The sequence below is a fragment of the Symphalangus syndactylus genome, chromosome 9 (genome assembly GCF_028878055.3).
Source record: "Symphalangus syndactylus isolate Jambi chromosome 9, NHGRI_mSymSyn1-v2.1_pri, whole genome shotgun sequence".
Lineage (NCBI taxonomy): Eukaryota > Metazoa > Chordata > Mammalia > Primates > Hylobatidae > Symphalangus > Symphalangus syndactylus.
The window spans coordinates 31,279,545-31,410,738 of record NC_072431.2 but is presented as its reverse complement, the minus strand read 5'-3'; the positions used below and the strand labels follow the sequence as shown (position 1 = coordinate 31,410,738).

General features: G+C 46.5%; 4 protein-coding genes, 1 long non-coding RNA gene and 1 other non-coding gene across 17 annotated transcripts; 3 read left to right on the top strand and 3 right to left on the bottom strand.

Annotated features, from left to right (window-relative positions):
* Nucleotides 1–39,099: 39,099 nt before the first annotated feature.
* Nucleotides 39,100–39,168, bottom strand: LOC129490910 (small nucleolar RNA SNORD41). The gene has a single exon (XR_008660380.1). It is a non-coding gene; the product is annotated as a small nucleolar RNA SNORD41 (small nucleolar RNA).
* A 7,771-nt stretch (nt 39,169–46,939) lies between these two features.
* Nucleotides 46,940–49,190, bottom strand: LOC134731416 (uncharacterized). The gene is made up of 2 exons (XR_010113645.1): nt 48,970–49,190; nt 46,940–47,212 (listed from the first exon to the last, which is right to left on the bottom strand). It is a non-coding gene; the product is annotated as an uncharacterized lncRNA (long non-coding RNA).
* A 39-nt stretch (nt 49,191–49,229) lies between these two features.
* On the top strand, nt 49,230–55,221 carry OXA1L (OXA1L mitochondrial inner membrane protein). The gene is made up of 10 exons (XM_055291867.2): nt 49,230–49,313; nt 49,797–49,958; nt 50,503–50,716; nt 53,237–53,380; nt 53,636–53,721; nt 53,898–54,062; nt 54,242–54,346; nt 54,455–54,617; nt 54,705–54,785; nt 54,871–55,221. Exons 1-10 carry the CDS (start codon nt 49,251–49,253, stop codon nt 54,993–54,995), a joined length of 1,308 nt encoding a protein of 435 aa, XP_055147842.1. The 5' UTR covers nt 49,230–49,250; the 3' UTR covers nt 54,996–55,221.
* A 1,717-nt stretch (nt 55,222–56,938) lies between these two features.
* SLC7A7 (solute carrier family 7 member 7) lies at nt 56,939–112,528 on the bottom strand. Of its 9 annotated transcripts, none has more exons than XM_063609423.1 (13): nt 111,997–112,409; nt 105,431–105,663; nt 105,281–105,329; nt 98,416–98,482; nt 97,614–97,745; nt 63,813–63,938; nt 62,388–62,532; nt 59,907–60,030; nt 59,551–59,654; nt 59,158–59,254; nt 58,069–58,218; nt 57,645–57,828; nt 56,939–57,428 (listed from the first exon to the last, which is right to left on the bottom strand). In XM_063609423.1, the coding sequence occupies exons 3-13, from the start codon at nt 105,302–105,304 to the stop codon at nt 57,322–57,324; spliced, it is 1,260 nt and encodes a 419-aa protein (XP_063465493.1). In that variant the 5' UTR covers nt 105,305–105,329; nt 105,431–105,663; nt 111,997–112,409; the 3' UTR covers nt 56,939–57,321. The 9 variants fall into 9 exon arrangements, with proteins under 9 accessions (XP_063465493.1, XP_063465492.1, XP_055147834.1 ...); XM_063609422.1 differs by having other exon boundaries at nt 105,442–105,663; XM_055291859.2 differs by lacking the exons at nt 98,416–98,482; nt 105,281–105,329; nt 111,997–112,409 and adding exons at nt 94,745–95,285; nt 112,454–112,528 and having other exon boundaries at nt 97,608–97,745; nt 105,442–105,663.
* Nucleotides 112,489–117,722, top strand: MRPL52 (mitochondrial ribosomal protein L52). 4 transcript variants are annotated; one of them, XM_055291877.2, is made up of 5 exons: nt 112,495–112,654; nt 112,764–112,824; nt 112,901–112,968; nt 116,113–116,177; nt 116,867–117,037. In XM_055291877.2, exons 1-5 carry the CDS (start codon nt 112,540–112,542, stop codon nt 117,014–117,016), a joined length of 459 nt encoding a protein of 152 aa, XP_055147852.1. In that variant the 5' UTR covers nt 112,495–112,539; the 3' UTR covers nt 117,017–117,037. The 4 variants fall into 4 exon arrangements, with proteins under 4 accessions (XP_055147854.1, XP_055147852.1, XP_055147853.2 ...); XM_055291878.2 differs by having other exon boundaries at nt 112,510–112,654; nt 112,767–112,824; XM_055291880.2 differs by having other exon boundaries at nt 112,564–112,654; nt 112,767–112,824; nt 116,113–116,184.
* Nucleotides 117,723–119,173: 1,451 nt separating this feature from the next.
* On the top strand, nt 119,174–129,960 carry MMP14 (matrix metallopeptidase 14). Its single transcript, XM_055291855.2, has 11 exons — nt 119,174–119,263; nt 119,459–119,928; nt 124,437–124,585; nt 124,858–124,980; nt 125,355–125,662; nt 126,202–126,363; nt 126,656–126,816; nt 127,319–127,457; nt 127,578–127,728; nt 128,199–128,314; nt 128,655–129,960. Exons 2-11 carry the CDS (start codon nt 119,821–119,823, stop codon nt 128,984–128,986), a joined length of 1,749 nt encoding a protein of 582 aa, XP_055147830.1. The 5' UTR covers nt 119,174–119,263; nt 119,459–119,820; the 3' UTR covers nt 128,987–129,960.
* Nucleotides 129,961–131,194: the final 1,234 nt, after the last annotated feature.

Genomic DNA, 131,194 nt, shown 5'->3' with positions numbered 1-131,194 from the left:
ATTTATTTTTTATCTGCCTCAACTATCAATAACTAAAATAATTGTGTGAAATATTCTACTATGATGATGGTTTTATAAATATTTCCTTTTCATCATGTTAATCCTTGCTTTATATTTTTTGTGGCTGTGTTATTCAGTGCTTGAACTTTATGTCATTAAGCAATGATCCTCCTCATCTTCATAATGCTATTTTTGGCTTTAAAGTCTATTTTACCTAATATTAATAAACGTATGCCAATTTTTTTAGTTAATATTTTTCTAGCATATATTTTTTCATCCTTTTGCCTCCTATAAATAGCTTATAGCTTAGTTTTGAGTTAAAAATTTCATTCTAGGGCCAGGTGTGGTGGCTCACACCTGTTATCCCAGCACAAAGGATTCAAGGCTTACCACATTGACAAGATAAAAAATTAAGCAGGGCAATGGGAAAAAGTAAAAATAAAAGGAAGCTGAGAATGCGGTTATATTAAAGGCGCATGCCATGAGGCTATATACTCTTGCAACCATAGCATCCAAAACTGACAAGCTTCCTAGCAGCCAGCACAGGGAGAAATGACAGCCCATGCCCAGGGGTGCTGGCTTCAAGCCCTTCAGACAAGCAAGGTCAGCTCTGCCACTCCTGCTTCACTTGCCCTGTAGCTATGGAAGCTGCCACTAGGGAGGTCCTGCCTGGGGCCCTGCAGGTGTGGAGCTCAGGGAGGACCCTATTCTGGTAACCTCTCAGGTGCAGCTCAGCTCTTACCTTACTGGCCACCCTCCTGGACAAACCTGACTCCTGTCCCCTGTTCCCCTGCAGAGCCAGCCGAGCCCCCAGGAACCCCTCCTGCCTCTCACAGCCATCTAGATGCAGCTTCTCTGCCCACAGTTGTCCCCTCTAAAGGTAGCACCCAAAGTTAGGGAAAGGTTAGGCAGCAACTGGGCTTAGAGACCACCTGCTGTCACTGATTGTCCCCACTGCTGGCTAATTTTTAAAAACTGCTTTAGAGACAGGGTCCTGCTATGTTGCTCAGGCTGGTCTCAAACTCCTGGCCCTAAATGATCCTCATTCCTCATCCTCTTTTTTTTTTTTTTTTTTTTTTTTGAGAGGGAGTCTCACTCTGTCACCCAGGCTAGAGTGCAGTAGCACAATCTCGGCTCACTGCAACCTCTGCCTCCCAGGTTCAAGCAATTCTCCTGCCTCAGCCTCCCAAGTAGCTGGAATTACAGGTGTATGCCACCACACATGGCTAATTTTTTACATATTTTTGATAGAGATGGGATTTCACCACGTTGGCCACGATGGTCTCAATTTCTTGACCTCACGATCCACCCACCTCGGCCTCCCAAAGTGCTGGGATTAGAGGTGTGAGCCACCGTGCTCAGCCTTCCTCATCCTCTTGAGTAGCTGGAATTACAGGTATGAGCCACTGCACCTAGCTCCTAAACTGACATAGTTTGGATATGTCCCTGCCCAAATCTCATGTTCAGTTGTAGTCTCCAGTGTTGGAGGTGGGGCCTGATAGGAGGTGATTGGATCATGGGGGCAGTTTCTCACGGTTTAACACCATCTCCCTTGGAGCTGTCATCACAATAGTGAGTTCTCATGAGATCTGATTGTTTAAAAGTGTGTGGCACCTCCCCCCGCCCTCGGTCCTGCTCCTTCCATGTAAGATGCCTGCTCCTCCTTTGCCTTCCACCATGAATAAAAGCTCCCTGAGGCCTCCCTAGAAGCTGATGCTGCCATGCTTCCTGTACAGCTTGTGGAACTGTGAGCCAATTAAACCTATTTTCTTTATAAATTACCCAGTCTCAGGTTTTTCTTTATAGCAGTATGAGAATGGACTAATAAATAAACATTTTAATTTTCTAACTATTTATTGCTGGTATATAAAACAAAGCTTTTTTTTGTGGACTGAACTTGTATCATTTGAAATTATTAATTCCAAGAGCATATCAGTGGTGATAATAATAGTATTATTTCTTCTATTCTCAATACTTAGTCCTTTAATTTCTTTTTCTTGCTATAAAGCATTGGCTAGCAACTGTAGTACAGTAGAAGTGGGTGATAGCATGGTGATTTATTCCTGATCTCAGAAGGTAATCTTTCAACATTTTACCACAAAGTATGATGTTTGCTATAGGTTTCTATAGTTGCTCTTTAATAGATTACAAACATTTCTTTAACTTAAGAGTGTGATAAAGAGTTATTTCTTTTTTATTTCTTTTTTTTTATTTTTAGAGATGGGGTCTTGCTCTATTGCCCAGGCTGGAGAGAAGTGGCTATTCACAGGCTAGATCTTAGTGAAATACAGCCTTGAACTCCTGGACTCAAGTGATCATGCTGCCTCAGCCTCCCTAGTAGCTAGGACTACAGGTGCAAACCACTGCACCAGCAAAGAACTTTTTTTTTTTTTTGAGATGGAGTCTCACTCTCTCACAAGGCTGGAGTGCAGTGGTGCGATCTTGGCTCACTGCAACCTCCAACTCCCGGGTTCAAGCGATTCTCCTGCCTCAGCCTCCTGAGTAGCTGGGACTACAGGTCCATGTCACCATGCCCAGCTAATTTTTGTATTTTTAGTAGAGACAGGGTTTCACCATGTTGGCCAGGATGGTCTCGATCTCCTGACCTCATGATCCACCTGCCTCAGCCTCCCAAAGTGCTGGGATTACAGGCCTGAGCCACCACGCCTGCTGGATGCATTTTTTGTGTGTGTATCATTTCATTCAGTATGCTGATATTTGGGATTTTTGTAGCTATGTTTGTGAGAAAGATTCGTTTGTAATTTTTCTTTACTGTCATGTCCTTTTCAGTTTTGATATCAAGGTTTTGTTAGCCTCTTAAAATGATTTGGAAAGTGGTTTATACTTTTTTCAGGTCTACATCCTCCCAGTTTCAAGTTCAGAGAGAGAGAGAGAGAGAGAGCCTCTCTCCCATCAGTTCTCGTAAGTGTCTCTGAATTGACTCATTTGGTCTCATTGGCCTGATTAGATGGTTGTGATGCCATCCCTAAGCCAATAACCATGGCTGTGCTCTGATTCATTGAGAATGAAGTCAGTGCCACCTGGGCTACATACACTGAGAATGGAAAGGGGTTTCTTGAGAAAAATCAGGATCCTATTAGGATAAGAATGGGTAATGGATGCTAGGCAGGTAGAAACTGCATATGGCCATTACATTATTTATTTTTCTCTGACTTAAATAACTTTAAAAACTTTACATAGCCAAATTTACATTTATTTTTTCATATTTTTCCATTAAAACAACTCTATACACCTTAAATAAGATAATTTTCTACCTAAATTTTTCTTCTCTTTCATGTTTTCAGGTTTTATGTTTATCTATTTAATTCATTTTGAATTAATTTCAGTTTAAAATATGAAGTATCTAACTTATTTTTTCCCTAAGATAGATCTCTCTCTCTTTCTTCTTTCTTTCTTTTTTTTTTTTTTTTTTTTTTGAGATGGAGTTTCTCTTTGTCACCCAGGCTGGAGTGCAGTGGCACAATCTCGGCTCACTGCAACCTCCGCCTCCTGTGTTCAAGCGATTCTCCTGCCTCAGCCTCCCAAGTAGCTGGGACTACAGGCGTTTATATCACAATGCCCAGCTAATTTTTGTATTTTTAGTAGAGACAGGGTTTCACCATGTTGGCCAGGATGGTCTCAATCTCTTGACCTTTTGATCCACCCGCCTCGGCCTCCCAAAGTTTTGGGATTACAGGCGTGAGCCACCATGCCTGGCTGAGATCTCTTAATTTAGCTTTATTTATTCAACTGATTCCTTCTCTAAAAGATGATACCTTCATTTAACATGGTACTTATTCTGTACCAAGCCCTGTGTTCAGCATTCTAACAAAATATTTACCTATTTAATGTTTATAAGGATTTTATAAGGTAGATACTATATTGCCATGTGTATAACTGAGATACAGAGAAATCTTTCTTGTTCAAGATTAAATGGCTAATAGGTAGCTGAGCTGGGGTATGAATGCAAATAGTATGCTTCCAATAGCTCTGTTCTCCATCTGTGTGCTCCCAAATGATTGATGTCCACAGCATGCTGAGCCTTTGCAGCTAGTAGGCTTCTGTATATACATACTTTCGTTCCACCAGTTGACTTATACCAAGAATCAGTTGTTTCCAAACTCCTCCTTTCATAAATGGACTTGTTATTGTAATTACATATTTTAACTAACTAAAAATACACCAGTGAAATACAAGTGTGAAAACCAAGTTGATTTCTTTAAATAGGTTCCATAAAGACAGGCAGCAAAAAAAAAAAAAAAAAAAAAAAAAAAAAATGATGAATTAGGTGTGGCAGGGACTATGAAGACTGGCAAACAGAGTAAAAATCTCACAATTTTGCTCACAGTTACTCAGTGTCTTTAAAATTTTTGTACTACTGGCCGGCATGGTGGCTCACACCTGAAGTCCCAACACTTTGGGAGCCCAAGGTCTTGAAAATAAAAATTCGAGACCAAACTGAAACTCTATACCCGTTGAACAATAAATCCTCCAATCCCAGCTACTCGGAAGGCTGAGGCATGAGAATCACTGGAACCCGGAGGAGGAAGTTGCAGTGAGCTGAGATTGTGTCACTGCACTCCAGCCTGGGCAACAGAGCAAGACTCCATCTCCAAACAAACAAACAAAAATAAAAACAAAACAAAAAAATTATTTTTGATGTATTTTTTTTTTTTTTTTTGAGATAGTGTGTCACTCTGTCACCCAGGCTGGAGTGCAGTGATGTAATCCTAGCTCACTGCAGTCTCAACTGCTCTTCCTCGGAGAGTTAGCTGCTCATTATCCCAGTCCACGGAGGCTGCTGTCAGCTGGTAGAGTACTTGGTCCCAAGCAGCTTCTCTCACAGGAGGTGATGCAGGCTGTGAGCCATCTCCACTCCCCCACGGTGTCTCCAGCACAACATCCTCCTCCCAACACATAGGCTGCTCCCCACACAGGATCCACATCACCACATGGCAGTGTGGAGCCTGGGGAGGCAGTGGCACTGCTGGAGGGGCTGACTCCCCATTGGGAGTCACAGCCATGAATAAGAGGAGTGGTTCCATCAGCGTGTCCCAGTCCATGGGGGTTGAGGGGAGCAGGTTTCCTGTGGAGGAAGACAGCAGCGGCATGGGCAGTGTAGTACTCTGGACTTCACCTCCCCAGGGCCTCCTTGGTGTCAGGGAAACCAGCTCCCCATTCAAACCTTACCTGAATCATCCAGGCCCTGTTCCAATTGTTGGCCTGGCTCAAGGTCTGGCCCATCTGCTGCTGAGCCCAGAGAGGGGTGCTGGGGTTAGCTGGGGACTGGGTTTGCCTGGCCTGGAGGGTATGAGAGGCTTCAGCCAGCCAGAGCCACTCAGTGCTGACGGTCCAGCATCTCAGTACTCAAAGCCCCCACATGCTTGTGAGATAGGGTTGGGGGGGTCACTGGTTAAGGAATGCAGAGCCCTTGACAATCATACATGCATGCACAGCTGGCCCATGCCCCTTGTCTGAAACCTTGGATGGCTGCTCACCACCTTGAGGAAGAAGGCCAAGTTCCTTATGGCCTACAATGACCTCTCTTGGCCCTGGGCCCCTCCCAGCGTCATCCCACTCCACTCCCTATTCCCACTTGTAGTTGTTGCTTGTCTCTGTGTTTTCATTAATGTCTTCTCTCTCTCTGCATGGCTGCCTCCTGCTTATTCTTCCAGATATGGCTCTTACTTTCCTGACTCCCTCAGGCAGAGTTAATCACCCTGACTCTAATCAACCATAATACATGTCCTTGTGCTCATCACTGGTTGTTTCATGGTATTATCATTATAGATTTACCACTTATCTCTCTAGCTAAACTTAATAGTAAACTCTGCATAATATCTGGCACACAGCAGGTGGTAAATAAATATTTGCTGGATACAAGTCTTCCCAGTAGCCGGGATTACAGGCGTGTGCCACCACGTCTGGCTAATTTTTGTATTTTTAGAAGAGATGGGGTTTCACCATGTTGGTCAGGCTGGTCTCAGACTCTTGACCTCGTGATCTGTTTGCCTCAACCTCCCAAAGTGCTGGGATTACAAGTGTGAGCCACCACACCCGGCCTGTTTGGTTCTTTATTCTTGGGAACTGAAGGTCCCTGTCTGTTACAGTGTAGCCACCCAATGGGTTCACCTTGCCTGCTGTCTCGACAGAGCCGATTTATCAAGAGAGGAACTGCAATAGAGAAAGAGTAATTTACACAGAGCCAGCTGTGCAGGAGACTGGAGTTCTATTATTACTCAAATCAATCTCTCTGGGAGCAGATTTTTTAAGGACAACTTCGTGGATGGAGGGAAGCCAGTGAGCCAAGAGTGCTAACTGGCCAGGTAAGAGATGCAGTCATAGTGAATTGAAGCTGTCCTCTTGCACTGAGTCAGTTCCTGGGTGATGGCCACATGAGACTGCCAGATGAGCCAGTTAATCGATCTGGATGGTGCCAGTTGATCTGTCAAGTGCAGGGTCTGCAAAATATCTCAAGCACTGATCTTAGGAGCATTTTGGGAGGTCAGAATCTTGTAGCCTCTAGCTGCATGACTCCTAAGCCATAATTTCTAATCTTGTGGCTAATTTGTTAGTCCTACAAAGGCAGTCTAGTCTCCAGGCAAGAAGGATGTTTGTTTTGGAAACGGGCTGTTATTGCCTTTGTTTTAAACGATAAACTAAGGCCAGGCCTGGTGGCTCACACCTGTAATCCCACCACTTTGTGGGGAGGAGGCAGTCGCATCATGAGGTCAGGAGTTCAAGACCAGCCTGGCCAATATGGTGAAACCCCGTCTCTATTAAAAATACAAAAATTAGCCGGGCATGGTGGTGGGTGCCTGTAGTCCCAGCTACTCAGAAGGCTGAGGCAGAAGAATTGCTTGAATCTGGGAGGCAGAGGTTGCAGTGAGCCAAGATCACACCACTGCACTCCAGCCTGGGCGACAGAGCAAGACTCTGTCTCAAAACAAACAAAAAACTATAAACTAAGTTACTCCCAAAGTTAGTTCAGCATATCCCCAGGAATGAACAAGGACAGCTTGGAGGTTAAAAGCAAGATGGAGCTGGCTAGGTCAAATATTTTTCATTATCTCAGTTACAGCTTTGCAATGGCAGGTTTCTACAGTAGGTGGCTAGTCAGGCATGAACAGAGCAGGAGAGAGTTTCCCCCACCCACCAGAAATGTCAGGCCACCATCAGATGATGGTCTGACAGCTGTCACACTAAAATGATAATTGGTCACAGCGCCAGGGAGAGGCAATTTCCCAACAGATAAAAATGCGGCTGGGCGCGGTGGCTCATGCCTGTAATCCCAGCACTTTAGGAAGCCAAGGTGGTGGATTGCCTGAGGTCAGGAGTTTGAAACCAGCCTGGCCAACATGGTGAAACATTGTCTCTATCAAAAATAGAAAAAGTAGCCAGGCATGGTGGCTCACGCCTGTAATCCCAGCACTTTGGGAAGCTGAGGGGGGTGGATCACTTGAGGTCAGAAGTTCGAGACCAGCCTGGCCAACATGGTGAAACCCTGTCTCTACTAAAAATAGAAAAATTAGCTGGGTGTGGTGGCACTTGGCTGTGATCCAAGCTACTCAGGAGGCTGAGGCAGGAGAATCACTTGAACCCGGGAGGCAGAGGTTGCAGTGAGCCGAGATCATGCCATTGCACTCCAGCCTGGGCAACAGAGCAAGACTCCATCTCAAAAAAAAAGACAAAAAATTCAAAAATTAGCTGAGCGTGGTGGCAGACACCTGTAATCCCAGCTACTCAGGAGGCTGAGGCAGGAGAATGGCTTGAACCCGGGAGGTGGAGGTTGCAGTGAGCCAAGATTGCACCACTGCACTCCAGCCTGGGCGATGGAGTGAGGCTCCATCTAAAAAAACAAAACAAACCAAAAAACACTTGAAATCAGCAGCTTCCAATAAAATCTCAGGTAGTGAGTGAGTGGGCATGAGCATGCACAGTAAAACCCATTAATGCCTAGTGTTCCATTATTGGAACGCTAAGCATGTGGGAGTTATTTATATCCTACTGCTCAATGTCATCGCGAAGGTCTGATTGCAAAAATTCAAAAAATTGCAACCTCAGCATAAATGGGTTAAGAGACAAAATGGCAGAGTATGACCTTCCAGGGGCATTCCACCAGAAAAGGGAAGAAAGTCTCAGGTGAGCATGCCTACAGCTTCTTTTAGTTTTGTTTTTTGTTTGTTGTTTTTTTGTTTTGTTTTGTTTTTGAGAGGGAGTCTTACCTTGTTGTCCAGGCTGGAGTGCAGTGGTGCAATCTTGGCTCACTACAATCTCCACCTCCCAGGTTCAAGCGATTCTCCTGCCTCAGCCTCCTGAGTAGCTGGGATTACAGGTGTCTGCCACCACGCTCAGCTAATTTTTGAATTTTTTGTCTTTTTTTTTGAGATGGAGTCTTGCTCTGTTGCCCAGGCTGGAGTGCAATGGCATGATCTCGGCTCACTGCAACCTCTGCCTCCCGGGTTCAAGTGATTCTCCTGCCTCAGCCTCCTGAGTAGCTTGGATCACAGCCAAGTGCCACCACACCCAGCTAATTTTTCTATTTTTAGTAGAGACAGGGTTTCACTATGTTGGCCAGGCTGGTCTCGAACTCCTGACCTCATGATCCACCCACCTTGGCCTCCCAAAGTCCTGGGATTACAGGCATGAGCCACTGTGCCCAGCCTAGAACTTCTTTTTTTTTTTTTTAAATGGAGTTTCGCTCTTTTTGCCCAACCTGGAATGCAATGGTGCAATCTTGGCTCACTGCAACCTCTACCTCCCGGATTCAAGCAATTCTCCTACCTCGGCCCCAGTAGCTGGATTACAGGCGCCCACCACCACGCCCAGCTAATTTGGTATTTTTAGTACAGATGGCGTTTCACCCTGTTGGCCAGGCTGGTCTCAAACTCCTAACCTCAGGTGATCCACCCACCTCGGCCTCTCAAAGTGCTGGGATTACAGGTGTGAGCCACCGCACCTGGCCTACAACTTCTTAAATACACTGGCCATCCTTACTTCCCAAGCACAAGGCAAGCATCATGCATATGGGCAGGTCACCCCAAGGGAAGAATCAGGAGAAAAGGGCCACAAGACCCCAGAAGTATGCCAACATATAAAATCCCGAGTCAAAAGGTCAAACACCACACTTGACCTCCACGGTCCCCTCTTGGGTCTCTTCCATGTGTACTGTCTTTTCTTTCCTGCTCTAAACCTTCTTAATAAACTTCCACTCCTGCTCTGAAACTTGCCGTGGTCTCTTGTTTCTGCTTATGCCCCTCAGTCAAATTCTTTCTTCTAAGGAGGCAAGAATTGAGGTTGCTGCAGACCCATATGGATTCACTGTCGGTAACTCAGATATTCGCCGCCCCTAATAGGCTGAGGCCACTCTTTGGTGGGATCCTGAAGCGCTAGAGAAGGGATACCTGTCCGTCATTGCCCAGAGGGGTGAGGGACTAGCCAGGGTTCTTTTCTGGTTTCAGACTGCCAGTGAACCAGCTTGAGTACTCTTTGGCAATTGAGGATGTCTGACCGAGGGCACTCCCTGGTGTCACCCAAAGCCAAGACAAAAGAGTGAATTTGCTATTGACCATCAGGGTGGCAAGCCCACTTTTACTTTAACACTATGTAAATTGTGCCTTGGAAATGAGCAGCAGAGATTTCAACTCAACTCTGCACAGGCACATGCTACTAGTTGCAGACCTAATTTTGGATTCAATTTCATCACAAGCACTGCATCCCAAGTTATGGGTGAGTTCTCCTTCACTTTAGGTTGGAGCTGACCACTCAAACAAGGGCACGCCTGGACTGGTCCTCCAGGCAAGGGCAGGCCCTCTATCCGTGGTGGGATGCCCTCAAGTAGAGTGAGCCAAAGGGAAAACGAAGGTCCAAATCCCTCAGGGACGCCTCAGGGATCTTGTAGTCCCCTATTTAAACCCAACATGGGTTCAATTCATTCTTCAATTCATTCCAATTCACCCTTGGGTTGCATTCTTAAAAATTCGTCCCATTTTAACCCACAAACTCTCAAAAAGAAGTGTGTAATTTTCTTTTGTATTTAGAGGTCCCATACGTTCAGGTCTTTTTGGCTTTATCCCAAAACCCAAAATTACATAAAAATTGTCACACATGCTTCCAAGGAACTTCCTCTCACCCCAATTCTTTTTTTTTTCTGAGACCGAGTCTGGAGTGCAGTGACACAATATTTCAGCTCACTGCAACCTCTGTCTCCCGCTCTCTCCCCAATTCTGATGTCATAGATGATCCTTCCTTTTGCCTGTCACACTCTCCTCAGCCTGCACCTGCATCACCTATACCCTCTCCATTTGCTCCATCCCCGAGTCAACGCCCCTCCATATCCAGACACTTCATCCCCCTCACATACTCTCATGGGAGTCACATATGCCATTAGTACAGAGTCCTCAGAATATCCCAATAATGTTTCGCCTCTCCATGAGGTGACAAATGGAAACTTGGGAACAATTCAAGTCATGTCCCTTTTGCAAATTTAATCCAAGTTGGGTTCATTTAGCCAGGATCCCTTTAAGCTCATTCAAGAATTGTGGGCTTTTGACTATTGCCTTTGATTTAACCTGGCAAGACATGTTTGTGGTATTAACTACTTGCTGTTCCCACAAAGAAAAATCATGCATATGGTCTTTAGCTTGAGTTTTTGGGCAGATGAACCTCATGCTCATAATCTTAATGGTAATAGAGCCAGGGCAGTAGGTGACCCCAACACAGAAACCAGTTGGCAATATCAGGCTGCTGATGCCGGCCCAGAGGCGGGGCAGACGAGATTGCATGATAGCTTGCTTGTTGGAAGGAATGAAAAAGGCTGTAATAAAACCTGTTAATTTTTCTTTTTTCTTTTTCTTTTTTTTTTTTTTGAGATAGAGTCTCACTCTGTCACCCAGGCTGGAGTGCAGTGGCGCGACCTCGGCTCACTGCAACCTCCACCTCCTGGGTTTAAGCAATTTCCTGCCTCAGCCTCCAGAATAGCTGGCATTACAGGTGCATGCCACCACGCCCGGCTAATTTTTTTGTATTTTTAATAGAGACAGGGTTTCACCATCTTGGCCAAGCTGGTCTTGAACTCCTGACCTCATGATCCACCCCATCTCGGCCTCCTAAAGTCCTGGAATTACAGGCATGAGCCACTGCACGGGGCCAATTTTTCTAAATTACCAGAAATTACCCAGCAGCCATCTGAGAACCCCACCCTTTTCCAAATTAGACTGGTGGAGGCCATACATAAATATACAAATTTAGATCCTGAAAACCCTGAGGGCAAGTTGACTCTGGCCATACATCTTATAAGTCAGGCTTCCCCAGACAGCAGACAAAAACTGCAAAAATTAGAGCAAGGCCCACAGATTCCCTTTCCTACTTTATTAAATACAGCCTTTAAGGTTTTCAAAATAAAAAAGGCTCAATTGGAGGAAGAACAATGCCATCACCAAGCTAATTAAGTGGTGACACAACATTGACACATTCGTTTTCATTAGTTAATAACCCCAAGGCATGTCCCTATAATACTAACAGAATGGGGGCCTGTCATCACTGCAGAAATCCAGGATATTGGCATAGAGAACATTCCAAACCTCCAGGTTACAAAGCTGCCCCCAGGATCCTGTCCTCATTGTAAACAAGAGGGTCATTGGAACATCGACTGTCCTTCTCTCCCTCATAAGGAGGGGCCACCTCCTCCTTCTGGGCCATCACAGCCACAACCTCACAAACCTACCCAACAAGGGGGTCCTGCAGAAAGAGGACAAGGGCAAGGGCAAGCACAAGCACCTCTAACTCTATTCCTGGATTATGATCGAGCCTCCGAAAGTCATCCCCTAGATGACTGATGGGGCCTTGAGGCCATCCAGGCCCTTATCTTTTCCAACTCTATGGAGGAGCCTCAGTCAATCCAGTTGTGGCTGAACAAGAGATAATTTTCCTCACAGATACAGGGTTCAGCTTCAAATGTTGACCAAATGTGCCAGTCCTCCATATTCCTCACGGGCATTGACGAAAAACCCCAACGAGGCTGTTTCACACAGCCACTCCCTTGAAAAATGGAAGGCTATTTCTTTTTTTCTTTTTTTTATTATTATTATACTTTAAGTTTTAGGGTACATGTGCACAACGTGCAGGTTTGTTACATATATATACATGTGCCATATTGGTGTGCTGCACCCATTAACTCATCATTTAGCATTAGGTATATCTCCTAATGCTATCCCTGCCCCCTCCCCCCACCCCACAACAGTCCCCAGAGTGTGATGTTCCCCTTCCTGTGTCCCTGTGTTCTCATTATTCAATTCCCACCTATGAGTGAAAACATGCAGTGTTTGGTTTTTTGTCCTTGCAGTAGTTTGCTGAGAATGATGGTTTCCAGTTTCATCCATGTCCCTACAAAGGACATGAACTCATCGTTTTTTATGGCTGCATAGTATTCCATGGTGTATAGGTGCCACATTTTCTTAATCCAGTCTATCGTTGTTGGACATTTGGGTTGGTTCCAAGTCTTTGCTATTGTGAATAGTGCCGCAATAAACATACGTGTGCATGTGTCTTTATAGCAGCATGATTTATAATCCTTTGGGTATATACCCAGTAATGGGATGGCTGGGTCAAATGGTATTTCTAGTTCTAGATCCCTGAGGAATCACCACACTGACTTCCACAGTGGTTGAACTAGTTTACAGTCCCACCAACAGTGTAAAAGTGTTCCTATTTCTCCACATCCTCTCCAGCACCTGTTATTTCCTGACTTTTTAATGATTGCCATTCTAACTGGTGTGAGATGGTATCTCATTGTGGTTTTGATTTGCATTTCTCTGATGGCCAGTGATGATGAGCATTTTTTCATGTGTTTTTTGGCTGCATAAATGTCTTCTTTTGAGAAGTGTCTGTTCATATCCTTCACCCACTTGTTCATGGGGTTGTTCGTTTTTTTCTTGTAAATTTGTTTGAGTTCATTGTAGATTCTGGATATTGCCCTTTGTCAGATGAGTAGGTTGCAAAAATTTTCTCCCATTTTGTAGGTTGCCTGTTCACTCTGATGGTAGTTTCTTTTGCTGTGCAGAAGCTCTTTAGTTTAATTAGATCCCATTTGTCAATTTTGGCTTTTGTTGCCATTGCTTTTGGTGTTTTAGACATGAAGTCCTTGCCCATGCCTATGTCCTGAATGGTATTACCTAGGTTTTCTTCTAGAGTTTTTATGGTTTTAGATCTAAAATTTAAGTCTTTAATCCACCTTGAATTAATTTTTGTATAAGGTGTAAGTAAGGGATCCAGTTTCAGCTTTCTACATATGGCTAGTCAGTTTTCCCAGCACCATTTATTAAATAGGGAATCCTTTCCCCATTGATTGTTTTTGTCAGGTTTGTCAAAGATCAGATGGTTGTAGATATGCGGCATTATTTCTGAGGGCTCTGTTCTGTTCCATTGATCTACGTTTCTGTTTTGGTACCAGTACCACGCTGTTTTGGTTACTGTAGCCTTGTAGTGTAGGTTGAAGTCAGGTAGTGTGATGCCTCTGGCTTTGTTCTTTTGGCTTAGGATTGACTTGGTGATGTGGACTCTTTTCCGGTTCCATATGAACTTTAAAGTAGTTTTTCTCAATTCTGTGAAGAAAGTCATTGGTAGCTTGATGGGGATGGCATTGAATCTATAAGTTACCTTGGGCAGTATGGCCATTTTCACGATATTGATTCTTCCTATCCGTGAGCATGGAATGTTCTTCCATTTGTTTGTATCCTCTTTTATTTCATTGAGCAGTGGTTTGTAGTTCTCCTTGAAGAGGTCCTTCACATCCATTGTAAGTTGGATTCCTAGGTATTTTATTCTCTTTGAAGCAATTGTGAATGGGAGTTCACTCATGATTTGGCTCTCTGTTTGTCTGTTATTGGTGTATAAGAATGCTTGTGATTTTTGTACGTTGATTTTGTATCCTGAGACTTTCCTGAAGTTGCTTATGAGCTTAAGGAGATTTTGGGCTGAGACAATGGGGTTTTCTAGATATACAATCATGTCATCTGCAAACAGGGACAATTTGACTTCCTCTTTTCCTAATTGAATACCCTTTATTTCCTTCTCCTGCCTGATTGCCCTGGCCAGAATTTCCAACACTATGTTGAATAGGAGTGGTAAGAGAGGGCATCCCTGTCTTGTGCCAATTTTCAAAGGGAATGCTTCCAGTTTTTGCCCATTCAATATGATATTGGCTGTGGGTTTGTCATAGATAGCTCTTATTATTTTAAGATACGTCCCATCAATACCTAATTTATTGAGAGTTTTTAGCATGAGGGGTTGTTGAATTTTGTCAAAGGCCTTTTCTGCATCTATTGAGATAATCATGTGGTTTTTGTCTTTGGTTCTGTTTATATGCTGGATTACATTTATTGATTTGCATATGTTGAACCAGCCTCGCATCCTAGGGATGAAGCCCACTTGATCATGTTGGATAAGCTTTTTGATGTGCTGCTGGATTCGATTTGCCAGTATTTTATTGAGGATTTTTGCATCAATGTTCATCAAGGATATTGGTCTAAAATTCTCTTTTTTTGTTGTGTCTCTGCCAGGCTTTGGTATCAGGATGATGCTGGCCTCATAAAATGAGTTAGGGAGGATTCCCTCTTTTTCTATTGATTGGAATAGTTTCAGAAGGAATGGTACCAGCTCTTCCTTGTACCTCTGGTAGAATTTGGCTGTGAATCCATCTGGTCCTGGACTTTTTTTGGTTGGTAAGCTATTGATTATTGCCTCAATTTCAGAGCCTGTTATTGGTCTATTCAGAGATTCACCTTCTTCCTGGTTTAGTTTTGGGAGGGTGTATCTGTACAGGAATTTATCCATTTCTTCTAGATTTTCTAGTTTATTTGCATAGAGGTGTTTGTAGTATTCTCTGATGGCAGTTTGTATTTCTGTGGGATCAGTGGTGATACCGCCTTTATTATTTTTTATTGAGTCTATTTAATTCTTCTCTCTTTCCTTCTTTATTAGTCTTGCTAGCAGTCTATCAATTTTGTTGATCTTTTCAAAAAGCCAGCTCCTGGATTCATTAATTTTTTGAAGGGTTTTTTGTGTCTCTATTCCTTCAGTTCTGCTCTGATCTTAGTTATTTCTTGCCTTTTGCTAGCTTTTGAATGTGTTTGCTCTTGCTTTTCTAGTTCTTTTAATTGTGATGGTAGGGTGTCAATTTTAGATCTTTCCTGCTTTCTCTCATGGGCATTTAGTGCTATAAATTTCCCTCTACACACTGCTTTGAATGTGTCCCAGAGATTCTGGTATGTTGTGTCTTTGTTCTCATTGGTTTCAAAGAGCATCTTTATTTCTGCCTTCATTTCGTTATGTACCCAGTAGTCACTCAGGAGCAGGTTGTTCAGTTTCCATGTAGTTGACCGGTTTTGAGTGAGTTTCTTAATCCTGAATTCTAGTTTGATTGCACTGTGGTCTGAGAGACAGTTTGTTATAATTTCTGTTCTTTTACATTTGCCAAGGAGTGCTTTACTTCCAACTATGTGGTCAGTTTTGGAATAGGTGTGGTGTGGTGCTGAAAAAAATGTATATTCTGTTGATTTGGGGTGGAGGGTTCTGTAAATGTCTATTAGATCTGCTTGCTGCAGAGCCGAGTTCAATTCCTGGATATCCTTGTTAACTTTCTGTCTCGTTGATCTGTCTAATGTTGACAGTGGGGTGTTCAAGTCTCCCATTATTATTGTGTGGGAGTCTAAGTCTCTTTGTAGGTCACTCAGGACTTGCTTTATGAATCTGGGTGCTCCTGTATTGGGTGCATATATATTTAGGATAGTTAGCTCTTCTTGTTGAATTGATCCCTTTACCATTATGTAATGGCCTTCTTTGTCTCTTTTGATCTTTGTTGGTTTAAAGTCTGTTTTATCAGAGACTAGGATTGCAACCCCTGCCTTTTTTTGTTTTCCATTTGCTTGGTAGATCTTCCTCCATCCCTTTATTTTGAGCCTATGTGTGTCTCTGCATGTGAGATGGGTTTCCTGAATACAACACACTGATGGGTCTTGACTCTTTATCCAATTTGCCAGTCTGTGTCTTTTAATTGGAGCATTTAGTCCATTTACATTTAAAGTTAATATTGTTATGTGTGAATTTGGTCCTGTCATTATGATGTTAGCTGGTTATTTTGCTCGTAAGTTGATACAGTTTCTTCCTAGCCTTGATGGTGTTTACATTTTGGCATGTTTTTGCAGTGACTGGTACCGGTTGTTCCTTTCCATGTTTAGTGCTTCCTTCAGGAGCTCTTTTAGGGCAGGCCTGGTGGTGACAAAATCTCTCAGCATTTGCTTGTCTGTAAAGTATTTTATTTCTCCTTCACTTATGAAGCTTAGTTTGGCTGGATATGAAGTTCTGGGTTGAAAATTCTTTTCTTTAAGAATGTTGAATATTGGCCCCCACTCTCTTCTGGCTTGTAGAGTTTCTGCCAAGAGATCCGCTGTTAGTCTGATGGGCTTCCCTTTGTGGGTAACCCGACCTTTCTCTCTGGCTGCCCTTAACATTTTTTCCTTCATTTCAACTTTGGTGAATCTGACAATTATGTGTCTTGGAGTTGCTCTTCTCGAGGAGTATCTTTGTGGCGTTCTCTGTATTTCCTGAATCTCAGTGTTGGCCTGCCTTGCTAGACTGGGGAAGTTCTCCTGGATAATATCCTGCAGAGTGTTTTCCAACTTGGTTCCATTCTCCTCATCACTTTCAGGTACGCCAATCAGACGTAGATTTGGTCTTTTCACATAGTCCCATATTTCTTGGAGGCTTTGTTCATTTCTTTTTATTCTTTCTTCTCTAAACTTCCCTTCTTGATTCATTTCATTCATTTCGTCTTCCATCACTGATACCCTTTCTTCCAATTGATTGCATCGGCTCCTGAGGCTTCTGCATTCTTCACATAGTTCTTGAGCCTTGGCTTTCAACTCCATCAGCTCCTTTAAGGACTTCTCTGCATTGGTTATTCTAGTTATCCATTCGTCTAATTTTTTTTCGAAGTTTTTAACTTCTTTGCCATTGGTTTGAATTTCCTCCTGCAGCTCAGAGTAGTTTGATTGTCTGAAGCCTTCTTCTCTCAACTCGTCGAAGTCATTCTCCATCCAGCTTTGTTCCATTGCTGGTGAGGAGCTGCATTCCTTTGGAGGAGGAGAGGCACTCTGCTTTTTAGAGTTTCCAGTTTTTCTGCTCTGTTTTTTCCTCATCTTTGTGGTTTTACCTACTTTTGGTCTTTGATGATGGTGACGTACAGATGGGTTTTTGGTGTGGATGTCTTTTATGTTTGTTAGTTTTCCTTCTAACAGACAGGACCCTCAGCTGCAGGTCTGTTGGAGTTTGCTAGAGGTCCACTCCAGACCCTGTTTGCCTGTGTATCAGCAGCGGTGGCTGCAGAACAGCAGTGGCTGTAGAACAGCAGATACTGGTGACCCGCAAATGCTGCTGCCTGCTCGTTCCTCTGGAAGTTTTGTCTCAGAGGAGTACCTGGTCATGTGAGGTGTCAGTCTGCCCCTACTGGAGGGTGCCTCCCAGTTAGGCTGCTCAGGGTTCAGGGACCCACTTGACGAGGCAGTCTGCCTGTTCTCAGATCTCCAGCTCTGTGCTGGGAGAACCACTACTCTCTTCAAAGCTGTCAGAGACGAACATTTAAGTCTGCAGAGGTTACTGCTGCCTTTTTGTTTGTCTGTGCCCTGCCCCCAGAGGTGGAGCCTACAGAGGCAGGCAGGCCTCCTTGAGCTGTGGTGGGCTGCTTTGTTTACCTAATCAAGCCTGGGCAATGGCAGGCGCCCCTCCCCCAGCCTCACTGCCACCTTGCAGTTTGATCTCAGACTGCTGTGCTAGCAATCAGTGAGACTCCGTGGGCATAGGACTCTCCAAGCCAGGTGCAGGATATAATCTCCTGGTGTGCCGTTTCTTAAGCCCGTTGGAAAAGCACAGTATTAGGGTGGGAGTGACCCGATTTTCCAGGTGCCATCTGTCACCCCTTTCTTTGACTAGGAAAGGGAACTCCCTGACCCCTTGCGCTTCCCGAGTGAGGCAATGCCTCGCCCTGCTTCAGCTCACACACGGTGCACTGCACCCACTGTCCTGCACCCACTGTCTGGCACTCCCTAGTGAGATGAACCCGGCACCTCAGATGGAATTGCAGAAATCACCCGTCTTCTGCGTCGCTCACGCTGGGAGCTGTAGACCGGAGCTATTCCTATTCGGCCATCTTGGCTCCACCCCCCAAAAAAATTTTTAAACAAGACAAGTGGCTACACACACTTTCCCAAAGTAGCCAAGACTGGGCCAAAACCTTTACTGATTTCTCTCCAAAAATCACTTGGCTTCTCCCACTCTGGACATTTATTCCTTGTCATTCTTCTAATATTTGGTCCCTGCCTTTTTAATGCTCTCATTAAGTTTACATCTTCGATATTACAACAATTCCACCTACAGATGGCTATGCAATCCCAATACCAGCCTGCAACAGCAACTTCCATTCACTTGGGGTCTCTTGATGGAATCCAGTCTTCCCCACAAGTCTTTCATGACCCTTCATTCCCTTCATGACAGAGAGCAAGAAAGGGAAAAACTCAACCTAATCCCTTAACATCCCCTTTCAGCAGGAAATAGCCAGACATACTTGTCACCCCTCTTCACTGTGCCATTTTCCCTTTCTTGAGACCCCAGTAGGCAGCAGGTAGCCATGATCATGAGGGAACATAAAGGGCCAAAGATTTGACCAAAATGTCTGTCAGGGAAAAAATGAAAAGAGCAAAATCACCTGGTGACCATCTAGCAGGCCCTGGAGACAAAAACTCCTTATCTGAGGAATTTAGAAGTAATTAAACTTCCCTGTTATCTAAAGGAACCTGGTTCCAGGCCTTTTCTCAACTTAAAATTTGTAAGTCACTAGAATTTCTATACATCTCCAGAATGCATGCATGTTGAAACTCATTGTGCAACCCTTGCTGACAATAAGGCACCAAAATATCTGTAAATGTAATCATTTATTGTGCAAATTTCCCTTCAGCTCCTGCATTAAGGTCCATAAATACCCCTAAGGAAAAATCCACTGGCATTTTCACTCCTCTAGTGCACCACTGCCGTCTTCTGTAGCATTCTTTCTTTCTGATAAAATGTTCCTTTTCAATTTTTTTGTGAGACAGAGTCTCACTCTCCCAGCCTGGAGTGCAATGGCATGGTCTTGGCTTACTGCAACCTCCGCCTGCCGGGTTCAAGTGATTCTCCTGCCTCAGCCTCCCGAGCAGCTGGGATTACAGGTGCATGCCAACACGCCCAGCTAATTTCTGTATTTTTGTAGAGATGGGGTTTTACTATGTTGGCCAGGCCCCCAGTCTTGAACTCCTGACCTCAGGTGATCCACCCACCTCAGCCTCCCAAAGTGCTGGGATTACAGGCATGAGCCACCGTACCCAGCCCAAAACTTTCCTTTTTCAAACCTATACTATAGTCGATAGATTCTTCTTACAAACCTGCAAGTCCAACGCTGCCCAATGCTGATGCCAGGGCTCTGACACCACACCCGGCAGTTTTCTAGCAGTGGAATCTGTTATACTAACTCTTTGAATGAGTAACTGAAACAGATTCTGAAACTGAAACTGCCTCTGCAAGGATGATGACAGTGGGAGAAATGGCTGTCATGACTGCCTCCATGACCTGACTGACTCCATCTTGCTTCTAAGCCTCACAGGCTGACCATCCTCACTCATGCCTGGGTGTGGCCAAACTAACCATGGGAAGAATTTAGTTTATAGTTTAACTTGCAGGCAAGAATGATAATAATCCTTACCTAACAGTAACCCCCTCCTTCCTTGCTCAGGGACTAAAAATGAATGATAGGCCATGAGATTAGGATTATGGGAGGAGCCTGAATTCTGCTAAGGATGTAAACATAGTTTCTATAATCACTTACTGCTCAGGAGTCATGTTGCCAGAGGTCACAATATTTGTGATTTCCCCAACTGCCCCATAACAATACAATATAGGCCGGACAATATAGGTGGTGGCTCACACCTGTAATCCCAACACTTTGGGAGGCTAAGGTGGGCAGATCATGAGGTCAAGAGATCAAGACCATTGTGGCCAACATGGTGAAACCCCGTCTCTACTAAAAACACAAAAATTAGTTGGGTGTGATGGTGTGTGCCTATAGTCCCAGCTACTCTGGAGGCTGAGGCAGGGGAATTGCTTGAACCCAAGAGGCAGAGGTTGCAGTGAGCCGAGATCTTGCCACTGCACTCCAGCCTGGCAACAGAGTGAGACTCTGTCTCAAAAAAAAAAAAAAAAAAAAAAAAGGCCAGGCGCAGTGGCTCATGCCTGTAATCCCAGTACTTTGGGAGGCCAAGGCAGGCAGATCGCCTGAGGTCAGGAGTTCCACAACAGCCTGACCAACATGGAGAAACCCCATCTCTACTAAAAAAACAAAATTAGCTGGGCGTGGTGGCACATGCCTGTAATCCCAGCTACTCGGGAGGCTGAGGCAGGGGAATCGCTTGAACCCGGGAGGTGGAGGTTGCAGTGAGCTGAGATCGCATGACTGCACTCCAGCCTGGGCAACAAGAGTGAAACTCCATCTGAAAAAAAGAAAAATACAATGTAATAGTGATGCTAGGACCTAAGATTGGTCTTTTAAGATGTTTTCCAGACTTTTGTATTCTATCTCATGACTCAACTGGTCCTGCAGCCCCCACCCAGAGGTAGATTCAGCACACAAGGATTGTTTTCTACATTCCTATGAGTTTATCCCCAACCAGTCAGCAGCACTCACTCCCTAGCCCCTGCCCACCAAATTATCTACAAAAACCCTAGCCTCTGAGTTCTCAGGGAGGCTGATTTCAGTACTAATTCTGTTTTCCACATGCCTAGCCAAGTGTTAATTAAACTCTTTACTGCAATGCCATGGTCTCCGTGAATTGGTTTTGTCTGTATAGCAAGCAGGAGAAACCTATTGGGCAATTACAAAACTTTTTCTGGAGTTTCACAGTTAAAAAAAAAGGCCCTTTCAAAATCCATTAATGGTGGGAAAAGTAGAGTCTATGTATGTGAGGAATCCTATAAAGAGTTGTTATCAAACTGAATTTGAGTTCGCTCACCCAGCACAGTAAAGTCAAACATCCACACCAAGTTTTTTGCAGTGGGAGAAAGGAGGGCATTTATTTGCAGGGCACCCAACAAGGAGAATCAGGCAGCTCACACTTGAGACCCGACCTCCCCAATGGCTTACAGTTAAGGGTTTTTTAACGCAAGGAAACAGAGGTTATGGGCAAAAATCATAAATCGGGCCAGGTGCTGTGGCTCACACTTGTAATCCCAGCACTTTGGAATGCTGAGGCAGGTAGAGCACCTGAGGTCAGGAGTTCAAGACCACCCTGGCCAACATGGAAAAACCCCATCTCTACTAAAAGTACAAAAATTCGCCAGGTGCGAACCCGGGAGGCGGAGCTTGCAGTGAGCCGAGAATGCGCCACTGCACTCCAACCTGGGCAACAGAGCGAGACTCCGTCTCAAAAAAAAAAAAAAATTAGCCAGGTGTGGTGGTGGGCGCCTGTAATTCCCAGCTACTTGGAAGGCTGAGGCAGGAGAATCACTTGAACCAGGGAGGCGGAGGTTGCAGTGAGCCAAGATTGTGCCACTGCACTCCAGCCTGGGTGACAGAGCGAGACTCTGTCTCAAAAAAAAAAATCATAAATCAATACATGGAGGCTATACAGGACATCTCAAATCGGGGCCCACAGGCCACAGGTGAATTCAAAGATTTCTCTGATTTGCAATTGGTTAAGGAGGGAAAACTTTGTAAAAAATTTAGGATCAGCAGAAAAGAATGTTAGCTCTGGTTTATGGGCATGCTCCCTCCATGCCCTTCAGGAAGAAATTTATAACAAAGAATGGTGGCCAGCATTCATTCCTCAGTTTCCCCCTTATCTGAGGTCTGTGTGCCAGAGGAGCCATTTGACAGCGGTCTGGGTTTCTGAAAAACAACTCAGGGATATATGTTAAGATGTTATCTTCAGTTTCTAAAGGAAACCAAACATCCTGTGACTTCAACTTCCTTGGCTATTGTTTTAAGCTACCATTCCCTTCTTGATTATCAAGTTGTTCATTTACTTCTTAAGGCTAGCTAGGTGCCTGGAATTTCCCTTGAAGGAATTCAAGACTTTTCTTTATTTCCATGCTTTGTGGGTAAGATCATCCCTGGCAGGCCCCCAAGAGGGGTCTTTGCTCCATCTCAGAGTCTGTGTATGACTGGAACTCTCATACGTTGCTAGTGGGAGTGCAAAATGATATAGTCACTTTAGAAAATAGTCTAAACTTCTATAAAGTTTAACATATACTTACCATACAAACCATCAAATCCCTTTTTAGATGTGTACCCAAAGAAAATGAAAATAGATGTCTACTCAAAGACTTGTATGCAGCTTTATTAATGATAGCCAAAAACTAGAAACAGCCCACATGTCCATCAACTAGTGAATAGATAAGCGTATGGTGGAAGACCCATTCTATGGAATGCTCCCCAGCCATAAAAAGGAACAAATTAACATATAATCTAGGTAAACTGACACCCATTTTACTTGGGAGGAATATGGCCTTTTAGTGAGAATGAGTAATGAAGGTGTGAAATTGAAGAGTTGGCCCAGCCTTATTCATGCACTACTGTCCACTCTGTCTATCATCCATAGCCTCCTTCAGCCTCAGTTCCTGTTTTTTTAAAATAAGAACAAAGTTCATCTCAACACATAAAACTGGCAAAATAATAATAACTATGTAGTAGAGAATCCAGAAAATGGATGCTCTCCAACAGCTAGTGTGATCCTCAGGGGCACAGTCTAGGAATGTGAAAAAAAGCCTTAAAATGTGCAGACCTCCTGACCCAGCCATTCCACTCTTAGGCAATTACCCTAAGACTATAATCACTTACGATGAAAATATTGGTCCTAGTGACATTGACAAAGTTACTCATTTTATCTGATGTCTATTAGTTTCAGAAAAATAATGCCAATATTATTAGTAATAATAAAACTATGACCTACATAAACAAAAAAACTTTGTGTTATCTCACTTAAACCTCAAAACGGCCCGATGTGATACTTTTACAGATTTCACAGGTGAGGAAAATGTTGTGCCTAATGACACATATCTAGTAAGTATATCCTTAGTCTTCAGGATGCAAACCTTGACAGTCTGAGACAATCCTCACTGTTAGCCACTGTCTTACACAGCCAGATATACAAGGCCTGGGCAATTGTACCCACTGTTAGAAACTCAAATAACTATGTTTCAGAGACTGCTAGTAATGACTACATCAAACAAATCAATACATTGAACATTAATTCTTTTTTTTTTTTTTTTTGAGACGGAGTCTCGCTCTGTCGCCCAGGCTGGAGTGCAGTGGCAAGATCTCGGCTCACTGCAAGCTCCGCCTCCCGGGTTCATGCCATTCTCCTGCCTCAGCCTCCCAAGTAGCTGGGACTACAGGTGCCCGCCACCACGCCCGGCTAATTTTTTGTATTTTTAGTAGAGACGGGGTTTCACCGTGTTAGCCAGGATGGTCTTGATCTCCTGATCTCGTGATCCCCCTGCCTTGGCCTCCCAAAGTGCTGGGATTACAGGCGTGAGCCACCACACCTGGCCGAACATTAATTCTTGAATTTGCTCATTGCTGTTCCCTATTTACAGATATGAGCCAAAGTGTAACTTTATAACAGACAAGTGTCACCTAACTCTTCTGAGTTTGATCCCAGGTTATCAATCTCCTATTCCTTCTAGTTTACTAGACAAAATATATAGAACAGTTGGTCTGTCAAGGAGTTCTGGAAGTTTATTAACAAATTAACAGGGCAATAGAAGTTATTAGATTAGATTAGAGCTGAGGAATGATGGCAGGGTGTTCCCCTGCCCTACAAAGATCATTTTGACTTCTAACCTGGGGACAGAGTCCTGGTTATGACTTTAAAGGAACCTAAACGCCGGGCATGGTGGCTGACGCCTGTAATCCCAGCACTTTGGGAGGCTGAAAGGGGGTGAATCACTTGAGGTCAGGAGTTTAAAACCAGCCTGACCAACATGGTGAAACCTCATCTCTATTAAAAATACAAAAATTAGCCAGGCGTGGTGGCGGGCACCTGTAATCCAGCTACTTGGCGGGCAGAAACAGGAGAATTTCTTGAATCCGGGAGGCAGAGGCTGCAGTAAGCCGAGATCATGCCACTGCACTCCAGCCTGGGCTACAGAGTGAGACTCCATCAAAAAAAGAAAGAAAGAGAGAAAGAGAGAGAGAGAGAGAAAGAGAGAGAAAGAAAGAAAAAAGAGAGAGAGAGGAGAGAAAAAGAAAGAAAGGAAGGAAGGAAGGAAGGAAGGAAGGAAGGAAGGAAGGAAGGAAGGAAGGAAGGAAGGGAAAAGAAAAGAAAGAAAAGAAAAGAAAAAAGAAAAAGAAAAAGAAAAAAAGAGAATAAAGGTCCTAAAAAGTCTAGCCTGACCACAGGTCATCTGGAAAGGCCAGGTTGATTCCAGAGCCATCTAAAATGTGCATTCTTTCCTTGATGGATCTGAAAACCTACTTTCCATCCCCACTCCAACCAACCCAGCCTTTCTATGGCAAACGCATGCTCTGGGGCATGAGCACTGGTGAGAATCATTGCCCCTATAAAACTAAAACTGGAGTTGAGTTCTGTCCATCCCCAACTAGAAGGGAGATTATTTATCCTTTCCATTATTTTCTCCCCTCTGTCTGCTTCTGCTGATTCTCTTTCCCCTATTCTCACTAAACACTAACTCATCTTGCAGGTATTAGTCACTTTAAGTCATAAAACAACCCATCACACTGGAATATCTTGAGGCGTCAAACTCTCAGTGTGTATCAATTCCTGAAGAGTGTTAGGTTCTAACTAAAGAGCCAGGGAAGGCCTGGTGCAGTGGCTCATGCCTGTAATCCTAACACTTTGGGAGGCAGAGGCTGGCAGATGGCATGAGCTCGGATGTTCAAGACCAGCCTGGACAACATGGTGAAACCCCATCTCCATTTAAAAGAAAAAAAAAGAGCTAGGGGGATATCAGAATGGCTCTTCCACTTCCCTCTTCCCTGCCCTTCCTGTCTATCCCATGAAGGAGGCAGAATGGCCACCACAGAGGCAGCCACAGGAAGGCAGAGAACCAAAGAAGTTGCTGGCAAAGGAGGTGGCACCAGAGCTGGGACTGAGAAGCTGAGAGGTCAAGAAAAATGGAGTGAACTTCTCCCACATGGAATGGAAGAAAGCTAGAAAAAAATTGAGATATTGGATTGGAATTGGAGATACTGGTGTGAATTTATATTTGCTAGATGATGATTAGATAGATAAGATTAGATAGATATAGATAATCAATGTGTGCATGTGAACCCTAGTTCCAATGAGCCTACTAAGCACCCAGATCTTGGTTTCTAAATACCATCCTCCACTAAAAGGAACCAGGAATCCTTGGAGAAATGACAGATTCCAGTGCTGGGGTATAAGTTGAGTTTGGAATATTCTATAATAGCAGAAAATAAGGAAGTACTCAAAGAATGATGGAGATATATCCAAAGGAAATGGGACACAGCCTTGAGAGAGTTTTCACTGACCAAAACTGGGACAATCTGAGCATTGTAATAAATGATGATAACAGATCCTAATCTATTGACTAACATAAGAGTCCATGAGTTCACATTGACATTAATAAATGAATGAATGAATGAATGATGAATGAATGATTAAGGAAAGTTTTTCTTTTTTTTTTTTTTTTTTTTTTTTTTTGAGACGGAGTTTCACTATTGTTGCCCAGGCTGGAGTGCAATGGCGCAATCTCGTCTCACCACAACCTTCGCCTCCCAGGTTCAAGTGATTCTCCTGCCTCAGCCTCCCAAGTAGCTGGGATTACAGGCATACACCACCATGCCCAGCTAATTTTGTATTCTTAGTAGAGATAGGGTTTCTCCATGTTGGTCAGGCTGGTCTCAAACTCCCAACCTCAGGAGACCCTTGGCCTCCCAAAGTGCTGGGATTACAGGCGTGAGCCACCACACCCAGCCAGCTTAGTATTATTTTGGGGACCACTCTTGCCAAAAATTCATGACCTGAGTATAGACAGGAGAAAGTATCAGACAAACCCTAGTTGAGAGTACTTAGAGAATGAAATAGAATACACTGTTTAAACTGTAAAGGTCATGAAAGACAAGGAAACATTAAGGAACAATTCTAGATGGAAGAAGACTAAAAAGACATAACAACTAATGCAATGTGATACTGGATCACATTCTAGACTACAAACAGAGCACGGAACAGTTGGCAAAATTTGAACAGGGTCTGTTAATTGCATAGTAGCGTTATATCAATGTTGACTTCCTGAATTTGGATAGTTGTATTATACAGGAAAAATGTCCTTGTTCAGGAGAAATTCACTGTAGTATTTAAGGGTTGGATCATCGTGTTTGCAATTTGTTCTTCAATGGTTTGGGAAAAGATCCATCATATACATTAAAGAGAGAGAGAGAAATATGGCAAAATGTTAACAACTGGGAAATCTGAGTAGAGAATATGGAAGTTTTGTGTTTGAAATCCTGGATTGTGATTACGTGGGGGGTTCGTTTCATAAACTGTATCAAGCTGTACACTTTTGGTGTGTGCACTCCTCTGTATACATATTATACTTTTAAAAATAATTTACTTAAAAAAATTAACTCTCCCCAAAAAATTAAGAGTTGGGCTTATTTGGTAACTTTTTATTTTGATATAATTTCAAATTTACAGAGAAGTTGAAGAATCATACAAAGCATTCCTGTATACTCTTTCTCTAGATTCATTGTTTACATTTGTCCCATATTTTGTCATTCTCTGCAGATATATGTGTATATATTTTTCCTGAACGCTTTGAGATTATTAAGTGGCAAACATCATGCCTATTTGTCCCTAAATTCTTTAATGTGCATTTTCTATGAACAAGGACATTCTCTTACATAACCATAGTACAATTATCAAAATCAGGAAATTTAACATTGATACAATACCATTTTTTTCTTTTTTCCTTTTTTTTTTTTTGAGACAGAGTCTGACTCTGTTGCCCAGACTGAAGTGCAATGGTGCGATCTCAGCTCACTGCAACCTCCCTCTCCAGGGTTCAAGCGATTCTTCTGTCTCAGCCTCCAGAGTAGCTGGGATTACAGGCATGAGCCACCACACCCAGCTATTTTTTGTATTTTTAGTAGAGATGTTAGTCAGGCTAGTCTCGAATTCCTGACTTCAGGTGATCCACCTGCCTCAGCCTCCCAAAGTATTGGGATTACAGGTGTGAGCCACCGCACCCGGCCTAGAATACCATTTTCTAATCCAGTACGTAGTCACCTGTCATCAGTTATGCCAACATGTCTTTTTTTTTTTAAGTCCAGTCTCCAATTCCAGGATTATGTTACATCCAGTTGTCATGTCTCTTTAGTCTCCTTTAACCTGAAACAGATCATCAGTCTTTCATGACCTTGACTTTTTTGAAGACTGGAGGCCAGTTTGTAGAATATCCCTCAATTGGAGTTTGTCTGATATTTCCTCATGATTAGATTCAGCATATGCATTTTTGGCAGGAATATCACTAAAATGGTGTTGTGTCCTTGTTAATACATTACATCAGAAGGCCAGGTGCTGTGGCTCACGCCTGCAATCTCAGCACTTTGGGAGGCCGAGGCGGGTGGATCATCTGAGGTCAGGAGTTCAAGACCAGCCTGGCCAACATCGTGAAACCCAGTATCTACTCAAAATACAAAAATTAGCCGGGCGTGGTGGCAGGTGCCTCTAATCCCAGCTACTCGGGAGGCTGAGGTGGGAGAATCACTGGAACCCGGGAGGTGAAGCTTGCAGTGAGCCAACATCTTGCCACTGCACTCCAGCCTGGGTGACAGATGGAGACTCTGTCTCAAAAAAAAAAAAAAATACATCACATGAGAAATGCATGTTACTTGGTCCCATCATTAGTGATATAACTTTGATTACTTGGTTAAAGCAGTGTTTACCAGACAGCGCCACTGTAAAGTTACTATTTTTCCCTTTGTAATGACTAGGTAACCTTAAGGGAGATTATTCAAGACTAGTAAATACCATGTTCCTCATCAAACTTGCTGGCTAACTTTAGCTGCCATTGATGATTCTTGTCTGAAGCAATGACTAATATGGTAGTTATCAAATGGTGATTTTCTCATTCCATCATTCCATCTACATTTATCACACTTATTAGTTGTCATTCTGCTATAAGGAGAAGGTGTTCTGTTGTCTTCCTTTTATAGGCTATTCATTTCTTCACGTACATCAGTTTGGACTCTTGGATTTCTATTTTGGTCAGTAAGTTATTATGTGTTAACTATCATTGTAACTTTGAGGTTCAAATTGTCCCAGAATTGGCTAGTGGGGAATCCAAGATGCATTCTCACCCTGACTTCCTCATTACTAGCCAAGTCACCTTGTGCTCTCAACTTCTTTGCACCAAAGTAAAATTAAATTACGCATTTGAGTTGCACAATGTACCCAACTACAACATATGTATCAGAGAAAAAATACAACATAAAAGAATAAAAAGGGGAAAGTAGGGAAATTCTATGATCTATAAGTAGCAAAATCTCCCTACTTTCAGCAATATAAGTTAACTCACAGTAAATGACAGCAGCAGGGATAAGTGTTAAGGCTCTACTAAAATCTGCCATGTTTGAAGGCCGGGTGCAGTGGCTCATGCCTGTAGACCCAGCACTTTGGGAGGCCAAGGTGGGCAGATCATCTGAGGTCAGGTGTTTGGGACCAACCTGACCAACATGGAGAAACCCCATCTCTACTAAAAATTCAAAATTAGCCAGGTGTGGTGGCACATGCCTATAATCCCAGCTACTCAGGAGGCTGAGGCAGGAGAATCGCTTGAACCCAGAAGGCAGAGGTTGCAGTCAGCCAAGATACTGCCATTGCACTCCAGCCTGGGCAACAAGAGCAAAACTCTGTCTCAAAAAAAAAGAAAAAAAAATCTGCCATGTTCAAATCAGGAATAAGTAACAGTTAAAGTTCAAAAAACTGTAGTCTTCTTTTTTCTTTGTTGTAGAGGCCTCTTTTTCCAACAACTCACAATGCTCAGTTCTCTTTCTATTTGGTCTAAAGCACCATGATAGATATCAACTAACAACACTGAGAACTAGAAGCTCCTCTATAACTTTGCACAATGCCCAAAAAATTGTTTATAAGACCAGGTTATCCTTTCTTATTTTTATCCAGTCTCATAGGATGATGACATTTTTCAAATTAGCATTTTTTATTTATGGATAGAATTATTCTCATACAATAATAAATCCTATTTTCTTCATCTTGAGTAACAAACATAAAATCTCCAAGAAGCATTCTACTTTTCAAAATCAGGATCATGTTAAACAACTTCTACATTTAAGGAGAGAGAAAAGCCCAGCCTAGGCAACACAGTGATGATGCAGGACTTTCCTCAGTTCAGCTAAAGACGGGGTTCTTGTCCGTCCCACTGCCACGAAAATTTAGGCTCACAGACGGTTTAAAGGGTGAGTGAAGTAGGGTTTTATTGAGTGAAAAGGGGAAAAAAAGGGGGAAACAAGGATCCTCCACAAGGCCAGAGCCCCCTGCTAGAGCGCATCCCACGCGCCCTTTGAATCTCAGGTTCCACACAGGAAGAGGAGGGGCCGGGCTCCTCCCGCTGCAAAAGTCATGAACTTCCCCAGGCTCCACCTCAGCTGGCAGGCTGGTTGGAGTTTCTCCAGGGACCACCTCCCACCTGGCTGTCTCAGTGAGACCCCATTTCTTTCTTTTTTTTTTAATTTTGAATTAGCTGTGTGTGGTGGTGCACCCCTGTAGTCCCAGCTACTTGGGAGGCTGAGGACGGAGGATGGCTTGAGCCTAGGAGGTCGAGGTTGTGGTGGGCCATGATCGCACTACTGCACTCCAGACTGGGCAACAAAGCAAGGCCTCATCTCAAAAAAAAAAAAAAAAAATTAAAAATTAAAAAAAGAAAGAAGAGAGAAAAGCCTGTCAAATGAAGTGGGTTTGTTTTTTGTTGTTGTTGTTGCTGTTGTTCTTATATAGAGCACAGTGTGTTACACTTAGGGCAGAAAAACCTCCAGAACTCTAAGTTTAATGAATAAAACCAATACATGCCACTGGGACATAAACGTAAAAAGTCAGAAGATAGAACTTGATCATATCCTAAACAATGAATTAATGTATCTAGATCAGAAACTGGAAGGTTAAAACGTGGAGAAATGAAAGGGATTGGAAGGGCAAAATGTGTTAGGGATTAGTTAGCTAGCATGGTTCAAGGGAGAGACTATACGACAGGCACTATTCTCTGATGAGACTGGTTACTTTAGCCAGCTTCTGACACAATCAAATAGTAAGACCTCTCAAGCTGAAGACAGACCCCTAGTTGATTTTAACATCATTGGACAAAATTATACAAAGCCTATCTTAGCAGCAATCAGTTTTTGGTGACACCACTATTTCTTCATGCCCCCATCAAACTGCAGTAGATATGTTGGAATTTAAGCTCAGCACATATGGTCATCCAAATTGTCTCGAAAGGTTAAAAAAGATGGGAAGAAAATTATATGTTGTTCTATGAAAACTATGAAAGGAGGGTGTTAGAAAGAAAGATAATCAACAGTGTCAAATACCACTGAGAAATCTAAGACAATGAGGGATGAGAAAAATCCGCCACGCCTCAGGATGAGGAACCCAGGGTTGCCTTCAGCCATCAGTTTGAGTGGCAGAGATGAGGGCTGAGGGGGCAGCAGACGTCAAGAGGGCAGAACTGCATTGAGAAAATGGAATTCTGTCCTCAAACATGTAACAACAAAAGGATGAGGAAATTAGGATAAAAATTGCAGCAAGGTCAAATGAAGGCTTTGGGGTTTGGGGTTTTTGTTTGTTTTTTTCAGCAAGGAGGAAAAAGGATTATATCTGCAGGCAGAGGAGAGAAGAAGAAATTAAAGGTGCTTAAGCTAGACAAAAAGGAGATAATTAAGAGAGAAAATCTTTGATTGCAGATGTTATAGCACCCACCAGGGAGAAAGGGGAAAGAACAGAGAGGACTGAAGACATAAGGTTAGTTTAAACTTGGAAACAGGAAGTTCAGTTCTTCACCTAAGACGGGGAAGAGAAAGAAATTGCCACAGAGTTGTTTTGGAATGGATTAAAAGGCTTATCTCATATGGTCTTTATTTTGCCAGCAAAGTAACAGATAGCCCCTGTCAAAGGAGAAAGGGGCACGGAGGAGCACCAAGAGGAGGGTGCAGGAGAGAAAAGGCTTAGAACAATGGTGAGCAGGAAACTGCAAAGAAATGGACACTTGACACCAGGTGTCAGTACCTACTCGGTAGATTTTTGAATAAACTGATAAGACATTTTAAAAGGCCAGGCTCGGTGGCTCATGCCTGTAATCTTAGCACTTTGGGAGGCTGAGGAGGGATGATAACTTTGGGCCAGGAGTTCAAGACCAGCCTAGGCAACATAGTGAGACCCCGTCTCTACAAAAAAGTAAAATAAAATAAAAGTTTTTTAAAAGACATTTTTAAAAATAGCTGGTTAGTATGGGGAGAGCCCCACTGATCAGATGATAAAATTTTCTCGTAACTTTTATGTCTTTCTGCAGTACCACTATAGTGTTGATAGTAGACTCGCAGAATCAAAAGAAGGAAGGATAAATTACTGTCTTCACTGTGACCTGGTGGCTTTCCCTAGTGGTGCTAGAGGAAAAGTAAGAGCTCCAGGGTACCGAGGCTTTTGCTTTGTAAGGAGAGCCTCGATATTGGTACACACTTTGAAACACGGGCTGGGTAAGAATTTAAGTGTAGCCAGAAAAAAATCTTGGTATGAGCTTCATTTATCAATACTTTATCATAAATTCATCATTGTATCTTCAAATTTGTGATTTTTTAAAATGTTGCCACCTTTTCTTTGTGAGGCTGTTCTCAGCCATCTGCTCTTGGCACTGCACACCACTCACCCGAAGAGCTCAAGCAATCATAGTTACTGTGACCACATCAGTGCTGACGAGAACAAAACGTTTTCAGATCCTGTCTCTCCCACAAACTCCAGGGCCATAGTTGATCTATGTACAAGTTATCTCCACTTGAATAGCCTGCTGTCATTGCAAATTCAATATACTCAAAACCAAACCTGACACCTTTCAAAAAAAACCCAGCTGCATTTCTGTAACTGGCAAGACCCAGTCAGGAGACAGAAACCATACCAGTATGTGGAAAGAATTAAATATAAAGGATTGTTAAGTAATTATAAAGTTGTTAATTAGGTAACTGAAAGAGCAAAAAGAGAACTCTAAAGGACCACAGAGATAGCAATTGCAGAACACAGTTGCCACCCCTACAGCTGAGGGAACAAAGGGAAGAGGCCAGGGTGATTAAAACTTTGAAGCTCAGGCCAGGCACAGTGGCTCACGCCTGTAATCCCAGCACTTTGGGAGGCCGAGGTGGGTGGATCATGAGGTCAGGAGATCAAGACCATCCTGGCCAACATTGTGAAACCCCATCTCTACTAAAAATACAAAAATTAGCTGGGTGTGGTGGCACACGCATGTAGTCCCAGCTACTTGGGAGGCTGAGGCAGGAGAATTGCTTGAACCTGGGAGGCGAAGGTTGCAGTGAGCTGAGATTGCGCCACTGCACTCCAGCCTGGTGACAGAGTGAGACTCCATCTAAAAAACAAACAAACAAACAAAATACAAAACTCTGAAGCTTAAAGAAAGGCTCCCACAGAACTGAAATTCATACATCTGAGGAGAGAGCCGCACTGATGTCTCTGAGTGGGCATGATAAGATCGGCTCTGCAAGTATTAGAAAGTTTGGAAACTGGATACAGCTCCTGGATGAGAGGCACTGCTGGAATGAAGAAGCACCGCGTGATGGTGTTCACAGGATGCAATTAGATAGGAAACCCACATGGAATAAACTAGAGGTAACAATTCATTCTCCCACCTCCAGCCTTCTAGCCCTGCTCTAGCATCCCTCATTGGCAGAGTGGAACAGGGAGACAGTTGGAGAAGCAGAAAAGCAGTTTGTGGAATACCAGCCCCAGAATCACAAAGCAGTGGGTTTGGAGCTAAGAGATAATAACTTAATAACTGATGCAGCTTCTGAACTATATTAGGGTCCAGCCAGAAAGCAGACACCACTCTAAGTATTTCAGAAGGATTTTACCACAAGGAATTGGTACATGGGTAAGAGAAGAGCTAAGAGGCCAAAAGGGGCACAACGAAGCAATCTGGAAATGCAATAGCAGGCACCTGCCGCCACCCCCTAGGCTGGAGGGACAATGGGAGTTAGCAGTTAGTGGAGCCCAGAATCTAAGGGCATCCAGAGGTCGGAAGAATCATGGCAAGGTCTGTATGGAGGGAACTAGGATAGTGGAGAGAAAGGCTCCCTGGCCAAGGAGGAAGAGATGTTGCTGCTAGGAATAATACAGGAAGCAGAGAGAGCAGGAGAGAACCACCCTGGATTCCCTTCCCCCTGTCTACACTCTTGTGCCAGTGACTTTTGTGAACTTAAAAGTATCTGAGATAGGTCTCAATCAATTTAGAAAGTTTATTTTGCCAAGGCTAAAGACGTGCCTCTGACACAGCCTCAGGAGGCCCTGACAACGTGCGACCAAGGTGGTTGGGGTACAGCTTGCTTTTATACACATTTTAGAGAGATATAAGGCATCAATCAATACATGTAAGATTTACACTGGTTTGATCTGGAAGGGTGGAACTCAAAGGAGGGAGGTGGGGGATGGGCCTTCCAGGTCATAGGTAGATTTAACAATTCTCTGCCGGGCACCATGGCTCATGCCTGTAATCCCAGCACTTTGGAAGGCCAAGGCAGATCTCCTGAGGTTGGGAGTTCGAGACCAGCCTGAACAACATGGAGAAACTCCGTCTCTACTTTTTATTTATTTATTTATTTATTTATTTTGAAATAGAGCCTCGCTCTGTCGTCCAGGCTGGATTACAGTGGCTTGATCTCGGCTCACCGCAACCTCCGCCCCCCGGGTTCAAGCTATTCTTCTGCCTCAGCCTTCCGAGCAACTGGGACTACAGGCATGTGCCACCATGTCTGGCTAATTTTTGCGTTTTTAGTAGAGACGAGGTTTCACCATACTGGCCAGGCTGATCTCGAACTCCTGAGCTCAGGTGATCCGCCTGCCTCGGCCTCCCAAAGTGCTGGGATTACAGGCATGAGCCACCATGCCCAGCCATTTTTTTTTTTTTTTTTTTTTGAGATAGCGGGTCTCACTCTGTTGTTCCCCAAGCCAGAGTACAGTGGAGAAATCGTAGCTCACTGCAGCATCGAACTCCTGAGCTCAAGGGATCCTCCTACTTCAGCCACCCTAGTAGCCGGGACCAAAGGTGTGCACCACCATGCCCAGCTAATTTGTTGTAGTTTTTTTTTTTTTTTCTTGAGATGGAGTCTCACTCTGTCACCCAGGCTGGAGTGCAGTGGCACGATCTCGGCTCACTACAACCTCCACCTCCCAGGTTCAAGCAGTTCTCCTGTCTCAGCCTCCTGAGTAGCTGGGACTACAGGCACACACCAGCATGCCTGGCTAATTTTGATATTTTTAGTAGAGACGGGGTTTCACCAAGTTGGTCAGGCTGGTCTCAAACTCCTGACCTCATGATCCGCCCACCTCAGTCTTCCAAAGTGCTGGGATTACAGGTGTGAGCCACCGTGCCCAGCCAGTCTCAACTAAAAATACAAAATTAGCCAGACGTCGTGGTGCATGCCTGTAATCCCAGCTACCCAGGAGGCTGAGGCAGGAGAATCGCTTGAACCCGCAAAGCGGAGGTTGCGGTGAGCCGAGATCATGCCATTGCACTCCAGCTTGGGCAACAAGAGTGAAACTCTGCCTCAAAAAAGAAAAAAAGAAAAAAGAAACCATTATCTGATTGGCATCAGGTTGAAAGTGTTATTGTCAGTAGAAAGGAATGTCTGGGTTACAATGAGGGGTTGTGTAAACCAAGGTTTTATCCTGCACTTGAAGCATCCAGGTAGCGGGCTTCTGAGAGAGTAGATTGTAAATGTTTCTGATCAGACTTAAGATCTGTGTTGGTCAATGCTGGTCGGGCTTTTCCTGAATTCCACAAGGGAAGAGGGTATAATGAGGCATTTCCGACCCTCTCTTCCCTCATGGCCTGAGCTAGTTTTTCAGGTTAATTCTGGAATGCCCTTGGCCAAGAGGAGGGGTCCATTCAGATGGTTGGGGGGTCTTAGAATTTTATTTCTGATTTACACTTCCATTGCCAGAACCCATTCAGAAGCCAGGGGGCATGTAGTTTCATGTGATATGAGTCAGAGAGGGTAAGAGCAGAAAAGGATTTGGGAGCATCCAGGCAAATGGCCAGTTCATGGATGTATCCATTTATGTCTGTGGCACTGCCCTGCCCTTTCCCCACTTCCCTGCTCAGAATCCCCAAAATCTTTCGTTTTCTCCACTTGACGTTCTGCATTCCAGTCATCACCTGGTCTGCAGTCCTTTTCCCCTAAAAGGGCTCCAATATATCTCCATTTCCATCACATTGGCCAGCTTAATTCTGGCCCTCCTCACTGCAGATATTAATTATTGCCGTATTCTCTTCCTAACTTGGCTTGAACCTCCAGTTTTTATCTGCTACTGTCCCTTTTACGTGATCTATTCCAGGAGTCACCAAACTATGGCCAATTGGCCAAATCTAGCCCACCACCTGTTCTTGTACATCAAGGGTTTTTTAATTGATATATAATAGTTGTTCATCTTTGGGGGGTATGTGTGTTATTTTAATACCTGTATACAATGTGTAATGATCAAATCAGTATAATTTGGATATCCTTCACCTCAAACATTTATCTTTTCTTTGTGTTGGGAACATTGTAATTTTCCTTGTACATAAGTTCTATTGGTACACTGAGTTAAAGGAAAAACTTCAGCCGAATTAAATGTAAAAGAGTTAATTGAGCAAAAAAATGATTCATGAATCAGACAGCCTCCCGAGCTAGAGTAGCCTCAGAGACTCTAGAGCAGCCACATGGTGGAAGATTTATGGGCAGAAAAAGGAAAGTGACATACAGAAAATGGAAATGAGGTACAGAAACAACTGGATTGGTTGTAGCTCGGCATTTGCCCTATTTGAACACAGTTTGAACAGTTGGCCATGTTTGATTGGCCGAAACAGTGATTGGCACAAGAGTAGGCTACAGTCTGTTTACAATTCCATTTAGATTGTAGTTCACAATGTACAAAGAAACCTTTAGGCTGAACTTAAAATATGTAAGAAGGTAGTTTTAGCTTAAACCTGAGATTTAGCAGCTGCCATGCTCATTCATTAGTTATTGTCTGTCACTGCTTTCACATTATAATGACAGAGTTCAGTATTTGCAACAGAGACCATATGCATGCCCCAAAATATTTACTTTCTGGTCCTTTACAGAAAAGTTTGCTGATCCCTGAAATTAAACTGACACTAATCCATTCTTTTTTTTTTTTTTTTTTTTTTTTTTTGAGATGTAGTTTCACTGTTGTCTTCCAGGCTGTAGTGCAATGGCGAGGCTCATTGCAACCTCTGCCTCCCAGGTTCAAGCGATTCTCCTGCCTCAGCCTCCCGAGTAGCTGGGATTACAGGCACCCGTTATCATGCCCAGCTAATTTTTGTATTTTTAGTAGAGACAGGGTTTCACCATGTTAGCCAGGCTGATCTCCAACTCCTGACCTCAAGTGATCCACCCGCCTCGGCCTCCCGAAGTGCTGGGATTACAGGCATGAGCCACTGCACCTGGCCCACCAATCCATTCTGTTACCAAACTAATCTTCCTAAAATACCCTTCCTGTGGCCGGGCACAGTGGCTCATGCATCTAATTCCAGCACTTTGGGAGGCCGAGGCAAGCAGATTACAGTTCAGGAGTTTGAGACCAGCCTGGCCAACATGGTGAAACCCATCTCTATTAAAAATACAAAAATTAGCCAGGTGTGGTGGTGCATGTCTGTAGTTCCAGCTACTCAGGAGGTTGAGGCAAGAGAATCACTTGAACCCAGGAGGCAGAGGTTGCAGTGAGTCGAGATCATGCCACTGCACTCTAGCCTGAGCGACAGAGTGAGACTCTGTCTCAAAAAAAATAATAAAAATGAATGGCCAGGCGCTGTGCCTCACGCCTGTAATCCCAGCACTTTGGGAGACTGAGGCCAGTGGATCATCTGATGTCAGTAGTTTGAGACCAGCCTGGCCAACATGGGGAAACCCCATCTCCACTAAAAATACAAAATTAGCCAGGCATAGTGGTGCACGCCTGTAATCCCAGCTACTCGGGAGGCTGAGGCAGGAGAATCGCTTGAACCCAGGAGGCGGAGGTTGCAGTGAGCCGAGATTGTGCCACTGCACTCCAGCCTGGGCAACAGAGCAAGACTCCGTCTCAAAATAATAATAATAATAATAATAATAAATAAAATGCTCTTCCTCGTGTCATTTTCCTATCTTCAAGTCTTTCCTTATGTCTACCCAAAGTCCACAGCTTGTCATGATTCAATGTTTTCCCAAACTTGATGCCATATTAAATCAATATTTAAATCAATGATTTCGTGAGACAGTCAATATATCTTAATACAATGCCCAGTACACAGTGAACAATCAATAATTAAGGTATCATTGAAGTTATTTCACCTACCCTCCTATTGCTATTTGCCACGTATCTTTCTACTCTAGTCAGGCTTGCCCCAGTTTTTGTGTCTGTATTACCAATAATATACCAATTACTTTTTAAACTAGTGTATAGGTTGAATTGTGTCTTTCCAAAATTTGTATAAGTCCTAAGCCTCAGTACTTGAGAATGTGACTATATTTGAAGATAAGGTCTTTAAAGCATTGCTTAGGTTAAAATGAGGTGCTCTGTTTTTTTTTCAGGGTGGGCCCTAATCCAATATGACTGGTGTCCTTGTAAGAAGGAGAAACCAGAAACACGTGCAGACAGAGGGAAAATCATGTGAAGACAGACTGGGAAAGTAGCCACCTGCAAACCAAGGAATCAGGCCTCAGAAGAAACCAGGCCTACTGGTACCTTGATCATGGACTTCTAGCCTCCAGAACTATGAGAAAATAAATTTCTGTTGTGTAAGCAACAAAGTGCATGGTATTTTGGTATGGCAGCTTTAGCAAACTAATACAAATATTATCTAAGAGAATAAACAAAATACGTAATCATTACGATAAATGTTAAAATTACAGAAAAATATAAAGATGGAAATAAAAATCACCTATAATTCCATCAACAGGTGATAACCATCATAAAATATTTGGAGGCCAGGCATGGTGGCTCATGCCTGTAATCCCAGAAATTTGGGAGACTGAGGTAGAAAGATCACTTGAGCCCAGGAGTTCGAGACCAGCCTGGGCAACACATGGAAACCCTGTCTCTATAAAATAAATAAATAAATTATATTAAAGTAAATAAAATGTTTGGAGTATTTGCTTCCAGGCTTTTTTTCTAAGATATGCATATTTTTTTCATTTTCACAAAATTACCATCATAATGTACTTACAGTTTTATATTCTGCTTCTTTTACATAATTATGACATTTTTCTTTTTTTTTTTTTTTTTTTGAGACGGAGTCTTGCTCAGTCACCCAGGCTGGAGTGCAGTGGCACGATCTCGGCTCACTGCAACCTCCACCTTCCAGGTTCACGCCATTCTTCTCCCTCAACCTCCCGAGTAGCTGGGACTACAGATGCCCACCACCATGCCCAGCTAATTTTTTTGTGTGTTTTTAGTGGAGACAGGGTTTCACCATGTTAGCCAGGATGGTCTCGATCTCCTGACCTCGTGATCCATCCGCCTCAGCCTCCCAAAGTGCTGGGATTACAGGCGTGAGCCACCGTGCCCGGCCTGAACATTTTTATTTCATCATGGACATTTTACCACCTTGTTATCCAAAACATGTTTTGAAATGGCTACATATTGTTCTATTGAATGAATACAGCCTAAGTCATTTCTATTCCCCTATTGATTAAAATGTCAGTTGTTTCCATTTTTAACCATTTTATTTATTTTTCTTTATTTTTATACATTTTTGTCTTTTTTTGACTCACCTCAGGATCAGCCAGTACGAATACGAGAGGAATCAGTGTCACACAACAGTCACAGTTGTCATCACTTCCCTCCAATTTTCATCTTTTTTGGAGGTTTGTTTGTTTGTTTGTTTGTTTGTTTGTTTGAGACAGAGTCTCCCTCTACTGCCCAGGCTGGAGTGCAGTGGTGTGATCTAGGCTCACAGCAACCTCCGCCTCCTGGGTTCAAGCAATTATCCTGTCTCAGCCTCCTGAGTAGCTGGGACTACAGGCACATGCCACCACACCCAGCTAATTTTTGTATTTTCATTAGAGACAAGGTTTCACCATATTGGTCAGGCTGTTCTCAAACTCCTGACATCAGGTGATCCACCTGCCTCGGCCTCCCAAAGTGCAGGGATTACAAGCGTGAGCCACCGCGTCTGGCCAATTTTCATCATTTTAAATAACACTGTAACGAACCTCTATGAATATAACTGTGATTAATTTCCTATGTGGAAATCTTTATAAAGGAATTACAGATTAAACTTTATTGCAGGCCAGTCTTCACAGTGTCCTCCACATACCCCACTCATCACTGCTTCCAGGCCTGCTGTCTTGCTCCCTCTGCTTGGAAGCACCAACCAAAATCTCACCAACACTCCTCCTTCATAAATGTCCCCTGACTGTTGTGACCCCATGTCAATTTCACCCTCACAGTTACCCTGTATTTTGTTACCTCAAACTTCATTACACACTCTACTTAAAAGTACTTTAATCATGTCATATATAGGTATTTTCTCCATATCTAGACTATAAATTCTTCAAGCTTTTTTTTTGTTTTTTGGTATCCTGGAGTATTAAACACATTGCTGAAATTTTAACCAAAAAAAAAAAAAACATGAAAAACCCATGTTTTAAAATAAATATATATTTGTTTAAAAGGAAGATTAAATAGAACTACTGGTATCATACTGTCTACCCAAAGTGGTTTTACATTCATTACAGTGATTTCTTAGAATATTTGATATTAAACATAATTTAAGAATATTAGCAATGGCAACAAAAGCCAAAATAGACAAATGGGATCTAATTAAACTAAAGAGCTTTTGCACAGCAAAAGAAACTACCATCAGAGTGAACAGGCAACCTACAGAACGGGAGAAAATTTTTGCAATCTACCTATCTGACAAAGGGCTAATATCCAGAATCTACAAAGAACTTAAACAAATTTACAAGAAAAAATCAACCCCATCGAAAAGTGGTCAAAGGATATGAACAGACACTTCTCAAAAGAAGACATTTATGCAGCCAAAAAACACATGAAAAAATGCTCATCATCACTGGTCATCAGAGAAATGCAAATCAAAACCACAATGAGATACCATCTCACACCACTTAGAATGGCAATTATTAAAAAGTCAGGAAACAACAGGTGCTGGAGAGGATGTGGAGAAATAGGAACACTTTTACACTGTTGGTGGGACTGCAAACTAGTTCAACCATTGTGGAAGACAGTGTGGTGATTCCTCAAGGATCTAGAACTAGAAATACCATTTGACCCAGCCATCCCATTACTGGGTATATACCCAAAGGATTATAAATCATGCTGCTGTAAAGACACATGCACACATATGTTTATTGCGGCACTGTTCACAATAGCAAAGACTTGGAACCAACCCAAATGTCCATCAATGATAGACTGGATTAAGAAAATGTAGCACATATACGCCATGGAATACTATGCAGCCATAAAAAAGGATGAGTTCATGTCCTCTGTAGGGACATGGATGAAGCTGGAAACCATCATTCTCAGCAAACTATCACAAGGACAGAAAACCAAACACTGCATGTTCTCACTCATAGGTGGGAATTGAACAATGAGAACACTCGGACACAGGGCAGGGAACATCACACACCAGGGCCTGTCATGGGGTGGGGGGAAGGTGGAAGGATAGCATTAGGAGAAATACCCAATGTAAATGACGAACCCATTAGGGTTCAGCAAACCAACATGGCACATGTATACATGTGTAACAAACCTGCACATTGTGCACATGTACCCTAGAACTTAAAGTATAATAATAAAAAAAAACAAAAAAAGAATATTAGGCCCCATGAGGGATAAATATTGACTTATGTGTATCTCTATTGCCTAGAATAGTACCAGATATATAATGAGGACTCGATAAATATTTTGTAGAATAAATAAATATTGAATGATGAATGACCTTTTACATGGTACTGTAGCAGGAATTATTTAATTATAACGTAGCTAGTTCCACTTCTTAAATAGCAAATCCCTAAAGACTACATCTTTTAAAAGATTGCCTGATTAAGCACAAACTGCATTCTGCATAGGGAGAAATCATCCGTGCATAATTAATGACTGAAAATTACCCACAGGTCTTTAATACGGAGATGTGATATTACAAACAGTGAAAACTCAGAGTCCCTCAAAAAAAAAAAAAACAGTGTATTTTTGCAAAAGGCAATATTGTTTTCCTTTATTGTTCATCCTGCCTGGAATGCCATGCTATTTTCTTTATTTTTATCTTTCTTTCTCTGTATCTATTAATTAAGGCCAAGATTAAAAACGGTTTCCTCCATGAAACCATCCCTGATGTATTCTTAGACATAATCTCTCTCATCAGAACTACCCAAGCACTTTATTCATTTCTCTCATAAGGCACCAAAGACTAAATGTCCATACCAGGTGAAAAAGCAAAGTAATTATCCAGAGAATAAACTTTTTAAAATTTTTCACTCAAAATATATGAATTAATCAAGACAAATGTACTATTTTGACAGGGCAGTGGCCTCTGTAAACTGTTTTTTTTACTTATGAATAAAATTTATTCATGTATAACTTACATAAAATGTGCCCATTTAAATGAATAGTTTGCTGAGTTTTGATAAATGTATTCACCTACATAACCACCACAATAATCGAAATATAGATTATTATTTTTTTTTTTTTTTGAGATGGAGTCTTGCTCCTGTCGCCCCAGCTGGAGTGCAAGGCACGATCTCAGCTCACTGCAACCTCTGCCTCCCGGGTTCAAGAAATTCTCCTGCCTCAGCCTCCCATGTAGCTGGGATTACAGGCGCCGGCCACCATGCCTAGCTAATTTTTGTATTTTTAGTAGAGATGGGGTTTCACCATGTTAGCCAGGCTGCTCTCACTATGTTGCCCAGGCTAGTCTTGAACTCCTGGTCTTTTTTTTTTTTTTTTGAGATGGAGTTTCACTCCTGTTGCCCAGGCTGGAGTGCAATGGTGTGATCTCGGCTCACTGTAACCTCCATCTCCCAGGTTCAAGCGATTCTCCTGCCTCAGCCTCCTGAGTAGCTGGGATTACATGCATGCGCCACCACGCCCAGCTAATTTTGTATTTTTAGTAGAGACGGGGTTTCTCCATGTTGGTCAGGCTGGTCTTGAACTCCCGACCTCCGGTGATCTGCCCACCTCAGCCTCCCAAAGTGCTGGGATTACAGGTGTGAGCCACCGTGCCCGGCCTCTTCTCTTGACTTTCTATTTCTTTTCTTATACTTACTTAAGGTCCAATGTGCTCTTTTCTTCTCTTATTAAGATGGATGCTCATGTGATGTCAGCAAAATGGTGGATGACAAAGCTCCAAGCTTTCATTATCCAACAGAAACTTCATAAAACAACCAGAAATGAGCTGAACTAACCTGTAAGAGCTCCAAAAAACAGTTAAAAGTTTACAGTAACCAAGTGAAAGCCCACCTTCAAAATGTTAAGAAAGTTTTGTGGTGTCTTTATTTGCCCTTGTCCCCTTCTCCTCCCTGATGTGGCAGTGCTCTTAGTCTGGAAGATGCAGCAGCCTAATTCCAAGTTCCCTCCCTTAAATGGAAGGGAGAAGAGCAGAGCTTTTTGCAAATTATTGTGCACATATGGGGGGTTCATAAAGGACTGGCCTCAGGTCTCAGAAAAGCAGTAGGCATTGCTCATGAAAGCTGCAAGGAGACTACAGACCCACTGACATGTGGAGTAAAAGACTATGGGTGGATACATACAGTAGACCATGTAAGGCCCCAGGAGAAACTGGACTGAGACTCTTTAGGAAATAAGACATTCAAAAGCAGCCATGTATATGGGGAAATTGGGAAGTTACACATGCCCAGGTAAGACACTTGGTCAGAAAAGCCCGAAAAGACCTTAAGCCTTGACCTCAGCTGATCCCTAGGCTCAAAGCAAGCCTTGCTCAGTGTTGAAGAACTGTACGGGTATAGAGCCAACCTGCAAAGACTAGGGGAGTTAGCTGTTTTTTCAAATGTCTAATTTTCAACAAAAACTACAAAAATTACAAGGCATACAAAGAAAAAGGAAAACATGGCACATTCAAAGGAGTAAAATTAATTGGCAGAAACCATTTCTGAGGACACCCAGACATTAGACTTACCAAAGACTTTAAAACAATTATCTTAAATTTGCTCAAAGAGCTAAAAGAAAACATGGACAAAAAACTAAAGGAAATCAGGAAAATGGTATATTACCAAAATTAGAATACCAAGAAAAGGACAAAAATTGTAAAAAGGAGCTAAACAGAAATTCTATAGCTGGAAGACACAATAACTGAAATGAAAATTCACTAGAGGAGCTCAAACACACAAGAATCAGTGAACTTGAAAATATGACAATTGAAATTTCCAAATCTGAGGAGCATAAAGAAAAATAAATAAAGAAAAATGGATAGGCCGAGTGAGGTGGCTCATGCCTGTAATCCCAGCACTTTAGGAGGTCAAGGCGGGTGGATCACTTGAGGTCAGGAGTTCGAAAACAGCCTGGCCAACATGGTAAAACCTCATCTCTGCTAAAAATACAAAAATTAGCTAGGCATGGTGATGAGTGCCTGCAATCCCAACTACTCAGAAGGCTGAGGCAGGAAAATTGCTTGAACCTGGGAGGCAGAGGTTGCAATGAGCCAAGACTGTGTCACTGCACTCTAGCCTGGGCAACAGAGTGAGGCTCTGTCTCAAAAAAAAAAAAAATAGAAAAGTGGACAGAGACCAAGGAACTTGTGGAATACCATTAAGTAGACCAACATATGCATTACAATTCCCAAAGAGGAGATAAAGAGGCAAAAAGATTATTTGAAGAAATGGCTGAAAATTTCCCAAATTTGATGAAAGACACTAATCTACAAATCCAAGAATCTCAATAAACTCCAAGTAAAATAAATCCAAAGAGACTCACACTGAGACACATTATAATCAAACTGTTGAAAGATAGAGAATCTTGACAGTAGCAAGAGAGATGCAACTCATAATGTACAAGTGATCCTCAATAACACTATCAGCTAAGTCCAGTCACTCTGGAAAAAAAAAAAAAAAAAAGACTATTGGCCATTTTCTCAGCAGAAACTTTGGATGCCAGAAGGCAGTGGGATAATATATTTAAAGTGCTTTAAAAAAAAAAAAACTGTCATGACAGGCATGCTGGCTCACACCTGTAACCCCCAACACTTTGGGACACACCAAGGTAGCTGTGTAGATCACTGGAGCCCAGGAGTTTGAGACCAGCCTGGGCAACATGGTAAAACCCTATCTCTACAAAAAAAAACACAAAAATTAGTTTCACCTGTAGTCTCAGCTACTCAGGAACCTGAGGCAGGAAGATCACCTGAACCTGGGAGGTCAAGGCTACAGTGAGCCATGATCACACCACTGCATTCCAGTCTGGGCAACAGACAGAGATCTTGTCTCTTAAAAAAAAAAAAAAAAATATGCAAAATCTACTCTGCCTGTGTCCTACAAAGGGAACAACAAAGCCTGGATGACAGCATATCTGTTTACCCACAGTTTGCTGAATATTTTAAGCTCACTATTGATACCTACCCTCAGAAAAAAAGATTCCTATCAAAATATTATTGCAGGCTGGGCACAGTGGCTCATGCCTGTAACCCCAACATTTAAGGAGGTGAAGGCAGGAAAATCACTTGAGGCCAGGAGTTCGAGACCAGTCTAGGCAACACAGCAAGACTGTCTCCATTAGAAAAAAAAAAATTACTGATCACTGACAGTGCACGTTGTCACCCTATAGCTCTGATCGAGATGTACAAGGAGATTAATGTTGTTTTCATGCCTGCTAACACAAAATCTTTTCCATAGCCAGTGGATCAAGAAGTACTTTTGACTTTCAAGTCTATTATTTAAGAAATATATTTTGTAGGCCGGGCACGGTGGCTCACTCCTGTAATCCCAGCACTTTGGGAGGCCGAGATGGGTGGATCACAAGGTCAGGAGATCGAGACCATCCTGGCCAACAAGGTGAAACCCCGTCTCTAATAAAAATATAAAAAAAATTAGCCGGGCATGGTGGTGGGCACCTGTAGTCCCAGCTAATCAGGAGGCTGAGGCCAGAGAATGGCGTGAACCCGGGAGGCAGAGCTTGCAGTGAGCTGAGATCGCGCCATTGCACTCTAGCCTGGGTGACTGAGCGAGACTCCATCTCAAAAAAAAAGAAATATATTTTGTAAAGCTATGGTGGCCATAGATAGCAATTCCTATGATGGATCTGGACAAAGTCAATTGAAAACCTTTTGGAAAGGATTCACCATTCTAGATGCCATTAACAGCATTTGTGATTCATGGGAGGAGGTGAAAATATCAACATTAACAGGAGTTTAGAAGAAGTTGATTCCAACCCTCATGGTTGATGTTGAGGAGTCTAAGACCTCATGGAGGGATGTAACTGCAGATGTGGTAGAAATAGCAAGAGAACTAGAATTGGAAGTGGAGTCTGAAGATGTGACTGAATTGCTACAATCTCATGATAAAACTTTAACAGATGAGGAGTTGCTTCTTCTAGACAAACAAAGTGGTTTCTTGAGATGAAATCTACTCCTGGTGAAGATGCTATGAACATTGTTGAAATGACAACAAAAGATTTAAAATATCATATAAACTTAATTGACAAAGCAGCAGCAGGGTTTGAGATGACTAACTCCAATTTTGAAAGATGTTCTACCGCGGGTAAAATCCTATCAAACAGCATCACATGCTATAGAGAAATCTTTCATGAAAGGCACAGTCAATTGATGCAGCAAACTTCATTGTCTTATTTTAGGCCACCCCAACCTTCAGCAACCACCACCCTGATAGTCAACAAACATCAAGGCAAGACCCTCCACCAGTAAAAATATGACTTGCTGAAGGCTCAGATGATCATCAACATTTTTAGCCAATAAAATATTTTCAAATTAAGGTATGTACATTTTTTTTAAACATGTTATTGCACACTTAAGAGACTGCAGTATAGTGTAAACATAACTTTTTCTTTTTGTTTTTTTGAGATGGAGTTTTGCTCCTGTTGCCCAGGCTGGAGTGCAATGGCACAGTCTCTGCTCACTGCAACCTCCACCTCCCTGGTTCAAGCAATTCTCCTGTCTCAACCTCCCAAGTAGCTGGGATTACAGGTGCTCACCACCACGCTTGGCTAATTTTTGTATTTTTAATAAAGATGGGTTTCGCCATGTTGGCCAGGCTGGTCTCAAACTCCTGACCTCAAGTGATCCGCCCACCTCGGCCTCCCAAAGTGCTGGGATTACAGGCATGAGCCACCACACCCGGCCTAGTATTTTTTTTTTTTTAAGAGATGGGGTCTTACCATGTTACCCAGGTTGGTCTCAAACTCCTGAGCTCAAGCAATCCACCTGCCTCAGCCTCCCAAAGTGCTGAGATTACAGGCCTGAGCCACCATGCCAGCCCAACATAACTTTTATATGCACTGCAAAACAAAAAAATCCCTGTGACTCACTTTATTATGATATTGGCTTTATTGTAGTGGTCTGGAACCCAACCCACAGTATCTTCCAAGTTTGCCTGTACATTTCAGCTATCTATTATTGAACAACAACTTAGTGGCTTAAAACCACAGTAATTTTATTTATTTGCTTGTAATTTTGCAATGTGGGCTCAAATAGCCTTTCTTTGCTCCACACGAAGTCACCTGAGGTGGCTCCAGTGGGCTGGAGAATCCACTTTTTAAATGGCCTTCTTCACGTGGCTGGCAAAAGTTGGTGTTGACTGCTGGCTGGGGGTTCAACTGAGGCCGTTGGCCCAAGTGGTTGGTTGGGCTTTTCACAGGCAGTAAGTCTGAGAAGTCAAACTTCTAACACAGTAGCTGGCTTCCCCCTGAATGCAAAAGCAGAAGCTATCAGGCCTTCTTAAGGCATAGTCCCAAACTGGCACAACATCACTTCCAACGCATTCTACTATTGATTAAAGCAAGTTACAGGGCCAATCAGACTCAAGAGAAGAGAACTCCTAAAGGTGCAAATATTGGGAAGCCTGGTTCATTTGGGGCCAACAAAGTAGCAGTGTACCATAAGATAGTCACCCTGCCAAGTGCTCTGTAGCTATATATTTGTAATTACTTCTAATTGTATTGAGTTTTAAAAGTAATCTCAAAAAAAAATCAGTAAGTTTCCATATCAAAAATCTGTTGATGTTTACAATAGCATCCAACATATGCAAGTGTTAGCTCATACCACTAATTATTACTAAATCAGTATTATATTTCTTTGCCTCCTATTTTTGCCATATCTGTCAGGTACATTCATAATCGTCCCAAATTAGCAGTCACTGAAATAATTTCAGGTTATTGTATCTTTCTGAAACTATAGTTTGTTGTTTAGAAAGTAATCTGCATATTAAGACTTCGTAAGGGTTCAAACATAATCAGCTCCACCTTTCTGAGCAGTAACCTTTTTCCCTGGAGATGAATGCTTTTAACTTCAAGAAACAGAACACCCAAGCAACAGACTTAGAGTCTAAACAGTAAAGACCTTTAATTATCTTTTTTTTTTTTTTTTTTTTTTTTTGAGATGGTGTCTGTCGCCCAGGCTGGAGTGCAGTGGCTCCACCTTGGCTCACTGCAACCTCCACCTCCGGGATTCAAGTGATTCTCCTGCCTCAGCCTCCCTAGTAGCTGGGACTACAGGTACGCACCACCACGCCTGGCTAGTTATTTTGTTTTTTTGTTTTTTGTATTTTTAGTAGAGACAGGATTTCACCATGTTGGCCAGGCTGGTCTCGATCTCTTGACCTAGTGATCCACCCACCTCAGCCTCCCAAAGTGATGAGATTACAGGTATGAGCCACTGCACCCGTCCAAGACCTTTAATTATCTTACACAACAAAGTCTGGAAATAGGCAGTTCCAAGCATGGTACAGCAGCTCAATGATATCATCAAGTATTTGGGTGTTTTCTATCTTTGCCCTCAACCATCTTCAGCACGTGAGTTTTTCTTTTTTTTTTTTTTTTTGAGACAGAGTCTCGCTCTGACTCCGTCACCAGGCTGGAGTGCAGTGGCACAATCCACTGCAACCTCTGCCTCCCGGGTTCAAGTGATTCTCCTGCCTCAGCCTCCCGAGTAGCTGGGATGACAGGTGCCCGCCACCACGCCCGGCTAATTTTTGTATTTTTAGTAGAGACGGGGTTTCACCATGTTGGCCAGGATGGTCTCGATCTCCTGACCTCGTGATCCACCCGCCTCGGCCTCCCAAAGTCCTGGGATTACAGGCCTGAGCCACCGCGCCCGGCCTGCATGTGGACTTTTCATCTCGAAACTTGTCCCCTCATGGTCAGTCCTCACACCACCCCACTTACAGAAGAAAAAATGGAAAGGTGAAGTCTCCTCTGGAAGCTTTGTCCTTTTATCTGGGAGGAAAATATTTCCTAGAAGCTGCCTTCTCTTAATCTCTGTCAGACTCTAGACTACCCTCAAATTTCATTGGACCTGCGATTACAATATTACCTAGCAATAAGAATCAAAAGAATCGAACATCATTGAGTAGGAAAAATCCTCTGCAAGTACAGCCAAGACTTTTCTGAGGCTATTTTTAAACAGACAAATCAGAGGACAATCGCGACATTAGAGGAAAATTACCCAGGTTTACGCCATCACTAACGATGATAGCTTACGATGATAGCTAACCCAGCTCTTCAACTTCCTTTCAATCTCCAGAAAAGGCTCTCTGCGTGCTCATGGTAACGTGGCTTTACAGATTTTTACCCACTTCAAATATGGCCGCCAAGCTCCGTTCTCTTTTACCACCTGATCTGCGGCGACAACTCTGGCTTCATGCCCGCTTCCAAAAGCGCTTCCTCTCGCTGGGGGGTTGTGGTTCTTAATGCGCAGGCGCAAAAGCAAGTCCTCTTCCGGGCAAAATGGCGATGGGACTGATGTGCGGACGCCGGGAGCTTCTGCGCCTGCTACAGTCCGGGCGTCGGGTAAGGATGCCCCGGGGCTGAGCACCGGGATGCTGCCCTGACTCAGTGAACCAGGCCCTAGGACAGCTCGTGCTAGGGGTATGAGCGGATGCTGACCTGCTCACCGGTACCTGAATGTCATGACCTCGGGTCACGTGAGGACGCGCCAGGGTTAGTCCCCGACACTGTGGGCCTAGCAGCCCCGTGTCAGCTTCTGGAATTGGCTTCGCCCCTGGCGAAAGCACCACGGCCTCGTTCTCAGGGCCCTCCGATGTGGGTCTGCGATAACTGAGATGCGGGGAACCCACGTTCGAGCTTCGCTCTGCAGGCACCACCAGCTGCATGCCTTCGGGCTAGCGGTCTGCGCGCGGTGATAGCAATGTCCTCACCTGTAGTGGCCGGGCTGCTTGCTTCTTGGGGAGTTAGCATAGTGAATACCCTTTGCCCCCACGCGAGGACTTCTGCTCCCGGTAAAGGGGCTTCATCATCCTTTTACACGCTCAGGTCCACAGCGTCTCAGGGTCCTCGCAATGGCTCGGGAAACTGCTGACCGCACGGCTCCTATTCCCAGCAGCCCGGTGCTGCTGTCGCCCACACTACCTCTTCCTTGCGGCTTCTGGCCCCCGCAGCCTCAGTACCTCTGCCATCTCGTTTGCAGAAGTCCAGGTAAGAGGCCTTTCGTTCCTGCAGTATTAGGAGTGGTGTTTCCTGGTTGGCTTCATATTTTGTTTTGTTTGGGAGCAGGGGGAATATGGAGCAGAGTTCTTGTCCACGCTCCACACAGCTTTCCAAAATGATAGCACCTCTGCTTGGGTTGGATTTTCAATTCAGTGGGGAAATGATTGTAAGTACAACAGGAGAGATGTTATATTTGGTTTGCTGAGCTGTTTTAAAGAAAAGCAATTGTTTCATGTTAATATATGGCAAAAATCAGGATAGTAGTATTCATATGGCTGAAGTTTGGGAAATAGTGATAAAAGAAATAACTTCCTAGCATGAAGGGAAGTCATGGAATCTTACTCAAAGTGACTTCTCTTCCTACCTGTTGATAAAAATGAGATGTCCTTTTTAAGCTTGAATTCTGCGGACACTAGGCTAACCTGGAAGAACAAGAAATAGAACAGAACCCAGTACTGGTTATTATAAGAAGGTCTCACTTTCTTTGTGTTCACTACTGAATAAATATCATACAAGGCTTTCTTTCACACAGGTTCAGGCCCCTCCTGTTGTTGCTGCAACTCCCTCACCCACAGCAGTACCTGAGGTGGCTTCTGGAGAGACTGCAGATGTCGTCCAAGCTGCTGCAGAGCAGAGCTTCGCTGAACTGGGGCTGGGGTCATACACCCCAGTGGGACTGATCCAGAATTTACTGGAATTTATGCATGTTGACCTGGGCCTACCTTGGTGGGGGGCCATTGCTGCATGTAAGGGAAATATACCCTGGACATGGGTTAGGGATAGAACCTCATAGATGGCAGTTCTTTGAATGGATTCAGGAAGTAGTTGCAGAAGCTCTGGGTTCAGAAGAGCAGATGATTTCAAATGAGCGATAGAGGTTCATGATACCTAGATGCACTCTGCCTATATTTCTTAAAGAGCATTACAAAACCACCAGATCATCTGGGATTCAAGAAGTATAGATATTTGAATACAAACATGGGGTTAGAGTCAGGGTACCTTATTAACAGTCATGAAGCTATCCTGGTTTAGAACAGAGGCTCAGGTCAGGCACTTAAACCCCTAAATTGGGAAGCCACTTGCATTGCTTTTGTAAAGCTAAAACTCTGCTTTGAATTATGTGTCTCTCTGCCACGTTGCTCTATCAATTATCTCTTCTCTCCCCTGTGTCTTCAACATTTCCCTCCTTACTGCCCTACCCTGAACATGTAAACATGCTCACGCAGACCCATGTGTTACCTGGGGGAAGATTTCTTCCCTTCATCCTTAGTTCCCCTTCACCTACTACCCTATCTTTCTTCTTCCTTTGATGGCTGTTACTTATTTTGTTGTTGTTGTTAATTTTTGTGGGTACCTAGTAGGTGTATATATTTATGGGCTACATGAGATGTTTTGATACAGGCATGCAAGGTGTAATAATCACATTATGGAGAATGAGATATCCATCCCCTCAAGCATTTATCCTTTAAGTTACAAACAATCCAATTACACTTTTTATTTTATTTATTTATTTATTTTTTAAACGGAGTCTTGCTCTGTCACCCAGGCTGGAGTGCAGTGGTGCAGTCTCAGCTCACTGCAACCTCCACCTCTCAGGTTCAAGCGATTCTCATGTCTCAGCCTCTCGAGTAGCTGGGACTACAGGTGTGCCACCACACCTGGCTAATTTTTACATTCTTTATTTAAAAATATTATTATTGACTATAGTCACCCTGTTGTGCAATCAAATAGTAGATCTTATTCTTTCTAATTTTTTTTTACCCATTAACTATTCCCAACCTGACTACCCTTCCCAGCCTCTGGTAACCTTCCTTCTACTCTTTGCCCATGATTTCATTTGTTTTGATTTCTAGATCTCACAAATAAGTGAGAACATGGCAATGTTCGTCTTTCTGTGCTTGCCTTATTTCACTTAACATAGTGATCTCCAGTTTCATCCACGTTGTCACAGATGACTGGGTTTCATTCTTTTGATAGCTATTACTTAAAAGATTGCTCTGCATCCAATTAGCCTACTTCTTTCCATTTACTCCCTCAGCCGTCTGGCTTTTACTCATACCACCTCATTCAAACTGCCAGTAACATAATTGCTAAACCCACTTTTATTATACTTGGTCTTTCTGCGTTAGACACTTTAGACCTTAAAATCAATCCTTTCCCAGGCATGGTGGCTCACGCCTGTAATCCCAGCACTTTGGGAGGCCGAGGCAGGCAGATCACAAGGTCAGGAGTTTGAGACCAGCCTGGCCAATATGGTGAAACCCCGTCCCTACTAGAAATACAAAAATTAGCGAGGCATGGTGGCGGGCGCCTGTAGTCCCAGCTATTCAGGAGGCTGAGGCTGGAGAGTCGCTTGAACCTGGGAAGCAGAGGTTGAAGTGAGCCGAGATCGCACCACTGCACTCCAGCCTGAGCAACAGAGCAAGACTCCGTTCAAAAAAAATAAAAAATAAAGTCAATCCTTTGGCTTTTATGATAACCTTTCCTGATTTTTCTCCCTGTCTTTCTGACCATACTTTCACATCTCCAAATTATCTTACCTACCGCTTCGGTGCCAGTAGTCTGGGTTCTATCCTTAGCTCCCTTCTCTTTCTACTCCGTATCATTCATCATAATGTTGATAAAGCTAAACCTATAACCTAGTCTCATATTTGTTGGAATGACCAGGAAACATGAAGTGTGAGAAAAAAAATATGAAGGAGCTAAAGCAGTAGGCCACCAGATTATTTCCTACTCCAGGGATTTCTAGAACAATGGCTTCCAAACTTCATTCCTGGAAGCCCCAGAGTTTTGTAAAGGAACATCTGAGCAAGGGGAAGGCCACCACATAAGCAATTCTGCAGCCAGGCTTTTCTTTTGCTCAGGGCAGCTTTTTTTTTTTTTTTTTTTTTTTTTTTTTTTTTTTTTTTTTTGTACATTGGGGCTACATTTACAGTTTGATGGAGCAGGGGGAGGCTCTTTTGATCACAGAAAAGTTTGGAAGCTATTGATCTAGAAAAGTGCTCCTGTCAGCTTTTTGTTTGAGGGATCAAACAGGATTCCTAATCATCTGCTTAGAGAAGTTAATGCCATACTTTTGTGGTGCCAGAGAACTGAGGCTTAAAGCAACTAATTCATACCCCTGACCTTATTTCTGGGCCTCTTAGGCATGAGTCACAGAATGGACAAGGGAAGAATAAGACCCTTTCGTAAGGACCTAAAAACCTTCAACCTTCTTGCTGCAGAACTGCTTTAATTTCACTCCAATCCTAGTTTGTATTTTCCAGGTACAGTCTTTGCCCGCTGCCTGATATTTCCTCTCATCGTGACGGGCCAGCGAGAGGCAGCCAGGATCCACAATCACTTGCCAGAGATCCAGAAGTTTTCCAGTCGAATCAGAGAGGCCAAGTTGGCAGGAGACCATACTGAGTGTGAGTCAGTTGCAGAATGAGCGTGGGAGAAGACCACATTTGCACTTTTCCTTACATTCTGCTGGGGGAAAGGAACAATGTAAATCAGAAGTTGCCACAGTCGGGAAAGTTCTAAAGGTTTATCTGTTTCTTGGGCCTAATACTCCCAGTCGGCGAGGGTTGGTTAGAAATTTCACAGGCCAGGTAGATGATGAGGATGTTCACCTCCACTGATATAACTGTTACCACAACCATTAATTTCCCCTCACCTCACAGATTACAAGGCTTCCTCGGAGATGGCATTTTACCAGAAAAAACATGGTATTAAACTCTTTAAACCTCTCATTCTCCCTGTGACTCAGGTGAGCAAAAACATTTCCTTCCTTATTTCATCCAGTACCCATCAAATTTCCTCTCTGTGTTTCATGTGCCCCAGGTCCCCCAAAAAACAGGTGGTGGTGGATTATACATGGCTTTAGTGGGGTGATGAAAATGTTCCCTCTGGTAAAGCATGCTGACAGTTTATCTTATGTAACAGGCCCCAATCTTCATCTCCTTCTTCATTGCTTTGAGAGAGATGGCCAACCTTCCTGTGCCCAGCCTGCAGACAGGTGGCCTCTGGTGGTTCCAGGATCTCACGGTATCCGATCCCATCTACATATTACCACTGGCAGTCACTGCTACAATGTGGGCTGTCCTTGAGGTAAGCCCAGATTGGCCAAGTGCCAGGCCTGCAAAGTGAACTGGGATTGGAGGGTAAAGTAGTTGTACAGAATGGTCATCCTTCACTTGCTGGAGAAAGAGTTGATGGGTAAGAGATTAGAGACAGATTCACTGAAACTGACAGCTTTCCCGACTTTTCCACCCCACTTCTTTTGGCAGCTAGGTGCTGAGACAGGTGTGCAAAGTTCTGACCTTCAGTGGATGAGAAATGTGATCAGAGTGATGCCCCTGATAACCTTGCCCATAACCATGCATTTCCCCACGGTATGTAATGCCTTATGGGCTGGCTCCAAGGCCTTCCGCCTAGCCTAGCCACCTAGCAAGCTGACCAGGGATACAGCTTCTGAGTCCCTTCTCTGTGTTCTCACCCAGGCAGTGTTTATGTACTGGCTCTCCTCCAATTTGTTTTCCCTGGCCCAAGTATCCTGTCTCCGGATTCCAGCAGTACGCACTGTACTTAAAATCCCCCAGCGTGTTGTACATGGCCCTGACAAATTACCTCCACGGGAAGGCTTCCTAGAGAGCTTCAAAAAAGGTAAGGGCTCATCCTCTGTGAAACAGGACTAGGGAAAGGGGTCTAAAAATAGGAATGCAACTGACTCTCTTGCTTCTCTTTACACAGGCTGGAAAAATGCTGAAATGACGCGTCAGCTGCGAGAGCGTGAACAACGCATGCAGAATCAGTTGGAGCTAGCAGCCCGGGGTAAATAGTCCTTTCAGGCCAAATTCTGTCTTTTGTTTCTTCCTTTCTGTTCTTCATTGAAATTTGTTTTCTCTTCTCCCCTCAGGTCCCTTACGACAGACCTTTACCCACAACCCTCTCCTACAACCTGGAAAGAATAACCCTCCCAATATCCCTAGCAGCAGCAGCAAACCAAAGTCAAAGTATCCCTGGCAGGACACGCTTGGCTGACTTATGTTCCATGTGCATTCTGGCAGGAACTCTGTCTCTTCAGAGACTCATCCTCAAAACAAGACTTCACACTGTGTCCTTGCCCCAGTCCTAGGAACTGTGGCACACAGAGATGTTCATTTTAAAAACGGATTTCATGAAACACTCTTATACTCATGTTTATAAGAGAGCACTGGGTAGCCAAGTGATCTTCCCATTCTCAGAGTTAGTAAACCTCTGTACTACATGCTGCTTCCTGAGACTTATTGAACAGGGAAATGAGTGTGTGCTTCAGAAACTGAAGAATACCCAGCATTTTGGGAGGCCGAGGTGGGCGGGTCACCTGAGGTCAGGAGTTTGAGACCAGCCTGGCCAACATGGGGAAACCCCATCTCTACTGTTTTACAAAAACACCACACATGGTGGTGCACACCTGTAGTCCCAGCTACTCGGGAGGCTGAGGCAGGAGAATTGCTTGAACCTGGGAGGCAGAGGTTGCAGTGAGCCAAGATTGCACCACCGCACTCCAGCCTGGGCAATAGAGGGAGACTGTCTCAAAAAAAAAGAAAACTGAATAATAGAGTGGGTCATGATTGCTTTTGCTGGCCCATGGCCTTGGAAAATATAATGTTTTAACCTGGCATTAAGGGTTTAAACTTCCACCCAGGCATGGTTGCTCACGCCTGTAATCCCAGCACTTTGGGAGGCTGAGGTGGGTGGATCACCTGAGGTCAGGAGTTTGAGACCAGCCTGGCCAACATAGTGAAACCCTGTCTCTACTAAAAATACAAAAATTAGCCAGTTGTGGTGATGCGCACCTGTAGTTCCAGCTACTTGAGCAGTTGAGGCAGGAGAATCACTTGAACCTGGCAGGCAGAGGTTGCAGTAAACCAAGATCAAGCCATTGCACTCCAGCCTGGGCAACAGAGTGAGATTCTGTCTCAAAAAAAAAAAAAGAGGCCGGGTGCAGTGGCTCACGCCTGTAATCCCAGCACTTTTGGGAGGCCGAGGCGGGCGGATCATGAGGTCAGCAGATCGAGACCATCCTGGCTAACATGGTGAAACCCCGTCTCTACTAAAAAAAAAATACAAAAAATTAGCCGGGCATGGTGGCGGGTGCCTGTAGTCCCAGCTATTCGGGAGGCTGAGGCAGAAGAATGGCGTGAACCCGGGAGGCAGAGCTTGCAGTGAGCCGAGATTGCGCCACTGCACTCCAGCCTGGGCAAGAGAGTGAGACTCCTTCTCAAAAAAAAAAAAAAAAAAAAACAATTTAAACTTCCAACCCATGCATGTGTTGTTCTATGCACATTCGGATTGCAGTCTAGAGGTGTGGCTGATAAGTTGAATGTTGAGATTGTGTCTAAATATAGTAACCGCACTTCTTGATCCCAAGATTACTTTAAAAATTTCAAGAAGTAGATGTGTGCAAATTCTTAGTGATAATTAAGAATGAAAGTTCCAGGCTGGGCAAAGTGGCTCACACCTATAATCTCCACACTTTGGGAGGCTGAGGTGGGTAGATCACTTGAGTCCAGGAATTTGAGACCAGCCTGGGCAACATGGCGAGACCTCGTCTCTGCTAAAAAGTTAGCTGAGCATGGTGGTGCTTGCCCACAGTCCCAGCTACCTGGGAGGCTGAGGTGGGAGGACAGCTTAAGCCCAGGAGGTTGAGGCTGCAATGAGCCAAGATCATGCTGCTATACTCCAGCCTTGGCTACAGAGCAAGATCCTGTCTCAAAAAGGAAGTTCATGGCATTTTTATGTAACAATCCAGCATTTCACTAGAGCAGTTTAAGTGTTCCGTTGTCTGCCTTTGTGTAGAGCCTGGTTTGTCAGCCTTCAGCAGCTAGCTTGAGAGAGAAAAGATGGATATACTTTAAAGCATAAGATTGATTTTAGTCTTTGTGTTTCTAGGCTAATGGGAGCTGTCCTAGAGATACTATGTAAAATGAAGCCACTCAGACTTTAGGAACATAACTTTTTATTGTCATCCAGCACCTGTGATAGTTTCATGTCTCTCTAAAGGAGACAGGAAATGGGAGCATTGTGGGCCCTTTTAAAAGAGGAGTAGGTAGGCACACTCAGGTGCTTCTAAAACAACCAAGCCCACACCTGACGTGCTCCTCCCCACAGTCTCCTTTATTGTCCCCTTTAAAAGTCTGGAACAGTATGTAGCAAAACAAATAAATTACTTTTCATTTCAAAAAGTAAGTTCAAAGGTTGCAGCTGCCTAGGCCAGGCTTCTGGACAGGTGCCTCCAAAGAAGTGAGCTTTCCTTTTCAACTTCCTTAGCTCTAGCCAGTAGACCAGAAACCCCTGCTTTCCACATCAGGATTCCAGATGGTGTCTAGTTAGACTTGGGATCCTGTTGCTCGGGCATCTCTCCTCCATCTTCCAAATCCATTTCTGCAGCAACTGACATACACAGGACCTGGAGGTACCTTGTGGCAGACCCTACAAAGAGAACTTTGAGTTGGAATTGAGAAGAGGTCAACTGGGCTGAGTTCAAGTGTCATGGAATGGAACTTGGCCTGAGGGGAGTGATTCCATTAAGCCGAAGGGTTCATAAGAAGGGGCTAAGGCAAAGATGTCTTTGGAGGCTAGATTTACAGAAAAAGGCAAAAACCAAGCTCTACAATAGCTGAGCGGACTTAAGGATGCACGGCTTACCCACGATCCTTCGGAGGTAAAGCGGTCGCTTATGTTCTGGCACTCTGACGATGAGGAAGTAAAAGGGCAGGCCTGAGAGGGCAATGGCAATGCCGATGAGGGAGTTGATAGTATCACTGTAAAGTGGAACAGCCACCAGGAAGATGGTGCAGAGGCAGAAGACAATCGGGAAGAAAACGCTGAGCTAAGGGCACAGGAAACATAACTGGGGTGGACAACTCAGGATTCTTAACAGCTGAAATGACCCCACCTCCCATAAGGATTAGCACACTGAGCCTTCTTTCCATACCTTTAATTTCAACACATTACTAACCATCAAGTCCCAGGCAAAAGTTTCTAAATAAAGAAGTGTCTTGTAATAGCCCCCTGTAGCAGCAACTCTAGCTGTTTCAGATGGAGCAGAGGTAGGATGGAGTTGCCTTACCTTGAGGGGACGAGGTCGATTAGGCTCCTTCCAGCGCAGATAAAGCTGACCCACAATAGAAAGCCCCACAAAGAACCAGTAGCTGAAGCTGTAGTAGTTAATGAGCTGGAAGATGTCTTCCACGCACAAGTAGATCAATGCCATGATACCCTGTAAGCGTGAGCCTAAGTCAGCTCTTCTCAGGGCCTTTGTTAATCCAAAGGCTTTTCACTCCCTTTATACCCCAGAAATCCATCCCGTCAATCCTCAAAGTCTCCTGGTCCTCTTCTGTTTTTAATCCCTTTAACACCCTAGTTTCAGTACCTTATGCCCTCTCTTATAAGTCAGTAATCTCAACTGGTTTTCCAACCCATTCTTCAAGTTAACCCTGTATAAAGCAAGCTCGAAACAATCCCTCAAAAGTCTTGCATAGGACCCTTTCCATAATGGCTCCAACCTACAATAACCAGCTCTTATCTCCTCCTACATGTTGAGTATCCCTATTCTGAAAATCCAAAGTGCTCCAGTGAGCATTTCCTTTGAGTGTCAAGTCAGCACTCAAAAAGTTTCAGATTTTTAGAGCATTTCAGATTTTGGATATTCAGATTAGGGATACTCAACCTGTATTAAAACCCACACTGCTTTACCACAGGATTTTCTGATGCTATTTCTCCTACCTAAAGCCAATCTCTACCATTTGCAGCCTTAGCCATCAAGATGCACTTTTTTTTTTTCTGAGAACACTTTGGTGGATTTAAGACACACACACACTTCTAGAAGTAATTCTTCATTCACCCTCTACTCCCATGGAAGTGATCATTTCTTCTCTTAAACACCATATCACTATCTGTCATGGCAATCAATCATTACAGTGTATTCCATGTACTTTATGCCTTATCTTAGAGCAGAGGTGTACCATTCCTTAGAGCATTTGGATTTTCCCTATAGCAGTTAGCATAGTGCCTTGCCCATGGTGAACATTCTGATCCACCAATAGTTTTTCTATTGGAATCTCTTTTAGAGCTTTCAGGAAGCTAGAACAGTCGCTTCTGCTGTTACTAAAGTTTCCCCCGCAATCTGGCTTTCAGTCTCATCCTTGAGCTCACTTACATTGAAGAGCAGAGAAGGCACTGGTGTGAACCGCTCAACATGGATCATGCAGATGGCATCAGGGAGATGGCCTTCTCTTGAGCCCACAAAGAAAAGCCTATGTTAGGTAAGATAGGAGAAGCTGAAAAAATTGGTGGACACGGTGCAGCCTGGTTCACCTGCCACATGGCCCTCCCTCTCTGCCATCCCTTCCTTCAAAAGTGTTTGGATAATACAGACTGGAGCCCAGTATTAAGATTAATGACAACTGCAGGCTTCTGCTAGAAACAAGAAGAAAGAGGTTGTGGTATCGGTTGGAGAACACAAGTAATCAAAGGCTGGGTCCTGTAAGTTCTACTGTCCACTGCATAGCCCTTCGATGATACACCCCCCCACAAAAGATGCCACTCTTACCTAGAAGCAGCCACAATGGAGGCATTGAGGCCACCAAAACAGGATAATGCAACTGACAGTGGAATTATCCAGTTAAATATTCCAAATATCTGATCTGCAAAAGTCTAAGGGAAAAGAAGAGTCATTAGCAGGATCTAAAAGGGATGAAAGACATGGATGGGCATGCCCCCAGATTCCCCTTATTGGGACTCCAACCTGTCTTCCACAGTGGGGGTAACAGGACCTTCTTGCAAGCCCTGTATTCTAAATTAACTCCTTTCAGGGCTGTCTACCCCCTTTCCAGGACTTTCAAGAGCTGGAATATACCCAGTACCCCACAAGACACCCTCAACCTTCTGCTAGTGAAAACCCTTTACCACAGCAACAGCATCACTGGCCAAGATGTCTCTCATGTCTAGCACAGTATAATAGGCCACATTGGTCAAGATATAGATGATGGTGACAATGGGCATGGAGATGCCAATGGAGAGGGGCAGGTTCCTACAGCCAAATAGAATAAAATACACATTAGTCCCACAGTCATATCCCTATCTCTCCTTTAATCCTTAGACTCTCCCTGCCACACCAGTCTTTCCAGGGATGGAGACTCTTGCTACATTTCCTCAATGCATTTGTCTTTGATGGTGCCCTGGATAGTGGCTGAAGCTCTGAACACTTAAGAACTAAAGAACGTTAGGGGAAAGGAATATCATATTAGGAGACAGGACTGTGCAGCTGGGAGCAGTGGCTCATGCCTGTAGTACCAACACTTTGGGAGGCTGAGGCACGGAGATGGCTTGAGTCCAGGAGTTGGAGACCAGCCTGGCCAACATGGCAAAACCCTGTCCCTACTAAAAATATAAATAATTAGCCAGGCATGGTGGCATGCACCTGTAGTCCCAGCTACTCGGGAGGCTGAGGTACGTGAATCACTTGAACTCGAGAGGCGGAGGTTGTGGTAAGCCAAAATTGTGCCATTGCACTTCAGCCTGGGCGACAGAGCAAGACTCTGTCTCAAAAAACAAACAAACAAAAAAATTAGCCAAGCATGGTGGCACATGCCTGTAATCTCAGCTATTTGGGAGGCTGAGGTGGGAGGATCACTTGAGCCTGGGGAGGTTAAGGCTGCAATGAACCATGACTGGGCCACTGCACTCCAGCCTGGGCAAGGCAGCCAGAGCCTGTCTAAAAAATAATAATAATAATAAAATATATATAAAAAAAAGGGGGATTAACAAAGACTGTCCTAGCATAATAATGCACAGGAAAATGGGAGGTTATTTTGCTTTATACTCCAAAGATCTTTCAGTGTCAGGATTCCATCTCTAAGATTATCAACATTGGCAATTTTGCCTCAAGGTTGAGAAATATAAAAATAAATTATGGAGGCAAATTGTGAAATTTAACATCTTCAGAGAATAAGATAGGCCTTCAATAGGAAGAGAAGTGTGTGTATCTGACAAGCAACCTGGAAGATATGTCTGCCCACCTTTTCCTCAGTTTGAGAACCTCGGGAGCCATCCTAATTGGTGGGCAAAAGAAAGATGGAAGAGCTCTCAAGGTCCCTGTAACCCAGTAAAGCCATGATCTTTATACACATCCTTAACAGTAAGGCTGCCAAAAAAAAAGCACAAAGTGGGGCAAATACTCTGCAAATAGAGTCATGCAGCTTCTGTCCGGTAGGTGGAAGTACCACCCAGGCCTTGATCCTGCTTCTGTTATCTCTGTTCCCATAGCGTTACCACTAGTTGTGTATCAAGAGTGCTCTTCTGTTTCTCAAGCCAAAAGGAGTTTATTGCTATAAGAATTGTGATTCTTCTCACTTAAGCATTTACAGAAAGCTGAGCACAGTGGCTCATGCCTGTAATCCCAGCACTTTGGGAGGCTAAGGCGGGCAGATCACCTGAGGTCAGGAGTTCGAGACCAGCCTGGCCAACATGGTGAAACCCCGTCTCTACTAAAAATACAAAAATTAGCCAGGTGTGGTGACAGGCGCCTGTAATTCCAGCTATTTGGGAGGCTGAGGCAGGAGAATCACTTGAACCTGGGAGGCAGAGGTTGCAATGAGCCAAGATCGCGCCATTGCACTCCAGCCTGGGAAATAAGAGCAAGACTCTCTCCAAAAAAAAAAAAAAAAAAAAAAGGAAAGAAAATTTACAGAAACTCCACTCCCTGGCAAATCTTAGTTCCCAGAATTATAGAATTTTAGAGCCAGGAAAGGCCATGGAGATCACAGAATTTAACCTTCTCAATTACAGATAAGGAAGCAGGCAAAGAGATGGCCAGGCAACTCCCTCAAGGTCAGCCAACAAGTCAGTGGAAAGACAAACTCTAGGTCCTTGACTTCCTGTCCAGTTCTCTTGTTCACTCTGTATATAGACTACAGAGCAATAATGGTGGGGTGACTTAATTGAATGACTGAAACTATACCACAATGTCAGTATGAATTTAGGAAACAAGGAAGGTATCAGAGGGAAACATAGGAAGGTTTCTGGAAGTCTATATCCCAAAGCTATGTATGTGGGGATAAGGGTGGATGAAATATCTATCAAGGAAAATCTGTTTTAAAAATATACATAAGCATGTAATACAACCTGCTTTAATTAATGCAAACATTAATGAACAAATGTAAAAATGCCTTTAAAAAATTTACAAAGCATACATGAGAAAGTTCATATTTTAGCCATGTTACTGTGATCATAGACAAGTTACTTCTCTGAGCCTCAGGCCTGCCATCTATTAAAATGAGGCTGATAAAATTAACCTCATAGTGGTTGTGGTATGCTGTCTGGCACATAGTAGGAGCTCATTAAATGATGGCTATCACTGCTATGGAAAGTTGGTGGTGCAGTACCTACCTCTCAGGATTCTTGATCTCTTCAGTGACATAGTTGAGGGTGTCCCAGCCTGAGTAGGAGAACAGAGCTGAGTACAGTGCCAGGGCAATATCACCCACTGCAAATGATGAACCCTCAAAGGAATTCTCAAAATGAGTGGAGGCTCCTGGAACCCAAGAACATTGGAAGGCAGGGGATTAGTGGCTCATTCTCCCACTTCAAGATGGTCAAGTAAAGGACTGACAATATGGTAATATAATAGCAGGTAAGTGGCCTACAACATCTTTGGCAGCAAGAGTACCAGTAAAGGAACAGGAAACAGAAGAGAGACGTCTGTAGAGATAGACCAGAATGCCCTGCATCCTAATGACATAGATGGGGATCTTGACAGGAAGGGTCCAGGGTAGCTTTCTAGGATAAGAAACCACCATAGAAGGCCGGGCGCGGTGGCTCACGTTTGTAATCCCAGCACTTTAGGAGGCCGAGGCGGGCGGATCACGAGGTCAGGAGATCAAGACCACGGTGAAACCCCGTCTCTACTAAAAATACAAAAAATTAGCCGGGCGTGGTGGCGGGCGCCTGTAGTCCCAGCTACTCGGAGAGGCTGAGGCAGGAGAATGGTGTGAACCCGGGAGGCGGAGCTTGCAGTGAGCCGAGATTGCGCCACTCCAGCCTGGGTGTCAGAGCGAGACTTCGTCTCAAAAAAAAAAAAAAAGAAACCACCATACAGCAGAAAGGCTGGAGAATAGAAACAATGCAGTTCTGTTCTGCTCTGCAGGCTGCCTGATTCCTGCCTCCTATCACAATCTGCCAAAGCCAGCTCCCAGGGCATGGCTGTCAACCCTTTGCCAAGATCAGCCTCCTCTGGGAGGCAGCGTGCATGGAAGTTAAAGGACAGACTTTTGGGTCAGTTGTCCTGGATATAAATTTCATCTCCTCTACTTACCAGCAGCAACTTGGGCAAGATATTTAATTTTTTTTTTTTTTTTTTTTGAGACAGAGTCTCACTCTGTCGCTCAGGCTGGAGTGCAGTGGCACGATCTTGGCTCACTGCAACCACTGCCTCCTGGGTTCAAGCGATTCTCCTGCCTCAGCCTCCCGAGTAGCTGGGATTACAGGCACCTGTCACCACGCCCGGCTAATTTTTGTATTTTTAGTCGAGATGGGGTTTCACCATCTTGGCCAGGCTGGTCTTGAACTCCTGACCTCGTGGATCCACCTGCAATGGCCTCCCAAAGTGCTGGGATTACAGGCATGAGCCACCACACCCTGCCCAAGATACTTAATTCTGCAGCCTGTTTCCTCATCTATAAAATGTGAATAATAATAGTGCCCACCGAACAAAGTTATAGTAAGAAATGAGATAATGCACAAAGAGCACTTAGAGGAGTACGGCTCACAGAAAATGCTTAACAAAGATTAGTTGCTACTAATATTATTTCTTACCCTGGCCAAGTCTAACAATGCCTGCAACGATGACCGCGATCAGTGCCAATACTTTAGCATAGGTGAAAATATCTTGTACCAGGGTTCCCCATTTGACATAGGCACAGTTAATGAAGGTTAAGAGACCTGAAAGAAAAATAATACTGATTGGTGACTTACCCTTACCACCGTAGGGCCTTAGACTCCCAAGCAATTTTTCCAGTACCAGTCACCAAGATGTACCCTTCAGCCAAAGACAGACCCTCTGACCTGCTCTGCACTGGAACCCTCGGGCCCCAGAATGTCCTCACCATTATCATACAAAGGCCTCTATACTCCCTATCCCCAGCACCTTATATGGGAGACACAAAACAACGTGACTGCAGATCTGCTTACATAAAAAATACATCCAAATGTCCATGCACAGCAGTGGGAGGCAACTGGGAACTGTACAGGATTAGTGATTGTTCTGGCTCTTGGCTCTGAAGTCACGGTCTCTCCCTCCTACCTCCCATTCCCCATGGGCTCCAGGACACAGCACTCTGACTCTGTGGTATTACTGTTAACCTTGAGGAGTTCTGCTGTGACTTATCCAGTGCTGAGCCAGCAGGTCAGGCTGTGTGGCCAAGGATTAGGATGAAGGCCAGACTTCCTGCCCACTGCCTGGCAGCTCAGCTGCCTGCTTTTGTGCTTGGAAAGATTCTTGCAGCTAAGAGTGGTTCCTGTAGAATGGGGACAGGGCATTTTTCCTGATGGGACAATAGAGAAGTAGGAACCACACACATTCCCCCAGTCCTTCTACTCAGAAGTACAGGTTTTAAAAGTACCTTTTATCAGGGTTCTTAACTAGGGCCTCCATAAGGCTCGAAATTCTTTTTCAAAGTGTTATGTCCATATGAATACAAACATACCTAAGAAAAAGGTTCATACCTTTTCTTAGAAAAGGATCATAGCTTTTATCAGAATCTCAAAGAAGTTCATTATCCCTCCCCCAACAAAAAAAGTTACAATCTACAACTTGAATTTGAATTAAAGAAATTCAACAAGGGAGGCCCACACATGCTGTGAGGTTGACCAGTAGCCCCAGGATGTGGCAGAGAAGAAAGTTGGAAAAAACAATTCAGATCTTCCCATTGGTAGCATAGCGAATCGCTTCATTGCTCCCTCCTTCCCAGCTCAGCAACTGGAACACTCTAAGGAGGGCTTAACTTTAAAGCCCTTCTCCCAAGGTCTCCAAGGGCAAGGTCAACATCACCCTGCCTTACCAGTCAAGAGAATGAGCCTAGTACAGTTCTTGCCTACTTCAGGCCACCAACACAGTCAGAAACACCCTCTGTCTGAGTTCTCCTGGCAGTGGTGTGGCCTTGGTGTCGCTAGTCCTCCTATTTTGTGGTGTCCTGGCCTCACCACATTCTGGCTACTTCATCCTGAGAAGCAGGAAAGTCTGGGCTCTCAGAACAGCTGCCCCATCTTCTCTCTCTCACCCTCCCTTCCACCACCACCTTCATTCTACTGACTGCCCAAGTTCCTTTCTGCTCTTCCTGAGAAGGGGCATTCCTGTCCTGTGCAAATGCTTGCCTTTCTGCCTAATAAACAACAAACCTTATCACAGGGCTGGGCAAAAATGTACCCACAGCTCCAGGCCACCCCAGTGCTAAGTTAATAATTAAAGAGACAAGTGTGCAGCACCCCACAAAATTACTAAAGTGCCTGTATCTTGCCCTCCACAAATCTTTCAAATCTGTCACTCCTCCTCAGCCAATCACCCATCCTTTACTCCCCACTGGACTCCAGCCTCCAGCCACTCAACAACTTAGTGCCCCCTCTCCCCAGCCTGTAACCTCTACCCTTATCCTAGGCTCTGTGGCTGGCTCATAACCACAACATAGCCAGGTTTCCAAGTAGAAACACCAGGCACAAAGGATGCTGCCACATTGTCAGGGGAATAGGCTCCCCAAATACAAATGTATGATTCCCCGCAGGGCAACCATGAGTCATAACACCAAACTGGAATAAGCTTACAGGACTAGTTCTAGTTCAGACTCTGAGCTGTGTGCCACAAGGTTCTTCTCAGCTCTGTCCAGGTATGTAGGCAGGGAAAAGGAGGGATAAGCAACCAATTCACCACCTGCTACCATAGCAGATTCTGAAATGGAAATACACGGCTTGTTTATATTTTATTTTATTTATTTTATTTTTCTTTTTGAGACAGAGTTTAATCCTTGTTGCCCAGGCTGGAGTGCAATGGCATGGTCTCGGCTCATGGCGACATCTGCCTCCCAGGTTCAAGCAATTCTCCTGCCTCAACCTCCCAAGTAGCTGGGATTATAGGTGTGCGCCACTACACCCAGCTAATTTTTATATTTTTAGTAGAGACGAGGTTTCACCATGTTGGCCAGGCTTGTCGCAAACTCCTAACCTGAGGTGATCCACCCACCTCAGCCTCCCAAAGTGCTCGGATTACAAGCGTGAGCCACCACGCCCAGCCTATATTTTATTATTTATTTATTTATTTATTTATTTATTTATTTATTTATTTTTTGAGACACAGTCTTGCTCTGTCACCCAGGCTGAAGTGCAATGGCATGATCTCGGCTCACTGCAACCTCCACTTTCCGGGTTCCAGCGATTCTCCTGCCTCAGACTCCCGTGTAGCTGGGACTACAGGCGTGTGCCACCATGCCTGCCTAATTTTTGTATTTTTAGTAGAGGTGGGGTTTCACCATACTGGCCAGGCTGATCTCGAACTCCTGAGCTCAGGTGATCTGCCCACCTCGGCCTCCCAAAGTGCTGGGATTACAGGCGTGAGCCACCACAGCTGGTCCTTTTTTTTTTGGAGATGGGGGTCTCACTCTTTCACCCAAGCCAGAGTACAGTGGAGAAATCATAGCTCACTGCAGCATCGAACTCCTGAGCTCAAGGGATCCTCCCAGCTCAGCCACCCTAGTAGCTGGGATCAAAGGTGTGCACCACCATGCCCGGCTAATTTGTTTTAATTTTTTTTTTTTTTTGAGATGGAGTCTTGCTGTTGCCCAGGCTGGAGTGCAGTGGTGCGATCTCAGCTCACTGCAACCTCTGCCTCCAGGGTTCAAGCAGTTCTCCTGCCTCAGCCTTCTGAGTAGCTAGGACTACAAGTGCCCACCACCACACCTGTCTAATTTTTGTATTTTTAGTAGAGACGGGGTTTCACCATGTTGGTCAGGCTGGTCTCGAACTCCTGACCTCGTGATCTGCTCTCCTCAGCCTCCCAAAGTGCTGGGATTACAGGTGTGAGCCACCGTGCCTGGCTGTTTTAATTTTTTTAGAGACAGGGTCTTGCTATCTGGCCCAGGCTGGTCTCGAACTCCTGGCCTCAGGCAATCCTTCCACCTCAGCCTTCTGAGGAGTAACTGGGATTATAGGGAGGAGCCGTGGCACCTGGGTGGCTTGTTTACATTTTAAGCCCTATTGCTTCTCTACTTCTCTTTTTTTTTTTTTTTTGAGACAGTCTTGCTCTGTCCCCCAGGCTGAAGTGCAGTGGTGTGATCTTGGCTCACTGCAACCTCTGCCTCCTGGGTTCAAGACGTTCTCCTGCCTCCGCCTCCCAAGTAGCTAGAATTACAGACATGCAACACCATGCCTGGCTAATTTTTGTATTTTTAATAGAGACAGAGTTTCGCCATGTTAGCCAGACTAGTCTCAAACTCCTGACCTCAGGTGATCCGCCTGCCTCAGCCTCCCAAAGTGCTGGGATTACAGGTGTGAGCCACCAGCGTGCCCAGCCTCTTCTCTACTTCTCTATCCATCCATTTGTATCCCTCTCTTTGTCCACCAGTATCCCACCTCCCCCACTCCTGAGCCTGATTTCTCAGCCACTGACCCATCTTCTAGCCCTGATCTGCTCTCTGTACTGAGCACAGAAGGCTCAGTTTGAATGAGGAAGGGAATCCTGCAGAAAGAAACCAGGGAGCAGAGGGAACTGCCTGAAGAGAGCTAGCCCTCCTCCTCCTCAAAGCCTAGCTTCCTCCAGGGCCTGTTGACTGTGGGAGCAGGAAATGGGTATGGCAGGCAGCAGTGCTGACAGGGCTTTTTGTCCCCACCTCAGCGGATACAGCTGACCAGTGGCCCCAGAGCCCAGCTAAGTGCACTGCTCTTGAAGTGGAGCCCAACCTCCTGCTTCAGGGCCAGGGACAGGAGGGGACCATGGGGTTAGGATAATATGCAGGCAACTGCAAGTTAACCTCAAGGGCAGAGATGCCCTCCCCTTCTACCTCTAGGGGCAATTCAATCCCCACCCAACACTGGACCAAGTCTGTAGGAGGATAACCTGAAATCACCTTTGACCCTTGACTCAGCTGCAGCAGCACTCCTGCTTTGACCCCAGGGGGAGAAAAAAAGAACCTGCAAAGAAGTCACTTCTGGCCGGGCGCGGTGGCTTACGCCTGTAATCCCAGCACTTTGGGAGGCCGAGGTGGGCGGATCGTGAGGTCAAGAGATCGAGGCCATCCTGGCCAACATGGTGAAACCCCATCTCTACTAAAAATACAAAAATTAGCTGGGCGTGCCTGTAGTCCCATCTACTTGGGAGGCTGAGGCAGGAGAATCGCTTGAACCCAGGAGGCGGAGGATGCAGTGAGCCGAGATCACACTACTGCACTCCAGCCTGGTGACAGAGCAAGACTCCATCTCAAAAAAAAAAAAAAAAGAGAAGTCAATCCTATAACCATCTAAAAAGATGTTCCTGAATGGATCATCAAACCCAGCCTATGGGTCCCCGGGAGTAGGAGACTAGTTCTAGTGGTAAGGCCCAGTATCAGCACTAGAACTAAAAGCCGGAAAGCACCAGACCGGGTGGATCCAGAACAGAACAAAGCTTGCAGGCCCACTCTGGATCAGATGTTCAGATTTAGTTTAGATACCTAAATGAAACAGTTCCTGAAAAAGAACATTAAACCCACAATTCTGTAAGCACTATTACCTTTAAATACACACAATGAAACACACAAAACTTATGATTACAAGCATGAACCACCGTGCCCGGCGTCATTCCATTTTAAAAGTGATTATAGAGCCAGGCACGGTGGTTCACGCCTGTAATCCCAGCACTTTGGGAGACTGAGGCGGGCAGATCACTTGAGGCCAGGAGTTCGAGACCAGTCTGGCCACCATGGCGAAACCCGTCTCTACTAAAAATATAAATATTAGCTGGGTGTGGTGGCACATACCTGTAATCCCAGCTACTGGGAGGCAGAGGCAGGAGAATCATTTGAACCCGGGAGGCAGAAATTGCAGTGAGCGAAGATAACGCCACTGCACTCCAGCCTGGGTGACAGAGTGAGACTCCATCTCAAAAAATAAAATAAAATAAAGTGATCTATAGCTCTTCCTTTTACTAAGCCAACAGCATCTTCCTCCCAGCTTGTACCAGTGGTGCCAGACCTCTCCTCTGGCGCCACACAGAATGAAGCTAAATCCTCTTCCACCCAATGGCCCTTCTTATCATTAAAGATGAATATCCTGGCCGGGCGCTGGCTCACGCCTGTAATCTCAGCACTTTGGGAGGCCAAGGCGGGCGGATCATCTGAGGTTGGGAGTTCGAGACCAGCCTGACCAACATGGAGAAACTCCATCTCTACTAAAAATACAAAAATTGGCCAGGCGTGGTGGCACATGCCTGTAATCCCAGCTACTCGAGAAGCTGAGGCAGAAGAATCGCTTGAACTCGGGAGGTGGAGGTTGCAGTGAACTGAGATCTCGCCATTGCACCAGCCTAGGCAACAAAAGCAAAACTCTGTCTCAAAAAAAAAAAAAAAAAAAAAAAAAAAAGCCAGGTGCGGTGGCTCACACCTGTAATCCCAGCACCTTGGGAAGCCGAGGTGGGCAGATCACGAGGTCAGGAGATCAAGACCATCCTGGCTAACACAGTGAAACCCCATCTCTACTAAAAATACAAAAAATTAGCTGGGTGTGGTGGGGGGCGCCTATAGTCCCAGCTACTTGGGAGGCTGAAGCAGGAGAATGGCGTGAACCCGGGAGGCAGAGCTTGCAGTGAACCGAGATCGCGCCACTGCACTCCAGCCTGGGCAACAGAGCAAGACTCTATCTCAAAAAAAAAAAAAAAAAAGCCAGGTGCGGTGGCTCACACCTGTAATCCCAGCACTTTGAGAGGCCAAGGCAGGTAGATCACGAGGTCAGGAGATCGAGACCAGCCTGCCCAACATGGTGAAAACCTGTCTCTACTAAAATACAAAAATTAGCCAGGCATGGTGACACAAGCCTGTAGTCCCAGCTACTCGAGAGGCTGAGGCAGGGGAATTGCTTGAACCTGGGAGGCAGAGGTTGCAGTGGGCCGAGATCACGGCACTGCACTCCAGCCTGGCCACAGAGCAAGACTCCATCTAAAAACAAACAAACAAAAAAGGATGAACATCCTGTCCCCTTGAGTCTTTACTCCTTCAAGCTAAAACCCAGATTCTACCACCCCTTGTGGAGCAAATATGGCTTCCAGACCCCTCACTATCCCGGGACTGTCATTTATTTCACTTTGTCATTTACTGCATATACTTCACTGTGTCAGTGTTTCCCCGGAAATGCAAGACCCCACACAGAAAACTCCAGACACTGTTGCCGACTACAGAGTCTCAACCTGAAATCAATGTTTACTACAACTCCTTTCTTTCCCACCTCAAAGTGATGAGCTCTTTCCTCCCCTCTTTCTGGACCTATAAAAATGATTTTTTCAGCCGGGTGCTATGGCTCATGCCTATAATCCCAGCACTTTGGGAGGCCGAGGTGGGAGGATCTCTTGAGTCCAGGAGTTCAAGACCAGCCTGGGCAACATTGTGAGAACACATCTCCACAAAAAATGTTTTTTAGTTAGCCAGACATGGTGGCACACACCTGTGGTCCCAGCTACTTGGGAGGCTGAGGTAGGGGGATCGCTTGAGCCCAAGTGGTCAAGGCTGCAGGGAGCTGTGATCGACCACTGCGCTGCAGCCTGGGCAACACAGTAAGATCCTTTCTCCAAAACAAAAAAAAGTGATTTTTTTTTCCCCCAGATACAGGACTTCATATTTAGTCTTAGTGACTTTCGTCTGAGTTTTTATGCATTATTCTTATATATTAGATATGGGATTTTTCCTTCTTGATTTTATTAGTTCAAATCCCTTCTTTAATTTTGTGAAATCTGCAAATCTGATCAGCATACCTCCTGAGTCTTCACTGAAGTCACCCTAAAAATGTTGACTAGGGCCAGGCGCAGCGGTTCACGCCTGTAATACCAGTACTTTGGGAGACCAAGGCGGGAGGATCACCTGAGGTCAGGAGTTTGAGACCACCTTGGCCAACATAGTGAAACCCTGTCTCTACTAAAAAAACAAAAATTAGCCGGGCGTGGTGGTGGGCACCTGTAGTCCCAGCTACTTGGGAGGCTGAGGCAGGAGAATGGCTTGAACCCAGGAGGCTGAGGTTGCAGTGAGCCGAGATTACACCACTGCACTCCAGCCTGGGCGACAGAGTGAGACTCCATCTCAAAATAAATAAATAAATAAATAAATAAATATTGACATGGGCTGGGAGCAGTGGCTCACACCTGTAATCCCAACACTTTGGGAGGCTGAGGCGGGCAGATCACTTGAGGCCAGGAGTTTGAGACCAGCCTGGCAATATGGCAAAACCCCATCTCTACTAAAAGGAAAATACAAAAATTGGCAGGGTGCGATGGCACACGCCTGTGGTCCCAGTTACTCAGGAGGCTGAGACATGGGAATTATTTGAGCCTGGGAAGCAGAGGTTGCACTGAGCCAAGATTGTGCCACTGCACTCCAGCCTAGGTGACAGTGCAAGACTCTGTCTCAAAAAAAAATTTTTTAATAAAAAAATTAAAATGTTAGGCCAGGCACAGTGGCTCACGTCTGTAATCCTAGCACTTTGGGAGGCTGAGGCAGGCAGATCACAAGGTCAGGAGATTGAGACCATCCTGGCTAATACGATGAAACCCCGTCTCTACTAAAAATACAAAAAGTTAGCCAGGCATGGTGGCGGGCGCCTGTAGTCCCAGCTATTCAGGAGGCTGAGGCAGGAGAATGGCGTGAACCCGGGAGGCGGAGGTTGCAGTGAGCCGAGATTGCGCCACTGCACTCCAGCCTGGGCGACAGAGCGAGACTTCGTCTCAAAAAAAAAAAAAAAAAAATTAAAATGTTGACTAAGATCAGCAGAGCCATATAGTCTATCACTATAGACCTTTCTGTATTTGTCATTATTCCACAACGTTATTCAGCCAACTAAGAATCTACCAAACTTTATTTTTATCTAGTCCACCTTGTCAATGAGAACATCATGAGAATTTGCCACGAACCTCTCCGAAATCTGCATACACATGCCTCTGCTCTAACAATCTAATGATGCTATCAAACAATTCAAATCAAATTAGTATGTATTTATGTAGAATATTCATAGCTACACCCTTGCAGTAGTCAAAAACTAGAAACAACCCAAATGCCCAGCAACAGTAGATTGAATAAATACTAAACAGCACTAAGAATAAACAATCTGTAATCCTAGCACGTTAGGAGGCCAAGGCTGGCAGATCACAAAGTCAGGAGTTCGAGACCAGCCTGGCCAACATGGTGAAACCCCATCTCTACTAAAAATACAAAAAATTAGCTGGGCGTGGTGGTGGCCACCTGTAATCCCAGCTACTCAGGAGGCTGAGGCAGGAGAATCGCTTGAACCCAGGAGGTGGAGGTTGCAGTGATCCAAGATCCTACCACTGCACTCCAGCCCGGGCGACAGAGTGAGACTCTGTCTGAAAAAAAAAAAAAAAAAAAAAATGAACAATCTACAACTACAGACAAAAATACAGAAGAATCTCAAACATAATAAGCAAGCCAGATGCAAAAGTGTACATATAGATTATATCCATTTACATAAAATCAGGGAAAACTAATCAATGCTACTAGAAGTCAGAATAGTGATTTCCCTTTGTGTGGGGTGGAGAGGCAGGGACTGGGAAGAGCATAGGAAGGGTTCAAGGATGCTAGTTACACATATGCTCAACTAGTGACAATTCACTAAGCCATAAACTTACGAGATTGCACTGTTCCTTCTGTATATTATATTTGAATAAAAAAATTAAAATTGAACCAAAAAGTGAGGTTAGCAGAGTATGGCTTGTTCTTAGTGAATTCATACAGGTTACTAATGATTTCCCACCCTTCTCCTCGTACTTCACTAACCAGGTTTAACTTACAAGCCTAGAATTTGGGCAAGAATCCACCTTAAGTTATCACTTCAGAGTGCTGCTCATCCACCTTCGGTGGAAAGCTGGGTTATCACTTGTGGTAGGTAGACTAATGGCCCCCCAAAGATGTCCACCCCCTAATCCCTGGAACCTGTGAACCATGTTATATTGCATGGCAAGGGAGAATTAAAGTTGCAGACAGAGGCCAGGCGCAGTGGCTCACGCCTGTAATCCCAGCACTTTGGGAGGCCAAGGCAGGCAGATCACCTGAGGTCAGGAATTCGAGACCAGCCTAACCAACATGGTGAAACCCTGTCTCTACTAAAAATACAAAAAATAGCTGGGTGTGGTGGTGCGTGCCTGTAATCCCAGCTACTCGGGAGGCTGAGGCAGGAGAATTGCTTGAACCCAGGAGGCGGAGGTTGCAGTGAGCCAAGATCACACCACTGCACTTCAGCCTGGGCAACAGAGCAAGACTCCGGCTCACAAAAAAAAAAAAAAAAAAAAAGTTGCAGACAGAATGAAGATTGCTAATCAAGTGACAAAACAGGGAAATCATTCTGTATTATCTGGGTGGGCCCAATGTAATCACAAAAGTTCTTAAAGATGAAAGAGGGAGGCGGAAAGGTCAATGTCAGAGTAGTATAACACGAGAAAGACTCTCCCAGTTACTGCTGACTTTGAAAATGGAAGGGTCCATGAGACTCTAGAAGCTGGGAAAGGCAAGAAGATGGATTCTCTCCTTAAGCCTCCAGAAGGAAACACAGTGCTACTTCATATTAGCCCAGTGAGACCCATTTCAGACTTCTGAACTCCAGAACTATGAGATGATAAATCTGTGTTGTTTTCAGCCACTTAATTGATGGTAACTTGTTAGAGAAGCAATAGAAAACTCATATATTGGCTGGGCACAGTGGCTCGCTCCTGTAATTCCAGCACTTTGGAAGGCCAAGGTGGGCTGATCCTTTGAGCTCAGGAGTTTGAAACCAGCCTGGGCAACATAGAGAAACCCTGATTCTACAAAAAATACAAAAATTAGCTGGGCCTGGTGGCGTGCACCTGTAAGTCTCAACTACTCAGGAGGCTAAGGTGGGAGAATTGCTTGAGCCTGGGGAGGTCAAGGCTGCAGTGATCCTTGATTGCACCACTGCATTCCAGCCTGGGTGACAGAGCAAGACTGTCTCAAAAAAAAAAAAAAAAAAAACCTAACTGCAGGCAGAAAACTGGAAGCAGCACTGGGTGGTACTATTCATTACATTTGTTGAAAAATGGAGAAAGGGGAAGTGAAACCCTTGACAGCTCACTGAATCTTTGTATACTGAAATTTCCCTCTCACTGCAATCAAAAGAATCTAAATGTGACCTTATGCAAAGGAGGCAGGCAACCCTTATGATAGCAGATCCTCAAACAAGTATGTCCTCTCTCTTTAATGTACTACATCAATTCCAGCTCTTCTAGCAAATCATCACTTTTGAACAAAGTATACTCTTTCTTTTTTTTTTTTTTTTTTTTTTTTGAGACAGAGTCTCGCTCTGTCACCCAGGCTGCAGTGCAGTGGCGCAATCTCGGCTCACTGAAAACTCCGCCTCCCAGGTTCATGCCATTCTGCTGCCTCAGCCTCCTGAGTAGCTGGGACTACAGGCGCCTGCCACCACACCCGGCTATTTTTTTGTATTTTTAGTAGAGACGGGGTTTCACCATGTTATCCAGGATGGTCTCGATCTCCTGACCTTGTGATCCACCCGCCTCGGCCTCCCAAAGTCCTGCAATTACAGGCGTGAGCCACCATGCCCAGCCTAGTATACTCTTTCATTATCATATTCTAATTGAATATCGCTGATGGCTATGAAATTGTTTCCTCCTTTCAGTAAAAGGTCAAATACGGGCCGGGCGCAGTGGCTCATGCCTGTAATCCCAGCACTTTGGGAGGTGGAGGCAGACGAATCACGAGTTCAAGAGATTGAGACCATCCTGGCCAACATGGTGAAACCCCATCTCTACTAAAAAATACAAAAATTAGCTGGGTGTAGTGGTATGCGCCTGTAGTCCCAGCTACTCGGGAGGCTGAGGCAGGAGAATCACTTAAACCCAGGAGGCGGAGGTTGCAGTGAGCCAAGATCGCGCCACTACACTCCAGCCTGGTGACAGAGCGAGACTCCGTCTCACAAAAAAAAAAAAAAAAAAAAAAAGGTCAAATACGTTTATTAGCCTTACTTGTAATATTTGTAGATAAGAGTTCAAAAGCATCATTTCTGATCTTCCATTCTATTTTCTCCAAATGCATTACTGAGCAACTCCTCTCTGCCTTTATTCTCTGCTATGTAGTACCTGATAATCTCCAAAATACCCAGATTTATACTTTCATCTAGGCATTTTTCTCTTTGCCTCTAAAATTTCCATTTTAAAGCCTTATTATACACATTTCTCCTGATCCCTATAAACCTCCTCTATCCCTTACCAGGAGTTTATCTTTCTGGTATCTTAGAATTTACAATCAGGAACTCTATTCTGTGTTCCTTTTTCTTTCACATACACAGCCTTCAGTTGACAAACAGACGAAAATTCCACCTGCCACTCAGTTTACTACTTCAAACTTCACACCACCAGTGAGACATCTCAGCTATCTTCTGACTGGTGACATCATTCATCCCATAGTACTCAGCAGAAGGACAGCAGTCACTAGGCTTAATTGGTGTGAGCAAGCTCCTGGTCACATGTTGCTCAGAAAAACTGCACATTTCTAGGTTAGGCTGGGTCTGTGTATAGTCAGATGCACACCATTCCTGGGGGAAGGCCAAACCCCACAACTGGCATACTCAGGACTGCTAATACCCTGGTGTCCCCAAAATACTCTACCACTGCTGTTTCCTCAGAAGGTCCAGATTTAAGCTCTCTGGAAACGCCTCATATCTGTCACCTAAACCCAGAGATTTCAAGTCTCTTCTTCCTTTTCTTTGCTGCATCCCCATTTGTTTTGTCTAATGTTGGTTTTGGAAACTCTCTACACCTTGAAATCACATTTTCACCTTGGCTTCTTTGATACATTATTTCTTCCACTCTCCCTAGGTGCTGTTATTTCTCTCAGATAGCAGATGGCCTTCAAATTATTTTACCTTTCAGACTACAGAAACATTTTACTCCAGGTGCAGTGGCTCATGCCTATAATCCCAGCACTTTGGAAGGCCAAGACGTGAGGATCACTTGAGGCCAGGAGTTGGAGACCAGCCTGGGCAACATAGTGAGACGCTTTCTCTACAAAAAAATTACAAATTAGCTGGACTTGGTGGTGCACACTGATGGTCCTAGCTACTTGGAAGGCTGAGGTGGGAAGGTCACTTGAGTGCAGGATTAAGCCCATAACCATGCTACTGCATAACAGCCTGTGCAACAAAGCAAGACTCCGTCTCAGAAAATAAAATAACATTTTTGGCCAGGTGTGGTGGTGGCTCATGCCTGTAATCCCAGCACTTTGGGAGGCGAAAGTGGGCAGATCACCTGAGGTCAGGCGTTCATGACCAGCCTGACCAACATGGCAAAACCCCGTCTTTACTAAAAGTATAAAAATTAGCCAGGCATGGTGGCACACGCCTGTAATCCCAGCTACCTGGGAGTCTGAGAGAGGAGAATCATTTTGAACCCAGGAGGCAGAGGTTGCAGTGAGCCAAGATCGCACCACTGCACTCCATCCTGGATGACAGAGCAAGGCTCCGTCTCAAAAAAAAAAAAAAAAGAAAGAAAGAAAGAAAAGAAAAGAAAAGAAAAGAAAAGAGAAAAAAAGAAGAAAATAAAATTAAAAAAAAAAATTTTTTTTTTTTTAAGACAGAGTCTCACTCTGTCACCCAGGCTGGAGTGCAGTGGTGCGATCTCGGCGCACTGCAACCTCCGCCTCCCAGGTTCATGCCATTCTCCTGCCTCAGCCTCCCAAGTAGCTGAGACTATAGGCACCCGCCACCAAGCCCGGCTAATTTTTTGTATCCTTTAGTAGAGACGGGGTTTCACCATGTTAGCCAGGATGGTCTCGATCTCCTGACCTCGTGATCCGCCCACATCGGCCTCCCAAAATGCTGGGATTACAGGCGTGAGCCACCACGCCTGACCTTGTTTTCTTAATTCTCCAGATGATTCCAATCCACAGCCAGTTAGGACCCACTGCTGCCCAGCATCTTCCGCAACCTCCTCTGGGCTACCTGCCCAGCTTCTTCTGAGGCAAAGAGAAAAAGAAAGGAACATAGAAACATAGAACATAGAAAGGAAGAGAGCAAGGATGAGCCCCCAAAGGGACTTGATGATCAAAGCAGCATAAAGGTCTACCCCTTCACTGCTGGTCAAGAGTTTGTTCCAAAGTTCACAACAAACCCACACTAGAAAGAACCCAAGGCTCTGATGAAAGCCTATTTCTTGAGGTGAATATGGGCCAGAAAAGGTTAAGTTTCTTCACCTCCACCCTCAGATTGCTCTTGGGAAAAACCGTCTGAAAAAGGCAACTAGCTTCCAAGTAGAAGGTTTAAAGGGCAAAAGTCAGTTGGGGGCCCAGCATCTGACTGTTCCACCTCATTAGCCAGAAGTACATGAGATCAGTCGTTCTGGTACCAGGAGAAGCTGCACGAGGACACCTGGCCAAAGCTCTCAGACATACAGAGATCCAAAGTCCTTCACAGCCCACAGCGGCTCTGGCAGACTCAGGGTAAGCTGTCTGCCCCCTTCCCACAGCAACCCTCAGGCCCCACCAGCACCCTGAAAGGCAAAAGCGCGAAATACCCTCCTCAGTCAAGCTGAACCTGGAATCGTTATCTTCTGTTCATTCATCCAGCCAACATTTATTGAAGAAACCACTACATGCAATTCACTGTGGCCACGTGTGCATGACACGAAGAATCTTTGCCTGATCCCTAAAGAACAGTACTCTGTAAACAAAGAGCCCTGAACTGCCAGGTGCTGCTGACTCACTGGTACAATGGGCATACCGAAGACATAGATAGTAAAAATGTCCTGGTAGTGTCCTGAATGGCAAAACAACTAGGTCTCAGTGTGGGCAAGTGTAGGTAAGGCAAGAACAGTAATGTCCACCTGTGAACAGTGGGCCAAAACACCTTGGCTCTGAGGCAAGGACAGCCGGGTAGAGCTGGACTTCTGGACACCTGTCCTCTTGCTGAGAGGAAAGTTCCACCTCTCTCGCAAAACACGAAGAAAAGGCTCAGCCCTCCTTTCTGATCACTGAGCTATTGTGAAGCAAAATTTAAACTGCTTTTAAGTCATCCAAAGACAGCATGCGGAAGGTAAAGCTTTTAGAAATTAATAAGATGCATATGATATGAATATAACTTGCAGTAATAGATACTATTTTTAACTGACAACTGTGTGCCAGGTCACTATGTACTTACACCTATCTTCTAATTTAATCTGACAGAGAGTAAGTTTTATTATCTTTATTTTACACTTGAGAAAACTGAGGTCAGTCAGTGACTAGCTCCAAAGCCTATATCCATTCCACCACACCACATACCTCCCTAACTGTATGCAAGAATGTGAGACTGGGAATGGGATTATCTCCCCCTGTGGTAATGGAGATACCTAGAACTGCAGAGCACTGGGGCCATCCACGAATTGCTCCAAGAAGTCAGAATAAGCAGCTTCAGGAGGTGCCATCTGCGCACCTCTCTGTTTGGGAAAAGCAACCATTTCTACTACCCTAGACAGGACAGTGAGGCTCCTTCAAAACTCAGAATTCCTTCACTCACTCACTCATTCATTCATTCATTAAGCTTATATTGAGTACCCACTGTGTTCCAGGCCCTGTGCAGGCTCTGAGATTAAGATCCAGTCTCCAGCCTTCACTCAAAAGTGGACATTGACAATTACAAGAATCAGGTGCCATGAAAATCACTGAGAGGCAACCTACCCACCCACACGTCACTGGAGGAGTGAATGAGGTGCAGGCAGGCACCAGGATCACTGTTATCTGGACTGAGTGCATGGAGGCTGGTGCTGGAGTGGGGCAGGGGAAGCGATATTCCTGACAGAGAGGGCAAAACCTTATTACCCTGACAATGAAATCAGCAATGAATGAAGTCAACCACCCGTATAAAAAACCTACTTAATGGCCGGGCGCGGTGGCTCAAGCCTGTAATCCCAGCACTTTGGGAGGCCGAGGCGGGCGGATCACGAGGTCAGGAGATCGAGACCATCCTGGCTAACACAGTGAAACCCTGTCTCTACTAAAAATACAAAAAATTAGCCGGGCGTGTTGGCGGGTGCCTGTAGTCCCAGCTCCTCGGGAGGCTGAGGCAGGAGAATGGCCTGAACCCGGGAGGCGGAGCTTGCAGTGAGCCGAGATCGCGCCACTGCACTCCAGCCTGGGTGACACAGCAAGACTCCGTCTCAAAATAAAAAAAAAAAAAAAAAAAAAAAAAAAAAAAAACCTACTTAAGCAATAACCAGTAAATGATTTCAAGGTCTATCAGTAATACCAGACTATCTAGAGCTATAGTTCAACAGCTCTAAAGGTAGACTATGCCTGCCAAAAGACTTCAAACAACTGGCAGGAGCAGAGACTCTGTGTTTGATCTTTGGAAACTGTCATGGTTTGAATAGAAAAAGATGAAAATATGGTAGAAATATAGATCACATTTCTATGAGGTAGGGCCCCCATTCTATAGAAGAGAAAACTGAGGGCTGGGCACGGTAGCTCATGCCTGTAATCCCAGCAATTTGAGAGGCCAAGGCATGTAGATCGCCTGAGGTCAGGAGTTTCGGACCAGCCTGGCCAACATGGTGAAACCCCATCTCTACTAAAAATACAAAAAATTAGCCGGGCATAGTGGTGGGCGCCTGTAATCCCAGCTACCTGGGAGGCTGAGGCAGGAGAATCACTTGAACCCAGGAGGCGGAGGTTGCAGTAAACCGAGAGTACGCCATTGCACTCCAGACTGGGCAACAAGAGTGAAACTCCGTCAAAAAAAAGAAGAAGAAGAAGAAGAAGGAGAAGGAGGAAAAGGAGAAGGAGAAGGAGAACAAGAGGAAACTGAGGCTAATAAATTTGACCTAGGATTGAGTGAATCCTGCCTGATTCCATGCTCTTCACCACCATGCACCAGTGCCTCCCAAAGGGATAAGGGTATCCCCTACACTGTTCAAGAAAAAGAAGTCTGACTCAGGGCACCCAATCATTACAGCCATGGAGAAGGCATCATTGTAGGGTAGAGATATTTCATCCAACTTTCCCAGAAACATACCTCAACCAACCTAAGGCAGGCTTAACTCTTTTTCGTAAAATCGTCCCTCAACTTTGGTCCTTTCCTCTAACAACCACCCTCCGTGCTTTCAGAATCATTCATCTGAAGAGCATGTCTACATTCCTTCCCGTTCCTGGGTCTCTACAACGCAGTCTGAGATGTTGCAACTCCTTCCTCTTTCACCCTGCAAAAGTTCTCCTTTGACCCTCTGAGTTGCCAATTCCAAATGACATTTTATTCCTTATTTTAAACTTAAGAGCTCCTCCAGAAAGGCTATTTTTGAGTGTAAACCTGCCACCTCTGGTATGCTGCCCTTGCTCTGTGCTCTTACCTCCCCACATTAACTACACTGCGTTAGAACAGTGTACGTATGTCTCTCCCACCCACGAGAGCTGTGTGAGGGCAGAGAGTGGATAACAGTTATCCTTGTGCCCATGGGCATAGTCCTGAACTAGACACACAGTAACACTTAATACATTTTGCTGGGTGAATAAATGATATTTCTGAAACCTGATTTCACCCTCACTGCCCTGAAATTTCATTGCCTTAGGAGAAAGCCCACATGAAAAGCCACCAGTGACCTTCATAACAATAAATCCAATCAACTATACTCAATCTTTACCTAGCTTGACCTCTCAGTAGACTGGACACAGTTAGTCATTCATTCCTTCTCAATTCACTCCCTTCCACTCACCATCTTCCAGTTTTCCACCTATCTCTCTAGATGCTCCTTCTCCATCTTTTCACAAAATACCTATCCCTCAAATGTGGGTATTCCTCAGAATGCTTCTAAGCCCTTTTGTCCTCCCTTTCTACATCTTGTCCCAAGGTCATCTCATCTGTTCCTGTGGTTTCTTTTTCTTTTTTTTTTTTTTTTTTTTTTTTTTGAGACAGAATCTTGCTCTGTCACCCAAGATGGAGTGCAGTGGTGCTATCTCGGCTCACTGCAACCTCTGCCTCCAGGGTTCAAGCAATTCTCCTGCCTCAGCCTCCAGAGTAGCTGGGACTACAGGCGCACACCACCATGCCCGGCTAGTTTTTGTATTTTTAGTAGAGACAGGGTTTCGCCATGTTGGCCAGGCTGGTCTCGAACTTCTGGCCTCAAGTGATCAGCCCACCTCAGCCTCCCAAAGTGTTGGGATTACAGGTGTGAGCCACCGCCCCAGCCTGTTCCTATGGTTTCAATAACCATGTATACAATGATGACTCCCAAAAGTATATTACCAGCCCAACTGTCATGATTCCAGATATATATGAATATTCAAACACCTACTGGACACTATCAGGCACATCAAACTCAACATGTCCAAAACTGATTCCATCAATTTCTCCCAAACCTACTGCACCTTCAGTGTTCCCCATACAAGTAACTGGCATCACCATCCACCCATTTATGCAAGCCAAAGACCTGGGTATGTTATTGTCATCAACAACTTCCACTCATATCTACTCATAGTCCAAGTCTTACGTCTCCCCATCCCCAAAACATGACTCTAGTCCAAGCCACCATCATTTCTCACTAGGATCATAGCAGCAGCTTCCCACCTGTCTCCCAGCTTTCAATCCTACATAGAAACACTAATCTTTCTTAAACTCACAGATTCTAAAATCTAAATCACAAATGCCACTCTTCTACTTTTAAAGGCCTTAAGAGTTTTTTCATTGCCTTAGAAGAAAGCCCACCAACCTCCTTAATATAGTTGGTGCAATAGACTACAGTTTTCAAATATGCCCCAACATCTCCCATCCCATATTCCTTTCTTACAGTGTGACTTTGACACTCTACCCATCAAGAGGCAGGGTCTGTACCCCTCTTCTCGAAATTGGATAGTCTTCTGTGAATGCCTCTACCTGTAGAGTATGACAGAATTGACACCATGCAACTTCAGAGACTAGGTCATAAAAGGCAATGCAACTTCCACTTTAGTTGCTAGAACACTCATTCTGGAAGCTTTCAGCTGCCTGCATAAGCAGTCTGACTGCCCACAAGTCACCATGCTGTGAGAAAGCTCAACACAGTCCATATGGAAAGACCACATGGAAAGACTCTGACACAATTTGATAAAGAAGGCCGGGCGCGGTGGCTCACACCTGTAATCCTAACACTTTGGGTCAGGAGTTCAAGACTAACCTGGCCAGCATGGCGAAACCCTGCCTCTACTAAAAATATAAAAATTAGCCAGGTGTGGTGGGGCACGCCTGTAATCCCAGCTACTCAGGAGGCTGAGGAAGGAGAATTGCTTGACTCTGAGAGGTGGAGGTTGCAGTGAGCCGAGATCGTGCCACTGCACTCCAGCCTGCACAACTGGAGCAAGACTCCATCTCAAAAAAACAAAAAAAGAAAGAAAAAGAAGCCCAGATAGTCTGCAACTTCCTCAGCAACCTTTTTTCCAGCTCCTGTCACCATCTGACTGCAACCACATGAGGGACCCTGACGTAGAACTGTACCACTAAGCCCTTCCCAAATTCCTAAGCCACAGAAATCATAAATAAAATGACTATTGTTTTAAGACACTACGTTTTAGGCTATTTGTTATAGCACAATAATGACTAGCACAGCTTATAAAGCTTTGAACAACCTATGCCTTGACCTCTATTTACCTCTGCAAGCCAACTCTCAACCTTTCCTTCCTGAAATTCAACACTGCAGCCCACTCTGAACTCCTTTCAGTGCCTGAAAGGAGCACTTCTTGCATTTAGGTTTTTATACATTCTGTTCTTGCTGCTTGGAACACTCCTCTTCTACTCTTGATTAATTCTTCTTCACCATTCAGGTATCAGCTCAAACTTCTACAGGAATGGTTTCTAAATGCCTAGGTTAGGACTGGTCTCCTCCTGCGCCTTGTTCTACCTTACAAATCACAACACCATCACAATCCACTAAAACCCTGTATTGGAGGCCAGGCACGGTGGCTCACGCCTATAATCCCAGCACTTTGGGAGGCCGAGGCAGGTGGATCACGAGGTCAAGAGATCAAGACCATCCTGGCCAACATGGTGAAACCCCGTCTAAAAAATACAAAAATTAGCTGAGCATGGTGGTGCGAGCCTGTAGTCCCAGCTACTCGGGAGGAGGCGGGAGAATCTCTTGAACCCGGGAAGCAGAGGTTACAGTGAGCTGAGATCGTGCCACTGCACTCCAGCCTGGCGACAGAGCGAGACTCCGTCTCAAAAAAACAAAACAAAACAAAACAAAAATCCCTGTATCGGGTTGCCCATCCTGATCCTGGCATGCACCCATGCATGCAGTCACACACACACACGCACACACATAAAGTGCTCCAAAAAGACAGTGACAGTGCAGGGAACGTGGCAAGCTCTTCACAAATACTTGTTGAATGCTTAATCTCCAACCCTATCTCTTTCCTAAATTCCAAAGGGCATATCCGCCTACTATGCTACAAATAAATTCCAAATTCAACATGCCCCCATCCTCCTCCTCACAGTAAATGATATCACTGCCTACAAATTGTCTAAACCAAAAACTTCATCTCTTCATTCAAAGAATATTTATCAAGGGCCGGGCACCGTAGGTGGCTCACACCTGTAATCCCAGCACTTTGGGAGGCCGAGGCAGGCGGATCACTTGAGTTCAGGAGTTTGAGATCAGCCTGGCCAACATGGTGAAACCCCATCTGTACTAAAAATACAAAAATTAGCCAGGAGTGGTGACGTGCACCTGTAGTCCCGGCTACTCAGGACGCTGAGGCAGGAGAATCCCTTGAACCCAGGAGGTAGAGGTTGCAGTGAGCCAAGATCTTGCTACTGTACTCCAGCCTGGGCGACAGAGCAAGACTCTGTCTCAAAACAACAACAACAACAACCAAAAAAAAAAAAGAATATTTATCAAGCTTCTCTGTTTCCTTGCTGGGGATACAGTGGATCATAGATAGGCACAGCTCTTCTGGCACAAAACTAACAAGATGGTGGATGTTTTCCTTGACACTTCCCTCTCCCTTATACTTGACATCTTAATAGGTCTCATTGGTTGTATTTATTATACCTTCTAAATTGCGCTCAGATCTATCCTTCCTTGTCCACCCCAACTGCCACCACCCTAGTTCAGGTTTTTGTCATTTCCTGCCTGAATTGCTACAAGAGCTTCCTAATAGTGTCTCTGCCTCCAGCCTTGTCCCCTAAGTTCCACCCCAGCTATATCACTCCCCTGTTTAAAGTCCTTTAATGGCTCCTCATATGCTTTGAATAAATTCTAAACCCCTACAAAGATACACCTTGCATTCTAGCCCCTTGCCCATCTTGGTCCCCTCATATCCCACAATCCCCCATGCACCCCCCACACCCCATATATTTTTTTCATCTTGTGCCTTTACATTGGCTTTCCCTGTGCCTAAAACATTCTGCCCCCTTCTTCATTCAACATATAATTATTGAGCACCTAGCAGATACCAGGCACTGTTCTACGTGCTGGTGATTCAGCAGTGAGTAAAACAAAATCCTTATTCACATATGTTTATATTCTAGAGGGAAAGAGAGACAAGTAAATGATGTGTTGAACATTGTTATAAAGAAAAAGAGACCAGGCACGGTGGCTCACACCTGTAATCCCAGCACCTTGGGAGACCAAGGCGGGCAGATCGCCTGAGGTCAGGAGTTTGAGACCAGCCTGACTAACATGGTGAAACCCTGTCTCTGCTAAAAATACCAAAATTAGCCAGGCGTAGTGGCAGGCGCCTGTAATCCCATCTACGCAGAGGCTGAGGAAGGAGAATCACTTGAACCCAGGAGGCGGAGGTTGCAGTGAGCCGAGATCATGCCATTGCACTCCAGCCTTGGCGACAGAGCAAGACACCATCTCAAAAAAAAGAAAAAAGAAAACAGGATGGGGAACTGAGAGTGACCATTTTAGATGGGATAGGTCCCTAGTAAGGTACTATTTTTGCAAAGAGGTGAATGGAGTAAGGGAATAAGCTCTGCAGGCATCTGGAGACGTGCCTTCCTTGCAGAAGAAACAAATACAAAATCCCTGAGACATGTATGTGCCAGGAAAATGCAGGAGAGGCAAGAAGGCCAGTGTAGCTGGAGCAGACAAAGTGAGGGCAAGAAGTCCAAGGTGAATCAAAGAAGTCAGGTGGAGTAGGGCCACATAGGCCACGGTAGAAATGTGGGTGCTTCAGCCCAGCCTGACTCCTTTCATCCTTCAGTGTTGATGCAGACATCATCCCCTGAACAAGCCACTCTCCACCCCTGCAAGCACTTGCCACATATACATGTTTAAGTGACTATGTTTGCCTCGCTTCCCCACGACACTGTTCATTCCCTGCAGGCAGGGGCTCCACCTTTCAGCTCCATGCTTTATAGAAACCAACACATTCAGAAAAAATTTCTCAAATTATTCAAACTTTCTTCTTTTGTTCCAATTCCATACCCTGCAAGCAACTTCCTGATTACTAGATTGGTTTCCCGGTTACTAGGGTACCAGGGAGGGGATGCCTTGGTAGTGAACACACACCTTCTGGTCATTAGAAATTACTCATGTGGGAAAGGATTCCCTATTTAATAAATGGCGCTGTGAGAACTGCCTAGCCATATGCAGAAAATTGAAACTGGACCCCTTCCTTATATCTCATACAAAAATTAACTCAAGATGGATTCAAGACTTAAATACAAAACGCGAAACTATAAAAACCCTAGAAAAAAATCTAGGGTTTTATAGCAATACCATTCAGGACATAGGCACGGGCAAAGATTTCATGGCAAAAATACCAAAAGCAATTGCCACAAAAGCAAAAATTGACAAATGGGATCTTATTAAACTAAAGAGCTTCTGCACAGCAAAATAAATTATCATCAGAGGGAAGAGACAACCTCTACAGAATGGGAGAAAATTTTTGCAATCTATCCATCTGATAAAGGTCTAATAACAAGAGTCTACAAGGAATTTAAACAAATTTACAAGAAAGAAACAAACAACCCTATTAAAAAGTGAGCAAAGGACATGAATAAACACTTCTCAAAAGAGGACATTCATGCGGCCAACAAACATGAAAAAAAGCTCAACATCACTGATCATTAGAGAAATGCAAATCAAAACCACAATGAGAAATCATCTCACATCAGTCAGAATGGCAATTATTAAAAAGTCAAGAAACAGCCGGGCGCGGTGGCTCACATCTGTAATCCCAGCACTTTGGGAGGCTGAGGCAGGCGGATCACCTGAGGTCAGGAGTTCAAGACCAGCCTGACCAATATGGAGAAACCCCATCTCTAACAACTCAAAATTAGCCAAATACAAAATTGCCAGGCATGGGGGCATACGCCTGTTATCCCAGCTACTCAGGAGGCTAAGGCAGGCAAATTCCTTGAACTTGGAAGGCGGAGGTTGCGTTGAGCCGAGATAGTGCCATTGCACTCCAGTCTGGACAACAAGAGTGAAACTTCGTCTCAAAAAAAAAAAAAAAAAAGGCAAGAAACAACAGATGCTGGCAAGGTTGCACAGAAAAAGGAACACCTGGCCAGGCACAGTGGCTCATGCTTGTAATCCCAGCACTTCGGGAGGCCAAGGCAGGTGGACCGCGAGGTCAGGAGTTCAAGACCAGCCTGGCCAAGATGGTGAAACTCCATCTCTACTAAAAATACAAAAATTAGCCAGGTGTGGTGGTGGGCGCCTGTAATCCCAGCTACTCAGAAGGCTGAGGCAGAGAGTCAATCGAAACAAGGAGGCAGAGGTTGCAGTTAGCCAAGATCATGCCACTGCATTCCAGCCTAGGCAACAGAGCAAGACTTAGTCTCAAAAGAAAAAGAAAGGTATGGCAAGTAAGAAAATGTGGTACATATATACCATGGAATAGTATGCAGCCATAAAAAGGAATGAGATCACGTCCTTTGCAGGGACATGGATGAAACTGGAAGCCATTATCCTCAGCAAACTAATGTAGGAACAGAAAACCAGACACCAAATGTTCTCACTTCTAAGTGGGAGCTGAACGATGAGAACACGTGGACAAATGCGGGGGAAGAACAACACACACTGGGGCCTGTCAGTAGAGGTTGGTGGAGGGAGGGCATCAGGAACTATAGCTAATGGATGCTAGGCTTAATACCCAGGTGATGGGTTGATCTGTGCAGCAAACAATCATGGCACATGTTTACCTATGTAACAAAGCTGCACATCCTGCACATGTGCCCTGGAACTTAAAATAAAAGTGGAAGAAAAATTAAATAAATAAAAATTTTAAAAAAAGAAATTATCCATGTATGCTCATCAATAAACTGTACATACATCAAAGGCCGAGTGCGGTGGCTCACGCCTGTAATCCCAGCACTTTGGGAGGCTGAGGTGGGCAGATCACGAGGTCAGGAGATCGAGACCATCCTGGCCAACAAGGTGAAACCCCTATCTCTACTAAAAATACAAAAATTAGCTGGGTGTGGTGGCAGGAGCCTGTAATCCCAGCTACTCGGGAGGCTGAGGCAGGAGAATCGCTTGAACCTGGGATCTCGGCTCACTGCAACCTCCGCCTCCCAACATAGCGAGACTGTGTCTCAAAAAAAAAAAAAAACTGTACATACATCAGTAAACTGGCATTATCATTCACACATCAATCTCTTTTTCTTTTTTTTTTTTTGAGATGGAGTCTCGCTCTGTCACCCAGGCTGGAGTGCAATGGTGCAATCTGGGCTCACTGCAACCTCCGCCTCCCAGGTTCAAGCAATTCTCCTGCCTCAGCCTCCCAAGTAGCTGGGATTACAGGCGCCCGCCACCACACCAGCTAATTTTTTTGTGTTTTAGTAGAGACGGGGTTTCACCATATCAACATCTTTTTTTAGGTAAGCGTGACTCAACTGCTGGGAAAATGACCCAATTCTGTGTCATGACACCCAAAGAAGGCACTGCTCATGGAAGGGCCACATAAGCAGCCCGGCAGAAGACTCGGATGCCCTGTCGACCTCACACTCAGCCCACCTTCCCTATCTTAGATGGCAGCCCCATCGCCCACACCTGTCCAAGCTCAAACCTCTAGCTTCATGAACTCCAAGACCTTCCACATTCCCCATACCTAGAATATATGAGTAATGGGGTGTGCATGAAGGATTATGGGATATGAGAAGGCCAAAGCGGCGAAAGCACAAGGTACACCTTCCTAGGGATTTAGATTTCATCCTAAAGCATATGAGGAGCCACTGGAGGATTTTAAAATGGGAACAACATATTGGGGTGGAAACCTATGGGCAAGGCCAGAGGCAGGGCTTTACCTGTGAGAGCTCCCCGAACCCCGGCAAAAAGTCCTTGAAAGTCCACTGTTAACTATTTCTTTTTTCTTTTTTTGAGACGGAGTCTCGCTCTGTCGCCCAGGCTAGAGTGCAGTGGTGCGATCTCGGCTCACTGCAAGCTCCGCCTCCTGGGTTCACGCCATTCTCCTGCCTCAGCCTCCTGAGTAGCTGGGACTACAGGCGCCCGCCACCACGTCCGGCTAATTTTTTTTGTATTTTTAGTACAGACGGGGTCACTGTGTTAGCCAGGATGGTCTCGATCTCCTGACCTTGAGATCCGCCAGCCTCAGCCTCCCAAAGTGCTGGGATTACAGGCGTGAGCCACCGCGCCCGGCCAACTATTTCTTTATTCATACCCTCATCTCTGTTCCTAAGGCCACTCCACAGTGCAGATATTCATCACCCTTCACATGGATTCAGGTTTCAGCTCCCTAAACCAGTCTCCCCACCTTCTGTCTCTTGCTCTCTCAAAAAACATTCTCCATGTGGCCACCAGAGTTCTCCTTTTAACTAAGTCTGATTATTTCACTAGTCCCCATACCCCTGCTTAAAATCAGTAGCTGTGTAGCTTTGTAGCTCCCACCTGTGGTCCTAGCTACTCAGGAGGTAGGAGGATCACTTGAGGCCAGGAGTTGGAGGCCACCGTGAGCTATGACTGCACCACTGCACTCCTGCCTGGGCGACAGAGCAAGAACCCCCATCTCTAAAAATATAAAAATAAACAATAGCTTCCCCTTATCTTTTAGATAAAGTCCAACCTGATTATAAAACCCATCTCCCCCAGGGCTGTCTCCTCGCCCTTCTCCCACCCCACATTCCAACCATACCAACGACCTGGAATTCTCTGCACATTCTGTGCCTTGCACCTCCACACCTTTGCACATTCAGTCTCCTGTGTGAAAGGTCGCAGGAGACAGCTATATTTATTTTCAAAATTCAGCTCAGACACCATGTTCTCTGTGATACCTTCCTAAGCTCTCCTCCCCTACAAAAATAAAGTTGTCCCATTTAGATCGGGCGTGGTAGCTCATGCCTGTAGTCCCAGCACTTTGGGAGGCTGAGGCGGGCAGTTCAACTGAGGTTAGGAGTTCAAGACCAGCCTGGCCAACATGGTGAAACCCCGTCTCTACTAAAAACACAAAAATTAGCCAGGCGTGGTGGTGCACGCCTGTAATCCCAGCTGCTCAGGAGGCTGGGGCAGGAGAATCGCTTAACTTGGGACATGAAGGTTGCGTGAGTGAGGCGAGATCACACCACTGCACTCCAGCCTGGGCGACAAGAGTGAATCTTCGTCTCAAAAAAAAAAAAAAAGTTGCCCCTCCATCAGTGCACAAATTATATTGCATGACAATTATTTGTTAACATGTCTGTCTCCTTTCTGGACTATAAATTATTGAATGGCAAGGGCCAGACATCATTCTTCTTTGTTTTTCAGCACTAAGTAAAATATCTAGCACACATATAGCATGCCCTAATTAAATTTTTTCTAAGGGAGGGAATGTATGAAAGCTCTAAATTAGCCAGGCGCGGTGGCTCACGCTTGTAATCCCAGCACTTTGGGAGGCCGAGGCGGGCGGATCACGAGGTCAGGAGATCGAGACCACGGTGAAACCCCGTCTCTACTAAAAATACAAAAAATTAGCCGGGCGTGGTGGCGGGCGCCTGTAATCCCAGCTACTCGGAGAGGCTGAGGCAGGAGAATGGTGTGAACCTGGGAGGCGGAGCTTGCAGTGAGCCGAGATTGCGCCACTGCACTCCAGCCTGGGTGACAGAGCGAGACTCCGTCTCAAAAAAAAAAAAAAAAAAAAAAGAAAGCTCTAAATTAAAGCCCTTCTCTTGCTAAATCTGAAGATTCTGCCTAAGTTCTCACTTAGGCTAATCAGAATGTCTTCATAGGTCCCAACATCTGACTTGTTTCAGGTGCTTATTAAACAGTGCCTGAAGGCCAGGCACAGTGGCTCACACCCATAATCCTAGCACTTTGGGAGGCCAAGGCAGGCAGATTACTTGAGCCCAGGAGTTTGAGACCAGCCTGGGCAACATAGAAAGACCCCATCTCTATAAAAAAAATTAAAAAACAAAACCAAAACAGTGGCTGAAGGAATAAACCCATGAATCATATGTCACTAAATTCTTAGTCTTGGTTGCCCTTCTGAACCTTCTTTAGATCTCTATGTTCCTCTGAAGTTATTAAAGATAGAACAAAGTCCAGATATTGGCTATGCAGTAATATCTCATTTATCTAACCATGACTACTCAGATGAAGCCAAGAAGCAGGAAGAGGAACAGGACTATAAGTGGCCAAGAAAGATAGTAATTTTAAACATAATCAATACCTTAAACTTGAGTCATAATTTATGGTTTTCACTGAATTTCATTCTATTCTCACAACAGCCTGGAATTAAACAGTCAGTGCACCTGCCTCAAGGTCGCATAGCTATTGAGCCCAACCTCAAACACAAGTATGTGCACAAGTGGTGTGCACCTTTCACTCTATCAGAGAAATCTCAAATGTGTGTCACACACATGTGCACAAAACTCTATGAGTTTTACTCACTGAAGAGCTCTGCATACGAACCATAACTGCGGCTACTTTGCATGTATTCTTTTTGTTTTGTTTTGTTTTGTCTTTTGAGACAGAGTCTCGCTCTGTGGCCCAGGCTGGAGTACAGTAGCATGATCTCGGCTCACTGCAACCTCTGCTTCCCGGGTTCAAGCATTCCTCCTGTGTCAGCCTCCCCAGTAGCTGGGATTATAGGCGCCCACCACCACGCCCAGCTTTTTTTTTTTTTTTGAGACAGAGTCTCGCTCTGTCACCCAGGCTGGCGTGCAAGGGCGCGATCTCTGCTCACTGCAACCTCTGCCTCCTGGGTTCGAGCGATTCTCCTGCCTCAGCCTCTCGAGTAGCCGGGACTATAGGCACACACTACCACGCCCAGCTAATTTTTTTGCGTTTTTAGTAGAGACGGGGTTTCACCATGTTGGCCAGGATGATCTTGATCTCTTGACCTCGTGATCCACCCATCTCGGCCTCCCAAAGTGCTGGGATTACAGGCGTGAGCCACCATGCCCGGCCTTTTTTGTATTTTTGGTAGAGAGGGGATTTCATGATCCACCCGCCTTAGCTTCCCAAAGTGCTGGGATTACAGGCGTGAGCCACTGCACCCGGCCTTTGCATGTATTCTTACAAGGATGTACAGGCACATGAATGTGTACATGGGTGAATGAGGGTTTGAACATGTATGTCTCTATACCCAAATTAGAAGCAAAAAATTGGCCAGGTGCAGTGGCTATGAAATCTCATCTCTTCTAAAAATACAAAAAATTAGCTTGGCGTGGTGGCGGGCGCCTGTAATCCCAGCTCCTTGGGAGGCTGAGGCAAGAGAATTGCTGGAACCCGGGAGGTGGAGGTTGCAGTGAGCTGAGATTGCACCATTGCACTGCAGCCTGGGCAACAAGAGTGAAACTCTGTCTCAGAAAAAAAAAAAAAAAGAAGCAGCAGCAGAAAATTAAAAAGGGTTGACTGGCAGAGGTAGGCACAATGCCACAATCGAAGAACAGGAGCTGTCAGAAATGACACAGACAAAGATAGTTAAAATAATAGAATTCTAAGGCCGGGAAGGTGGCCCATGCCCTGTAATCCCAGCACTTTGGGAGGCCGAGGTGGGCGGATTACCTGAGGTCGGGAGTTCGAGACCAGCCTGACCAACATGGAGAAACCCCGTCTCTACTAAAAATACAAAATTAGCCGGGCATGGTAGCATGCCTGTAATCCCAGCTACTCGGGAGGCTGAGGCAGGAGAATCACTTGAACCTGGGAAGCAGAGGTTGCAGTGAGCCAAGATTGCGCCATTGCATTCCAGCCTGGGCAACAAGAGCGAAACTCCATCTCAAAAAAAAAATAGAATTCTGGTATTTTAAAGGAATGCAGTCATCTTAGAAATATTACTTAGATGAAATGATCCTTCTCTGCACATGATATAATTAACCATATGCCCACATTTGAGGGTGCTCCAAGACCAATTGATCCTAAAATTAGTTTTGCCAGTAAGCAACCTACCAGATCATCTGCAAGTAATGCAAGAGAAATCACAGATCACATTTAAGACCTCAGTGAAGGCCGGGCATGGTGGCTCATGCCTGTAATCCCAGCACTTTGGGAGGCCAAGGCAGGCAGATCACCTGAGGTCGGGAGTTCAAGACCAGCCCAACCAACATGGAGAAACCCTGTCTCTAATAAAAATACAAAAATTAGCCAGGCGTGGTGGCACATGCCTGTAATCCCAGCTACTTGAGAGGCTGAGGCAGGAGAATCACTTGAACCTGGGAGGCGGAGGTTGTGAGCCGGGATTGCACTCCAGCCTGGGCAACAAGAGTGAAACTCCGTCTCGAAAAAAAAAAACCTCAGTGAAAACCCCCTTCTTGCAACACAAAGCAGTGCCTTCCACCCCTCCCTGACTGTTGCCATGTATGACAAACATCCCATATGCAGAGATGAGTCCAGGCCAGACACAAGGATACATAAAACACAGAAGGACCCCACAGAAGACAGCCAGTTCTCTACACAACAGTAAAATCAGGGAAGCTGGAAAGGAAGTTGAGGAGCGAATGGGGCAATACAGAAATTGAAAGAAAAAAGGACACAAACTGATTGGAGAGCGGTGAGCCAATGAGCAATTGCACCTGGTGCAAAATTCCTGTGCCCCAACTGCTAGAGCAGCTGCCCCTCAAACTGACAGAATGTCTGAGCTTCTTCACAGTTGCGGGGTGGAAGGCATCTCTAAGGTCCTAGGCTCTCCCAGGTTGGAAGGGCATTTTTCAAGAATAGAGGCATCTGAGGGATGGGGCTATGGAGAATCATCATCTCAGCACCTCCAATGGCATTACTGAATGTACAGATTTAAATAATGTTTTATTTATGAGATGGAGAAAAAGCCAAGGTGGACTGAAATGACAGTATTAAAAATCTAGCCCACAGAGGCCGGGTGCAGTGGCTCACACCTGTGATCCCAACACTTTGGGAAGCCAAGGCAGGAGTTTAAGTCCAGCCTGGCCAACACAGTGAAACCCCGTCTCCACCAAAAATACAAAAAAATTAGCTAGGCATGGTGGCACATGCCTGTAATCCCAGCTACTAGGGAGGCTGAGGCAGGAGAATCACTTGAACCCAGAAGATGGAGGTTGCAGTGAGCCGAGATTACGCCACTCAAGCCTGGGCGACAGAGTGACTCTATCTCAAAAAAAAAAAAAAAAAGGAAGAATCTAGCCTACAGAAATACTCCTGCAGCTGCAAAAGGATATCCACTGGAGCATTATCTGTAAGACCGAGAAACTGAAACCAATGTACATGGCCATTAACAGAGGACTAGCTAGATAAATAAACTACTACGCATCCTTAAAATTAACATGAAATAATATGAAGCATTTTTTAAAAAGTGGATCTGTAAGTAGAAAAGAATGTCACTGATAATGCTAGAGGAAAAGCACACTGTAGAATTACATGTAGACTAGTATGATCTCATTTTTGTAAAAGAACAAAACTACACCTCTTTTTTTTTTTTTGAGATGGAGTCTCACTCTGTTGCCCAGGCTGGACTGCAGTGGTGCAATCTTGGCTCACCGCAACCTCTGCCTCCTGGGTTCATGTGATTCTCCTGCCTCAGCCTCCTGAGTAGCTGGGATTACAGGCGCCTGCCACCACACCCAGCTTATTTTTGTATTTTTAGTAGAGATGGGGTTTCACCATGTTGCCCAGGCTAGTCTCGAACTCCTGACCTCAGGTGATCTGCCCACTTCAGCCCCCAAAGTGCTGGGATTACAGGCGTGAGCCACCAAACCCTGCCAAAACTACATCTCTTGAAGGAACAAGAAAAAAAAAAATCAGTGTGCCTGTGGTCCCTGCTACCTAGGAAGCTGAGGCAGGAGGATAGCTTGAGCCTAGAAGTTCGAGGCTGAAGTGAGGTATAATCACACCACTGCACTCCAGTCTGGGTGACAGAGCAAAATACCTGTCTCTTTAAAAAAAAAAAAAAATCAGGAAGAATATGCAAACTGCTAATAGTGCTTACCGTGAAAAGCTGGGGAAAAGGTGAGTGTTTTTGCGTTACACTGTGGTACTGTTTGAATTTTCACACAAAGCATACATTAACTATATATATATATGTTGTCAGAGACATTCCTTTCTATCTCCTTCTTACTCCCAGACTGCACTCACATCCCAGCCTCTGTCCAGCCCTCCACCCACCACCTCCTGCCCCAGCCCCACTTACAGATACAGGCAGCAGCCAGCAGGCGGCTGGCAGCATAAGGGGCGAAGCAGCTCGGGAAGAGAGGCTGTACCATGTAGTTGGCAAAGGTGATGGCAATGATGGCCTGGCTGGTGGGCTCAATGATGAGCAGGGAGGTCCAGAGTCTGATGAAAGCAAGGAATCCTCCAAAGGCCTCCAGGATATAGGCATAGCTGGCCCCAGATTTCTTAATGGTGGTGCCCAGTTCCGCATAACAAAGGGCCCCAAAGACGGAGAAGAGGCCCCCGACAGCCCAGATGACCAGAGAGAGACCAAAGGAGGCACTGTATATTAGCACACCCTTGGGGGAAACAAAGATGCCCGAACCGATCATGTTCCCCACAATCAGGCACACGCCGTTAAGCAGTGAGATCTCCTTCTTCAGCTTTACCTGCTCCAGCCCTGGGCTGGCCCCATCACCCAAAGGGGAGGTTTCCACCTCAGGCTGGGAGGCCACTTCATACTCAGTGCTGTCAACCATGGTGGAGGAGAGGAAACCCTTCACCAGCTTCCTGGCATTGCCCTTTAAGGAAGAAAGATGATGCTATATATTACATGCTTGGCAATTACATAGAACCTCTACCCGCCTCCAACACAGGGTAATATGGGCAGCTCAACAACCACAGCGGAGACCTCCAAATAACCTTTTCTCCAGTTCACTCATCAAAACAACCCCAACTTGAATATTTATCTATCTATCTATCTATCTATTTATTTATTTATTGACAGAGTCTTGCTCTGTAGCCCAGGCTGGAGTGCAGTGGTGCAATCTCGGCTCGGCTCACTACAACCTCAGCCTCCCGGATTCAAGCGCTTCTCTTGCCTCAGCCTCTCAAGTAGCTGGGATTACAGGCACCTGCCACCACGCCTGGCTAATTTTTTTTTTTTTTTTTTTTTTTTTTTTTTGAGATGGAGTTTTGCTCTTGTTGCCCAGGCTGGAGTGCAATGGTGAGATCTCAGCTCACCACAACCTCCGCCTCCCGGGTTCAAGTGATTCTCCTGCCTCAGCCTCCCAAGTAGCTGGGATTACAGGCATGCACCACCACACCCAGCTAATTTTGTATTTTTAGTAGAGACGGGGTTTCTCCACGTTGGTCAGGCTGGTCTCAAACTCCCGACCTCAGGTTATCCGCTCACCTCGGCCTCCCAAAGTGCTGGGATTACAGGCGTGAGCCACCTTGCCCGGCCTCCAACTTGAATTTTTAAGAGAAGGCACTCAGAGAGAAAGGATCTGTCTCTTATCATTAGGATATTGCTGCCCACCCAACTCACTAAATCTTGGGCCGGGCACAGTGGCTCACGTCTGTAATCCCAGCACTTTGGGAGGCCAAGGCGGGCAGATCACCTAAAGTCTGGAGTTCGAGACCAGCCTGACCAACATTTAGAAACCCAGTCTCTACTAAAAATACAAAAATTAGCCATGCGTGGTGGCACATGCCTGTAATCCCAGCTGCTTGGGAGGCTGAGGCAGGAGAATCACTTGAGCCCGGGAGGCGGAAGTTGCGGTAAGCCAAGATCGGGCCATTGCACTCCAGCCTGGGCAACAAGAGCAAAACTCAGTCTCAAAAAAAAAAAAACAAAATCAAAAACAAAACACTAAATGTTGGTTCTCTCTGAGCCTGCTATAATACAAGACAGGCATAGGGGCAGTGTGGCGGCTCCCAGAAAATAACTATAATGGCTTGACCCCGAGTTTTCAGCCTTATCCAAAACCCGTCTTCCCTCCAATTTCAGCTTCAGGGATCACCTGTGCTGAGATACAACCTTAGGAACTGACCTTACCAGCAACTAATCTGGGGGAGCGCCTCATGACACTGCTCTTTTCCCCAAGGACTCTACATCTGTCAAACCTAAAGGCTTCAGAAATCTGCTGGAAACCCACAACCATCCTCCTGCCCAAAGAGCATCCATTAACCCTTAGCTGGAGTCTTCAGCCCTGGCAAAGCCCAAGTAGACCCACATCACCCTGAAAGAAGACAGGCTATTCTCTTTTCCTTGCTTTTCCTTTCCCACTCTCTGGTATTCCAAGCCTCCTGCTATCAGATCCCTCACATCAGCATCGTTGAATCACCCAAAAAAGTATGAATGAGAGAAAGGCGATCCAATGTACAACAAAACCGAGAGATGATTGGAGGCAGCTGATGGCCACTCCCTAACCCAGAGTTGCTGCTGGAGAGATACCACCCCGAGCCAAGGCAGGGAGACAGCTGCAGCCAGGCAGCACATGCTGGAAAACACCGAGCAGGAGACAGCTGAGAGGAAAATAGGAGAGGCTAGTCAAGAGTGCCCTCTCTTAAAAATTCAAGTTGGAGGGAGGCCGGGCAAGGTGGCTCACGCCTGTAATCCCAGCACTTTGGGAGGCTGAGGTGGGCGGATAACCTGAGGTCGGGAGTTTGAGACCAGCCTGACCAACATGGAGAAACCCCGTCTCTACTAAAAATACAAAATTAGCTGGGTGTGGTGGTGCATGCCTGTAATCCCAGGTACTCGGGAGGCTGAGGCAGGAGAATCACTTGAACCTGGCAGGCGGAGGTTGTGGTGAGCTGAGATCTCACCATTGCACTCCAGCCTGGGCAACAAGAGCAAAACTCCATCTCAAAAAAAAAAAAAAAAAAAAAATTAGCCAGGCGTGGTGGCAGGTGCCTGTAATCCCAGCTACTTGAGAGGCTGAGGCAAGAGAAGCGCTTGAATCCGGGAGGCTGAGGTTGCAGTGAGCCGAGCCGAGATATTAGGTGGAGAGATATTAGGGTGAGAGGCACTTGGGAGAAGAAACGATTAGACACTGCACAGCAGCAAAGAGGAGGGGTAGCAAGGTGAGTGGAGATGAGAAGAGGGTGGAACGCACACTCACTCCTTGGTCCTGGATATAAGCAGTTTCTCACGGCAGTGCCAGCAGCAGTCAGGGAGAGAAGTGCCTTCCAGGATCTGTGGTCTGATGCTCCTCCTTCCCAGCCAGCAGTAAAAGGGAAGGCCAGACAAATGCCTATGGATTTAAGCAAGAAGGGTGGAGGAGGTGAGGCAGCCCGCAAAGGAAGGAGTGAGGGAGGGGGAAAGGAGTATTAAGCAACCATCTGGGTCCAAGGTTCACTGGCCCTTCACATCTGCAAAAGGGGCAGCTAGGAGCTCTTGGCTCAGCACTTTCTGTGATAAGAAGTTGCTCTCTCAGGAATCTCCTTTGTCAGCTCTACTCTAGGACCAGGGGCCCAGAAGAAAGGACAGTCAGCTGGGTGCAGTATCTGTAGCCCTGGGGAAACTGTCCCAGAGCAAGTTAGCTGAGGACAGGACAGTAGCCAGAAAGGAATAGACAGCACTCTCTCTCTCTCTGTCCTCCATGCCCCACCCTAGACTCTTTTCTCTCTCACCCCAAGCATTTAAGAAAGGGAGGAAGGTTGCACAGTGTGACACAAAGGCTTGTTCCCATGCTGAGATTACAGGAAATATAAGTGCAGTCTCTACACCATGTGACTGGGCGTTCTAAGAGAACTCTGCACACTTCCCCATGCAAAGAGAGACTGGGGGGTTGCTTCCAAGCCTGGGCCACTGCCCAAAAGTCTGAGCCTCAGACTACTTCAAAAGAAACACAGTCAAGAGATCAAATATCTGACTGCATCCCCACCACACCCATGTGCCTTTTCATTTTTGACAAAACATACCAAGATCTTTGGGATAAGCATAAATTCCTATAAACGCCTTCCTCAAATATAAGTTTACTCCACTTTCCTAAAAAATATGAGGAAATCAGGCCGGGCGCGGTGGCTCACACTTGTAATCCCAGCACTTTGGGAGGCCAAGGCAGGCGGATCACAAGGTCAGGAGATCAAGACCATCCTGGCTAACACGGTGAAACCCCGTCTCTACTAAAAATACAAAAAAATAAAAATTAGCCAGGCATGGTGGCAGATGCCTGTAGTCCCAGCTACTCGGGAGGCTGAGGCAGGAGAATGAGGAGAATGGCATGAACCTGGGAGGCGGAGCTTGCAGTGAGCCGAGATGAGGCCGCTGCACTCCAGCCTGGGCAACACAGCAAGACTCCGTCTCAAAAAAAAAATTAAAAAAGAATATGAGGAAATCAGATTTCACTGAATTCTGTTGGACAGACAGGCCCAGAACAGGCAGAAGAAGCTGAGCATTTTTTGGAAATCACATAGTTTATGCTATCTTTATTATTTACTTTAAATCTGGTATTCTGAGTCTCTTTTACCAATAGAAATAGACCCTATCCATTTTGAAATTCAGCTGTCTGTTTCTTCTCATTTCTGTTCTAACCCTCTTTGGTTATTCTACAACCAGAGAATAGAGACCTAAATATCTCTGGGAGACATCTCTACCATACATCCTCCCATTCTAGCTCTTTAAACTTTTAATTTAATCTAGGAGGACGATTCTGGTGTGAGCCTTCCCAGAGATTATGCTTCTCCCAAGACAGGCTCACAATGATCTGAAATCCTTCTGGAGGAGACTCTCCTTTTCTCCAAAATGCTCCTGTAATAATAATTGCTATCACTTATTGAGCACTTACTGGGCCAGACACACTGCTAAGGAATTAAGCACATTATCTCATGGAACCACCAGAGCTCATACACTCTTAATCTCTCCATCTCCCCATCCCCCTGGCCTGCCTTAGTCTCTAGGCCTTCCTTTTATTTTTTATTTTTTTTTATTTTCTTTTTTTGAGACAGAGTCTCACTCTGTCACCCAGGCTGGAGTGCAGTGGCACGATCTTGACTCACTGCAACCTCCACCGCCTCCTGGTTCAAGCAATTCTCATGCATCAGCCTCCTGAGTAACTAGGATAACACCTGGCTAATGTTTGTGTTTTTATTTTGTTATTTTATTTTATTTTATTTTATTTATTTTGAGACAGACACTTGCTGTGTCGCCCAGGCTGGAGTGCAGTGGTGCAATCTCGGCTCACTGCAACCTCCACCTCCTGGGTTCAAGCAATTCTCCTGCTTCAGCCTCCCAAGTAGCTGGGATTACAGGTGCACACCACCACACCCAGCTAATCTTTTGTGTTTTTAGTAGAGTCGGGGTTTCACCATATTGACCAGGATGGTCTTAAACTCCTAAACTCAGGCAATCCGCACACCTCGGCCTCCCAAAGTGCTAGGATTACAGGCATGAGCGATCGTGCCCGGCCTAATTTTTGTATTTTTAGTAGGGACGAGGTTTCACCATGTTGGCCAGGCCAGTCTTGAACTCCTTCCCTCAACTGATCCACCTGCTTCTGCCTTCCAAAGTGATGGGATTACAGGCGTGAGCCACCGGTGCCACCTTAGACCTTGCTTTTGGACAGGAATTATCTACATGAATTACCTGGGGGAAGATGTAAGCAGATTAGATTAAAAAGAAAGAAAGCCTCTGTCATCCTTCAGTCTATAGCCTAGACGAAAGGCTCCAACAAAGTTTGTTAATCTCCTTCCTGGCTGCCCCTCCCCTTTCTCATTCTTTACAGGGATAAGAGGTGATTACAAGTACTCTTGGCAGTGCTGCTATTGCTAGGGTGCCCACTTCTAAAGCAAACAAAAAAAAACACAAACACATCATCATGCCTGCCCTTTTAAGACCAAATTAACTGGCACCAAGGGGTGGGCATGTGTCCTAATATGACGTAAAAGAAAGGAAGGAAGGAGGGACAAAGGAATGGAAAACTGTGAGGGGGAACGGAGAGAGAAGTGTACAGGGTTTCATTCCTGACTGGTAGCATCTGAAAAGTGAAGTCCTATCCATGGAATTTTGAGACAGAAATCTGCTGGGGGTAAAACCCACACTCCAGCAAACAGCACGCCCTAGTGGTAGCACCAGGAAGTGCTAATGGACTCTAACCTACTTCAGTCTGCCCATGCACACCAGGCAAGGGAGGCTGCCATGCATAGAGAACATGAAGCCCCCTTCTTTTCTCAACCACTACCTAGCACCCTGGACAAGAAGGCACCATCTTTGGCAGCTCACATTTCTCCCTGAGACCCTGGGTCTTAGGGTAATGCTTCCACCATTCAGGCAGCCCCACCATTCAGGCAGCCTGGGACCAGCAACACCCCTAGGCTCTCCCAAAGGGGCTCTCCTACCCCAGGTTTTTTTTTTTTTTTTTTGGTTTTTGGGTTTGGGGGGGTTTTTTTCCCTGAGACGGAGTTTTGCTTTGTCCCCCAGGCTGGAGTGCAGTGGCGCAATCTCTGCTCACTGCAACCTCTGCCACCTGGGTTCTCCTGCCTCAGCCTCCCGAGTAGCTGGGATTACAGGCGCCCGCCACCGTGCCCAGCTAATTTTTGTATTTTTAGTAGAGATGGGGTTTCACCATGTTGGCCAGGCTGGTCTCGAACTCCTGACCTCGTGATCCTCCCACCTCAGCCTTCCAAAGCCTGGGATTAAAGGTGTGAGCCACCACGCCCGGCCCACCCCAGGTTTTACATGAGAAACCCCGTAAGATAACAGCAGCCCTTGTTGCCTTTCCCTGTCTGAGATGCATTCATCTCTGAACACCCCGTGAAGATTACAGGACAACACACTCATCCTACAGCCTGTGGAAGAAATTTGATTCAGAAACTGGCAGCAGGGCCTCCAGTATGCAGTGCCGGGCAGAACAGCCAATGGAGCCCCTCACCCTAACCTCACCCTCGAATGGCAACACCAAAACACACTTCCTCCAGGAACTAGCACATAATTCGGGGTCTTGGCTCCTCAGCCAAGCTCAGGGAACTACTGTAAGAACACACTTTCTCTCCCAGAGACCCCATGTCCTGCCTTCCTGGCTCCAATCAGTCTGTGCTGCCTCCCCTAACAACAGAAACAGAAAACAGACACACTCTGGTATGACTAGATTTCCCCATCACTCCAAGCTAGAAGCTCAGCTCCTCCCTCCCCAGTTCTCTGTTTGTTTTTCTATATTCCACTGTGGCTAAGACAGTCTCTTTAAAAAAAAAAAAAAAAAAAGTGAAACAAAAAAGAAATTGTTTACTCCTGTGGCCAGGGCTTCCATTAAGGAAGGGCTGAAGTCTCTGGGCAGAAGGTTCAGCCCAGGGAGGGACAGGGCTGGGATCGAGAAACAGGAGGCTCTTGGGTCTCCATTCAGCCGATTTTTAGGACTCCATCCTCCTCCTGCACTTCCCCTCTGGCCCATTGTCCCTCCTCTCCCACCTCTTACCTGTCCAGTGACCTTTGGGCAGGTGCGGGGAGGAGGGGCTACCAGCTGAGTCAGGGGAGAGGGGAAGGTGCTAGTTAGGAGAACCAAGAGTATGGCTCACGCTGCAGCAGCTGTTGACTCTGAGGAGCAGAAAAAGCAGAGGGTAACGGGGACTGAAATGGAAAACAGGAAAACACATGTGTGACTCTGGCCGGCAGCGGGGAGGGGCCAGGGGACGGGCTGGAGCTGGGACTGCCTGGTCAGACCCAGAGGACCTCAATGCCTGCCAGCCTCCAGGCACCTTCTCTACTACACTGGCACCAAATACCTGAGTCTCAGATCCTTCTCCTCCCTACCTCAGCCCCACCCCCCTCTTCCTTGTTGCCCTACATTTACTGAGCACTTAAGCTTTCCCCTCCATTGACAGTGACCTCTGATGCCTCTTGCAACTCCACTCATCCCATTTCCTACTCATCTCCCACTCATGTACTATCCTTAGTCCTGCAGAGTGGATACGATCCCATGGTCAGGGGAAGGAAACTCTGCAGTCCCATCTCCAGAGTGTCAGTGCCATTTCAGCCCCTAAAGCAAGCCAAGGGGAGGTAATGCAAGCCAAGGAAGACCACTTATAGGGGGACAGCCAAGCACACATTTAGACACCAAGCAAGCTCACTCACAGCTGAGATCTCTAATTGGTTCAGGTGATATCGATGTGTGTCGCCAGGTAAGAGCCAACTGGGCTGTGGCACCCTGGGCAGACTAATGAGTTGGCATCCCTTCAAACCAGTTTTATTTAAACATCTGTCGAATGTTTACTTAGCAGAGGTGGGAGAAATACCAATTTTCCTGGAATACAAATTGTGTAAGCCTCTTTATATTCAAAATTAGAAATTATTACACATCAGCCGGGCTCGGTGGCTCACGCCTGTAATCCCAGCACTTTGGGAGGCCGAGGCGGGCAGATCACAAGGTCAGGAGTTCGAGACCAGTCTGGCCAACATAGTGAAACCCCGTCTCTACTAAATGTACAAAAATTAGCCAGGTGTGGTGACAGACGCCTGTAATCCCAGCTACTTGAGAGGCTGAGGCAGGAGAATCGCTTGAACCCGGGAGACGGAGGTTGCAGTGAGCACTCCAGTCAAAAAAAAAAAAGAAAGAAAAAAGAAATTATTACATATCTTCATCACATGCAATCTTCTGAAGCAAACAACTTCTTGGTAAGCATAGTAAACCACTTAAAATGTAGATAATAGTATAAATCTCTTGCCCTCAGGGAGCAGCACTTCACAGTGCATCATGAATTTTTGGAATTACAACTATGACTAATGCCTTTAAGCAACTGTCAGCTGGCTGGCCCCAGGGCTACACCCTGCAATTTGCACCTGTCTGTTGCAAAATTACTCCAGACACAAGCAGTCCAGGTAAAGAGTTGTCAATAAGTCTATGTCACTGGATGAAAGCCAACTCATATTTCACCAAGACACAGAAATCATAGTACACTGGCACCAAATACCTGAATTATTCCAAAGATAATTTAGTGTCCTTCAGACACTCTCAGCCTGCTACCCAACTTGCCGGGCCCTTAATTGCACTCTGGGGTCGGGTCCAAGTTGTGAGGGAAGTCCTAGGAAGAGAGAAGCTGTCCTTGTCTGCACGGGCCTCCCTGCTGTCTGCCTCACTCCACTCCAGCTTCACTGGCTTCCCTGAGGTGGCCACACAGCAAGCATGCTCCCGCCTCACAGCTTTTGCAATTCCTGTTCTCCCTGCCTGGAACGTGCTTCCCAGTGATATTGTCCATTCCCGGTGTCATTTGTTTGCTGTCACCACCCCCACTAGAATGTAAGCATCACAAGAGCTTTGTTCACCACTGTATCCCCGCAGTGCAGGGCTCACATAGACAGTTAACAAATGTTTGCTGGGTTCATAAATGAATGAATGAACTATGTTATTTATTTGATTTCCCAGGTGGCTAGGCTTCTGGGCATGTCCTTGAATTTGCTCTCCAGGCCCTCCTGTTTGGCTGCCGCTCTGGCTCCTAAGCAAGGAGTACCTGGAGGTACTCTTTTTGACAGTAATGCATTAAAGGCAAAGAAGAAAGTATGGCTTTCACAGTTTTACTGGGAGGCCTAGAATGATTTGAAACGGACTTTTGTTTCATTAATGGGAAAAGCAAAGCAAAACAAAAAGCCTATCATCTAACACTCTTTCCCTAGATCCAGGAAATTCTTGTCTGCTCTACCTCACACCCAGGCTCAGGTGACCGGTCTGGGTGCGGCGTGGAGATGGCGAGAGCTAAGTGCTACGGCCGCGAAAGGGTGAAGGGCAGAGGAGGAAAAGGCCGAGGGAGGCGAACGCTCAGGTTCACGCATATGCAAGTGGGCTCTACAGCGGAACTTCGAAGCATATACTCAACTCCCCACCATGCGCCGGCCCGCTGCTCTACCCCTGAAAAGCTCTCCCCTAGCCCGCGATCCTCGCTGGCCTATCCCTTGGCCGTTCCCATCCCCCTCTCCGCCCCCGCCCAACCTGCTGGCCTCACTCACCTTTGTCCCTTTCTCCCATCCCCACCCCCCAATCCACCCTCGCTTTCTCCGGGCCCCTGCCGTTTGTTTCCCTTTTATTTCCCTCCTTCCTTTGGGCCCCCAGTCTGCGGCCCTAGGACAACGCCTTCCCAAGCTCGGACCCAGCCACCGTCCGCCTTCATTACCCCTCCTCTGAAGAACAGGGTCGCCCCCGAGGCCCAGGTCTGGCTGTGGGGGCCCACCCGAGCTCTGCCTTGGGGGACCACGACCTCCTCCCAACAGGCGTCCTTTCCGCTCCCTCCACCTGGCCAAGCAGCCCCCGCCCTTCCCCCGACTCTAGGAAGCGCTAGAAGAGGGGGTTGTGGTGGGTGTAGGCGAAGGGCGCAAAGGTCCAAGCACCGAGACCTCGCAAACCGCTCCCCTGTCCGCTCCTCGCTCTCGCACAGCCGGACTGCTGCGGGGAAATGAAAATGACCGCGGATACCCTTAGAGACTGGTCCTCCACCCCATGAACGCTCAGCTTCCTCTTCCCTCCCTCCCAACCCTGGCCACAACTGCCTCCGGCCCCGAAATGCTTGGCTGAATCTGGGTAGTGCCCCCAGACTGGAAGCCGCTTGGGGGGGGGGGGGCGGGCGGGGGCGGGAGGCGGGGCGAGGAATGTGCCTGCTCGGAGCGGGAGGAGGGGTCTCGCGAAGGCCGTCTCTTCCACCCCGGGTTCCCGACTCCCCGCCCCCTCGGGGGAGCTGTTGCATCAGCTTCCAGATTCCAAACCAAAGAAAGTGGGCTCCACTAGGCTGAGAAGGCGTCGGGCAGCAGAGCCGCCGCCAGGAGGCAGCGCTTAATCAAAAATGTCCGGGCCCAGGGGGCCCAGGATACCGGAGTCCCCGGAGCATCTTTCATCTGAAGTCTTAGCAGCAGCGCGGACCTAACAAAAAAGGGAGTTGCTGAATTAGTTCAAGAAAAGGGAACTGGAAATGCTTCATCACTTTTTAAGGCTAAAAGATGGCTTGTAAATAATACAACTACCTTTTATATACCTTTTGGACAATCTAGCTTTGGGGTTTTTTTAAGCCAACGTTGGCGCTCTGCAGAGATCCACCGCCTTCAAGACCAGTCGGATAGAAACACACAGAGCTTAAGGAATTTCCCAGCCGCCAGGCAAGGAGGAATGTAGTCCGAAGTCATGATTTGCCCATCTTGAAGCTCAACCATTTAACACCTAATTTAGCCAGTACTGATATAGCAGAGATTTGACAGCTCTGGGAAAAGAAGCAGAATATATCACAATAAATTATGTAAGTAGTAAGGAAATAATATGCAAAGTAGTGTATTGAGTGATTTGTAGACACTGTTCTCACATTTCTTGCATGAGGTGACAGTGATTTGTTCTTTGTACTGTCCTAAAAATGGAGATAACGAAAGAATTCCCAAACAGTTCACTCTTCTCTCCACAACTTCTTCAATCTTAGAATGTTCTCATAGGCATGCAAAAAGGAAAAGAAATTGCAAAATGAAGTAGAATTGCCTACCCAGAGTCAGCTTCCTCCGTCTCGTCTTATGTTCCTTCTCCAATGTCATCATTATCAATCACAATTACAAGGCACCTAATTTCCCAGAGCAAAGCACTTGTACAAAAGTAACTGTAGGGGCCGGGCGCGGCGGCTCACGCCTGTAATCCCAGCACTTCGGGAGGCCAAGGCGGGCGGATCATGAGGTCAGGAGATCGAGACCATCCTGGCTAACACGGTGGAACCCCGTCTCTTCTAAAAATACAAAAAAAAATTAGCCAGGCGTGGTGGCAGGCGCCTGTAGTCCCAGCTACTCTGGAGGCTGAGGGAGGAGAATGGCGTGAACCCGGGAGGCGGAGCTTGCAGTAAGCCGAGATCTCGCCACTGCACTCCAGCCTAGGCGACAGAGCGAGACTCTGTCCCAAAAAAAAAAAAAAAAGTAACTGTATAAATACAAACTTACAGAACAGAAGGAGACTATTTGGATAAACATATTAGACAAAACATGAGCTCACTGCACCCTTGATCTTCTGGGCTAAAGCAATCCTCCAGCCTCAGCCTCCCAAGTAACTGGAACTTGGTGGCGGACGCCTACAGGTGGGTGCCCAGCTGTTTTTTTTGGGGGGGGGGGGTTGTTTTTTTTAGATGCAGTCTCTCTCTGTCGCCAGGCTGGAGTGCAATGGCACCATCTCGGCTCACTGCAACCTCTGACGCCCTGGTTCAAGGGATTCTCCTGCCTCAGCGTCCCCAGTAGCTGGGATTACAGGCACGCGCCACCACGCCCGGCTAATTTTCGTATTTTTAGTAGAGACGCGGTTTCACCATATTGGCCAGGATGGTCTCAATCTCCTGACCTTGTGATCCGCCCGCCTCGGCCTCCCAAAGTGTCGAGACTACAGGCGTGAGCCACTGCGCCCGGTTTTGTTTTTTTTTTAAGAAACAGAGTCTTGGCTGTCTCTAAAAACTACAAAAATTAGCTGGGCATGGTGGCATGTGCCTGTAATCCCAGCTACTCGGGAGGCTGAGGCATGAGAATCGTTTGAACCCAGGAAGCGGGGGTTGCAGTGAGCCGCGATCACGCCGCTGCACCCTAGCCTGGGCGATGGAGCTAGACTCTGTCTCAAAAGAAAAAAAAAGAGAGAGACAAAGTCTTCCTGTGTTGCCTAGGCTGGGATAACAAAATGTTAAAGCCAAATACAGGGCATGATGCCCTTGAAAGGCAAAGCAGTTTAAGAGAGGAAACACATGAAGCACAGATGCCTGATGCTTCACATTATTCTTAACTCCAGTCTTTGCCAGTTGAAGTCCAGAGGTTAAAAGACATTCAGTTTAGGATGACGAAGCTGCTTTCCTGTGGCTTCTGAGGGTGATGAAGTCATAGAGGAGTGCTGTCCAGGTGCCAGACCCCTCCCTCCAACAGCGTTCCATGAGGTCCCTGAGAATGCTGATGATGTTAGTTGTCAGCGCTCTGGGGTTCTGTCTCTCTCTCTCTATCTATCTCTGTGTCCAGGGAGGCTGAGATGAGAGGTAGCTGTTTGGGTGAGGAGCCCTTTTGTGGTATTTACAACCCATGGATTGTCCCCCTGCTGTATCACACTAACCACATCAAAGATTAAATTTAGGGAGGCCCAGACAGGAAGATTGCTTGAGCCTAAGAATTCAAGACCAGCCTAGGAAACATAGCAAGACCCCAAAGACCCCATCTCTACCAAAAAAAAAAATATATATATATATATATATATATATATATATATATAAAGGCTGAACTTGTCTTCCTTCTTTTTTTTTTTTTTTTTTTTTTTTTTTTTTGAGACAGCATTTCACTCTGTGGCCCAGGATGGAGTGCAGTGGCACAGTCTTGACTCACTGCAACCTCTGCCTCCCGGGTTCAAGTGATTCTCCTGCCTCAGCCTCCCGAGTAGCTGGGACTACAGGTGTCCACCACCGCACCTGACTAGTTTTTGTATTTTTGGTAGAGATGAGGTTTCACCATATTGGCCAGGCTGGTCTCGAACTCCTGACCTTGTGATCCACCTCCCTCGGCCTCCCAAAGTGCTGGGATTACAGGCGTGAGCCATGGTGCTTCTAAAGACCCTTCTCTTCTCAGATTTCCTAGTTCCAATGAAACTTCCCATCCTGCTCCCAAAGTCCTCCAGCTCTGGCTCCTTGACTCCCACATCTGTTAAATAATTGTACTTGTCCACTTTTGCATGCTGTGTTCATACTATACACATTATTTGTTCACCTAAATGCATATGCCCCACTCCACCCCATGTGTTTTGTTTGTTTGTTTGTTTGTTTGGGACAGTATCTTGCTCTGTTACCTAGGCTAGAGGACAGTGGTGTGATTACAACTCACTGCAGCCTTGACCTCCCCAGGCTCAGGTGATCCTCCCACCTCAGCCTCCCATATAGCTGGGACTATAGGCACACACCACCATACCTGGCTAATTTTTTGTTTTGCTTTTTGTTTTTTGTCTTTCCGAGATGGAGTTTCACTCTTGTTGTCCAGGCTGGAGTGCAATAGCACGATCTCGGCTCACTGCAACCTCCGCCTCTCACGTTCAAGTGATTCTCCTGCCTCAGCCTCCAAGTAGCTGGGATTACAGGCACGTGCCACCACACCCAGCTAATTTTTGTATTTTTAGTAGAGACAGGGTTTCGCCATGTTGTCCAGGTTGGTCTCGAATCCTGACCTAGGTTATCCACCTGCCTCAGCCTCCCAAAGTGCTGGGATTACAGGCATGAGCCACTCTGCCCGGCCAATTTTTTGTATTTTTTGTAGAGACAGGGTCTCACCATACTGTCCAAGATGACCTCGAACTCCTAGGCTCAAGCAATCCTCTCACCTCACTGACCTCAACATCCCAAGTAGCTAGGACCACAGGTGCATGCCACTATGCCTGGCAAAACACACACACACAAAAATTAAATTTTAGTAGAGGCAAGGTCTCACTATGTTGCCCAGGCTAGTCTCAAACTCCTGGGGTCAAGTGATCCTCCAACCTCAGCCTCCCAAAGTGCTGGGATTACAGGCCATGAGCCACAGTACCTGGCCAGTTTCTCATCTTTTCTTTTCTCTGTGTGTGTGTGTCTGTGTGAGAGAGAGAGAGAGAGAGAGAGATGGAGTTTCACTCTTGTGTGCAATGGTGTGATCTCGGCTCACCACAACCTTCGCCTCCAGGGTTCAAGTGATTCTCCTGCCTCAGCCACCCAAGTAGCTGGGATTACAGGCATGCACCACCACACCCAGCTAATTTTGAACTTTTAGTAGAGACGGGGTTTGACGATGTTGGCCAGGCGGGTTTCAAACTCCTGACCTCGTGATCCATCCGCCTCGGCCTCCCGAAGTGCTGGGATTACAAGTGTGAGCCACCGCGCCCGGCCTAATGAAGGCCTTTTAAATACAAACATGCACACATGCATCCATAGACACACACATCTTGGATGTTAGCCTTTTAATTAAGCTGACTTTTAACTATTGAGCTCCTTAACAAAAGAAAAAAAATTTTTTTAATCTCATTACCATATTTCAGCTATGACAAAATGCTACTAAACTAACAATGATCACACTAATTATACGATTTCTGAGTGCTCTAAGTGTAAGCAGAAATTAACACCAGCTGGCTGTTAAATGCTAACTTTAGTCATTTAAAAGGAATTTGCAAGACAAAAATCCCAAACCAGTTTCTTACCTAGTGATGGGTCTCAGGCTGTAGACTGTTCTCTACCAGCCTAGAAGCAGGAAAAAAAAACCTCATCTTCCCTATTGGAAGTGAGTTCAAACTCATGGAAGCAGGAAAATGTAGGAAGCAAGTAAAACTCCAAAAAAAAAAAAAAAGCAGTTGTACAAAATAAACTTTAGATCTCGACCAAATTTTGGGAGATCAGGGATTCTCTGGAGGGGATGCTCTCAGACCTCAGCAAATTGTCTTATTGGTTTGAGCCATAAAGTTAGCTCATGCTGGTACCAAGCACCGATAGGAGATTTCTTTAATTTTTTTGAGACGGAGCCTCGCTCTGTTGCCCAGGCTGGAGGGCAGTGGCACGATCTTGGCTCACTGCAATCTCCGCCTCCTGGGTTCAAGTTATTCTCCTGCCTCAGCCACCCCAGTAGTTGGGATTACAAGCGCACGCCACCATGCCTGGCTAATTTTGTATTTTTAGTAGAGATGGGGTTTCACCACGGTCTCGATCTCCTGACCTCGTGATCCGCCTGCCTCGGCCTCCCAAAGTGCTGGGATTACAAGCGTGAGCCACCACGCCCGGCCCTTGATTTCAAAACTTGCTACAAAAGTCATCAAAGCACTTCACAGTTAATTTTTGTATTTGTAGTAGAGATGGAGTTTCACCATGTTGGCCAGGCTGGTCTCAAACTTCTGACCTCAAGTGATCCACCCGCCTTGTCTTCCCAAAGTGCTGTGATTACAGGCATGAGCCACCACGCCCAGCCAATAGGAGATTTTTTTTATTTTTTTATTTTTATTTATTATTATTATTATTTTTTTGAGACGGAGTCTCGCTCTGTCACCCAGGCTGGAGTGCAGTGGTGCGATCTCGGCTCACTGCAAGCTCCGCCTCCCGGGTTCACGCCATTCTCCTGCCTCAGCCTCTCCGAGTAGCTGGGACTACAGGCGCCCGCCACCACGCTCGGCTAATTTTTTGTATTTTTAGTAGAGACAGGGTTTCACCGTGGTCTCGATCTCCTGACCTCGTGATCCGCCCGCCTCGGCCTCCCAAAGTGCTGGGATTACAAGCGTGAGCCACCGCGCCCGGCGGAGATTTTTTTTTTTTTTTTTTTAAAGATCAAGGGCATCTCCACTCAGAATTCCTCTGTGCTTACCAAAATTTGTGACAGGTCTCAGTTAATTTAAAAAGTTTATTTTGCCAAGGTTGAGGATATGCCTGTGACACAGTCTCAGGAAGTCCTGAAGACATGTGCCCAAGGCGGTCCGGGCACAGCTTGGTTTTATACATTTTAGGGAGACATGAACATGTAAGAAGTAGCGTTAGTTCTGTCCAGAAACGCAGAGACAGCTCAAAGCAAGGCCCCCTCACTGGGAGCCCCCAGGTCACATGTAGGTGAGAGACAGATGGTTGCATTATTTTGAGTTTCTGATAAGTCTTTCCAGAAGAGGTAATGAGAATATGCATCTATCTCGGTGAGTAGAGAGATGACTTTGAATAGAAATGGAGGCAGATTTGCCGAGTGGTCCCAGGTTCTCAGCTTGAAGAGGACCAAGATATTTTCCCTTCACACCTGGCAGACAGTTAATGGGCTCTTTTGTAGGAGTTTCAGGATTTATAAAGCACTTTCACTCACGTTATCACTTTTAGATCGTTTTCACAAATGTAACATATTAAGCATTTTTAAAATTAAAAAATGAAGGATAAATGACTTCTCCAAGACAGTACTGAATAGCAAGTGATAAAAGTAGGGGAGTCGCCAATCAGGGTTTGCCACTTTCTAGTACCTACCTCACAGGGTTGTTGCAAGAATATTAAGCAATGTGTGGTGGTAGCACTTATAAAATGGAATGTCACATCTTAGCTCCAATACAATACCCCTTTCTCAGGAAAGTCATCTTTGATGGTCTACTGTAGATCAAGTTCACACTATAAACTCACAAACAACATGTATTTCCTTTCCCAGCACTCAATGACAATATTCATGTATGTCATCATTTGATTGTCTCTTTTTTTTTTTTTTTTTGAGATGGAGTTTTGCTCCTGTTGCCCAGGCTAGAGTACAATGGCGCAATCTCGGATCACCACAACCTCTGCCTCCCGGGTTCAAGCAATTCTCCTGCCTCAGCCTCCCAAGTAGCTGGGATTACAGATATGTGCCACCATGCCTGGCTAATTTTGTATTTTTAGTAGAGACAGGGTTTCTCCATGTTGGTCAGGCTGGTCTCGAACTCCCAACCTCAGGTGATCCACCAGCCTCAGCCTCCCAAAGTGCTGGGATTACAAGTGTGAGCCACTACACCTGGCCTGTCTTGTTTCTTTTATACGGAGAGCTCTATCAGGATATTGATGTCTGGTTTTGCTCTCCATAAAAGCTACACCTAATACAGCACTTACCATATGGAATTTTTTTTGAGACAAGGTCTCGCTCTGTTACCCAGACTGGAGTGCAGTGGCATGATCTCTGCTTACTGCACCCTTTGGCCTCCCAGGCTCAAGCAATCCTCCCACCTCAGCCTTCCAAGTAGCTGGGACCACAGGCATGCACCACCACACGGGGCTAATTTTTCATTTTTTTGTAGAAAGGGAGTTTCGCCATGTTGCCCAGGCTGGCCCAATTTCCGATTAACTCTAGATTTGATTACTTTTCTTAGTCTAGGAAAACTGTTACAGTGATGCGAGGATCTGTAGAATGACGTGGATGTTACTCCTGAGATCAAAGTTACTATTAATATCAATTTCAATGAACTACAGACCGCTGCAGGGAGGTTGTGGGAACTGTTCAGAACGGCTTAATCTGGGAGGACATGACTTCCACTGAGAATGCATGCGCTGAACGACAATTCGTTTTCACCTCAAAAACCTGGATCGCAGTTTTGTCTCTTCTTCCGTACGATGACCCAAGATGGCGGAGCCCGTGATTGAAAACCCAGATTCAAGATGGCGACTTCCTGCTTCCCCGATAGCGTCGCGCGTGGCCACCGAGGCCACGCCTACTTCCGGCTATCCCGGCTACTCCCGCTCAGCATGGCTGCTTTAGCGACTGTTCTCTTCAGTGAGTGGGTATAGATAGGGACCGTGGACTCGGGGACCCGTTGGGGACGGGCACAGGACCCCTGATCCGGCTGCGCGGCCTCTCCCCCAACTCTGCTCTGTTCTCCCAGCAGGTGTCCGGAGGCTGCACTGCAGCACAGCAGCTTGGGCGGGCGGCCAGTGGCGACTACAGTGAGTGCTGGGATGAGGGGACCTGGGGGACCAGAAGCTGGGCTAGGTCCTCACAGATCTGTTTTTCCCCACACAGGCAGGGACTGGCTGCCAACCCCTCCGGCTACGGGCCCCTTACAGAGCTCCCAGACTGGTCATATGCGGGTAAGCACCGATCTGACAGTTAACTCCACTGGGGAGATTTTCACCCAGAGGGAACGCCCCTGGACGGGGAGCTGGGGGTATCAAGGTGGGGGCGTGTAAAAATGTTTAACTTTTTATTTGGAAAACGGAATTTGGGGAAAGAAGCCCTCTTGTTTATTTTGTAGATTGCATTTGGACTAAGGAAGGTAAAGCTAAACAGGATCTTGGCTTGTGGAGATAAGCAGAAGATAATTATGACTTGGGGCCGCCAGGGTGGAAGGGGATGACAAGACTTCTGCGTTTTTCAAAGGGGGACATTTTTTTTTAACCAAGAAGCACTTTTTTCTGTGGTTAGTGAATTTTCAGTATTTGGTACCAAATGCAGGGAGAGCTCTTTGAAAAGCTGCAGAAATAAGCGTCTCAGAGGGGTAGAAGGGTGAAGACTATGGATGGCAGGCTCCCTTCAGAATATTCTTTTACCTTTACTTACAAAAGAGAGAGAGAGAGAATAGATATTAGCCCTAGAAGGGAGGACCTTAGAGAAGTTGAAGCTACTCCCCATTCTCCTTATGAGACTCCAGTGTACAAGTAGGAAATTTGAGGCCTACAGAAGTGAATTGCACATGATCATACAGCTAGGTAGTAGCAAAGCCAGGACTAGAACATAGGCCAGTCCTCCTTGACAACACAGAGATCTGAATATTTAATACCCTATTGTTGCTCTCTAGGAGTATGATCCTGCTTAATTGGATAATTGGTGACTGAGGAAGATGGTGAAGATTTTTTCTACTTGTTATTTACTGTAAGAAGCCTGGCATCTCCTTGTAGTAGTATGGACTATTGGAAAGACTCTGGAATTACATATGACTGCTTCTTTTTTTTTTTTTTTTTTTTTTTTTTTTGAGATGGGGTCTTGCCCTGTCACCCAGGCTGAAGTGCAGTGGCATGATCATCGCTCACTGCAGCCTTGATCTCCTGGGCTCAAGCAGTCCTCCCACCTCAGCCCCCAAAGTAGGTGGGACCACAGGCACACACCACCATTCCTGGCTAATTATTATTATTATTTTTTTTAACTTTTAGTAGAGACAGGGTCTTGCTATGTTGCCCAAGCTGGTCTTGAACTCCTTAGCTCAAGTGATCCACCTCAGCCTCCCAAAGTGCTGGGATTACAGGCATGAGCCACCATGCCTGGCCTATGGACCTTATTCTTAATCCAGGCTTCCCTTCTCGATAAGTTTGTGGTCTTGGACAAGTTACTTAATTTTATCTTAGTCTCAGTTTCCATATCTGTAAAAGAATACCTATCTCATGTGGTTCTTATAAGGATAAAATGAAAACCAGTGTAAAGCATGTGGCATACACAATATTGGTTCCCCTTCCTGGTAAATAACACCTCTTCTCTGTCTTGCCTTCAAATTTTTGGGCAGAGTTTTCACTGTTTCTTTCTTTGCAGAAAGTAAACTACTTGGGTCAGATACTGCATCTTTTCAGCAAGTCAGCTGATATTTATGGATTTTTATTAACATGCTTATGTGCCTACACTATACTGTGAATAGCAAAAGCTAGCGACACAGTCCCTGACCCAAGGAACTTAAAATCTAACTGGGACAAAGCATGGACGTTTTAAAAATTAAGTAATAGTATTCAGGGCCATGCGCCTACAGTTCCATCTACTCGGGAGGCTGAGGCAGGAGAATTGCTTTAGCCCAGGAGGCAGAGGTTGTAATGATCTGAGATCATGTCATTGCACTACAGCCTGGGTGACGGAGCGAGACCTTGTCTCAAAAATAATAATAATAATGTTTCAATACTCTGCCCCTTTCCAAAAGGACCTGAGGTAGCTGAATAACACTTAAAAAAAAAAAGTACAGTAAATGTTCCAAGGCAAATAGGTGAATATTAAATATTCAGTACTTCTTTCAGAAGAGAAGGCTGATGGACTTGAGATTAGCGTTTCTGGGAAAGTTAGGGTTTGAGTGGACCTAAGGATGAAGATTTGGCTGGAAGGAAAAGAGGGCATTTCATTGTGGAGTGGGATTGAATGTACTATGCAAAGATACATAGTACAACAGTGATCACATTGCTTAAGAGTTTCTGTTTTTTTGTTTTTTTGTTTTTTTTTTGAGATGGAGTCTGGCTCTGTCGCCCAGGCTGGAGTGCAGTGGCGCGATCTCGCTCACTGCAAGCTCCACCTCCTGGGCTCAGGCCATTCTCCTGCCTCAGCCTCCCCAGTAGCTGAGACTACAGGCACCCATCACCACGCCCGGCTAATTTTTTGTATTTTTAGTAGAGACGGGGTTTCACCGTGTTAGCCAGGATGGTCTCAATATACTGACCTCGTGATCCGCCTGCCTCAGCCTCCCAAAGTGCTGGGATCACAGGTGTGAACCACCACGCCTGGCCAAGAGTTTCTGAAGACAAAACAGTAGATTCAGCATTGCAGAGGACCTCAAATACAAGGCTAATGAGAGTTAAGTGAGACAGAGTAGTAAACTAGCCAGGCGTGGTGGTGCGCACCTGTAATCCCAGCTACTCGGGAGGCTGAAGCAGGAGAATTGCTTGAACCTGGGAGGCGGAAGTTGCGGTGAGCTGAGATCATGCCATTGCACTCCAGCCTGGGCAACAAGAGCAAAAGTCTGTCTCAAAATAAAAAAGGCCGAGCACGGTGTCTCACGCTTGTAATCCCAGCACTTTGGGAGTCTGAGGCAGGTGGATCCCGAGGTCAAGAGATCGAGACTATCCTGGCCAACAAGGTGAAACAGTGTCTCTACTAAAAATACAAAAATTAGCCAGGGATAGTGGCACGTGTTTGTAGTCCCAGCTACTCGGGAGTCTGAGGCAGGAGAATCTCTTGAACCTGGAAGGCAGAGGTTGCAGTGAGCTGAGATTGCGCCGCTGCACTCCTACCTGGCAACAGAGCGAGACTGTCTCAAAAAATAATAAATAAAATGCAATAGAGTAGTAATATGTCTAGGAGCTTATTCTGGGTTATCGTACCTCACCCTTGAAGATGATGGACATATTTTAGGATAATTAAGCTACAATGTTTATGAAATGGAAGAGAAGAGCTAGAGATTGGTTCTTCCCTTATTCCTCTCACAGTATTTGCACAAGGTGCTGCAGACTGTCTCTAACACTTGCCTTTTCTCTCACTTCTACTTGTAGATGGCCGCCCTGCTCCCCCAATGAAAGGCCAGCTTCGAAGAAAAGCTGAAAGGGAGACGTTTGCAGTGAGTGGCTAGAGCAACAGCCAGGGCTACCTGGAAGGAGAACATTTAAATCATAATTTGTCTTGAGCTGTGTTGCACCTAAGCAAACATGTACCCCTCATACGGAGGTTTTATTAATAATAGCCAAAGGGTTTTTTTGTTTTTGTTTCTTGTGAGACAGAGTTTTGCTCTTGTTGCTCAGGCTGGAGTGCAATGGTGCCATCTCAGCTCACCTCAGCCTACTCCCAAGTTCAAGCGATTCTCCAGCCTCAGCCTCCTTAGTAGCTGGGATTACACACGTGTGCCACCACACCCGGCTAACTTTGTATTTTTAGTAGAGACAGGGTTTTTCTATGTTGGTCAGACTGGTCTTGAACTCCCCACCTCAGGTGATCCGCCTACCTCAGCCTCAGCCTCCCAAAGTGCTGGGATTACAGGTGTGAGCCACTGTGCCTGGCCCCAGCCAAAGGTTTTAATAGCACTGTGAGAAGGGAGGAAGAGAGTGGGGCACTCGCAGGACAGGAACCAGTAGTAGACATCCTGCTGCACATTTTGCTGTCTCCCTCTGCTTCCCAAGCCAGAACTTGCTCCCACTGGGGAGTCAGCAGCGTCATTTTCCAGATGAAACCTCTGAATTTGTAAGTGGAAGGATATATAGTATAGCGCTAAAGTCCCAGATGTTATCCACACTGTTTTCCTGTCTGTTTCAGAGACGAGTTATACTGCTGTCACAGGAAATGGACGCTGGATTACAAGCATGGCAGCTGAGGCAGCAGAAGTTGCAGGAAGAACAAAGGAAGCAGGAAAATGCTCTTAAACCCAAAGGGGCTTCACTGAAGAGCCCACTTTCAAGTCAATAAAAAGCAACTCCTGCCTCCCTTCCTCAGCCTCTCTCTGGATTTCTTTTCTATCACCTAGATGCTTCATGCAGCCAGAAGAGAGCCTTCACGTTCCCCATCTGTCTTCAGAGCAAAAGAGCTGGGACACCAAGAACAAGCTGTTAGATCACTGCCTGGGAGGCTTGGCTTAGTGCCCTCATCTCTGGTTCCATTCCAGTTCAGCTAAGTCTTGCTTTAAAATTTTTACCTCCTAGCTAGGCGCAGTGGCTCACACCTGTAATCCCAGCACTTTGGGAGGCTGAGGTGGGCAGATCACAAGGTCAGGAGTTCGAGACCAGCCTGGCCAACATGGTGAAACCCCATCACTACTAAAGATACAAAAAATTAGCCAGGCGTGGTGGGGTGCGCTTGTAATCCCAGCTACTCAGGAGGCTGAGGCAGGAGAATCGCTTGAACTCAGGAGGTAGAGGTTGCAGTGAGCCGAGGTCATGCCATTGCACTCCAACCTGGGCGACAGGGCGAAACTCCATCTCAAAAAAAAAAAAAAATTTTTTTACCTCCTTTGCAGGCCATAGGACTAGCCCAACTATGAGAAATAGCTGTTCTGTGAACATGAAAAGGGGACAGCAGTTTTCCTGGTTCTAGCCAGGCACTCAAGCCTTTAACAGCCCATACACAGTTTAAGCCATGTACAGCTGGCATCTAATAAACGTTTTCATGAAAAAGATTTTCTAGCCGAGGTCCCTTTTTTGGCAAGCATCTGGTGTCAGTCTTCCTAAGATTCAGATATGTGGTCCAGGAGGTTACCCCCACTGGGAAGGCTGATGTGGGAAGAATCATACCTGGGTGTTGCATGTTCTGCCAAGAGTGGGGTTCTGAGGTCTCCATGGTTCTGACTGCATTCCAGAGATTGGTTGAAGTGGGGCCTCTACCTCCCAACCCCAGCTTGTGTAGGAAAGCCCTACATAAGGGCTCGGCCCTCAGTCACTGCGGGGTAGGTAGCTGTTTTTTTTGTTTTGTTTTGTTTTTTTGAGACGGAGTCTCACTCTGTCGCCCAGGCTGGAGTGCAGTGGCACAATCTCGGCTCACTGCAAGCTCCACCTCCCGGGTTCACGCCATTCTCCTGCCTCAGCCTCTCCGAGTAGCTGGGACTACAGGCGCCCGCCACCACGCCTGGCTAATTTTTTGTATTTTTAGTAGAGATGGGGTTTCACCGTGGTCTCGATCTCCTGACCTTGTGATCCGCCCGCCTCGGCCTCCCAAAGTGCTGGGATTACAAGCGTGAGCCACCACGCCCAGCCAGGTAGCTGTTTAATAACACACACCATATACCTCCCACAAACCTGGAGGCTCCACAGGACCTGAAAAGCTTTTCATTTTATTGATCATGAATCTGAGGGTAAAAGACCTTTGTTTTCATTACAATACTGAGCACTAGACTTCTATTCTGCCACAGAAGTGCGATAGTTCCTGAATCCCTAGGATTTCTGGAGCTTCCTACCCGACCTAATTTCTGTCCACCCTCCTCTATTCCTTCCTTTGCTTTCTTCTCCCTTCCTCCTCGCACTACCTCCGTCCTCTCCTCACTGACCAAATGCAATTCCTGGATCTTAGATTTCGCTGATAGTCTAGTTTTCTGTCTCCCACACTTTTCCTGCTTCTGTTGTGCTGCTTTTCCAGATCTGTCTAGTTCCCAACTCATCTGTCTCCCTTTCTCACTGTCAGCTTTATCCTGCCCTATCCCTTCCCTACATACCTCCACCTTTTGTTCTGAGTCCAGTAAGTCCCTAAAGGAGATTATACTCTTTAAGAATTGCCTCCTTTTTCAGTGTAGAGGTGGAACTAAACCCCAGAGTCCCAACTCCCAATCCCTTCTTTTACAATAATTTCACCCAACTTGATTTGCTTTCCCCCAGATCCCACGGCCTTGTACCCTTTTCCTCCCAGCGAGTTCCAATTAAAGGTGCAGCCACATTACAAATGACAATAAAGGAATCACCTTTGTCTTTCTACAAAGGTTGGAGCCACAGATCCAGTATGGTTGTGGGGTTTGTTGTTGGTAGTTGGGTTATAGTTTGGATTTTTTAGCAGCAGAGGGAGGGACATAGACAGTTGTCTACAGGGCCCAGAAGATAACCCCGTATTAGTAAACTGGCCCCTTCTCCCTCTGCAGGTCTCATGGGCATGGAAGAAGACCCCACCACCATCCCACGCTCTGAGCTCCTCATTGCCCCTAGCCACGTAGCCCCCAATAATGCCCACCCTGAGGTGAGACAAATGCTGAATACTAGAGGAATCAAGCCACTCAGAATATGCTTATGGGGACAAAGTCTCCCACATCCCGTCCCCTGGATCCCCGTACAGCCCCCTGCTGTCCACCGCGGCCTCAACCCCTGCAGATGGCAGCCTGCACCACAAAAAGGCAACTTAGAGGTTTTTTTTGTTTTTTTTTTTTTCTTCCAGTTCTTGGTTGTAATTGGATTCAGGCTAAAACAACCACGTCCCCAACCAGGAAAGGAGGGCACTGGGGCGGGGACGGAGGAGAGGCTGTGGGAGAAGGGAGGGACCAGAGGAGAGAGCGAGAGAGGAATCCAGACCCCAGTTCGCCGACTAAGCAGAAGAAAGATCAAAAACCGGAAAAGAGGAGAAGAGCAAACGGGCACTTTGAGGAACAATCCCTTTAACTCCAAGCCGACAGCGCTCTAGGAATTCAAGTTCAGTGCCTATCGAAGACAAAGGCGCCCCGAGGGAGTGGCGGTGCGACCCCAGGGCGTGGGCCCGGCCGCGGAGGCCGCACTGCCCGGCTGACCCGGTGGTCTCGGACCATGTCTCCCGCCCCAAGACCCTCCCGTTGTCTCCTGCTCCCCCTGCTCACGCTCGGCACCGCGCTCGCCTCCCTCGGCTCGGCCCAAAGCAGCAGCTTCAGCCCCGAAGTAAGTGAGCTCCCCGGCCCTTGCCGGAGTCGCGCCCGCCGGCAGGCGAGCCCGGGGGTCTCCAAGGGGACAGCCTCTATTCGGAGAGGAGGGCTTTTGGGATCTCGGCTGCTCAGGCCTGCAGGATTCCCCCTCCCTTATCTTTTTCCTCTTCGTCTCCAAACTTCCAGATCGATCCAACTTTTGCCCGCTTCCAACCAGCTGCCCCCACCCCCTGCGCCGCCGACTATCTTTCCCATTCCTTCTTTTTTCCCAGTCCTTGGAAGAACTTTACAACTGGGGCGAACTCCCCCTTCCCCAATTCCCTTGGGCTCTGCGCTCAGCTCTGGAACCGCCTGATAAACAGTTGGACTCCGCTCAAACCCCGCGCTGTCCCGGCTCCTCGTCATGCGCGAGAGTTTGTTGTTTCTTCGACTTCCCAGCTCTCCAGCGTTCTCCCGCCGGCGCGCCCTCCGATGGGCGCTTCGGCCTCCCCGGGTGGCGCAGGCCCTCAGCGGACGCGTCTGCGGCCAGTTGGGGGTCGAGGGTGGACGGCCGAGCGTCCAGGGCCACAGCCCCCGTCTCCCCGAGAGGACCCCGCTGTGTCCCTACCCGCATCCCTGACGTCGAGGGTCGCAGCGCCGGCGCGCTGGCCGCGTTTCCGTACACACAAAGCTCTCCTTGTGAGCCCGGCGATCGGCCGGGTCGCTGCCTCCCCTTATCCGCACCCGCGTCGGCGCCTTCAGGCCCTTTTTGTTAATTGTTTTTCTGTGTTAATTGCAGGGAGCCTGGGGGCGTCGCTTGGGGAATGGGGAGAGGGTCTAATCCGGGGTGCCCTCACACGTCGCGGCTGGCTCAGGTGCCCCCCACCCCCACCCCGGCCCAGACGGTGGCCCACCGGGCCCCAGAGGAAGCTGCGTGGGAGTTGTCTGAGGAGGTTTTTCCTCTGTCTCTCTTATTTTGGGGTGAAGGTGGGAGACGGATTTAATGAGCTTCTTATTTTGGGTCATCTCAACCCACTCAGCCTGGCAAGGGCCTGGGTGCGGTCGGGAGGGGCCAGGAAGGGCCCTAGAAGGGGGATGGGATCTGGGTTTGGCTTCTCCGTCCTGGTCCCACCCCGGAGAAAACTCTTTGGAAAGAATACTGTCTTCTCTCTCTGTCCCTGAAAGGGTCTGGGGCCGACTGGAAAAGTATGGCCCCAGGAATGGGGGTGGAAGACGAAACGTGGAGTGCTCAGAGACCAGGGAGAGTAAAAACCTGCCCTGGTGCTGGAGGCTGAGCCTGCCTGTCCGGGAGGAGTCGTCCTCTTCCCAGGCCTAGAGTCCTCCTCAGACCTGAAAGGGAGCGCCCTGAGCATCTGGGGAGCTGCCCACCGCCAACTTCACTGCCTTGCCTTTTTTCCCTCCCCTGCTCTGCTGGGTTCCCCAGGGGAGGGGCGGCTGCCCTGGCTCCGTTTTAATTGGGTCATGGGCGGTCCCAGTGCCAGAACCACCATTTGCTTCTGGGCCCTGGAAGGGAGGGAGGAGCAGCCCCAGAGGCTAGAATCCAGGGCCTACTGCAGAGCTGGAGGTCCCCCCACCCTCCCCTGGACTCCTAAGCCAAGGTGGGAGGTGTTCCGTTGACTTTCTCCTAGGGAATACCTTGCATCTCTCTCATTCACAAAGACAAAGCCAGCCAGCTGAGTTCTTTGACCCAACATAGTTGCTTTTTTCTCCAGGCCAATGTGGAGGGAAAGCTGGGGTGGTGCAGGCCTCATGCAGCTGGATCCCTCCCACCAGGCCTCCAGAGTCCTGCACCAGCTCCAGCACAGCCCTCTCCTCCCCATGGCCTGTCTGGCGCTGGGCCTTCCTCCCACCCAGCCGCAGACACAAGAGTCCTCTCTTCTGTGGTGTCGACCTCATAGTCTCTGTGAGGAGAGAAACTTGCCTAGGCCTGGGGGGAGGAGAGAGATGGGGGCACTTCCTTTCCAGGCCTTGCGGCTCTCTTGACTCCAGGGAAGTCCTTCACTTGACTGAGCCTTCATTTTTCTCCCGAGGGTATGGGGTGGAGGTTGTGGGTGTGAATATTTAGACCCGCCTAGCTTCTTGAAAGACTCCAGAGGGGATTTCCCCCAGAGCTCCTGGATGTGGATTCTCCCCATCTCTATGCTGCCCTTCCTTCTGTCTTTCTGCTCTAGGCGAATTCTCTCAGCTTTGCTCTCTGAGGGTTGAGGGGGCCTGGCCTCAGTCCTCCTGCCTTCCAGCGTCAGTAGACCAGTCCCATCCTTCCCCAAGTCCTGAGGCAGCTGCTCCTCAACCAAGGGTCATAAGCCTGGGGTGTGTTTATCCTACAGGTAGGCTAGGGGCAAAAGACATTTCCTGCATAGTTACGCACAGGCCACAGCAGGCCTCCCCAGGCACTGGCTGTGGCATCAGCCAGAACAGGTCAGGGCAAGCCTGCAGCTCCCTGAGAGCAGCCCCAGACTGGTGTGCCCTGCTTGGCTCCCTCTGGTATACCAAAGGTTAAATGTCACTCCTTCCTCTACCCCTGAGGAGGGGCTCTCAGAGCCTCGGAGCTAGGTGGTGCTAGGGTTGTTCTAGCCAAGACTGTTGGCTGGGAAAAGGCTGGGTTGTTTACATCTCGGGTTCTAGCTGGCATCAGCCTTGGGGGATCACTTCCCAGAACCATGTTGCAATTCTTGCCCCTGTGGGCTCAGGTCCCCAGTCAGCTGCTCTTGAGTCACCCCCAGTCCCCATGCAACACTACTGCCCCATCACCAGGGCCTGAGCCCAGAGGTGAAGGGCCATGTGGCAATCCATCCTGATGACCTCGGCTAGGAGACGCAGCACCCACCCAGCAGCAGCCTCCCCCATCTCCCCTCCAAGGTCCCGTCCTGGGCAACCTACAGTCCCTTCCCGAACTCCCTAAGGAAAGCAAAGCTGCAGCAGGGACTAGAGCTATCTGGGTGGTGTCTTCTCCCCATAAAAGAATCCAAGCATCTTCATATTTCATATATAACTTGGCTTTTTTTTTTTTTTTTTTTTGAAACAGAGTCTCGCTCTGTCACCCAGGCTGAGTGCAGTGGCGCGATCTTGGCTAACTGCAACCTTGGCCTCCCAGGTTCAGCACTTCTCCTACCACAGCTTCCCGAGTAGCTGGGATTACAGGTGCCCACCACCATGCGTGGCTAATTTTTGTATTTTTAGTAGAGACAGGGTTTCGCCATGTTGGCTAGGCTGGTCTCGAACTCCTGACCTCAGGTGATGTGCCCGCCTCGGCCTCCCAAACTGTTGGGATTACAGGCGTCAGCCACCACGCCCAGCCTGGCTTGTTTTACTTCGAGGCTTTAAGAAAATACTCCATTGTTCTTACAATAAAGGCTGACTTTCTCCTCAACAGGGCTTTGCAGTGTGTGTACCTTTTAATCAAATGCCAAAACCTAACATTAATTTAATTTAAGGCAATATGCCAGCCTTTACATTATGACCAATTCACAACATACCTGAAATAAAATAGTCACCAAGTCTCCTCCTCCACCCCTATCTCCACTTCCTCTGCTGAGAATCTTGTTGTTTTTTGTTTTTTTTTTTGAGACGGAGTCTCGCTCTGTCACCCAGGCTGGAGTGCAGTGGCGCAATCTCAGTTCGCTGCAAGCTCCGCCTCCTGGGTTCACGCCGTTCTCCTGCCTCAGCCTCTCCGAGTAGCTGGGACTACAAGCGCCCGCCACCGCACCCGGCTAATTTTTTTTGTATTTTTAGTAGAGACGGGGTTTCACCGTGTTAGCCAGGATGGTCTCAATATACTGACCTCGTGATCTGCCTGCCTCGGCCTCCCAAAGTGCTGGGATTACAGGTGTGAGCCACCGCGCCCGGCCTCTGCTGAGAATCTTCAATAGGCCTTTAGGTTCCAAGCCATAGGTCAGATGCTGCTTGGATAAGGACAGCGGCAGGATCCTGGCTTCAGCTGGATCACACCTCTTACCACATCCCAAGTTCCTAGTTTCCCCTTGTAGCAGCCAGCCTTAGCTCTAGCTCTTTTTTCTGCCCTCCTTTCTAAAAAGATCTCAGCTGTGAGGGTCCTGGGGACATGGCACTCCCATCCCAGGAGGGCCTCAGGTCAAGCCCAATAGTAGAGCTCACTCAGCCTGTCAACACCCCTCCCCACCCATGATGGGCATAGCCCATTCTCAGGTGGAACATGCTATATTTGCAAGAACACTGACATGGGGGAGAAAAGTGCTAGAAGGAATCACAGCTCTGAGAAGACATCTCAGAACCCCATTAAACCACCAGGGCTCTCTCTCATTTTCAAGAGAGCTACAGCCAAAAGACTGTTTGGGCCCATAGCCCCGAGGGGACAAGCCCTACTGGGGCCTGGGCCAGAGATCAGGTCTAGCCTGGGAGCTCCTCCAGACCTGCTGCTGGAGCCAAGCTAGGAACCCACTGCCCTTTCTTTACCAAGCCAAGGCTGTATGCTGGGCATTGTGGGGGAGGTAGAGGCACCCCATGGGCCAGGTGGGGACATTCTAAGCCATACCCCTTTCCCTACAGGCCTGGCTACAGCAATATGGCTACCTGCCTCCCGGGGACCTACGTACCCACACACAGCGCTCACCCCAGTCACTCTCAGCGGCCATCGCTGCCATGCAGAAGTTTTACGGCTTGCAAGTAACAGGCAAAGCTGATGCAGACACCATGAAGTAAGTGCTAGACCCTGGCAGGAGTCCTGCCTAGCACCCACTGACAATGCCAGCGCCAGAGATGTTCCTACCTGAATGCCTGGCTTGTGCACCCCACCCCCCATATCTCATCCCCACGTGCATATCCTGACCCTCTCATGTTCACCCTGACCTCATAACCTTGGCCTTTCCCCACATTGACACACAGCAAGTCTCACCCAACACTGACGGTGGAGACCTTTCTCTTTCATACACTGCACTGATCCCAATCCTAACACCCAAACCCACTCCAGGGCCATGAGGCGCCCCCGATGTGGTGTTCCAGACAAGTTTGGGGCTGAGATCAAGGCCAATGTTCGAAGGAAGCGCTACGCCATCCAAGGTCTCAAATGGCAACATAATGAAATCACTTTCTGGTGAGTCCAACAGGCAAGCAACCTTTCTCACATCTGGTTATTATTCCCTACCCATTGTGCTTATGCAGGGACTCAGAGACCTCCTGCCCCACTCCCCTCAGTTCCTGGGAAGCATCCCTGGGAGTGGGGAGGAAAATGGCTCTCATGCTCAAGAGAGGTATAGCCGTCAAGGGTGCACCCCAGTGCCAAAGAGCCAAAGCTTGAGGATCCCTTGTTCTTGAGACAGAGGCGTCGTGCATGAGGTAGCAGGAAGAGTTGGGTCAGGCAGAGGTGGCTGGGCAGCACAGTCAGACCTGGGAGAGTGCAGGGAAGAAGAATGTTGCCCCTCTTTATCCTAACACGCCCCATCCTCTCCCCACGTGGCTGGACCTCAGCATCCAGAATTACACCCCCAAGGTGGGCGAGTATGCCACATACGAGGCCATTCGCAAGGCGTTCCGCGTGTGGGAGAGTGCCACACCACTGCGCTTCCGCGAGGTGCCCTATGCCTACATCCGTGAGGGCCATGAGAAGCAGGCCGACATCATGATCTTCTTTGCCGAGGGCTTCCATGGTGACAGCACGCCCTTCGATGGGGAGGGTGGCTTCCTGGCCCATGCCTACTTCCCAGGCCCCAACATTGGAGGGGACACCCACTTTGACTCTGCCGAGCCTTGGACTGTCGGGAATGAGGATCTGAATGGTGAGCCAAGTATCCCTGGGACTTACTCTGGAAAAAGCCAACAGTCATTTGTAGGGGTGGTTCCCCTCCCTCCTTCCAAAATCTCGGGGCTAGAAGGGACCACAAAGACTTTCTGGTCTAACTTCTGACAAAAGCAGGAGTCCTGTTTGAGCTATTTACATCTGGTCCCCCCTCTCACCCACTGACTGGCTTTCCAGTCAAAGACTTCAAAGCATCCTTATGGCCCACTTTTCCAGACCGATGTCATGTCTAGCTCCCGGGAGAAACTGGGGACTAGAGAGGGCCTTGGCTTCCCTTAACACAGGTCTTCCTGGGATGGGGGTCCTGCTTCCAAGCTCTCTCTCACCTCTACCCAGTGGAGCTTGCTGACTGGCTTTGTGCTTAAATACCAGATAAAAAGCTGGACCTCAGAATTTGGTCACGTTGGATTGAAAACGTGGGCAGCAGGCTTGGAGGTGAAACCAAAGCTGCTGGTGGGGAAGCAGGGAGGCTGAGAGAAGGGACTCAGGCTGCTATCGTCACTGTCCCCATCCTTCCAGGAAATGATATCTTCCTGGTGGCTGTGCACGAGCTGGGCCATGCCCTGGGGCTCGAGCATTCCAGTGACCCCTCGGCCATCATGGCACCGTTTTACCAGTGGATGGACACGGAGAACTTTGTGCTGCCTGATGATGACCGCCGGGGCATCCAGCAACTTTATGGCGAGTAGTCTACACCCACGCCTGCTCCCTCCTCTGCTCCTTGTTCCCTCCTGGTCTACGCATTTCCCCTCTTTCATGCCTTGCAGTCTCCGCACCGCCCCCTGCCAACCTGACCCTGCCTCTATCAGCTCCACTTTTGAGCCCATCTTTTGTGTCGCCTCCCAGTTGGTTGCTTCAGCCTCCCCTGGAAGTCCATCCACACTTTTCCAAGGGTATTGTCTGCCCATCTGTCTGTCCTTCCCTCCCCTCTCTCCTCCTAAGTCTGAAATGCCCCTCATGTTTTCTGCCCCAGGGAGTGAGTCAGGGTTCCCCACCAAGATGCCCCCTCAACCCAGGACTACCTCCCGGCCTTCTGTTCCTGATAAGCCCAAAAACCCCACCTATGGGCCCAACATCTGTGACGGGAACTTTGACACCGTGGCCATGCTCCGAGGGGAGATGTTTGTCTTCAAGGTGAGAAGAAGTGGGCTGGTTTGAAAGACAAAAGGGCTCTATGGGCCAGGCATGGTGGCTCATGCCTGTAATCCTAGCACTTTGAGAGGCCAAGGCAGGCGGATCACCTGAGGTCTGGAGTTCGAGAGCAGGCTGGCCAACATAGTGAAACCCCGTCTCTACTAAAAATACAAAAAATTAGCCGAGTGTGGTGGTGGGCGCCTATAATCCCAGCTACTCGGGAGGCTAAGGCAGGAGAATCGCGTGAACCTGGGAGGCGGAAGTTGCAGTGACCCGAGATAGGGCCATTGCACTCCAGCCTGGACAACAGTGTGAGACTCCATCTCAAAAAAAAAAGGCGGGGTGGGGGGGACTCTGTGGTAGGGCAGCTGGGTGGAAGTGACAACAGCTGGACTAAAAACTAAAATTGAGGAACAAACAGCAGTGGGGGAGCTTTGGGGACTGAGCCAGAGACCTAGGCCGCAAGACATAATGGACTCTTCCTGCACTGACTGGCTTCCAGGAGCGCTGGTTCTGGCGGGTGAGGAATAACCAAGTGATGGATGGATACCCAATGCCCATTGGCCAGTTCTGGCGGGGCCTGCCTGCATCCATCAACACTGCCTACGAGAGGAAGGATGGCAAATTCGTCTTCTTCAAAGGTAACCAGGCACTCCACTTTAGTCTTTGGGAGTGAGGAGGGTCTCCCTAGAGGAGCTGATTTCCTCTAAAGTCCCTGGAGCCTAAGTTGAACCCAGACGTTGCCCGCCTGTCCTCCCCAGGAGACAAGCATTGGGTGTTTGATGAGGCTTCCCTGGAACCTGGCTACCCCAAGCACATTAAGGAGCTGGGCCGAGGGCTGCCTACCGACAAGATTGATGCTGCTCTCTTCTGGATGCCCAATGGAAAGACCTACTTCTTCCGTGGAAACAAGTAAGACCTCAACCCCTTAACCCCAGGCCTCCCTCAGAAACCACCACCACCCCAAATTCCCTCAGTTCTGGAGAAAGACCCACTTTACCCCCAAGATGCTTCCCTGGAGAAGGAGCTGGCTGAGCCTCTGCTGTTGCCTAGAATTGGGCAGCCTCCTTTGGGCACCGCGTGAGTGGGATGTGACCGGGTCATTTCAGACCTGGTCATTTGGCGCCTCCTGCCCCCAGCACTGTGCCTCCACCCCAGCAGCCAGGCACTGTCATTAGGGCTACTGGTGGCTCCTTGCAGCCTGGGCCCTCCCTTCCACCCCCACCTTCCGCCACTTTCAGCAGCAGGCCCTCATTACTCAAAACCCCTGTCCCCACCCTGTCCACAGCTATCCTTTGCCCACTGGTGGATTCGGTCCGGGTCTTGCGCCCTCTGAGGACATGCCCAGTGTCCGCCACTGCCCTTCCTTTCCCCTTCCCCAGGTACTACCGTTTCAACGAAGAGCTCAGGGCAGTGGATAGCGAGTACCCCAAGAACATCAAAGTCTGGGAAGGGATCCCTGAGTCTCCCAGAGGGTCATTCATGGGCAGCGATGAAGGTGAGAGGGGCAAGGGAAGGTGTCGCTGAGAGAAGGATGGGAATAGGGAGTTGAGGAAGAGCGGGAGGGAAGCCTGAGGGAGTCTGCATGGAAAACAATGGCGATGATAATACCACACACCAGGCGCTGCGCTAGGTGCTTCCACCCATGGTGCCCATTCATCCCTACCACCTTCCAACCTGGTACTATAAGCACCCCCATATTACAGCTGAGGAAGCTGATGCTCAGGAAGGTGGAGGGAAGCTCAGCTGCCCTCACATTAACAGAGCTTCCCTCACTCCTCTCCTCTCCTCTCTTTGGGTCTTCCCTTCCTTACCACCTTCTGATTCACCCCCTGCAGTCTTCACTTACTTCTACAAGGGGAACAAATACTGGAAATTCAACAACCAGAAGCTGAAGGTAGAACCGGGCTACCCCAAGTCAGCCCTGCGGGACTGGATGGGCTGCCCATCGGGAGGCCGGCCGGATGAGGGGACTGAGGAGGAGACGGAGGTGATCATCATTGAGGTGGACGAGGAGGGCGGCGGGGCAGTGAGCGCGGCTGCCGTGGTGCTGCCCGTGCTGCTGCTGCTCCTGGTGCTGGCAGTGGGCCTTGCAGTCTTCTTCTTCAGACGCCATGGGACCCCCAGGCGACTGCTCTACTGCCAGCGTTCCCTGCTGGACAAGGTCTGACGCGCACCGCCGGCCCGCCCACTCCTACCACAAGGACTTTGCCTCTGAAGGCCAGTGGCAGCAGGTGGTGGTGGGTGGGCTGCTCCCATCGTCCCGAGCCCCCTCCCCGCAGCCTCCTTGCTTCTCTCAGTCCCCTGGCTGGCCTCCCTCACCCTGACCGCCTCCCTCCCCACTGCCCCAGCATTGCATCTTCCCTAGATGGGTCCCCTGAGGGCTGAGTGGGAGGGTGACTCTTTCCAGCCTCTGCCCCTCAGCGGAACCCTGTAGCTTTGTGTCTGTCCAGCCCCATCTGAATGTGTTGGGGGCTCTGCACTTGAAGGCAGGACCCTCAGACCTCGCTGGTAAAGGTCAAATGGGGTCATCTGCTCCTTTTCCATCCCCTGACATACCTTAACCTCTGAACTCTGACCTCAGGAGGCTCTGGGCACTCCAGCCCTGAAAGCCCCAGGTGTACCCAATTGGCAGCCTCTCACTACTCTTTCTGGCTAAAAGGAATCTAATCTTGTTGGGGGTAGAGACCCTGAGACAGTGTGAGGGGGTGGGGACTGCCCAGCCACCCTAAGACCTTGGGAGGAAAACTCAGAAAGGGTCTTCGTTGCTTAGTCAGTCAAGTTCCTCAGAGATTTGCCTCTGCCTCACCTACCCCAGGGAACTTCCAAGGAAGGAGCCTGAGCCACTGGGGACTAAATGGGCAGAAGAAACCCTTAGCAGCCCTTTGCCTCTCGAATGTTAGCCTTGGATGGGGCTTTCACAGTTAGAAGAGTTGAAACCAGGAGTGCAGCTGTCAGGTAGAGTGGGGCCAGCGGGAGAGGCCCGGGTCAGAGCCCTGGGGGTGAGCCTGAAGGCCACAGAGAAAGAACCTTGCCCAAACTCAGGCAGCTGGGGCTGAGGCCCAAAGGCAGAACAGCCAGAGGGGGCAGGATGGGACCAAAAAGGAAAATGAGGACGTGCAGCAGCATTGGAAGGCTGGGGCCGGGCAGGCCAGGCCAAGCCAAGCAGGGGGCCACAGGGTGGGCTGTGGAGCTCTCAGGAAGGGCCCTGAGGAAGGCACACTTGGTCCTCTTGGTCCCTGTCCTTGCTGCCCAGGCAGCACGGAGGGGAAGGGTGGGGCAGCCCAGAGAAAGGAGCAGAGAAGGCACACAAACGAGGAACGAGGGGCTTCATGAGAGGCCACAGGGCCTGGCTGGCCTCACTGTCCCAGCCTGCTCACCATCTCAGTGAGGGGCAGGAGCTGGGGCTCGCTTAGGCTGGGCCCGTGCTTCCCTGGTGCCAGCACCCCTCAAACCTGTCTCACCAGTGGCCTGCCCTCTCGCTCCCCCACCCAGCCCACCCATTGAAGTCTCCTTGGGCCACCAAAGATGGTGGCCATGGTACCGGGGACTTGGGAGAGTGAGATCCAGTGGAGGGAGCAAGAGGAGAGGGATGTCGGGGGGGGGGGGCACGGGGTAGGGGAAACGGGGTGAACGGTGCTGGCAGTTCGGCTAGATTTCTGTCTTGTTCGTTTTTTTGTTTTGTTTAATGTATATTTTTATTATAATTATTATATATGAATTCCATTCAAATCGTTCCTTTTTGTTAACAAGGGGCATGGGGAGGGGTGGGGGGGGGGGCAGAGGCGTCTGACCCCAGGAACCTGCAGGGCGGGGCTGGGTTGGTGCCCTCTAAGGACAATTTTGACCTTGTTCAACCTTTCCACAAAGAATAAATTGTGTTTCACATTCCTTGTGTGGCTGAGCTCTGTAGAGGGTGATGGGCTGTGGGTGAGAGGAGCTGGATGAGGGGAGGGCACACGTCATGAGCAGCATTTTCCACGAGGTGGGGCTTTGGCATTTTTCATAAAGGAGTATGTTTATTCTTAGTGGACTAAAGGGATTCAGGGGCCAGAGTTGGGGAGCAGGGCATACCCATAGGGGGCAGTGGGGTGGCTGACAGAGCTCAGCTGCTCTCCCACCACCTGGCTTAAAAGGCTGTCTTGAGACCCAAGGCTCACAAACAAGAGGAAGTGGTCAAGCTGAGGCCACTTGGAAAATCTTCCTAAATTGCATTACCCTGTCCTGTGATCCACCCGCAGACCCTCAGTTTCCTCATGCCTCTCTGCCTGAGGCAGGGTGATTCCCATGATCATATTCAGCCTTGGGCTCACTGGCTTTATCCAAGCCCTCAGGTCCTAAGAAGCCTCTTCCAGGCCTGGGGCTCTGCTGCTAAGAC

Bases quoted from the DNA above. Each gene is read 5' to 3' on its own strand.
- OXA1L (XM_055291867.2), top strand. From the start codon at position 49,251: ATGGCGATGGGACTGATGTGCGGACGCCGGGAGCTTCTGCGCCTGCTA. The intron at 53,381-53,635 runs GTGAGTCAGTTG...CTCACCTCACAG, and splicing joins GGCAGGAGACCATACTGAGT to ATTACAAGGCTTCCTCGGAG. The intron at 53,722-53,897 runs GTGAGCAAAAAC...CTTATGTAACAG, and splicing joins TCATTCTCCCTGTGACTCAG to GCCCCAATCTTCATCTCCTT.
- SLC7A7 (XM_055291859.2), bottom strand. From the start codon at position 95,243: ATGGTTGACAGCACTGAGTATGAAGTGGCCTCCCAGCCTGAGGTGGAA. The intron at 58,219-59,157 runs GTAAGTGAGCTC...TCACGCTTACAG, and splicing joins TGCCTTCTCTGCTCTTCAAT to GGTATCATGGCATTGATCTA. The intron at 57,429-57,644 runs GTAAGCCGTGCA...TTCTCTTTGTAG, and splicing joins TTACCTCCGAAGGATCGTGG to GGTCTGCCACAAGGTACCTC.
- MRPL52 (XM_055291877.2), top strand. From the start codon at position 112,540: ATGGCGACTTCCTGCTTCCCCGATAGCGTCGCGCGTGGCCACCGAGGC. The intron at 112,825-112,900 runs GTGAGTGCTGGG...TTCCCCACACAG, and splicing joins GGCGGCCAGTGGCGACTACA to GCAGGGACTGGCTGCCAACC. The intron at 116,178-116,866 runs GTGAGTGGCTAG...TGTCTGTTTCAG, and splicing joins CTGAAAGGGAGACGTTTGCA to AGACGAGTTATACTGCTGTC.
- MMP14 (XM_055291855.2), top strand. From the start codon at position 119,821: ATGTCTCCCGCCCCAAGACCCTCCCGTTGTCTCCTGCTCCCCCTGCTC. The intron at 124,586-124,857 runs GTAAGTGCTAGA...AACCCACTCCAG, and splicing joins GCTGATGCAGACACCATGAA to GGCCATGAGGCGCCCCCGAT. The intron at 128,315-128,654 runs GTGAGAGGGGCA...CACCCCCTGCAG, and splicing joins ATTCATGGGCAGCGATGAAG to TCTTCACTTACTTCTACAAG.